Source organism: Ammospiza caudacuta, chromosome 5 (genome assembly GCF_027887145.1).
Source record: "Ammospiza caudacuta isolate bAmmCau1 chromosome 5, bAmmCau1.pri, whole genome shotgun sequence".
Taxonomy (NCBI): Eukaryota; Metazoa; Chordata; class Aves; order Passeriformes; family Passerellidae; genus Ammospiza; species Ammospiza caudacuta.
Genome location: NC_080597.1, coordinates 59753973 through 59898151, shown reverse-complemented (window position 1 = coordinate 59898151; position 144179 = coordinate 59753973). Strand labels below are relative to the sequence as shown.

At 38.8% G+C, this 144179-nt stretch overlaps 2 protein-coding genes across 2 annotated transcripts; one reads left to right on the top strand and one right to left on the bottom strand.

Moving 5' to 3' along the window:
• Nucleotides 1–46323: 46323 nt before the first annotated feature.
• BRD1 (bromodomain containing 1) lies at nt 46324–104672 on the bottom strand. The gene is made up of 13 exons (XM_058804834.1): nt 104443–104672; nt 98970–100350; nt 87458–87614; nt 81042–81173; nt 77843–77971; nt 76599–76911; nt 75504–75764; nt 71793–72281; nt 56727–56862; nt 55427–55554; nt 53449–53558; nt 51089–51243; nt 46324–48315 (listed from the first exon to the last, which is right to left on the bottom strand). Exons 2-13 carry the CDS (start codon nt 100334–100336, stop codon nt 48132–48134), a joined length of 3561 nt encoding a protein of 1186 aa, XP_058660817.1. The 5' UTR covers nt 100337–100350; nt 104443–104672; the 3' UTR covers nt 46324–48131.
• Nucleotides 104673–115140: 10468 nt separating this feature from the next.
• ZBED4 (zinc finger BED-type containing 4) lies at nt 115141–141307 on the top strand. The gene is made up of 3 exons (XM_058805043.1): nt 115141–115273; nt 121836–121912; nt 135749–141307. Exon 3 carries the CDS (start codon nt 136146–136148, stop codon nt 139662–139664), a length of 3519 nt encoding a protein of 1172 aa, XP_058661026.1. The 5' UTR covers nt 115141–115273; nt 121836–121912; nt 135749–136145; the 3' UTR covers nt 139665–141307.
• The last annotated feature ends 2872 nt before the right edge of the window (nt 141308–144179 follow it).

The following is a 144179-nucleotide window of genomic DNA, read 5'->3' as shown; positions in this document are numbered from 1 at the left end:
TGCAAAAATCTAGAAAATGTAGTGATAATTAAATGCAGTAAGATAAATAGCCTCAAAGTTAATTAAATAATCAAAAACACTGAAGAAAGCTGTGCCAGCTCTATTGCTCTCAACTAATTCTCTAAAGGAATTGTCTCTGCACTACACTGGGGAATGTTTAAGGCTTGTGGCTACTTTAGATTGCCTAAATGCAACCTCTTTAGAGACTAAAGAACAGAGAGGAGGATGTCTGCAGTGGCTGAGCCATCATGAATATTGTAGCACCAAACAGCTCCACCTCAGAGTGGCACAATTAGACAAGAATGTCCTCTTAGGGTCATTAGCCCTCCTAGTGCCCAGATGCCACATTAGTAACTGGGTGCCAGGTGTGAGAACATTAATAATGCGTCCTTCAAAATGCAGATAACATAGGATCTGTCTCTGTCTGCAAAAGCACAGAACCATCACAAAATCTGAGCAGTTTGTGCTGTTTGTGCTCTTTGTTTGTGCTGCCTGCTCAGCCCTGAAAATCAGCCTTCATGCAAGTAAGCACTAGGGTGTTACAGAGGGAGGTGTGTGCTAAGTGTTATCTGGCAGCACAGTCAGGCCCATTCCATGTTGCACTGAGATATTTTGAATTATTCTGCTGACCTTTATGATAGGCTAACAAAGTACTGCAATCACTGAAGAAGGAGGATGAGAAGAGAGTAGCTCCAGACATGGGTAACCCAAAATGTTATTGTATTCCATGACTACCTGTACCCCAAATTGTTGCCCTCCCTCAAGACCTGGCAGCCAGAAACAGAACCACGATGTCAGCAAAGGGGTGCTGCTCTTTTAAGGTTGGTGTTGCTCAGGCAGGAGCTCTCTTGCCTCACCCTCCCATTCCTGCCAGGAGAGCTGAGGCAGTGAGCACATGGCAGACAAGCAGCCACAGCACCGTGCCAAGGAAAGTGGAACATCCCTGCTCCATGCAGCCACCCCAGCCTACCAGCAGCATTGAAGTGGGAGGGCAGGGAGTCCCAGTCACCCCAGGCAGCTGTGTGCTGCTTTTGCCGAGGAGAAGGTGAAGTCCCTCCACAGGTTCCAGCTACCGATCCAGTTCAGGCCACCAGAGAGACAAGAGGGACACTTGGCAGATTTTGGACTCCAGGTTTTCTTTTTGTTTTGTCCTTGTTCCCCGTTGGTTGTTATCTGGGGAGAAGAATGAGTTTTTGTAATTGTGGAGGTTCTCTGGCCATGTTGCTTTTCTCTCTTCGTTCTCTCTGCTCATACACAGTTGCCTATGAAGGGCATCATATTGGGGGAAGGGGTTATCCACCATTCTTTTCCTTTTTGTTCCAAGTCTGTGAGATTCAAGAACTTTGTAGCTGGTGTTTATCATATTTATTTTTTGCCTGTTGTTCCATTTTTTACTAAACCGTTATTTTTTAACTTATATCTTCTCATATTTATATCTCCTTTTTGGTGAAAAGGGAGTGGTTAAAAAAAAAGTGCAAAAAAAAAGTGCAGGTAACTAATTTGGGAGTGTCCACCCCCTTAAATTGTCTTTATTTTTGTATTGTTTCAGTGTGCCCTGTATTGAAACTTTTTAAATACCCTTCTTGAACTAAAAGTAATCATCTTTCTGTTTTTTTCCCTTTTCTTTAGTTTCTAAATTTTATTTCTCTGTTCTGCAATCTAGATAACACTGATGAACAAAAACAATTGTTATCATGCTTTTCTTTCCAGTCTGATTTTTGGCTGAACCTTATTATGATGTTTGAATGTTCATTAATATCTTTGTGATCATGTTGGAAGTCTTCATAAAGTAACAGAAGTAATTACAACTGATTAGTGTGTTCTTAGACTACTCTAAGGCCTTTGATGTAACACATTTTGCTTACAAAAACAGAGAAATGGAAAAAGAATATGAAACCTATCAAAGAATTAAAACTTGTTGATAATTTTATAAATGAGTATGAGCAGCTCTCACCTTCAGGAATGCACCTTACCTGCTAGTTTAGTTCCCTTGGTTCTTTCTGTAGGTATCAGAGAAAATGAAAGAGAAACTTCTTCAGAGGGAAGAAATGTGATTTATGTGCTCAGAAATATAGTCTTGGAAATAGCTACCTCAATTCTGTTAGGAACTCTATGAGACTGGTAACTGAGATCACTAAAGATTTAATCCCCCAAACAGAGATGGTAAAATAAATATCATTATTTGCTCAAGAGTGGACAGCAGCTAGTGTTTTAATATATGCTGCGTGATGTATTTGTAATTGCAGAGAAGTAAGGACTTAGAGGGCACATAAAATAAGGTACTTTACTTCTAGAAGACAACAATGTATAAAAGGCAAACAATAAGGATAGGTCCCTAACACTAACAGTAGACCACATGCTAAAATGAGCAGCAGTGCAGGCATTCAGTATGGCTTTGAGTGCTTTTTAATGCTTTTAGTAGATCCAAATGTAGCCAATGCTTAAAAAACAGAAGAATTTGTCTCTTATTTTTTATCTGAAGACATAGATATTAAGAGACATGTTCAGCTAATAGCTAATTCAACCTTCAAATGCAACAGCAAGATCAAAACCATTCACATAAATCCTGTTTCACTAAATAAAATATTTATTTGGAGTAGATAAGATATCTGTATTTCTGTACTTGGCAGTGGTACAACACCTACAGGGATATTGTCTTGTCCAGCTTCAAGGCCTGCATTATTAGAAGAGTGCAGAAAATATTTATGCAAGTTCTATTGATCAGAAAATACCTCTCACAATACACGTCCTTCAGTAGCTAATTCATTCAGTCTTCCTTAATAAAGGGAAGGTTGGGTTGCTGCAACCTTAAGTCTCCATACCCACATGACAAACAGGCACTTCACAATAGCAGATTCGTCAGTGCAGCAGGTAATTCTGTAATGAGACCAAATGATCTAGATGAAGTAAGCCAAATTCAGATCAACTGTAAAGCACTATAGACTAATAAAACATTAAAATAATTTGCTACTGATTATGGCAGACTTATCTCTGGAAACACTTTCAAGATTGGCTATTTTTCTAAATGGAACACTTTAGTTCATGTGGGAATTAATTCCAAAATCTCCAATGGACTGTGTTATGCAAGAGGTCACAGCAAATGACCACAATGGTTCCTTCTGGCTTTTATGATCTATGAATCTCTGAACTTGGTTCAATAAAATAAGTACAGCTGCCTAGCTGCAGGCACACTAGATAATGGACTGAGCTTTCTCCTCACCCCTGATATAGAAGCTTACATTCAAAACTCCCAGCAAAACATCCACTGAAATACATTAATATTCCTTTTGATACAGGTGGCTGGCACATAAACCTGAAAAAACTGTGTTGATTGTATTATGTTTAGACAACTTGGGCCTGAGTTAAAAGGAAATTTAAGCACCTAGAAGAGGCAGCCTCCAGGGATGGGAAACAGTGCAGCAATGACTGGTAGTCAGTTCCAAACCCAAGAAATTCATGTAACTTTTCTCTATAGTCAGATGAGAATTGTAGATACTCCAGAGAGGTGACTCCAAATCTAAGTTAGATGTCCAGGACTAGCATTACAACTGAAAATACAGGAGGGTGTGTTTATATATGTATATATACACACCAGTCAGGAAATTAGAGATCACTGTGATAGAAATATTTAAGAGACTGATAAGCCAGGCCAGTTTCAAAGTTCAAAACAAGGCTTGACTAGATTGCTGCTCATGAACAACACACAGTCACAGTGGTTGCTTTTTAATCATTTTGAATCATTATCAGGACATAGTCACAACATTCAGCCCTTACCATCATATCCTCAATTAGCTGTGCCTGCAGAGTGCTGCTGAACTGACACAGTGCAGTTACCTGGCTGACAGCTATGGGCCTTGACAGCCCATCTGGCCCTCTGGCTGAGATGACCACATCTAAGAGCTGTTCAATAAATCATAGAATCAAAGTTATAGAATGTTAAGGGTTGGAAGAGACTGTAAAGATCATCCAGTCTCAACCACCCCCTTCAAGGCAGGGACAGCTCTCCCTAGACCAGGTTGCCCAAGGCCTTATCCTGGCCTTGAACACTGTCAGGGTTGGGGAGGCTGCAACATCCCTTGGTGACCTGTTCCATCCAGATCTCACCACCCTCATAATGATGAGGCCTATGGCTTTAAATAGTCAACAAGTATTGCACATAAGACCTTGCAAAAAGCATTAAATTGAAAGCATTAAACCTGGAATGTGCATAAAACAATAACTGCTATTTATTGTCATTTTAAGTTCTACTTCTCTATAGTCAAATATCCATATGAGCAAAAATAAGACATTCCTTGCACATGGAGGCAGAAATTCATTTTTAGTAGAAAATAAATTTAGAAATTTGTTTAAGTAAAATCTTAAGTTTGTTTGTTTTGATAGGGACTCCTTCTTCCTCAGCTCTACCAAGGTAGATATAATTTTACCATTCCTAATAAATAACCAAGTGGTTATTTAAGCAGATGTTTCAGCCTTCTGCATTTACTGGATGGTATTGCTTTATGTTGAAGCACATAAAAAAAAGCTTTCCAAATAGATAGATGGCTTCCCTGTACCAGCACTGGTGGTATTGCAAATCTATTCCTACTCACTGAAAGATCTGACTGTAGGGATGACATTCCTTCTAGAGACAGTTTGCTTGTTGGCAATTACAATACTTCTAAACAGAAAGATGCATCATTTCTACAATACCTGTGAGAGTCCAGGGAAGATAAACCTTAGAGAGCAATGAAAATTGTGGTGTACTAAACATTTTAAATCCAAACCCATAAAACTGCAATCAAATGAGAATTCCAGAATGAGTACAAATTCATGTGGCAACATTTCTTCTGAGTCTCTTGATGAAGGAAAGGAGCAGGTGATCTAGAGGAAAAGGAAGAATATACCCAGTATTTAACATATCATCATCACAATGACAGATCATACTGATGGAGTCAAGATAAACAAGAAAGCCTCTGGTTATCACAAGAGAGAAAGCATAATACAAGAAAAGGAATATGGTAATGACACATCCCCTCAAAATGGTGTATCTTCCACTATAACACTGTGGTATACCTTCCATTATAACACTGTGGTATGCCTTCAGTTATATCCCTAAGGTTCAGTTTTGAGTACAAATGATCTGAGAAATCATAGAATCACTTTAGCAACCAATTGAATAAACCACTCTTGGCACTAATTCAAAATATAAATGACATAGTGTGACCAATTCCTTTCAGTTTAGTCACATATTCTAGACCTACCTAATAAAGAAGCAGAATCAGCCTTTCACATTTAATTTTCTGCTGATCTTGGATCACCAACAAAAAAAGTTAAAGATGAAAACCCTGCAATTTTGTTTATCCTATACTATAAGAAATTGCTCTTAAACTGGATGAGTGAATAGATGGATGGATGTGTGGAAGGATAAATGGATGAAAGGATGGAAAGAGAAAAATGATGTATATGTCAACATATTTATGCATGCACATTTTCATGTGAATAGAAATGTGTCTGTACACATGTAGCAAAAAGTGTATTTGCTACAGACAAAGCTTAGTTCAGGCAGACCCTGAGGAAATGTATTAAAAAAAAAAAAATAAAAGGCTCTCATGAAGTTACCTGACAAGCATCCATTTCAAACAAATTCAAACACTGTGGCATGCAGGAAAAGTAGACAGTTGTGGAAAATAGAGCAGTTTTCAGTAGAAAGAAAATTTGATGCTATGCAGTAGCTAAGGTAACACTTTTGAATTTAAGAATCAAAATCAAAGAACTTTAAAAACCCAGAAATTAAATAGCTGCAGTACAGCATATACAGCTTATTAAGTCAGCCACAACATTTCAGGTTTGTGCTGCTGTTTTAACAACAGACTTCTGATTTTTAAACAAAGCTCCTGATCTCATGCAGGCTTAGCCTAGATTTTAAATTCTGATAGAAGCACTTTCATATGTTAGAGAAAACTCAATAGTTGGAAAATAGATTGTTTTTCTTCAGTGATTATTTTGTTCCACAGATCATGGAGTTGCTTAAGGCAGTGGGATGCTCCCCTGTGGTGCTTTTTGCTTGGTGTTTGTCAAGTGAGTTGCAGAATTGTTCATCCGGTACTAATAAACAATCTCATTAATGCTGTCTGAGCCCTGCTGCCTGCTCCAGCAAATCTGTCCAAACCTTCATAGACTAGTCACCTTTACTGCAACACACTCTCTCCCTTGTGTGCAGGGAGAGCTCCTCCTCCCTGCTGCATTCCTCATCTCCCCAACTACCTCTCCGTGGTCCAGTCATTAAATGAAAACAAAAAAAATATTATGCAGCAAAACATACCAATTTAACAGGTGTATATTGCTTTCAAAATGTACAATACAAACCGTATGATCATGGGGACTGATAATTTTTCATCCCTCTATTATTCAGGGACCTTTTTTTCCACTGTAAACAGTCTATTAGGGCAGTAGAGAAATCTGATAACCAGCAAGATATCGAATCCCATTTAAGGGTACCTTGGATCTCAGTCCTCTAGGAAGATCATATTAGTTTGCTCTGCAAGAGCTTAGAGTGCCTCAAAAAGCAAATAAGTGTCAGGATTCATTCCTTTTGTCTGCTTAGACATTCCTCAAAATTACTAAACCTTGCCCATGACAACATTTGTATGGTGGATCCCCAGGAATTTCCATAGGTAGAAAGAAGGTGAAATAATAAACTATAGAAGAATCCAAAGCTTTTGTTTCTCTAAATAAAGAGGTAGGCAGATAGCCAGTTCTGTTTTTCTAAGAACAACATTTTTGGGTTGAGCATTTAAAAGATTTAACTTGGGTTTTTCTTATTCAGTTATTATTTTTGTCCCATGTAGGTTCTTTATATTGTATTTGTAAGCAACAGGCTTACAGTTCAAAATTATATTTCTCTGAGTATGAGAAGAGGAACCATTAATGACAAAATGACAAGTCAGACTATCCTTAAAAGAGAAGGTCTGCAGATGTAAAAGTGTTGAAAAAAGACCTACAGAGCATCTATACAATGCAAATATAAGATCTGAAGGCTCTTAAGCCTCCAGAGTGAACAAATTCAATGCAAGAAACATGAAAATAACAAAAGGTCATTACAGAGACTGTTTCTGAACAGCCAGAAATATCAACTCCTGCACTGAGGGCAGACCTACAACATGAAACATCCACATGACAGATTTCTTTGGGATCGGGGGAAGGCATTAATGTGTGTGCATTTCACATCATCCCTCTGCTCAGTCCATTCAGGTATTGCAATTTCAGGACCCTGCTCTTACAAAATTGTGATGAGAGTCATTCCTCTCTGACTATGCTAGAGTGAATCACATAAAATGATAGTTCTTTCCAAAGGATCAGGAAAATAACTGTTTAATGAGGAGACAGGTAGCCTACTTTGGCTTTCAAAACTTGCTTAGAGCAATAAGGGCATCTGGATTTTTGCAGGCTTCCTCAGAATTATTCATGTATACTGAAAATCTCATTTATTTTATTCTTATAAAATATGCTTGGCAATTTACTCATGTCAGACAGGAGAAAGAAGATGATTCTTTACCTTTATATTCAGATGCTGCTTCAGAACTGAGAAGCAGATATTTAAAATTGGGCTGAGTTTCGTTGATGCTGTTTCATAAACTTTCCTCTTACATTCTCATCTGAAGCTACATCCTGCCTGGCACAGCAAACCAAGGAGCTGTCATATGACAGTCGCTGCCATGCCTAGACCCACCATTCAAGATGGGGGAAATAGGAAAGGCCTCATATTCTGCTGTATCTGCTTTCTAATGTCTTTTTCTTTATTAAAAATATATTAAACATAAAAGGGTTTCCAATATTGTTATGTTTGAAAGGAGTTACCAAAAGTGTAAATGTTTTTAGCTATTATTTCTTAGTGAATACAAGTCCCCTTGACATAAGAGAGAGATTTTGACTAAGCTTAAAATAGTTCTTATTGCCTTCATAACTGGAATTCATGAGAGGAATTCCTCTGCATAAAAAGTTCATGAAACATAGAATGAACACCAGGAAAACAAGCCAATACATCCCTTGTTCTTAACTGAATTAAACACTTCTGATATAATTTGTGATTAGCTGATTGCCTTGTTTGCTAAACAAATGCAGCTTCTATCAGCTATCAGGATGAAATAATCCCAATGTATGACTCTGCTGAATAATCAGTCAGCTCAGCTATTTCAATACAGCCCAACACATAACAATCTACCAAAAGGAGTCAGAAACTAATAAACAGACGTATCGTCAAATAAAAGCAACTTATTCTTCGCCAACTTTCTTCCTATTGCCATTGTCCATGTTCTTCTTTACAATTCCTACTCATTTTGCTAAATGCAATTATGCATTTTTTATCTCTTCTTCCATTTCTATCTTTTGTCCTTTCTAGTTATTTTCACCCTTTTTATGTCATCTCTATTTTCTTTTTTGCCTTTGCAATTCTAGTTTAAAGACCTTCCTACAGTCTTCATTTCTTTTCTATATGGTGATTTATTCAGTTTCTGCAATCTTCTGCCTAAATTTTCTACACAATCTTGTGTTCTGAACATGCATTTAAAGGATTTATTTTTCACTTTTTTTTTTACTGAAACCCCATCCAAGAAAGGCAGTATAATTTGCAACATTCTTCTATGTCAGGAAGCTAATCTAGCACATCAAGCACAGGACTACTTTCCAGGCTTGTGCTCCACCACAGTGCTGACTATCATGTAATGCCTATCCAAGCATAGTATGTTTGTCAACACAGCACTGCTGCACAGCACAGGAGAAGATCCCTAATTCAGCACTGACTTACATAACAGATGTCTCCTCATTCACACAGAAGCACCCTCACAGAGCCATTCCTGCAGGCAGCAGGCAGCCTTGGGAGGAGTGTGTGTGTGTTTGTGAATCCACCATTCCTGCACCTGCAGCACTTGGCAGCCTCTGCTGTGTTTTTGTGGTGGGCTGACCTTGTCCATCTGCTGCTCGTGCCCACCCAGCTGCTCTCTCACTGCCCCTCCTCAACAGGATGAGGAGGAATAGCATGAGAATGCTCATGGGAGATGAATACAGGGAGGTCACTTACCAGTGACTGTCATGGGGAAAATAGACCTAACTTGGAAAAAACTAATTTAATTTATTGACAATTGAAATAGATTTGCAAGTGAGAAACAATGATCAAAATGACACTCCAGCCCTAGAGCAGCACGAGGGGATGGGGAATGGGGACTGATCAGTACATAACAGCTCCTCTCTGATGATCTTGCTCCAGAGTGGGTTATTCCACGGGGTGCAGTCCTGCAGGAAAAACAACCTCCAGTGGGGTCTCTCCAGGGAGTATCTGATTGAGCACCTGCAGTACATCATTCAACAGCTTCTTGTCTGACCTTGCTTGTCTGCAGAGCTGTTTCTTACACCTTTTTCCCTCTTCCTTGGCCTTTATGGCCTTTCTGTGCCCTGCCTTAAGTACATTTTCACCATGCAGCTGTGCCTAGCTGTGGGCGGGCTGGGACGGGCAGGGCCCCTCACGGAGCAGGGGACAGGATGGCCACATGCTGGCCCACAGAGCTCATACAAAAACACCTCCTCAAGACAGGCTCAATGGGCTGCCCCAGTGTGAAGGGATAGAATGTAAGAAAAAAGTGCAGAAGGTAATCTCACCCCTGAGGAGTTACAGCTGTACTAATCACAAAAGATTAGGAACAGGCCTGCCATTAATAGGCCACAGCTATGTCCAATAAGAAGACAAGTGCTACAAAACAGTTGGAGTTTGTTGGCTGTGCTATGAGGAAGAAGGAGTCAGTGCTGTGAGGAGATGTCCATGAGAAATCACTGAGAAGGTCTGGAACTTTTCCAATAAGATGACAACACCCCAGCTCCCCAACACCCACACAGGCTTGGGTGTGTGACAGAGCAGCTGCAGCTGGGCCTTGCACTCACTGTGGGCCGGGCCCTCAGAGCATGAGCAGCCGCCTTGGCTCATGGCTATGCATGAATACAGCTGGGCAGAAGTTTCTTGATTTTTGTTTAAGCATCTTTGGATGTTTTTATCATTTTGTCCATGACCAGAGAGATATACCTATTACATGAAATGTTGCATTTTTTACACTTTGATCTCTTAATTTGGCTACAAGGTCAGCATGTTTTAGCTCAGTGCAGTGACTTAGATCAAAAATGCACCCCGGCATATTCTAACAAATGTACAATCAAAACTCTTGCAGCTTTCCTTACTGTAATAGCCAAATGGCTTGCAGTGGTGATGGCATTTTTACCACTTTATGTTGTAAGGACAGATATATATGTTTTTAGGAGCTCTACTGTGTAGATCCTGAAGGATCTGTTCTGTAGGGGTTAAGATATATCTTTAGCAAGTTCATGCATATCAATGCATTCTTCAGCAGCTCTGAGCTCAGTAAATGTTTCGCTTCAGATGTTCCCATTAAGAATTAACATAATAAGTCAAAGACAAAAAAAGTTACAAGAAAAAAACAAGAATGGAAATACATTTGAGGCAAAATACGAAATAGTTGCTGACAGTGTTGGTAATTTACACAGATAAGGGAGAGCAATGCTCTCTAAGTGAACCAGAAGAAAATCCTCAATTTTTGTCATATTTTTATATACTAAAAATAATCATTATTTATAATTACATCTGTTGTGTATAGGTGTATCAGGTGAAAGGTGAGTTAGGTGTGCAACAGATGATCAAAGCAGCCCCTGGCCTTCACTGAAGAAGTCAGGACCAGATCTCTGCAAGTCTCCTTGAGCAATGCTGCCACAGGGACATGAAAAAGTTAATACAATGCAAAGCAATTTCAGCCCTAATTTTGTACCAGAACATCCTCTGGACTGTAAGACAATCCAGGGACTGGAAAGAAACATACCCTCTCAACACGGTTTCTTTTACTCCATCAGATCACCTCTGCCACAGCAAACTCTTAGGTATCTGGAAAATGAGATATTTTGTCCCTTTGAACTGGTCTGAGAGAAGATCAAAAGCTTACCTAGACTATTCAAAAATGTGTATTTGTTAGCCCTCTGAAACTAGCACCAGACACTTGAAGTCACTTTACTGAGAGAGGTCATTCCACGTACTGGAATGGTTCAGAAATGGATTGTGGTTGAAATAAGTCATAAATTGTTATTGAATAGTATTCAAGACTGATATACTGTGGATTCTTCAGTGGAATGCATTGGTAATACCAATGATTTTGAATGTAGAGTGTAACTTTCTGCAGATGCAGGAACTGTAACTTTCTGCAGCTGCCTTTTCAAATAATTTGACTTATTTTCCTCATCTAAGATTTACACAAAGCCTCTTAAAACCCAAACAGAATCCCTGAGTTGGTTTTCCACTGCTGACACTCTTTGACTAAATCTGTATATTGGTTAGGATGCCATTCACTGCCAAAGGATTGCAAAAGGTCTTCTCTGAATATAGCAACCTTCAAATGTCTGTTTAATACTTTAACTGCCCTTAATTTAGTAGCTAGGCTGAACTAATTATCATGAACATCAAAAGTTTTCCAGAAATACAGTCATTAAATATTTTTTCTTTTTCATAGCATTAAAAAGCAACTCCTGGCATTATTAGCACAAGTTTTCTCTTTAATTGGGTGCTAATGATGGTGCTTTTTCAAGGATTTTCACAGCTAGTACCTTGGGGTAAATAAACATATAAATAGCTCTGGTAAGCTTAGGGGCTGAAATTTCAGGTTAACGGCATCATTATAGAGAGGATATACAATTACTACTAGAAGTACTTCCTGAAATTATTGCTGGTGCTTTACATTTCCAAATGACTCTTAGCATGACTGAAGTCATTAATATATGCCTAACCATTAAAGAAATAAAAGTTATATTCTTACAGCTTTGGTCAACCTTTAAATATTTACTGAATTTCAGCGATACTTTTTTTTTCTTTCTTTACAGTGAACAAAACATGGGGAGGATTCCTCCAGCAGCAGCCTCTCAAACAATTGGAATGTGAAGAAACAGGATCTCAGAGGAACATTTTAAAATACACATTTTGGTCTTCCATGTATTTAATTAAAGACTATTTGCTCAGTATAGTCACAAATGATGTTTATTGGTATCTTGAGTCCTGTAATTTACGTTGCATTTTACTTTGTACCCAAAGATTCCAGGGAGGCAATCAAGCTCCTGTCCTTCTTCTTGACTTAAACAAATTGAGGCTAAAGCTCTTTCCTTGTCTTTTCCCTCTGGTGGTGCAGGAGGGTATGGAGGAGTGAGGGCTGTCACTGATGACATTTAATGCACGAGATTTGTCAGTGATGGAGCACTGTAAGTTCTGGTCCCACCCTCCCTTGCTCTAGTGGTAACACAAGCCATTATTCTTTAGGAAACCCATAACAGCCTGCTGTCACCAACCTCAGTGTGCAGAGCACTGTCTTACACCAGAGACTAGCTCTGTCCCTGTTCTCAGGAACTTCTGTTCTGAGATTCCAGGAGAAGAACAATCAAAATGTTATTAATGTGTTTTATGCACTGACCTTAACAGCAGTGGCTTTAGTTGGGAAAACATTACTTTTTGGTACATATTCTTTCCTAAAAAAGTGCTTCATTCACTGTAGCAGACCTAAATTTTCCCCCACTTAGACAAGGAAGAAAAGAAGCAGCGAGTGAGCTACAATTCAGCTATTCTCCAGACATCACAGGTCAGATTTCCCTTTATAACAGATTTTTAAATGCAGGATAACTGCCATTCATGTGAACTAGAAACTCTCTACTCTTTAGGAACTCTGACATTTTGATCTAGATAATAGACTGGTTAGCCTATGAAACAGGAACAGAGGAAAAAGTAAATTAGAAAAGTTAATACTGAAAAAGTTCACTTTTGAACTTTGTATTTGTTTAGAGCATTTTATAGTCTACTTAAAATACTTAAAATTTTCTTCACCAAATGAAAAACTGAGAATTATTCTTTTATTTCTTATCAAAAACTTCACTGAAAGGAATGAGTTCAAAGGAAACATCTGACAGGTGACTTGGTGACTTTTTTTCTCAACACATCATGAGGTGCTCACAGGTAGGGGAGTACTTGGTGTGTACATGCCATTAAGGGAGCCTTCACCAGGAAAAGCAGTGGAGTCTTGGCATTTCCAGGGTTGCTGCAGAATGTTTCCTGTGGTATTCAATCACAGATAAAATGTGCAAACTTATACTTAGTCCCATGCAGCTTTTTGAATAAGCTATATAAATATAGAAGATAATTTTTGCATTTTCCTAACATTGCTGTGAAGCTAATAACAGTATTACCTACTAATGCTAAAATCTTACCATTCTAAAGATTTTCTAGGCACAAAAACACCCCAAAACAACCCATAAATTTTAATGATTTTACTAAGCAAACTCATGTTGTACTTTAGATTTTTTTATTTTCAGCGTTGAAACCAAGCAACATCTCATTGTGACTGAAAAAAACCCTACTTCAAACCAATTGCCCTCTGTCTCTGAATAAGGTGAGATGATAAGAATTTGCCAGACAGAGACCTGAACGTTACTCCTTACAAAAGAAAACTTTGCTCACTAGAGTCTTTGTGCTTTTAGCTATAGGAATGCATCACCTTCTTTAACAATGCCCTCTGGTCAGCTGGTTTTCTGCACTAGGCATTCTGCTCCAGATAGATGTGGGGAATATTAATCATTACAGTATTTTACCTCCTACTGCCCTGACCTTCACTGGGGAAGTGAAGATCTCAGAAACAGAATATCTGAAAGAGCAGATTAATTTGGGATGAGTCCTCTTCATTTTGGGCCAGATCCCAAACCAGAGTCAATCTGAAAACTCCGCTGAAGGCAAAAGAATCTTGTTATTGAAACCAGTTGAATTTTTTCTGCCACAGCAGTGTCTGTATGCTTAGGAGAAATTTACTTTTCTCTTGATTCTAGAGTACCTAAAAATATTAAAACCACTAAAGTAAGTATACCCATATTATATATAAATGGTACCATTTAGATTCTTTGGAAGTCAAACTATCATGATTGGCACATTGAAATTTTGACTGTAAATAAGGATTAATTTGATTCTTGCAGGCTAGTCCTCAGATAATTTTGCAAACTATCTTCTTCCTATAATTGCCGGAATTTTTTTCCAGCACTTTACTAGTAAATATTATGAATATATGAAGATGCCCAGTCTTGATTTCTTATTTCCAAGGAAGGTTCTAACTACAACAAAAAGTACAAAATATGTCTGTAATATTTAGTGGCATCAAAAATTTACACGGCAATTTAAAAAGAAAACAAAACCTACAAGAGTCCCCACAAAACCCCTGAACATTGAAAACAAACTAGTAATTCTCCAGAAAGCTGTTCATCATATTTCAGTTTTTGAGGCTGGCAATGCAGCTGTTAGTCCCATTTCACAATTGAAGAAACTGAAGCAGTGTTTTGGATTGATCAGGGTGAGGTACTTTGAAAACGAGCCAAATGTCAGGGTTCAGAGGCAGGAGGGACCGCTAAGGTTCCCAAAAGCTCCAGATAAAAGCTCAAATTATATTCGTCTACCTTTTAGAGTTCATCATCATGTAGTCAGCTATTGCCTCAGAGAAAACTAATCAACCCTTGTCCTTTCAGGGTGATTGTAGTGACAGGCTCTGTTTTGGAAAGCCAGAGACCCTCACTGTAAGCCAGCATGCAGTTCTCCATGGCTTGTAACTCAGTGGAAAATCTCAGCAACAGATGATTAGCCAAATTTGTGCAAAAGTAATTTATGCCAGTGTAAATAATATAACAAATCCTCACAGATTACTTAACTAAATATGATACTGGAAGTTGGCAAAAAGCCTTTCCAAGAGGAGAAAAGAAATTTAATTAGAAAGTGTACTAATGCCCTCTATTTTTGACAAGGAATAAATCTTCATGAGACCCATCTCATCAATAGTTTGCAACTTTCTCAAAAAGCAGCCACAGCCAGGGCAGAAGCAGAACAAGCTGCCCCACTAATGAGCTTGAGCTCGTGTTTGAAGGAAGAGCAGTGCCAATGACAGGAGGTCGATAAAATTCTGACACAGGGGAGGGCAGAGGGGCTGCATGGCTGCCCAACTGTGGTCACTGCTCAAGGCTGAGGAGCACCTGCCCTCTGGGACACGCTCATGCATTGGCATGAGCCAGCACCTGCTGTCAGGGGGTCTCCACAGTGCCGGAGCTCATGGCCCAGGATCAGCTCCCACACTCACTGCTTGGGAACAAAAGGAGCACCAGCTTCCATCCCCCCTGTCTGACGGGATCCTGCCACCAGACCCTGACTCAGCCACGGTCCTTAAAGCGAGCTGCTCCCTGTTTGCAAACGGTGAGCAGGTCACATTTTCACTCCCCAGTTTTCCATTTTGTAGGAAGCCGCAGTCCCACACCTGTGTGGGTGTCGCGTAACTTTTCCCACAGGGGTGGGTGGTTCACCTCTGCAGGATGAGGTGAATTTCAGAAAAGCTGGAAGCCCAGAAGCACCACAGCCCCTCAAGGTGCCTGTGCTGCTGTGGCTGCCACCATGGTGGGTGAGCAGCTTCCCAGCAAAATGGCACACACACGGGGTCCTTGTGTGCTCAGCTCTTGCCCCAGTTTCAAAAGAAAAAAAAAATCTTTTAGTAAATTTTCTTTTTTTATCCCTTCCTCCTTATCTAGAGAAAGTTCCCACAGTTTACCAGCAGGAACCAAGGTGTGTATGGAAGAGCTGCCAAGAGACACTTTGGAGCAGCAGTGCAATGGGAACATCCAGCTGCACCCAACTCTGCACTTCCCACAAAGTAAAACAAAGTGGTATTATAGTTTGGGTTCAGGAGAACAAATGCTTTCCATGCTGTTGTTATACAAATCTCAGTTTCCAATACAATGGGTATTTTACACAGTAATTAATTTAAGAAAACATTTTTTTAATTATAACACTTTTTATAATAGTTTCCCTGTGATAACCTACAAATCCAAACAGAATTTCATGCCCTCTGAGGTGATTTCTCTTTTAAAATGCTTTTATTTTAAGCATAATTTTTTCTTGTACTTCATAGTGTATGCAATAAATAAAAGGATAATATTGATCGTGCAGTGTTTACTGCAGAGAAACAGTCTCATTTTAATTATTCTGCAAATAATACAGCTTTAAGTGTAGAAATATAAGCCAGTAGTTTATGCAATGTTCTAAGAAATGGTAAAAGAAGAAAAGAAACTCTGCTTGTGTATACACACTATAATGTTTCCTCAGGCAGTTTGGATTAAAAAAGAGCTCCTGCTGGGGCTTTTTAAGAATAAAAGCAATTAACACAACTCTTCACTGTTTACATTCTCAAGACCTTATCTCTCTCTTATTAAAAGCAATTGAAAAACTCCCCAATTATGGGGATTGGGTCTAACCTGCATTTTTTAATCAGATCTTTCTTTAATAAGATTGAGATACTAAGGAAAAATTATTGTAGCCTATTCTAAATTTATCTCACGGTCAGCTTTGTCAGTGGAAGACAAAGACACTATAATTCAATAATATTGCATTCTGGTAAGCTCCTTTTTTTTTTTTTTTTTTTTCCCAGAACTACTAGCTGGAATGTGCAAGATACAATTTTTCTTATACATTTCTAACAAAAAATATTGCAGGTGATGGATAAAAGGTAAGATATATATATTTAAATACTTTGTCTAATGTGTCATAAAACCTTAATATCTGCAAAATTTATTTCAATTGGAATAGTAATAACCAAAATAGTACTAAGTGGAAACTACCCAAATAGCCATAAATACATGAGAGTGATAGACATAAAGGTTTTGATTTGTGGGAAGAAGTATTGAAGAATCAGTTTTGTTTGAAGTTCCTCCAACAAATTTTGAAAATCAGAAGCAAATTTGGAAACAAAAAAGAAAAAAGGTATCTTAAGAAATTTGAAGTTTTAAGTTTGAATTTTGGTATCAAAAAGTGGGACAACTTAAGGCACTTCAGTCCCATCTCTGTGTAGGACTCATGCAGATTAAAACATGTAAAAAAGGAGAAACCAGGAAAGCATTTACATCAGAGCTGATGGCACAGTCCTGTCACCATGTGGCAGCACCCACTGCTGCCAGGCTTTGTTCTGGCAGTGCCTCAGACCATGGCTTCAGCCTGCGCTGCTCTCTGTGGCTACCTCAGCTTTTGTCTCCTTTTCTGAAGGACATGGAAGAACGAGCTGGATTTCTTCATTTCCTTTCCACTAATCTTTATTCTTTTAACTAAGTCTGGTGATAGAGAAGTCACAATGGCCTTTGTCCACTTTATGCTCTAAAGAAAGGTAATAGAACCACTTTTTAATGCTCAGAAGCCTTCAGTAAGTCAGAAAATATAAATAAAATCTAATGTAAGAAAAGATAAAACTGTTAATCTTGTTTCTCTTGGCTTCTTTTCAGATAATTTCCCTCTCCTATTTAATTCTTGAATTTTGACATTTCCATATCCCAAATTCAAGCCTTGGAAAGATGAGATGCCCTAAATAGTAATGAGTAGGTGCATCTTGTTCATTGAATGAATACAGAAAAATTACAAAATTAATCATGGGGTTTTTTCCACTATGATTAGCAAATGAGGGTTTGTCATTGTCCACGTTTTGAAATAATATTTTAAGCTGGAGGAAAAACTAGACAACCAGAATTCCAGGGCTCATACACATTGTGATGCTCATGCTCTGCACGCCATCCCGCAAACACCTCCTCAGGGCCTCCTGCTGCCTGTTTCTGAAACCATTCTCAGGAAGGCTGAGTTATGCCCTAGGACTGCACTACCAACTATGCCCTGCTAAACAGACAATTTTGGGTTACCATAATGCCTTCAAATCTTGGAGCGAGAGTAGCAGCTCCTTCTGAGGTACACCATGATGCACACCACGGTGCTAATGCTGAGTTCAGTGGAGACAGAAGAGTTCCCATAGCTGAGAAGCTGCTGCTGTGGTGGCTTTTTAATGCTGAGGACCATATTTTAGGTTAATATTTTCCAAAATATTATCTGAGGTTTTAATGCTGTGGGGTAGAGTAACGTATACTGAGCAGATAATGCGCAATATGCAATGTGTTCGAGGCTTTCATTTGAATTAAAAATACAGAAGCTGTTAAGAGGTGTTCCTACTTCTAAACAGCCTCTATACTTCTAAAAGGATTGTTTCAAAACTAGGTGCCTGAATGAAAGTGAATATCAGTGAAGACTGGTTAGACCAAAGGAATATGTTTCTGCACTACTGGAGCTGCCGGTTTTGAGGGTACTGGGGCCATCAGAACGTGCCTTAGGGCTGCTCTCAGTGCAGCCCCAGACATGAGCACAGGATAACAGGCTTCAAACATGCTCCCAGAGTTGGAAACAGCAGCAAAACTATCAGCAGAATAATTTGTGGAGGCAATTTCAGTCCAAGATTGCCATCTTGTGGACTGCAGCTGCAGAAGAAAATTTTTACAATTTATATTTGCTATCTTGTGATCAGCAATGGCAAATTTATTGCACTCTAAAAAAAATTTATTACTTTTCAATGAATCTTTAAGATCAAATTAAGGATGTTCAGTTCTCCTGAAACAATCAGGAATTTCAGTTTACGAAAAATTAATAGTATCTGATAATAAATATTTTACAGCATCAACTTTTTACAATTACAGGGAACATTTTTGCGTGCAAGAATTATCAATCTATGCAGGCTGGGGGATGAAGGGACTGAGAACAGCCCTGCTGAGAAGGACTTGGAGGAGAGGTGGATGAGAGGCTGGACATGACCCAGCAATGTGCAGCACAGAAAGCCAAACATGCCCTTGGCTGCATCCAAACCAGTGTGGGCAGCAGGGAGAGGGAAGGGATTCTGCCCCTCTACACGGCTCAGATGGACTCCTCTTGGAATGCAGTGTCCACTTCTGGGTCCCCAGCAGAGAAGGACATGAACCTTCTGGAGAGAGTCCAGAGGGCCATGGAGATGGTCAGGGGGCTGAAGCACCTCTGCTCTGAAGAAAGGCTGGAAGAGTTGGGGTTCTTCAGCCTGGAGACCTCATTGCAGCCCTCCACTACATACAGGGGGATTATAAAAAGATGGGGACCAATTTTTATTAGGGCCTGTTGTGACAGAACAAGGAATGATGTTTTAAATTAAAAGGGGCTACATTTAGACAAGCTGTAGGGAACAAATTTTTTACAAGGTGGATGGAGGAACGATGGAACAAGTTGCTCAGAGGGATCATAGGTACCCCATCCTTAAAAACATTCAAGACCAGGTTAGATGGAGCTTTGAGCAATCTAGTTGAAGATGTCCCTGATCATTGCAGGAGATTGGGACTAGATGACCTTTAGTGCTCCATTCCAACCCATAATATTCTATTCTAAGACTATGATTAATGGTTTATAAATTTAGACATAAAAATTTAATTTAACCTTTCAGAAGGTGACTTGGTAAAGTAATATTCTCTCCCAAAAGACTTCAGCTAGAAAAGCAGCTTTAATACAGGAAAACTGCTCACCTATCAAGTTACACAGGCAACTGATTTCTTTAAAAGTTAGTGTGCATAAATTATTTTATTTATTCACTATTTGGATCTAAAATATTTTAACATGTCTGCATCCTACTTAAATATATTTTAGAATGCTGATTTTAAAAAAAATACCAAAACACATAAACAAACACTCTGTTCTCAAGGAAAGATGAGTATAATAAGGAACGATTTTAAGCCCTATTATCTTAAATAATAATAATGGGGACCACAGAGCATATATCCAATGATATATGATGTATATATGTGTGTTTGATTTACTTAGGTTTACCATTGCCATACTTTTGAAACTGCCTGCTTTGTAAGCACACTGCCCTGCTGGACTGGGATTGCTGGGCTTGGAAATCTCAGACATTCCCTACAGCAGGGCACATCTGGAGAATGCAGGTTCGTTATGGGAAACGCTGAGCCCTGCTCCCTGCTCTGTCATCTGCTGCCAGTGAGACTATTTCATCCAAAGATAAAAGCTAAGAGCATTGTTTTATGTTTTCTAGGACTCTGCAGAATGTTCAACTTCTCTGTACTGTTAATGCATAGCTTACAATGAGACCTCAAAATGCCACGTTCATTTGAGAAGCCAATGAGCCTGTGTTGAAAGGGACCCTTGGTCAATAATAACAACATATTGGGGATGCATGATATAGAGGGTGTCAAATTGGGACATTATTGAAGATATACTACTTTTCTTTAAACATTTTACATTTTATTTCGGAGCTACAAATGAGAAACAATAACAAGTCTGAAATCTAATCACATAGCAGCAATCCAGTAGCAATCAATTACTATCAGCCTGATTTGCATTTAATTTACAGCATCATTTTCGTAAATGGAAGCTTTCTTTTAATATTTTATACTGTATTGCTGTCACTTTAAACTGTGCATTAAATATATAATATCAGCTAGTTAACTGTAAGAGATTTCTAGTGCAATTTTCCATAATATTTTATATTATTTTATAATGATCACTCATTCTCAGTTAACTTTGTCTCAGCTCTATTTACTCTGCTCTTTATTTGGTGTGGTAATACACAGAGGAGATCCAAGTAAACACATACAACTTCAATCACAAAGTTGAAAAAATGCAAATGTATTCAACCATTTGTGTCTGTGATAATCAGACGAATTTTAACAGTGAACATTTATTTTGACTTTCCAAGTTGTAATTATTTATACATTATTTTCAGAAGCTTTAAAATTCTTCCTGTCTAGATTAAATGAAGACAAATGCTGCTTCACTTTTGAAAAAGAATCATTAATACCTTGAATGGGCCATGTACAAAAGATTGCTGCATTTGAGAACATACAACATAATGCCTCAAGGGACATCAGTGCCTGTCTGAAAAGCTCAGGTCTGTAATACAGCACACATGGCACACTCTAGAGCAATGTGTGGGGCAATATTTCAGTCCTTTAAAACAAGAAAGGCAAGCAAACAGGCTGGCTCCCTTCCCCCTAAGGTGTGAATTTGGCTGAAAAAAGACACTCCCTTGTTAACACACTCGCACCTTAGCAGAATGATGGTCACAGACTCCATTCTGCTGTTATTAAGTCTGTGAACACAAACGAGATTGACATAAGCAGAGATAAGACCAAACAAAAAAATCCATATCTTCGTGGTGTGTGCTGTTGCAGTAAGCTTTGTACATTTTATTGCTTTATCTTCTCTTCAAATTTTGCAGCTTTTCATTATTATAAAATACTCATACAAAACACATGAGCAGGAGCAGATGTTGTGTCATAACAATAACAAATATACATATCCTCCTCATGTGATGTATTTTGACATGTTTACATTATCACCTTTCTGTTAAATTGCAGTTTTGAAGAAAACATCAGATGTGACATCAAACATCATAAAAAGGAAAATAAATTGTACCTGTAGAGAATAATTTCATATGGGTGTCTAAAGAGGCCATGTACTGTCAGTGTCCCGTATATATCAGCTGAATAATCCAAAATTCTGAAGGTGTCTACTGACACTAAAGACATAATCACTAAGTCTCCTCCAGTTCTAATTACCTATCTAATGTTCCATGTTGAAAGAAACATCCCAATGTTTCTTTCAACATGGAACATTAAATGGATCTATTTTTAAAGAGCTGCCTAATGCAATACTAATGGCGTGGAGACCAGTATTTCCACTGAAAAAACATAAAGGAATAAAACCAGTGAGCTCCTGAGATAAGCCACTTGTAGCTTATACTTTATGATACCACCCAGAGAGACACAGGGACACAGAAAATTCCACACTTAATGAAAATTCCACTTCTGCCTGGTGCTGCACAGAGAAATATGTACGGAATCCTGCTGTGGACCTCAGTTAATAATTCCTCAATGAAATTAATAGGAATATGAGGGCAAAATCATTGTTTGCACATTTGAGTAGTAATCTGCAAATGTCAAAAGTTTAAACTAATACTAGAAAACAGGTTATGTGGGGTTTACTCCTTTGGGAAACATCAAATATCATTAGAAATGTTTTAGATTTTTATCTTGGTCACCAACAGCATGTTTCAGCAAGGGCTAAACTTCTGCCAATTGACTACGGCTAACACACTTTATTCATGCAAAGAAGCTATTATTATTATTATTATTATTATTATTATTATTATTATTATTATTATTATTATTATATTGCAGAATAGAGTCTGGAGCTTACTAGGAGTCCTTCACATCTATCAAAACAATAGGGATTTCTTGGGAGTTTCTGTGTACATGTATCAATCATCTCCTGGTCCATATGTTTGCTGCAGCCATGTGCTGGAGTTCGCTTTAAAACCTCCATTGATTAAAAAATGTCCCAGCTGTTTCTCAGGAATATATTTTTCTGTAAAGACACTTGGTCTGCTTCACTCAGTTTAACAGAGCCTCTGTATTTATAAGGACATTAAACCATCACTGTGCAGAAGCTGACTGAGCAAAATTTCTTTGCAAAGCAGCTTTAAGTTTTAAGTTTTCACTTACCAAAGGGTCTGACAGGGAGGAAAAGGGCCAAGGTGTGCAGTATGAAGCTCTCACTGAAGGCAAGAGATGATGTGCTCAGAAGGAGATTCTGTGAAACAAGCACAGCCATACCACCTACCACACTATGGGCAAGGCACCTAACCTTCTATGCAACTGCTAAAAAGAAAACAAAGATTAGCAGATATTTTTTTAATGGTAATAAATCAGATTACAGGGAAACTTGTCTTAGCGGGACCCAATGGGAGAAATTATTTCAGTTCACAATTCAGTAATATCTCTGGGGCAGCAGAGGACAAGCTAAAACCTGAAGAACAGAGAACTAAAAAGGAAAGAGAATCAACGCACACCCTGCTCCACACACTGAACACTTGACATCACAAGAAAGACCCCTTCCCACACAGATCACCAGCACCTTACTGCTCCTCCCTGCCAATCAGTCTTTCTGCAAGTGTAACTGCAACCTTAGCTCTTTTTAAATATCACACCTGCCTGATAAATTGTTCCTCTTAAATCCATAGCAATAATGGTTTTACCTTAGAGCTTCAGATTAAGATATACACTTTTGCACATTGCTAATCTTAGCATAACTCATGTTTCAGGAAATCAGACCTATTACTAAATACAGATCAAATTTTTGCATGAAAAGGAAATTAATTTCAAAGTCCCAAGTAAGCTGTCTTTGAAAGGTGGATCATGGTTTTGCACCCAAAGAACCTGTAGTTCCATCTTAGAATCACATAAATATTTTAAATGAACATAGGTTCTGAGAAGAGCTGACCATCTGTCAGGAATAAGGAGAAATCCCTCCAGATCTGGTTTGGACAGGAGGTTGTGTTAACCACCTGTCTGTACATATGTCTGTAGGGACATCTGGGACCAGCTCAGTGTGACCTCTGTGTTCATTTAGATTTATTTTAACAGGCAATACGTTGTGCTGAAACAAAACTGTCCCTGTGGTATCACCCATCAAAGAGAGAATCTGCAGCATAAAGAGCAGGCTTCAAGGGGGAAAACACACAATTCTCTTCAAAGTTGTCAATATTCTGGAGTTTTTACTCAAATCATAGCTGGAATGTTCTCTGGGTAAAAGTTGTGTGCAAGTAAAAAGGGCATGGTCACTGGAAGGATTAAAATAGGACTTGGATGTGAAGTTAAATTAAGACTGACATGGGAAAAACCCCACAAATTACTATATTCTGCTAATTTCTGGTAGAAAACAGAGGAATCTCCTGATGTTAAGATGTAATAAACTTTCAGATGTTAAGATGTAAGAAACACAGATGTTAAGATGTAAGAAACTTTCTATGAAGAGAAAGGTTTGATAAGGTTTTGGTGACAGCTGAACTAGATTTGTAGTTTAGGCTCTCCTTTCTGTAAGCCTCCAAAATGTTCCCAGGCAAATTTTTTATCAGACTGCTAACAAGAATTACAGCATCAAGCCAGGATAAAAGATTTATATTTCAACCACACACAGCTTCCCTGTTCAGGGTACATTTATGAGCTGATAGCAAACCCATAATAATGAAATTATTTCCTATTAAAATTATAATAAAGTGCTACACAATGTCATTGTAAGTATAAAGATGTTCTTAGAGTTTCCACTAGTCTATTAATTTCAGTATTATTTCTAATACTGATTATGTTATTTTAAATGTCAGTACCATTAAGTATTTCACAATTAAAATACTAAGAAGTGTGATGAGACTTGTTATAAATACTTATATCAATGTTATAAATATGGATATCACCAGGAACATAAAAATAGTGTTTGAATTAAGACATATTTGTGTTTAATAGATCAGGTGAAATGCCTTGAGCGTGAGTAACTGCAGTTTCCATGGAGTCATTTAGCTTTGATGTTTTCCTTCTTTTAACACAAACAAAAACTCCAGCAAATAAGAATAAGAATATTACTTATCTTTGTCACTGATTATTGATGGTAATTACATCTTGTAAAATAGTTTGTCTTTTCATTTGAAAATTTCTAAAACCTTGGTCCTTTTTTAATGTGTGCCTTTAGAGTTTTCCACTTGGACACATTTTACTTTAGATATTGTTCTATCTTTAACTACCTGAGGAGTTCTCCTCCTCCTGCCAAGACAAGAAATGTAAAAATGGTTCACATCAGATGTAAAAGTTTTAACCATAAGGAATTTGAAGAAAAAGACAATTTAAATATTATTATACAGAAAGAGGGGAAAAACCACAAATGCACTGAAATAGTTTAATTAATTACTCTGCTAATATATAAAATTATAACAATTCCACAAAATCTGTCAGTCACCTAAACCTGGGCTGTGAAAGTGTCAGTATTAGGGAGCTTTTTTCCTAATGTCAAACTCAAAACATCTTGACATCAATTGAAGCCTGTTTTTTCTTCTCATACACAAAAGTTGAGAAGAGAAAAAAGTTGTTTATTTGTTTGTGCTTGTTGTTGTTATTTTTGTGGGGGGTTATTTGTTTTATTTGTTTGGGTTTTGTTTTAATTTACTTTTTATATGTTGCAGGCTCACTTTGGCTTCTCAGAGTTAAACACCACCAGAAGGCTGGACTATCAGATACTCCTCTTTCTGTTGAAAATGAAATCTTTCCTGTTGTCTGAGCATGGACATAGCTTCACACTGCATGAAACCTCCCAAAGGATGAAGACAGCAGGGCTGATCTGCTTTGTCTTTTCCTGTTGCTGCTGTTAGGAGAATTAAGAGCAAGAAAGGGATAGGAAAGAACTGACTGGAAGAGCAACTTCATGAGGAGAAAATGATCTTTGGATGTTTCTCACCTTATTACAAATGCTCATCCTAAGCATATATGGTCTCTTTTTCTACAAACCTTATTTATATAAGCCATAACCCTGCAGTCAGGTTTGTGTTATCACACTGCAAGGGAAGGACATGGCTATCATCCAGACCAGTAGTGTCAAAAAGCTGCAATTGTCAGGTGTCTGCAAAACTGGTAGCAGAGCTTAAAACAACTAAACTATTCCTTGCTGGCTTTTCTCTGTAGCCTTATGTCTTACAGTACCCCTCATTTATGTCAATGTATGAGGAGGATGGGGAACAGAAACTGTGCTTCGGCTTCTTTAAGGGTCTTGGGACATGGCTAGAGGCTGTCTGAACCATTTGTTAGCTTTGATCCACTTCAGATGTCAGAGCACTCAGCATGAATGAAAATTCCCTATGTGAACCCATTCACATCATATGGGTTTACCTATACATGTTGACACGTAGAAGCTGAATTATACAGGTGGCACTCATCTGAACAACATACTGTTTCTTTCTCAGTAAACTTTTAAAGTCTTTGCTTCAGAGTCAACAACAGAGCTGCAAATAATTGCAGAAAGATGATATGCATGGATTCATTTGGCATATGCTCTCAAGGTACCTGAAATTGTTGCTTGTTCTGTTCCCTTTGAAGCAGGAGTCCTTTCTACTCTACCTAGTTCTGCAGTCTTGTGATTCCAGCTGACTATTTAAATATGAAAGCAAAGCTGTGCTATTTTGAAACTGATAAAACAGTTACCACTCAGCCTTTGAGATCTGTTCTCACTTTAAAGTCTTCATTAACAGCAGAAGAGCAACTACCTTGAAATATCTGCTTTAGCATCAGATCCCTCCAAATTGTGCTGTGTTGGTCACATACGCTTCAGACAGATGGATTTACAGCTCATCAGTCCAGTAAATATTGATTTAATGGAAAGTCACTCAATATTCTCTGTAAATTTTACAGAAAACCAGCAAATGCATTTTGATACATTGGACAGGTAGTGATGAATTAGCATGCAGAAACAGCAGCCCTCAGAATCAGGAAAAGTAAGAAGTTAGTTCTAGCTGGTTGGCTTGTGGACAGTGGGAAATAATAGCACTCTTCAAATGGCCTAAACAAAACAAATTTGGAAAACATAAATAAAAAGGTCACCAAATGACATTCCCAAATTATGCTGATTCTGCAGCAGGAGTGATCCAGCAACACATTTCAGCTCTACATTTAAAGTGTAGCAGCTTAAAGCATTAGATTGCAATCCTTCCATGGGTAGACTTCTATGCTCATGTGCTCATTCAGTGAATACCTGGGTAGGACTTCTGTTGCAAGGAAATGTCAGTTAGGAAAACAACATTTTTCAGATAAATAAGTTTATTTGTTTCAGAAGACTATTCACATAGTTTGAGAAAATCAGATTAAAATTCAATGCCTTTTATTTACTTCAAAACTGTATAACAAAGCAAGATAAATGAAAGCAATGAAAGTATCTACATTGCATATCTGATTTAAACCCAAGCTTTTCACCAAAAGTTCTTTAAAATCTATAGAGTTTTTGCTTAGCTGAGATGTCCTTCACTCCAGAAAGCCTCAGAAAGTCTGCAAGGAGACCTGTCCATTCTCAGCATATTTTAAGCCCCCCAGTACATAATATATTGCATAAAATATGGACTGAAACCCAGAAATTAACAGTCTTTGCCAGGTGACTACAGGATCTGTTTGGGTCAGCACAGTTTTCTTGTTCCAAAGCAAAGTCAAAGTGGTAAGCTTAAATCCTCATGGTTAGTTATTTTGCCTGTGAGGAGAAAGGTCTTTATCACTGCTAAGGTTATTCCACTTTAAATAATCCATTAAATATTTATGAAGAAATGAATCCAGACATTTTATATCTCATGTTTTTTCCCTGGCCTACAGAATGAATCTTTGTGGAAACAGTTTGAAATTTGCCAGAGCTGAGCAGCTCCACCAGAAAAGAAACCATGAGTATCTGCTTGCACTGTAGACATGAGGGTAGCAGTGGGAGTATTTGCATGGCTGTGTTCAGATCCCCTGGCAAACTCCAGCAGGGCACATGTTGTGGTGTGTTGGTATGTTCTGTTTCTTCCCCCCCTTTGTTACGATGGTTCTGTCCTCCCAGTTTTCCCCACCCTAGTTTCTGTCTATTACTTAGTTGCTATGGTTGCCCCCATGTCATGTAATTTCCCCACCCTGTATCTCCTAATATGTATTATTTTCCCTCCTCCCTGGGCCCAGTCAATCACTCCCCACCACTCCCAGTCTTCCAGAATGTTCCTCTCAGTGGGAGTAGTGATTGGCTGAGGTCCCGGGGCCCCTCCTTTATAATGTATCGATTAGTTCTCCCTTACAGTCTATTATGTTAAGCACGTCCCCTGACTTCCCCTGATTGGTTTTTTGTAAATCCCACCTCCAGTTACCACCTCCCTTTATAATCCCATGCCCAACTTTTTTTCTCTGGCGCGGTCACTCCCTGCTGGTCGCCCCCCGGGACATTAAACTCGTTTGACCCCAGAGAGTGTCCGGCTCTTTTCTGCTCCGCCCTATTCAGCAGCTCTACCCCGAGACCTCGTCCTGCAGGCACAGCCCAAGGCTATTACTGCCGAGGGGTGCTTGAAGCTGCCAGCCCTGGGGCCTTGCCACCGGGGCTGACACCCCCTGCTGCAGTGGGGCTGTTGGCCACCTTCTCAGCTAGCCAGGTCACAGGGTCTCCGGCCAGTCATCGCTGCAGATTGGCGCCCAACGTGGGGCCCTTGCTCGGACCCCGTGGACGAGGTCATCGGACCTCTGGACACTAATCTACCACCGGTCGCAGCAGGCTCCATTATAGGAGCAGCGCTCCCGGTGGACCCGGAGCTACAACTCCTCTCACCCAAGGAGAGCTCCGAGGGCGGAGTTCTGCCTCTACCGGATCTTCTTTTCGCCGTTCGTCTGATTGGTAAGCCCCTGCCTTGGGGGTCTTCCCTCCCACCTTTTTAATCTTCCCGGGACCTGAGCCCTGCTTTGGGGACAGCTCCCAACCCCTCTTTTCCTTCACTTTCCTGCTGTCTTGCTGTTGGGGGCTCATGCCTGCTCTGGGACCAGTCTTCTAGGCAAGCGGCAGCGTGGGAGCGGGCGGACGGGCAGTTCTTGTTTTAGTTGTTTTTTTTACTTCGGTTTAGGCAGTCAGTGTCATCAGAGGAGTGCTCTTTTCTTTACTTTCTCTGTCGTTTTCTTTTAATTTACGCGATGGGTGCGCGTCAGAGCTCCCCTCTAAAAAGAGCCTTTCACCAGGTTAGAAGTTTGTTGCTTGGGGGAGGTTTAGATCCCCCGAAGGTTGCTTTAAAGAGTTTAGTAAAGTGGATTTTTTCTCAGTTCCCCAACACTACCCCAGAGCAAATTAGAGACCCTCTCTATTGGAAAGCTGTTTTAGCAAAATTAGATCAAGAGGTCAGCTCTGGGGAGGCAAAGCTTTACCCGGCCGCTTACTGGGCGGGTAAAGTTTTGCAATTGTTGTCTCAGCAGAGGGAACTGCGAAAAAATTCATCAGTGTCGCGGTTGAATCCCAGTTCCCCCGGTTCTGTTGTCCCTACCCCGTCTACCTCACCCCGTGTCCCTCGGTCGGAGCCCTTGAGGGGGGTCCTCAAGGCCAACCCACAGCAGAGGCTCCATCTTCCCTCTGCCCCCTCTCGATCGGTCCGACCTGGCCCTCCAAAAGGAGGACTCCGAGGAGATCCTGGCCAGACTCCTCGGAGCAGGTTTTCCTACCCCTTTTCCCAACCTCCCCAGTACCCGGTTGACATTCCCAAGAGTGTTCTGTTTAATGTCCCCCCGGTTAATGTCCCACCGCCTCCACAAGATGGCTCCTATGGAGCCCAAGATGGGGGCGGCCACGTGCATTTTCCCGCCGATTTTTCTTCTCCTTCCCATAATCCCTTCACCCCTCAGTCAAATCCTTTCCTATCCCAAGATCCACCCTTTCCTCCCCTGCCTCCACCCTCTGTTCCTCCCTGCGCTCCACCCCTCAATAGCTCCTCCTTCACCCTGCCTCCTGTCTCCGCCCCGCCTCCGGACTCCACTTTGGAGGCGGAGAAAACCCAGCTGCCACCTCCAGTTCCACCATGCCCATCAGCTGACCCCTCCCAGATGCCAGGCCCCGCCTCTGCCTCCCTCCTTTCCGGTTCCCACGCCTTCCCTTCCGGTTCCCACGCTTTGTGTTCCCGGGGGGGGGTGTGGGTAACTGGAAGCCAGGGCGAGCCCCTGTTTTTGAAGCTGCCCCGGTTACCTACCGCCTGAGCGGGGAGGGGAGCTCCCAGGCTCAGTGGGTGCCAATTGCACAAGATCGGATCAAAGATCTGTGCAAGGCCCAGAGAGAGTACTCCCGGGAATCGGAGTATTTCCGGGGACTTCTCTGTTCGGCCCTTGCACCGGGAGATCTGATCCCTGCTGACCTGAGAGCTCTCTTTTCCAGCCTTTTAGGACCTATGGAGTTTAGGGCCTGGGCGGTAGAGTGGGGGAGGGAAGTCGCGGAAGTTCTCCCAGCTCTCTGGGAGAACCAAGCGACTGCACATGACGCAGATGGCCAACTGATATCCACGAATCATCTGGTGGGTACAGGGGCATGGGCCAGTGGGGCGATTCAGGCGCGGGTGCTCTTCCCGACGCAGATCACCGAGTCCTGTCGGGCTGCAGAGAGGGCCTTTTTCAAGCTCCCAGCGGTCTTCTCTCAGCAAGACGAGGAAGAGCCCCAGCAGGGGCCACACGAGTCCTATTTACGTTTTTTAGAAAGACTTTACAGATACGTGGAGACTCAAGCTTCCGAGGAGGGAGAAAGAGAAAACCTGTTGCGGCGGATGGCGTTCAAGAACGCAAACTCTGAATGCCGGAGAGCCATCCGAACCCTCCCCCGTAGTCCACGACCTACCATCGAGCAAATGATGGAGGTCGTGGCACGAGAAGTCCCACTGCCAGGAGCGCCTGACTCCAAGCTGAAGAACAAGAGGAACTCAGTGGCGTTCGCGTCGACCTCCAGCGCCGATGAGGAGGATTACAGCGCGGCAGCAGCTGGAACGTCTACCCCAGGAGCTGCAAGGAGACATCCAGAGACCCACCCGTGTCATCTATGTGGAAAAACGGGGCACTGGATGCCTGACTGCCCACTGCGGCAAGAATTTTTAACATTTAAAAGGAAGGAGTGTCCTGCTGGGAAGCAGGAAGTAAAACAACAAAAAAACTAGAAAGCGAGCGCAGCCCCTCCCTGCGCCATGATACAAATAAGGCGGGCAAGGTTGCACCAGGCAGGGAGGAGGGAACAGGGAGAAGCCCGCCACATGCCTCTACTGGACTTGACTTTTCCTTACCGGACTTGACTTACTGTACCTGTTGGCTTCAGCCTCAACCTGCTTTAACCACCACCTCTTCGTTTTCTCCCTTTAGGCTGCAGCTGACCCGCGAAATACATCTCCCGGACACTGATTTCCACCTGGTGACTGCCGACATTCAACATCCCGGCAGCTGGAGGAGACTTGGACGTAGCAGGTGGATCATTGTTGGGGACACCAAACACACACCATTCAATCTTCACATAGTCCCGGGGTTAGTAACAACTGACCGGGACAGATTTGCATTAGGGCTGTACTGCGTCCAGCCCCCGCTTTCTCTCCCCAAGGGCCAAATCATCGCCCAAGCCATTCCAGTGCCGGAGGAGGTACAGGATTCCCAGTCATCTAAGGGGTCCTCACCTCCAACGGTTGCTTGGGCCCAAGTTGTGGGAAGAGAAAAGCCCAGGCTGACATGTCAACTGTCCCTGGGTTCAGACCGTAAAATCGTGCGGGGGTTACTGGACACAGGGGCAGATGTGACGATCATTCCCTCTAGGGATTGGCCGTCACATTGGGATTTGCAAAACGCAGCCGGACACATACAAGGTGTAGGGGGTCTAAAATTGGCGAAGCAGTCAAAGAGCATTGTACAAATTACGGGGCCAGATGGGCAATTGGCTTCTGTACGCCCATTTGTTTTAGATTACACCGAGCCCCTGTGGGGAAGGGACCTGCTAGCCCAATGGGGAGCCAGAATTGACCTCCCAAAGGCTCCCCAGGTTTTTCGGGCAGTGGCCACTGAGGAGCGCCCTACCTGGAAGCTGGACTGGCGATCAGATGAGCCAGTACAGGTAGTGCAGTGGCCACTTAATAAACAAAAATTGAAGGCGCTCAATGAGCTCGTTCAGGAGCAGCTGCTCAAAGGCAACCTGGTGGAGACCATGTCACCTTGGAACTCCCCAGTGTTTGTTATCAAAAAACCTAATAAAGACAAGTGGCGGCTCCTGACCGATCTCCGCCAAATTAATGAACAAATAATTGACATGGGTCCCCTCCAACCAGGGATGCCATCCCCTACAATGCTCCCCCAAAATTGGAATTTGGCTATAATCGACATAAAAGATTGTTTTTTCCAAATTCCTCTGCATCCTGATCACGCCCCGCGTTTTGCGTTCACGGTTCCCTCCATCAACCGTGAGTCCCCGGCCAAGCGCTATCACTGGAGAGTTCTTCCGCAAGGATTAAAGAATAGTCCTGTGATCTGCCAGTGGTATGTTGCTTCGCTGCTGTCTCCTGTCCGTACAGCCCTCGGGGATGTCGTCCTGTTACATCACTATATGGATGACATCCTCATCTGTGCCCCAACAGATGATCTACTTGCCCATGCGCTTGACCTGACAACCAGTGCGTTGGTTGCTGCAGGGTTCGAGCTCCAAGCAGAAAAAATTCAAAGGATGCCACCTTGGAGGTACCTGGGCCTTGAAATCACCAAGCGGACCATTGTTCCGCAGAAATTGGCCATCCGGACGAAAGTCCAGACCCTAGCGGATGTTCACCAACTGTGTGGGTCTTTAAATTGGGTGAGACCCTGGTTAGGTATACCAACAGAAGACCTAGCCCCCCTTTTCAATTTATTGAAAGGGGGAGAGGAGCTGAGTTCTCCTAGGGAACTCACCCCAGAGGCTCAGGTAGCCCTGGAGAAGGTTCAGAAAATCATTTCGGCCAGGCAGGCCCACCGCTACCATCCGGGCCTGCCATTTAAATTCATTATTCTGGGGAAGCTGCCACATCTTCACGGCTTGATCCATCAGTGGGACAAGAGTTTAAAGGACCAGGGTCTGGGCGACCCCCTCTTAATCATAGAGTGGGTGTTCCTCAGCCACCACAGGTCCAAAAGGATGACAAGGCCACAAGAGCTGATGGCCGAACTGATCCGAAAGGCAAGATCTCGGATCAGGGAGCTGGCAGGCTGTGATTTTGCATGCATTCACCTTCCAATTCAATTGGTTTCGGGCCAACTCAAATTAAAGACCTTTAATGAACTGCTGGAAACCAATGAAATGCTTCAATTCGCATTAGACAGCTACACTGGCCGCGTTGCGGTCGATCGGCCGGCCCATAAACTTTTTAATTCGGAGTTTAAATTATCGATCAAGGGAATTCAGAGTAAGAAGCCTCTAGATGCTCTGACAATATTTACCGACGCGTCCGGGGCATCCCACAAGTCTGTAATGACTTGGAGGGATCCTCAGACTCAGCGGTGGAAGGCTGATGTTGCCATTGTGGAGGCCTCTCCACAAGTAGCTGAATTAGACGCAGTCGTCCGAGCATTTGAGAGGTTTCCTGGTCCCTTCAATTTGGTCACAGATTCCGCATATGTGGCTGGTGTAGTATCTAGAGCGGAATCAGCAGTTCTGCAGGAGGTCTCTAACCAAAAATTGTTTAATTTGCTCTCAAAACTCGTAGAATTAGTCTCCCACCGAGAGCATCCGTTTTTTATAATGCATGTAAGATCACACACTGATCTGCCAGGGTTCATCGCTGAGGGCAACCGTCGGGCTGATTCTTTGGCCGCGGCTGCTGTCACGGTGGGCCCGCTCCCAGATGTGTTTGGCCAGGCTAAGATCAGCCATCAGCTCTTTCACCAAAATGCACCAGGCCTGGTCAGGCAATTCCATCTCACGCAGGATCAGGCCAAGGCGATTGTGGCCACATGTCCCCAATGCCAAGCCCATCAAATGCCTACCATCGCAGCTGGGGCAAACCCCAGGGGCTTGGCGAGCTGTGAAGTGTGGCAGATGGACGTGACACACATCCCATCCTTTGGGAGGTTGTGTTACGTCCATGTCTCCATCGATACCTTCTCAGGAGCTATCTTTGCCTCTGCCCACACAGGTGAGAGGGCGGCGGATGTCCAGAAGCACTTGCTTCTGGCATTCGCTGTCCTGGGCATCCCTAGGGCTTTAAAAACTGACAACGGCCCAGCATATACCTCCAAGGAGCTGCGGAGCTTCCTGCAACAATGGGGAATAGAGCATAAGACCGGCATCCCCTATTCCCCGACAGGCCAAGCCATGGTGGAGAGGGCCCACCAGAGCCTGAAAAGGATCTTGGAGAAACAACGTGCGGCAGTGAAGGTGGAGACCCCCCACGTCCGGTTGTCGAGAGCTTTGTACACCTTAAACTTCCTAAACTGTTCTTTTGACAACCTGAATCCTCCAGTTGTCCGGCACTTCGGCAGTCACCAACAGCTGCAGCCGAAGGCCAGGCCTCCGGTTCTGATAAGGGATCCGGAGACCTGGCGGATGGAAGGGCCATATGACCTGGTTACCTGGGGGAGGGGATACGCTTGCGTGTCCACTCCCTCAGGGCCGAAATGGATACCATCAAAATGGGTCAAGCCCTTCCTCCCCAAGCAGGCAAAAACATCCGAGACTGTGCCACAGGTGCAGGAGGCATGTTGGCGGCGGAGGAGGAAACCTCTCACTTTCTCTCACCTTTATTTTCTCCACAGGTTCCCTCCGACCGGGTCCCCTTCCTCTCCACCATTGATTCGCGCCCCTTTTCGAGTCGTTCTTGATTCCCGACCTTCCTCCCCTGTCTCAGATTCTTCCCCCGAACTTAATTTACTTTTTGAGACAGAACCATCTCTTTAAGAAAATATTTAAGTTATAACCATGCTTGTTTTGTTTTTTCAGTTTGTCTCCCTTTGCCTGGCCCACACCACGCCAGAATGGCCCAGCTCAGCCCTCAACTGTGGCAGCGCCCAAGCGCTCCTTTACATCTCCTGATTTTCTGCCTCCTCCTTCCACCCTGGGCAGCGTGGATCGTCCCTCAGCCAAAGGTGAATGTCTGGCGTACCTTGGCTCAGGCGTTAGGGCAAGATCATATCTGCCTCGACGCAGCATCAGCAGAGGACCCGATGTCGTCGTGCCTTGTGGGGATCCCTTTCTCTCCAGGTGAATTCCCCTCCGCTTTTCAGTCAGCCCTTTCCCCGATTTTGGCACGGAGTCTTACTATCCTTCCTAGTTTTGATTCCAGCAACGCTTGGAGAGACGGAGTGGTAAAGCTGGATCCTTTGCCCTCCGAGCCCACTGAACTCCACCTGCTCGGTTCCGCCAATTCCTCTATTTGTTTTCAATTTGAGTATACCTTTTCCTCTATTGAGAAGGGCAGTGAGGTGGTGCAACAGAATAAAGCTGAATATCAAGCCTACCAGTGGTGCAAGGCCATTTTAAAGATCAGCGGCCCCACCACCACGGGCCGCACCCCATACGCCCTTCCCAGGGGAGCATTCTTAATTTGTGGCGACCGAGCGTGGGCAGGCATCCCCTCTGGTCTGATCGGAGGGCCGTGCACATTAGGCAAGCTGACGCTGTTTACCCCCAACATGACTCAAATTGTGAATTGGAAGAAGACTAACATCACAGCAGAATTGGCCAGGTCCAAAAGAGATCTTAAAGATCTCCCAGAAGACTGTGATGATGAAATTACACATTGGTCCCATTCCAAAACCGTCGCTTTTACCATTCTGTTGCCGTGGGTATCAGTGGCGAAGTCTCTAGGTGAATTGGGCCGCCTAGAGTGTTGGGTGGTTAAGCAAGCCAATTTGACTTCGGCTGCTATATACGACCTCCTCACAGACGAGGAAATAACAAGGAAGGCGACACTCCAGAACAGGGCAGCAATAGATTTCCTATTGCTGCTCCATCATCATCAATGTGAGGAGTTTGAGGGCCTCTGCTGCATGAATTTGTCATCAAGAGCTGAGAACGTCAGACACACCATCCTGAAGATGAAAGACCAAGTCCATCGGATGGAGCAAGAAACATCAGATTGGCTGAGGGACATTTTTAAGGGCTGGGGCTTGGGCAGTTGGGCCAGTTCTGTTCTAGAATCGGTTATGAAAGTTGTTTTAGTTTTATTTTTACTTTTGATTTGCTTTTCGCTGGTCCGTGGGCTGGTCCAAAGACTCGTTAATAAGATCACAGCTCCAAGTGTCAACCAGGTGGTAGCGGGAGAATCTGCAGAGGGAGACACCTATCCTTCGGAGGCAGAGGAAACCGCAGATGAAGAAGAGCTCGCTGCGCCTCCCTTATACCACCAGGAGCTGTGTTTCGAAGAAGAAGACGCCTGGACTGATCAGCCCCGGAATCCAGCCTTTTGAACCTTTTAGTACAGATTTTTCCGTTCTTTTCAATTTTATTTAACAAAAAACGGGGAGATGTTGTGGTGTGTTGGTATGTTCTGTTTCTTCCCCCCCTTTGTTACGATGGTTCTGTCCTCCCAGTTTTCCCCACCCTAGTTTCTGTCTATTACTTAGTTGCTATGGTTGCCCCCATGTCATGTAATTTCCCCACCCTGTATCTCCTAATATGTATTATTTTCCCTCCTCCCTGGGCCCAGTCAATCACTCCCCACCACTCCCAGTCTTCCAGAATGTTCCTCTCAGTGGGAGTAGTGATTGGCTGAGGTCCCGGGGCCCCTCCTTTATAATGTATCGATTAGTTCTCCCTTACAGTCTATTATGTTAAGCACGTCCCCTGACTTCCCCTGATTGGTTTTTTGTAAATCCCACCTCCAGTTACCACCTCCCTTTATAATCCCATGCCCAACTTTTTTTCTCTGGCGCGGTCACTCCCTGCTGGTCGCCCCCCGGGACATTAAACTCGTTTGACCCCAGAGAGTGTCCGGCTCTTTTCTGCTCCGCCCTATTCAGCAGCTCTACCCCGAGACCTCGTCCTGCAGGCACAGCCCAAGGCTATTACTGCCGAGGGGTGCTTGAAGCTGCCAGCCCTGGGGCCTTGCCACCGGGGCTGACACCCCCTGCTGCAGTGGGACTGTTGGCCACCTTCTCAGCTAGCCAGGTCACAGGGTCTCCGGCCAGTCATCGCTGCAGGCACAGAGTTGTTCTCACAGATCCATCTCGCATGGTTACTGCCAGAGTTGCTTCCTTGATAGGTGTGGGGGCTGATCTGACTGGGCACCCAAGCCACTCTTTTACTCCCCTCCACAACTGGACAGGGGAGAGAAAATGTAAAAAAGGCTCCTGGCTTGAGATAAAGACAGGGAGATATCACACAGCAGTTGCAGGGAGAGGGTACTCAGCTGTTTGATCAGAAGGTCCCAGGCAAACAGACTCAATTCGGGGAAATTAGTTTAATTTATTGTTAATCTAATCCAAGTAGGTTCAGAAGAAATCAAATCTTAAAACACCTTCCCACCCTTCCCTTTTTCTTAGGCTCAATTTTGCTCCCTATTTCTCTAACTCCTCCCCACCAGCAGCACGGGGGAATGGGGAGTGGGGGCTATCATGTCAATTCATCACACCCTGTCCCTGTCACTCCTTCCTCCTCAGAGGGGGACTCCTCACACTCTCACCCTGCTCCAGCACGGGGTCCCACCCCACAGTCCTTCCTGCTGTGCTCCAGCATAGATCCCCCGTGGGTCACCAGTCCTGCCCCCAAACCTGCTCCAGCCTGGGCTCCTCTCTCTGTGAGCCTGCTCCAGTGAGGGCTTCCCACAGGGTCACAGCCTATTCTGAGTGTCCACCTTCCCTGGCAGCAGTCTCCTCCAGGGGCTGCAGGGGCACAGCTCCCTCACCATGGGCACCAGGGGCTGCAGGGAATCCAGCTCCATTGCCTGGAGCACCTCCTCCAACTCCTTTTGTACTGCAGGGCTCTTTCCCACACTCACACTCCTCTTTCCAGCTGTTGTGCAGCTGTTTCACTCCCTCCTTAAACCTGTTATCCCAGGGGCACCACCAGCACCATCACTGGTGGGCTCAGCCTTGGGCAGAACCAGATGTGTCTGGGAACCTGAGGGCATTGTCTTCATGAGACATGGGAGAACCTTCTGGAATCTGCTCACAGGAGACACCTCTGTAGCCCCTCTGCTACTAAGACCTTGTCACTCCACTCCACTCCAATCCAATCCAATAGGTTAAATAGGCTCCAGAACATTAATTTTCAAAGCCAGTGTCAAAATTTCTCTATTTCATGCAAGCATGGGATTCAGCAAGTGATCTTTTTTGATAAAACAAACTTTTTAAAACTGAAAAGTTGTTTAAAGCTTAATGCCCTAGATTTATCCTTTGCCAGCAACTCTTCCTCTGAGAACAAGTCAGGATTTAATTATGTCCCACCCTAGAGATTCCCATGACCTTCTAAATAGTTAACTTTCATAATTTAGTCTTAGAACATTATAATCTTTCTCTGTCAAAGGCCCACTGATATTGCTATTGTCTACATTATCCTGGAGACATCACTAGCAGAAAGTCAACCCTGTGACTTCAGTTACAGTCAAAGGACAGACACAGCAAACTCCCTCTCATTTGTGAACTGCATGAATCAAACCATGGCAAATAGTAATAAATTGAATGAGAGAACTGATTTTATATATTATTTTTTACAAGTGGTCCATAATACAAAAAGAGGGTTCTGTCTAAAAAGCATTAGTTTAACAAAACAAATTGGACATGTCAAATTGGAGTCAGGTCTACTATGCATAATACAGGCATATTTACTGAAGAATAAACTGGTTTAACTACCTTTACATTATTTGTGTATATTTCTTCTGTTTGAACTGCTAGTTGCAGAATACTGTCTGGAAATCAGCACCTTTGCAGACTTGTATTTGTCTGTAATATGTATTGTTTTAAAGTAGGTAATACAAGAAATGAAACCAAGCAGCTGATTTAAAATTTCGTATTTGATATGTATTGTCATGCAATTGTAAATGTTAGTTGCCCAAAATTCAGCCTGCCTACTTCAGCAGGCATGTTTGGGTGCACAGAGCAGGATCCACATAAACTGGTTCTTGTGCACCCTCTTAATCTCACATGGTGCAGTGGTAAAAGCCCCATGCTGAAGCTGTGCTCAGTTTGTTCACCTCCTTCAGTTAACAATTTCATTTCCCCTCTCACAGCAGAGGAGGAGAAAGAAAATCAGCTCAAGGGAAACCTGACCATGACTCTTAAAAGGGCCCCTAAGAAACCTGGAAGATGAAGCAACGCAGAAAATGGAAAACAGAGCCACGTCTGCTTCATCTCTGTCTCCAGGCAGTTGCATTTACAGTTCCACCCTTGGGAAAGATTATAAGAAATTATAAAGGGTGAGCAGAGAGAGGAGGAGGAACAAAACACAAACAAGTAAACAAACAAGTAAACAACCTTAACTGAGGAAGAGAGTCAGATTTAGATTTTTGTTGCAAAAGTTTTGGTCCATGGCTGTAATTTTTCATTGATGACACATGAATTTTAGCCCAAGCCTTAAGTTTGGGCAAAATTCAGCCCATTAAGATATGTATATTTTACTTCTGAGGGAAAATTATTTAACTAAGGTTGTACTCATTAGGTGAAAATTATTTATGTTTGTGAAAGTGCAGTTTATAGTTTTACTGTGTTTTCACAATAAGCTGGTCTTTATAAGAAAAGTTTTTCACAAGAAAACTTATGCCTAACATGGTTCTCCTTTCCCTTTGTAGTATATTTGTACTAAATGAGCAGCTCATCTATCAGAATTAAGTACTCAAATCCCTCAAAGACCACTGTGCTAATTTCTTTCTATCCTTTGATTTAAACATGGTGCCTCCACTTTTCCAAAATAAGGAATTTTTTTCTCTTTTTACTACTTCAACATGTATTTAGGGAATAATACTTAACAACCTGTCATCTTTTTTTGCCTAGAGATAGAGCAGTATGAAATTAACTTAAATTAAATGTTAAAACATTTATATTTTTATCAGCACATAAAGAAATGGAAATGGAGTTTCTAAATGAAGCAGAGACTGGTAAAACCCCATAACTTGAAACACATTACAGATCAATTTAAACTCTCTAACTACACACACTATTTGCTTTAGTAGTCCCCAATGCATTCCCAAAATGCACAGTAGAACTTCTCTTTATTTCAATACTGTCATGGCATACCCATATAGACTGTAGACTGGGAACAACTGGTACCAGCAGTCAAACAGCAGTAAATAGATTAAGATCACTTAGTATCTGTTTTTTAAGACAAAATTTTATATTGTGTTTCACATCTGCAACACAGGAGTAGAAATAAGGTAGAATCAAGATTTATGGGTGGATAAGACACCAAGACAAATAAAAATAGTGAAGCAAAACTTTTTGATATAATTATTAAGCTGGTTTTGGTAAAATTTTTGAATTTCATTGAAGTATATTCATTTCAACAAGGCTTTTTTTACAAGGCTTCATATTTACAGAATGGGTGGCTGGTTGGGGTAACAGCAGCCCATGTTCAGTGTCCACAGGATGAAATGGGAATCTGTCTCCCATATCCCATAGGGCTGCTCAGCCTACAGCACTGTTGACTATTCTAACAAGAGGTTAGAGGACTTCTGCCTTAAAATAAAAATAAAAAAAATTACTGTAACAAGACCATTGATGCTGATGCAAAACAAAAGCAAATTGAAAAAAATCTTAAACTTTTGTATGGAGTCTGGGTGGAATGTCACAGCAGCTGATACTGTCTCATGTTCTGGATTTGTGACTGAACTGTGTTGATCACATAAAATTGTTTTGGCTCCTGCTGAGCAGTGCTTGTACAGCACCAAGTCCTTCTGGTTTTCACTCTGCCTCTCTGCTGGGAGGGGGAAGGAGACTGGGAGGAAATGCAGCCACAGTTGTCGACCTGAACTGCCCAAAGGCATATTCCATGCTCACTTGTTAAGCTGTTTAATCTTGACCCACAAGTTTGCTTGCTTTTTCTCTTCCTCTGCACTCCCACATCCCGCAGGGAATGATGGAGTAGCTCTGCTTTGCTTTGCTGCTAGCTGGGGTCAGCCCAACACACTCCTTTCCTAATGAAATTCACCGAGCAGCTGATCCAGTGATTAAATTCCAAATCTATCAACTGATTTAAAAAGACATAATTTTGTCACTAAGGCAGAAATGTGTTCAGTTTGATTCCTAGCTCTGTCCCAGGCTTTCTCTGTGGCCCTGGACAATCTGAATTTCTACTGTCCTTGGACAATTCACTCAATTTCCACCAACCGGAGTTTTACCAAAACTAATTTAATGGTAGCAGCAGCAGCAGCACTGTATTGCTTTTGTCTTGCTCTGGAACTGTTTTCCCTTTTGTTTGTAATCAAATTAATCAGTAAGAGGTTGTCTAAACTTATTACCAAACAGCCTGTGGTCTTCTTTTATAGCAGATCCCATGAATATCAGAAAAGAAAATGGTAATTTGATTATGTGTGCTTGAGAGAAACCTACTGCAAAGGTTTCCCGTGTCCTCTTGCTGCAAACACAGCAGCTAAACGGGCTCAGCTTCAGCCTTGCAACTGTTTTCACTTTCAAGGCTGTTTGTTCTTTAACTGGTGATTGTGCACATATAGCTGACATTAAAGACTGTTGAATACAAAAGCTAATACGAGCTTCAGGCTGTCCCCAAAAGGAATTTTGAGAGAGACAGGTAATAAAACAGACTTGTGTAGTTCATTAGCTACACCTAACCTGACTGAATACATCACTGTCAACTCTAGTAACCTTGGACACAGAAGACAGTGTCACACTAACCAAGATTAATGAAACTACTGACTATTAAAAATTAAATAGACCAGAGTTTTCAAAACTAAAACTTTTTATTGCTGAGGTGTTAAAATGCTAATGGTTTATTTTTATGCAAATAGCTTATATGAAGCATGGGAGGCTTGACAGACACTTTGAACAATTGCAGTAATAAGCAGCATCAACAGTCTCTGGCATGCAAGGCTCTGGAGGAGGTGCCATGTGACTATCTGCTGCTGTTACTGTCTTTGACCTTATTTTTTTTTTATTCTAACTCTAAACCGAGAATCCTGCTCTCATTTTCTATGCAGCCTCTTTTTCCTTGCCTATAAATTAGGACTTTTAGAATAAAAACTATTTTACTTTTGTCAGTTCTTTACCTCTTCAGTTTTCTTTACCTTTTCCTTGTATTTTCTGATTGACAGGCATAGTCTATGATAAATCAAATTCAGTAACTTCTCTTAACTGCTAACAATTCTCTCTTACTCTATTTTGATGAGAAGTGTTTTTCACTCCATTCCAGGTCTTCTGAAAAACAGAAAAAAATTACAATATTGGATGACACATTTTTAACACAAAATATCATTATCTTAAAATAAACTCGAATTTTTATATCTCTTAATGATATGGCTTGTATAAACACCACCACAACAGTACCAAATATCATGAAGTACATGATAAACAGAATGTGAGAGTAAGGAAACAATAAGGAGAGCAAAAAAGACATCATGTTTGCTTCTCTCATCCTGGGAACCATTAATTCTGATTATTTATTCTGACTTTATTTTAACATATGAATTGGAGGGAGAGAAATGAAAATAATTGATAGTAAAATTAGACTTAAGAAAATTAGGTAAAAAGTCATATTTACCTGTCATGAGGCAGCTTAGCAACTAAGAATTAACACCACAGCATTGAAGAGACCTTCTGGGCCATGAAGGACAATGACCTGCTATTGCACGGTTCCTGTCACAAAATTAAGTTTTTTGTTTGGATTTTAATGCCCAGTTGTCTCTACCCCACTGCTTCAATGGCCACATGTCAGATCCATGCAGGATGCTTGTTTGCTCACTTTGCCCATGCGTTCCTGCACTGTGTGATTCGTGCAAGGGAAGCACTGGTGCACTGAGCACCTGGATGGGGAATGTCCAAATGTCTGCTCTCATCTGTCTGACATCTTGTGCTTTCTGTTTCATGCTTCCTGATAAGTATTGGTTTGCTGTCAGTCATTCTCAACGAAAGAGGAGCAGCTAAGGAACAACAGACAGCATTAAATTAAAGCAGCATTAAAAATCAGAATTATTAGAAAAGAAAACCTTGTGGTAAATAAAGTGGATCCTTTTGTTCTACAACATATTATCTTCATAATTTTAAGATTATTATTATAAATATTATATTATAGCTATTACATTAATTATTAACTTTTATGGTTATTTTCAATTAAGATTATTTTATCTTATTTTCCTTATATTTTCCTTATAGAAGTTCTAAACAAAATATTAAACAGCAACACTTTATGTACACCTTAATCGTAAATTATTTTTTAAATAACTCCTAAGAAAAGGAGACATGATTGGTTTTCTTACAACTGAAATTTACAGTGTAAATTTCTTACAAACTGTAATTTACAGTGCTACAACACCTCTGTGAACTTTGCATACTGAAAAATTAAACAGTCTTCAAAGTCCCAAAATCCTACAAGTTTTATGGTAAAAAATTGCTAATGTTTTTCAATAGTTCCCTGATTATTGACAAAAATGACTCATATTCCTGTGGTTCTCCAGCTACTTGAGCATGAGCAACAAGTTTCCATGGCCCTAAAGCAAAATTACAAAAGAGGGTATTATCAACATTTCTTTAACAAGGACTAGGAGTCTGAATGAACTGTCACAATCTCAAATACAGTGACAAATAAAGCCCAAATCATCAATCAACTCCAATCCTTTATCATCTTTGCACCATCTATTAGCAACTGTTTCCCCATTAAAATGACAGGTGTGGGTTCTCCTTTGTCCTCCTTGTACTTTCCATGTATTGAGATAAGATTTTTATGTGGTTTCTTTGAGTGGTTTTTTTTAATAAGGATGTGGAAATTCTTATCCTCAGAGCTTGAAGTGGACAGCAAATGCCTCCTCATAGAGCCAAGTTTGGAGGAGTGAAGGACCCAGTAATGACCATAGGAGAGGAAGACAAGTAAACATTCCTAAGCCATCTTAGAATAAACCTACTTGGGACGGTTGCCAGGGAAGCTGAACAGAGAATACAATTACATCTCCCTAGAATTCACAAGGTGAAGCCCCTCATGGGGGAGAATGGCTCCAGACAGCTGAGACAAGACCAGAAACAAAGGTTAATAGGAGGGGATAAGTTGGTATCAATACATAAAATTTCATGTAAAGAGGAGCAACCAAAGACTGGACATGGAAATTATTCACATAACCCCAGACCCCTCTGGAAAGCCAGACTTCAGCCACTTTAGCCCAGGAAGTGGAGACCTCCCTGGTTTGCTGACAGTGCTGCCTTGCTGCAGTGAAGACTTCAAAACAGATCAAAACAACCAAAAAAAACAAGTAGGGCTTGGAAGAACTGTGAAAATAAAAAGGAGAAGAGCAGCACAAAGGCAGCAGAACAGCAGCGTGATGAGAAGATATTGATATCATGGGGATTAATTAAAAATTTAAATAATATTTTAAATTATTAAAAGGAAAATAAAATTCTTATTCTCTCCATGCAGTAAAAGCAAAAAATAGAATGGGGTGACTGCAATCAATGCACTGTTGGTTAACACATAGAAACAATTGAAAAAGATCATTAATAGTGTTTAAGTACAGCTGCTGGCGTTTTGTATTTTCTTTCCTGACCATCAGATATTTGATAGCACTTTCTATGCACAGCCAATAAAATCTGAATAAGTAGGCAGGTAAAAATAAATTTACAGCCCCTCCCCATCACATACCAATTCCCAAATGTTTTCTAAAAGTTTTTTAACTACATGCTATTCCAAAATATTATTTTCCAAACTTCCATTACCTTGAATTTACTCTTTTTCTACATTAAAAGTTTTAGAGGAAATAAATCTTTCAAGGAGGAGGCAAGTCATAGCAACTGAATGTTAAACAAAACTCTCAACAAGGTAACCCAAAGTTGCTAAGCTGGATGTGGACAGTAAATCTCCTCCATTTACATTTCACTTCTGTATTTTCTGTTACAGATATAGTGGGGGTGAGAAAGTTTGTTCTCACATAGGCAAGAACTTTTACCATATGATCAAAGGACTGAGATTAATTTATTTGATTCCCTAGCACACATCCTCAAGACAACCTCCCCTTGCCAGGCTGCAGGACAGAGCAACTGTCTCATCTGGAACTTGACCTCCACACTTGAGTATTTCTGTTAATCGATGTGTTTGTCTTGCATTGTGCTACCAGCAGCAGCCACCTCTGAGTCATTTTCTAACACTACAGAATGCAACTGTGAAAACAAAATCAATAACTAAATAAAAATATAAGAAGTTACTCATCTGTCACTGGCAATTAGACATGAGAGCCAGAAAATCCAGAGCTATTTTGTCCTTTGTAGTAGCTCTAGTTAAAATTAAGCATTCCTGAATCAGCCCACTTGCAGCGAGAAGAGAGAGAGCTACTTCTGATGGACTAGAAACACTAGAAGCAAAAAAGACTTACTGTTTACAAGCAGTAAGTTTTAATAGCAGCATTTTGAGAAGGAAAAACTGAATACTTATTTTGTAGACGTTGATGGTCTGTGTGCATTGCTCCCTCTAGTGTAAAAGACAGAAAATCACAACAAACATTCCCCAAAAAATCACTGAGATAACAAACTTTTTAAAAAAAACATTATTCTCTAGTCACATTTTCCCCCTATTTATACAATAATTGCTCATATTTTAATACAATGAAATACATTTTCACATAGTTCCAAATGATGATATAAGTCTCACACTTCTATTAACAGGAAATGATCACACCAGAACTGAGCAGTGAATGTACAAACTTACACCCTGTACTTATAACTGTAACACTCCCCAAGAAGCTGGCAAGCCAGAATGTGGTGTTCCAGTTTTACTTTCCATTGGAATACTAATTTCCACTCTATTTTGTTTATTTATTTCTGAGTAACTATTTTAAACTTTAACCCAATCTCAAGAGCTCTGGACGATACTGGACTTCATCACAAGAGAGTATGGGAACAGCAACTGACACTGCAGCAATCTCCTCTCGACAGAGTCTGGGAAGAATTCCTGGGAGTTTCCACTGCATAGCCAAACAAAAATAAACAAGCCTTTCACGTCACTTTCATCAGAAGAAGATGCAGAACAAGCTTATTTTAATCAGTACAGTTTTCCAGCTGATAATTCTCGTAAGTGCATACAGTCCCCTGTAAGATGAAGACAGCACATCTTTCTTCTCCAAGAACTGATGAAACCACCTCTAAACAGAAAAGTCAAAAAATAACACTCAGAAATCTGAGCAAAATTCGAAATAGAGCTTTCCCTGGTGATGTGTTTTTAAAAAAAGTTCAGAAATAATTAATGCTCTTTTTTGCAAAAATGAGCTCTTTCCCCCCTTGCAATGTTGCTAGTGTGCAGGCAACTGAGAACGTAGGAAGCCTTCTGAAGGATCATTTTGCAACTCTATGCTTTCTTTTTAATGGCACTTGTATTTCACAGGTGTCAGCATCCTTATCATCTTCCAACTTGTGTTGTAACTGCATTTCAGCTTTCCAAGGTCCAAGACAGAAAAAAGGTCCATTTCTCTGTGCACCAGAATGAGGTTATGAATCATTATCTAGTTTTACACATACAAAATCTGAGTACCTTTTGTAGAACCAGTCTGAAATAAAATCTGATGCAGTGTATTTTTTTTAATACCTTTAACAGAGTCCTCATGATGACAAGTGGTTCTACAGTCTCAACACTGCCCAAATTAAGTTCCATTCCCTTTAAAGAAGAGTATGATTATATCTCAGATCCTTGGAGTCATTATATTAAGTGCAAACAACCAGATTTTAATTTTTCTACCTGATGTAGCTGTTGTGGCCATCAGAGCAGCACACCTCAGTGATGGTCCTTCCAGGGTACCTGCCATCACTGCTCTCCCTAAAGCTGTGTCTGCTGTCAAGTCTTTGCTTGATCATTCGTGAAGTTTGTCCAACTCATCATCCCTAATTACCAGGGTCCATCACAGGCAGTTATTGTAGTCTCAGCTAACTGCAACACCTCCTATGCAAAGGGCTCAGTAAGGACAATGCTGGGTGCCACAGGAGAACATTCAGCTTCTTGGCCCAGTGCCTCTGGAGCAGCTCAGTCATGGAGTAAGAAAATGGGCACTGCAGCAAAATCTCAGGGGCTAAATTCAGGACAAAATTTACAGTTGAGAAAGAAATTTTATTTCAAGCTTCTACGGGGGTATTACAAACAATAGAGAATAAAAACATTAAAAACTATTTAAAAAGTAATTGTCCCTTTAAAATAAAGATTCAAGCAGGTTTAACAATGAAGTATGCTATTCAATGAAGTTTTAAAAAAAAGATTTAAAAAGTATTGGTTTTGCTGTATTTGCTAATCCTTTATAAAAAAGCTGGGCATAAATACTTCGTGCATTCATATGCATTATTTGGTGTTTCATATTATATAACTTGGTACAGTATTTACGATATCACTGCAAAAGAGTTCAAACACAGTGCATTTATAAATAATGGAGCCATTATAAATCACATTGCAAACATACCTTGCCATTTTCATTGTTACAAATTCAGTATCTCAGTGAAGGTAGGAATAAAGTAGCTACAACAATCAATATCTTGACTTTATTTTTTTTTCTTTTTAATATAAAAATGCAGTTCTGGAAACCCACCCTCCTTCTTCCCCCTGCCCAAACATAATGCTTTACTTATTAAAAATAAAAATAAAGTACTAATTCTATATACATCACATGTACCATACAAAAATGTATCCAAAGTTTCTATTGCTACCAAAGTGTTCTAAATTAAAAGTTACATAAATCCCCTCATTGGAAACAAAAGATTACAAGTTACCAAAAAACCGAATTACACACAAACCATCGAGTTATTTTATACAATTTCCAATACATTTTTCTCCCAAAGCAAGTTGTCTTCTCATGTGCCTGTATAAAAATGCATATCAATATATTTGTCAATTTTATTTTTCATTATAAAGCAAATTAATACATTTTCTACAATAAATAAAACACAGGGAGGCACACATATCAACAAAATTAAACCAATGGGAGATAAATGGGATATGGTTTTGAAAGAAATAATGTGCTTGCAGGCTTTAAGCCAGGTTTGTTTAAAACAGTAAGAACCTTAAGTCATTTTGGGCAACAATGGAGTGTTTTTGGTGATTTGCAAGTGATGTACATAGTATAATTTTTATTGATGTCTTTCTCACAAAGTACCCTCCAAAATAATGCAACTTCCTTTCTTAAAATACATATTTGTAACTGTAAATTTACATCAATCTTAAATATGCGGTACTTTGTGCAAAGAGCAACAATTTACACAAACATTCAGAAGTCTTTTTCAGAAGCTACAGACCAAGGAAGAAATGATACAAGCAGCACCATACTGTATATGATTTAGGCAAACATATATTTGATGCCATTTTGATATTAGGCTTTAAGATCAACTAAACACCTCAAGCTGGAAGATGGTGCTTAGGTCACTTAAACTCAGAAAGAAAGAAAAGAAAAAAAGTAAAAAGCATGGAAAAAACAAAAACCAATTCCCTCCCCAACAAAATTATAAAAGGAATTAAGGAGCTACTTCTAAAATCAGAATAAGTTAAGTGTTGAATATACATTTATGTACAATTATGAACACTATGAACAAGACATTTTAACAGGTTTAGTGGAAAATCCTCCAATCTACAACACAATAAAATAATTAATCAATATGGCAATGGTGATTTAGAAGAATTGCTCAACTATTTCAAGTTTGCAGAACTCAGCCACTGAATCAACAATTAAGGGGTTGTATCTTCAATACATTCTTTTAGACAAAGAGGTTCATTAGTAGAGTTCAAGTCTCTGTGGTATTTTTCATGCCTTGCTAGAGTATCTCTGTTAGTCAATATCACTGAAGTCACTGACTGGTTCTCCATGGACTCGACTCAGGTGATTCATAGCACGATCAAAAGCAATTCTTACTGCTTTTCGTATGCTCGAGTTCCGTCCTTCCATCATTTTTAACTTGTCTATGGTCTCATCTATCCCAAGGGGAACCATTTTGGATTTGGGAAGCCACTGCCTGTAAGAAAAGGGTAAAAAATAAATCTGTTAAATATACAAAAAAATCAAGAAGTCTGTCCAGAAATGTCAAGGCTACTATGCCATGCTTCTCATATCGCAAATCAGTTTTACCACCTTAAACAAAACAATAAAACACCTTTTAAGATAGTGCTTACTTGCATTAAATATTTAAAGAACGTGAAATATTAAGAAAATCTCTTCTGTAAAACAGAGAATGTATTCAGTGGTATGTACTTAGTGATTAAGTACCAACAGAAAAATCTTAGCCTAAAATACCGACGCAGTTAAAAGAACAGGCAGCAGCAACTAACGATGGACATGGCTCAAGATTCACCTGACACAGTATTGTTTCCTCTCATTCTTTCCCTTCCATTATTACAAGGAGTTTTCAGATGATGGATTTTTGCCTTACATTTCAGGCATCTTGATTTGTTCTTTATGGGGAAAGCTCAGCTAGCAAGGAAGTTCTGCTTTAGCATGCTTTTACCCTGCAGTATGAAATCCCACCAGCTCTGTATTCAGGGCACTTTTCTGTTTCAAGCTCCATAAATATCTTCAAATTCTGGGCATGGAGGAGTGATAATAGAATAAGCTCTACATCATCTTCTTCTGGTTAAAGCATTCTAAATATTTACTTTAATTTATACTTTATACTTATATATACTTTATACTTATTTATACTTATATTTATACTTTATACTTATACTTTTATACTTTAAAAGTATAAATTAAATTTACATCATTTTCATAAAGGTTGATGGTAATCCTGTTTTCCAAACTTAAAGACATTGAGGAAAACAAAAGTTAGGTCAATTAATGAATATATTTAAGAAAGGCTACTGTAGTCTGCAATCCCAATCCTGCAAAAAGCAGAAGCCCTCCTTTTGTATAAAAACATTCGTCTGGGAGGGAAACCATTTGAAGCCAAACCAACAGGAGATCAGACAGTCAAATCTTCAAACATTTTTTTTACATAAATAAAATTGGCTCTTGAAATATTTTCATTTTCTTAAAGGACTCTAAACTAGAGCCCTATTGTATTGAGCACACACAGAGAAATAAAATGCGAAGAGTCAGTACAAGGACACAGACAGTATGATAACAGCATGAAAAGCATCAGTCTAACCATTATCAGTTTTAATACAGATCAGATCAGAGGAAGTGTTAAGAAGGTATTTTTAAAAGAAAGCTTTGCAAGTCCTCCAGATATAAGCAGGGAAGAAGAAGAAGAAACAAATATGAAAATCCATAGAGGATAGACAGTGGTATCACAGAATGAAGGTGACAGATACCCTGCAAATGAATGAAAATCACAAACAGGAGTTCAAGACTACAAGAGACACAACACAGATAGAATTATGAGTGCTAAAATAATCACAAAAGAAGAATCACTACCAAAACAAGTTGGTGGGGTCAGGGTGGAGGGGAGGAAAGGGGCTGGAAGAAGTATTGAGTCTTTTCCTGTCCATCTATGCAGAGTACCCATTAGAGACAACTTTGCACAATATTTACATGATTTAGGACCACCTGCACATATTCAAGCTGCAGAGGACTCCCCAGATCAAGAAGCAATCAGAGCAATTATTAAGAAACTGACCAGGGGAAACATGCATTACACTGGCAACACCAGTAAGAGAAAAAAAATGAGAAACAAGCCTGAATATGTTTAAATGCAGATGTTCTCTGTGAACAAAGGCAGAAGAATGCAGGATCTTACGGAATCCTGAACAACTGAACGAAGATAATTATGATGATGTACCAATTAATTAAGAAAATAACCAAAAACCAGAAAAATTATGCCAAAAAGTCTAAGGGGCAAAAGAGTAAACATCAGTTATAAATTTTAAGCAGAAACTTATTTAAGTGATAGCATACTGGCACAGCATCGCTCAGTGCCACATATAATCATCTAAAGAGGAAACTGATAGCTAAAAGTAAGCAAATTCAAGAGAAAAACGAGAAATGGACAGATTTACAGTTAGCTTGACCTGTATGGAAACTAGGAGAGGGGAGGGACAACAGAAAACATAGAAAATAAATAGATAGTTTGATGAAAGGTAGATGAGAAGCTTCCATGTCTAGGAAAAACTCACCAAAACCATAAACAATCGTAACAACCAAAAGAAGACCAAAAAACCTTGTGTGTCTCCTCCTACCTCCCCAGAAAAATCCCATCAGCCCTAAAACTGAAGACCATGGGGGAAGGAAAGAGAATGTTTTGTTGTGTGAACTATCCCCCTTCAGGCTCTACACAGCATATTGCTGATGCCAAAATAAATGGAAATAAGGAAGATTTAATGAAAAAAAAATAGAAAAGGTTAAGTGAAAGAAAGTGTTAATAAAGCATTGAGTTAAAGAGAGGTTAAAAATTCAAAGAAAATGCACTTGAGAAGATTGGGAGAAGAAGTGTTGTAATTCAGAAAGCAATGATGAAGGATAAAAGAGATAAATGTTAGACTATTACTTTTAAAAAACTTATGAAGCAATGAAGCAATTTCACCAGGTCAATAAATGAAAGTCACTTGTAAATAAAAAAGACTATAAATGACTTGAAATATTTTTTTCCAAACTGACGATAAAAAGGTATCTTTCAGTGATGATATATACCTTGGTCCAAAAACAGACTCAAATATGAAATTTTAACATTACAGTTTATACTTCCATTGAAATTATATCCATGGAAATATAATGTTTGAATTTTCTTCTAGACCAAAGACACAGGTTCTTAAATTTTAAGTCACTGCATCAAACAATACATTTCAATAACATACCAACTTCTTTTGTTGTCAAAAAATAGTACTAAGAATAGTTTCTCATCTGATTTGGTCTGCATTTGTTCTCCAATTTTCAGTACATCTAGAGGTGGCACTGGTATAGTAACACCATTGTGATGGCCAGCAACACGAGGCATCTTAGGGTCAATAATCTGTAAGGGAGAAGAAAGGACAGTTCCTCATTTTTAAAATTATGTAATTCATTTTAAGAAGGTATTACAAATGAAGTTAATAAGAAATAAATAATAAACTAAACAGCCACTGGATATAAATTGACTTTGTGTTACACACACTTTTTGACATAAGCTGAACAGGCATAGAGGAGACCTAGTGGCAGACTTGACTGAAAATGCCAAAAAAAGCATTTTTCACTCATATTAGTTCTTCTTAAAAGTCCCATTTGAATTCCACTTAGTACAACTTTGAGACTGACAAGCAGGTTTAGAATGAAAATGTCAAACCATGATTTCTAGAAGCTCTAACTTGCCTCAAATTTTAGGGTTTGAAATTAATATACCTTAAAGAACTAACCTATGTTAAGGTATAAGTATTTCAGTAAAATACATGCTCCATACTCAAACTCTTGAGCAAAAATTTAAAAACAAAACCAAAAAAAGTGCAACTTTCAAATATCTTGCATATCCAATTTAATGACTCAGTCTTAGGCAAAATATGCAGTTGCAGTCACAACGTCTTTCTAAACAAAATTGAGGGAGAGACATGTTTGCTCATGTTAAACAAACCATCCTGATGGAAAAATCTTTGCAGGCAGCTCACAGCATTATGAAGTGTTTAGCTTCCACCCAAAGAAAGGTTTTTACTCCATGCCTGTTCCACCCATCTCCTACTCTATGAACTCCTGTTGCTTTTCCACTATCCACACTGGCACCAATCTTAATCCACAGTAAACTAACTTTGGGAAATAAATTAATAAAAAGCTAATACTGTGGGGAGCTCATAAAAATCAGAAGAATTTTCCTCTCTTGACAGAGGTTTAACTCCTCAAATTAACTTATCCCACTCTCAGACACACCAATGCTGATATAAAGGAGAAGAAAAGGAACGCTTTGGTCTTCATCAGTTTAAATCTAGCGCTAACATCTTTCAAGAGACAATCATCAAATTTTCAGCATCTGACCCAGGTGTCTTTGAGTCACCCACTGAGGGTACTTAAACTCAAGTGCTCTGATTCCACCTCCAGAGGTTTTCACCTAACTCTGTATGATTACATTTCACATTGTCTTTAGAACACACATATTAAAATCGCGATTGTCCAGACTCGTATATAAACCAAGCCAGTGTATGAACTGTTCATATAACCCCAAAAGCCTAAAGCCAAACAACTCATCAATATTTTCTCTGCAAGCTTTGATTTAAGCAGAACTGTGTCTGTTTCTCTTTTATTAACACACACATATATGCATCTCCTCTGCTTAAAAACAGCTTTAAGTATCCAGTACATCATTCACAATTGGCTGCAATCAGTCAGTTTATTCCAGCTATTGAGTTTTTTGTTTCTTTAATGAGCTGCAGCATCAAGGGTATTTTTATACTCATTTTGCAGCAGAAATAATATATAGCACAGAAACAAAGGCTACTGAGACGAGTATGCTGGTTTTAGCAGGGATAGAGACAATTTTCTTCACAGTAGGTGGTATGGGGCTATGTTTTGGATTTGGGTTGAAAACTGCATTGACAACATAAAGATGTTTTTGTTAATGCTGAGCTGTGCTTACACAGACAAGGCCTCTTCCCCTTCTCACATTGCCCCACCAGTGAGGAGGCTGGGGGTGCACAAGGAGTTGGGAGGGGACACGGCTGGGGCAGCTGACCCCAACTGACCTTAGGGATGGTCCATCCCACATGGCATCATGCTCAGTATATAGAGCTGGGGAAAGAAGGAGGAAGGTAGGGACATTCAGTGTGATGGTGTTTGTGTCCCCAAGCCACATGTAAAGGAGCTCTGTGCTCCTGGGGATGACTGAACACCTGCTGCCCATAGGAAATGGTGAATGAATTTGCTTTGCTTGTGTGGATTGCTTTTGCTTTCCCTATTAAACTGTCTTTATCTCAACCCAAGAGTTTTCTCACTTGCACTCTTCTGACTCCCCTTCCACCCACAGAAGGCTGCACGACACAGGAGTACTGCACGTCTCCAAGGCTGGCAGGGTAGCAGAAATTATTGACTTAAAATCTGGTACTCCACTAGCTTTACAAACTCGGTGCATAGTAAAGAGGGCACAACAAGCCACCTTTCTCCAACCTGAATGGGAATTTACCAATTACCTTAAGTCTGTGCATGGTGTTTTCAGACCAGAAACAGTCACTACTGTACTTCTGGGAAGGTGGGCACTTACCAGAGCTGGGTAGGAGGGATATCCACTGCATTTGGCCCATACTACTTTTAGAGGCTCAAGAACAGATGTTGCAGCATCAGTTGAAATCCACATACTGCTATGCCCAACTTCTAAGAACAAAGAAACATAAAATTAAAATGTTCCAGAATGAAACCTCAGACAAATCTGAAGTTCTTGGTTTCCTAATCAATAGCTCATGATCCTTAGAATCTAATACTAATACCAACTTTCACACACATACCAATAAAAACAAGGTAGCATTCATAAGAGCTCTTTACATGGTATTAATACTTTTTTTCCAAGCTTACAGATAAAGAACAAGAGTTTAGACACTTCTAGAAACGGCAAATCTAAAACATCTTAGTTCTTAGGAAGTGTTTGCCAAATTCCAATAATGCCTTCCCTTTGAAAAAGCTCCAAAGAAAACATAAAATTATGGTACTTCAAATAACAGTTTCTTTTACTGTGATGACAATCCTGTCACAGAAGTGATGATTTTCAAGATGCAATTTGCACAGTATATATTTCCAAGTGTTGGATACCTGGATACCCACACTGAGATTAGCACCTCATAACTTAGCAATACTGGTACACCTTTCTATTCTTATGCCTAAATTCTGACCTGCATTTTGATTTCCATTTATTTTTAACAAGTTTTCTTGGTCTCTCTGCCCTGCCCTTTCCTGCAGTCAAGTTCAAAAATGTCAACAGGTTTCCAGGCAGCAGCACTAGTGTTTCATTTCTTCTCAAAAAGCAGGGTAATGAACAACTGAGTGTAAGTTACTGTGCACTTCTAGAGAATCCTCAATTTTCTTCTCTGCTGCTCAGCAATGGATTGAAGCCTGAAACAGGCATAAGCCTTTCAGTCAACCAAAACCACAACTGGTCCCCAAGATACAGTCCAGAGACTGATCAGAAGAGTGAGTTAACTTCAAGATGATCACCACTGGGGGTGGTGATCAAAGGGGGAAAAGTGATCCAAGTTAATATGCTGTAAAGGTCAGGCAGCACTTCTTGTATGGGGAAACCTGGTACCAAGATACAGTTCAGGGGCTGCAGCTGCACTTTCTTTCAGCAGTCAGGCAATACTGCTGAGATAAAGTGCATTTCAAATGGGCATTGCTCATTTATAATGAAAGGTGGCATGCTCATACATGTTCTGTCTTGACATTACAAAAACATTCCAGGGTTTGTTGTTGATCTTAAACCATAAAAGTGGTTTAAGATCTTTTAAAAGTAGAAATAGCAAGGAAAAAGTATTTAAAGTGATCACATTAAAAAAAAATTAGTACAGTCACTCTGCACAGTAAGGTGTTTCTCTGCTCTGTTAGTAACAGTTTGTAAAGTATTCACATGTCAGTTAGAGCCATGAGGGTTTCAATTAATTCATCTTTATTTACAGACTGTTTCAAAAAATATGTATGTAGAACTGTATCTGGTATAGAAAAACAGTTCAAGTTCTCTTCTTCAGGACACCTAACAAGAAAGATATCTACACTATTCTCAGCTGCAAAGAAAATGGTATTTTAATGCTGAATAGAAAATCATACATGAGCTGACAGAATGCATGCAGCCAGACTCAGAGACTTCTCAGGTGTACATACAAGTAGGAGTCTCAGAATTTTTCCTAGTCAGAGTTTATTCCACATGACAGTAAGGGGTTACTAATCTAGCACATAGGATTACTAATTTTCTTTTACAAGATCTACAAAAGAAAACTCATCTTCTCTTTTTATTTCGAAACATCTTTATTTCCTCAAGCAAGAAGAGAAAATTAATCAAAAATCAGAGTCAGATGCTGTTCTTTAAAAAGACTTCCAGGAGTCAAAAGCAGAATTCAGTAGTTTCTGGAAGGATATCAACAACACTTTGAGACAGCTTGATGTATTTAAGCAGTAAAAATAAGAATGTTAAAATCTGTCTAATAAATGGAAAAATATTATACACTACTATTAAGAATTCAATTATTTATAGTTACCAGCTGCAATTCTTGCTGCTTTGGCATAGTTTCCATTTTCAATGCATGAAATCAGTTCACTTCGATCTTCCAGTGTGTGTCTCCGTATCAGGGCAGGTTTACCTTTACCACACTTCGGGAGACTAAAACTACAAAAGTATTCATATTAAAATCACTACTTGATAATTAACATTGTTCACTATAAATCAAAATTTTGAACAAGAATTTACATTTCATCAGTACAGGGTAAAATCAATGGAGCAAGCTCTAAAAATATTTTGAGTAAACAATACAAACAACATAAAAGCCAAAGTTCTGATTATTTTCAAACACAGAATTGCCTGGTTATCAGCAAAAGACAGGTCCACTGCTCCAATAGGTCTACTACACAGAAAACACAACTATTGTCTCTTTAATTTTTCACTAAAAATTTCAGTCTTTCAATTGTGAAACGTCTCTTCTCAAAATGGGAAATTTGCTTTCTACACACTTGAGTTTTCTTCAAGAAATCATAGAATGTGAACAACAATTATACTGACAATTTGATCTAGAATATCACATTTAAAATAGATGCAATAGTAAATTATCTTTGTCTCTGAAAGCCTGTTTGACATGACTGCATTAACACCTTTCCCTTAACCTGAACACACGAATAAAGTCCTCTTTTTCTGTGTGACACATTTACCCTATACTGTCCTGTATGTCCCATCCTCATAGCCCAGGACTGGAGACAGCTACCTCTCACCCAGAAATCAGTGTTCTTTCAGAAGATACACCACTGGTGATGGAGACATCAATGGTGGCAGAAGTGTCCATTCTGACAGTCCTGCCTTTAACAGCAGACTCCATGGAGAAGTCAATAGCTGCTACAGAGTTACTATCAACACTGCAGTACCTACCCAGCAACCCACAGACTGCCAACCTACAGTTCCAAGGCTATCAAACAACCGTTTTTGTGTAAAAGACTCTGCTTTGTAAGTTGCTTCTCTCTTGCCTTCACAAAAATAAACACTCACATTTTTAGTGTTCCAGATTAGGAAGGTAATTAAGCCAAGATACTGTATGTAAAAACATACCTGTATCTTTACAGAGCAATAGAAGCACAGTCAGTTTAAAAATCTAACTGCCTGGATATGCAATAACCTGAATTCAACAGAAGAATCCCAGCAATCCTGAAAGGTGACTTGGATCTGACATAACTGAGAAAACTGAAATACACTCTTTTTTCCATAATTTATGCAATCCTCCAACGTGGGTCACAATCACTATAGAAAACTGATATATTCAGTCGCAAATCTGTATTTCATATTTACAGTTTTACCTTGAGTTACACAAGAGACTGTTACTAGATGAAATACTAGATTCTGATGCACAGCGGCGACGAGGTTCAACTTTTCTTCCTGGAGTATCATCTAATGCTCTCTCCTTACTTTCATCTCCAAAACCATTTGACAGACCTGCAGCATAACACAAAAAATAAACTGCATCAAACTGGAAACCACACCATTTTCATTAACAACCTTTTGTATTTACACAATGCACACAATTATTGTTTTGCTCTTCAAATATTTTGGTGTGATGAAAAAGAATGTGAATATTAACAAAATATGTAATTTCAAGGAAGTATTAAAGTTCCTGTTGTCCAGATTTTAAAAACAGGATGAACCTTTAGGTAAGGTATTAAAAAAAAAAAAAAAGCAAGCAGAGATTGTAACATGGGAAATACTAACAGGAGTAACAAATCAGTCTTTGCAGTAATGTTTCCAACCATTAAAACAATCACGCTGCAAAAGCTAAGCAGAAAAAACCCAAGAAAATAAAATGTTACAAATCAGGCAGATTACCAAGTCAACAAAAGGCTTATTTCAATGCAATGCTATGATCATTAAAATCCTTTTCAATCCTGGAAGTAAAGACTGATATGGATTTCTCCATGACACTATCTAATTCTTCCTGGTAGGGTTTCCATTTTAGTAAATTCAGACTGACTGACACTATGATGACTGTCTTCTGTCACCAATAATCAATAATATGCATGGTACTGTTTTTAATTAGCCTTCCCCTAACAAAAGTTTGCATACATCAAAGGATATTACATTTTAATATCATAATTGTAATGAAAACATTAAAAAGGCTCTTATATTACAATCCACTTATTTGATGGGCTGTTGCCAATCCTGCTCTGGGTTTGCTATACAAACAGTATTGTCCTTATTAAGCCATTTTTAAGCTTGATTAAAGAGACAAATGAAAAGTTTTAAGATAGCATTCTGAAGACTTTCCAGTGTGTGAGTGTATGTGGAGGTGTGGACATAAGGACTAACAAGGAAAGAATCCCACAGTGACTCTAGAATATGATCAGAAATGCCCTCAGCTAAAGGCAATGGTACCAGCCTGCAGTCAGCCACTGCAAACTGTAGGCTACAAAGAGAATAACACTTTAAAACAAATTCAACTCTGGGCATGCCACTCCCAACAAAAGAAAGACCTACCCATCCCAGCCATCCTTATCACTACCAAAGACTTGAAGGCCATCATGATCATTGTACATTCAGACACAGTCAAACTAGGTTATGTAACTTCACATGCCCCTCAACAGAGCCTTTTACTGTAAAACAATTATGGCAGCACTCCCTTTATTAATTCTTCCAGTCTGTTTGCTACAAAGGAGGCTGATAACTAAGGAGCTTGAGCTTAGCAAGTTACTTTTTACAATCCAGTAATTTTTCAAGCATTTCCATATAGTGACTTACAGAGTTTTTCCACTCCACCCCAGGAGACCTTCCATTTGGATTATCAACACAATTTCAGATTTTTAAGAGAAAAAGGAGTATATTTACTCAAGGTTCTGAGAGATTTACATATAAGTATTCTCCTTCATTGTCATTTAGCTTACACTGCAAATATTCATTTGAGAGTGTTTGTTTTGTAACTCCTATATTTGCCTTTGATTTCCTACAGAAGAAAAATGATAAAGGTAGCATTGTCCTGAGTGACAAGCACCAAACTTTTCATCAGTGGTATTTATTAATCTTGTTCTCACTCTCACCAAGTTGATAAAAATATCTGCAGATTGAGGAGGAGTTTGGTCTTAGACTGTGCTGAAACAGAGCATGGTTTATGAAAAAGTGAATAGGGGAATTTAAGTTATCACAGTACATTTCACATGGCATTTGAAATGAAAAGCTAAAAAAAACCATTCTGCAAAGGACATCTCTTATGTCTCTGCAAAAATTACTTGTTATTCTTCAATATCCTGTCAGATTTATCTTTCAAGTGAGGTGTATAAACTGTTTTGTTTTCATCCTGCCACAAGCCAGAGACACATTACTCAAGTTATCACTCAGGCATCTAGCTAATGTGAGGCAGCTATCAGCAGAAACAAGTCAGATCACAGACTGAATTTTAAACAGGAAGACAGATCAAGTAATGACTGCTGCCAGAACAAGGGCACAGTTCACATTTCCAGTGGACTGTAAAAATGGAAAGAAGTACCTGTGTTAAGAGAATGTGCAAATAAGCCAAATGTGACTTCTTGGATGCTTATCTCTGCATACATTGGTTTTGTACATGCACACCTATGACAAAAGGGGCAAAACAGTATTTTTATTATTTCAATCAGTTTATGACTGCGCTGTCACCAAAATGGATATTTTGGCACTCTCAGTCCCTGGCAATGGTGGCTTCTCTTTGTCATTAAGTCAGTGCCAAGAAATGGTAGGGAGCCAGTTTTCAGCAACACAGTGGACAAAGCAAGCATGTGATTGCCTGACTGCTGAAGTTAAAAAAACAAGGGATACAGCAGAAACGTGCAACTATAGCAATGGAGACAGTTCTCTGAGATGACAGTCCAGCCCTATTCTAGTTTAAACATAAACTGTGAGTTTAATGACTCACTTAATTCACTTCAGATTAGAGTAAAAAATGTTTTATGAATCTGTAGAATAGTTACTAACAGTGGTGTCCTGGTTTCTGCTGGGATGGAGCAATTTTTTTTTTCTGAGCAGCTGTTACAATGATGTATTTTGATTTGAAGGTTGATAACACACTGAGTTTGAGTTGATGAGCAGTGCTGACAGTTAATTCAGGACTTTTCAGTGTCTCATGCTCTGCCAGTGAGCAGGAGCACAAGAAGCTGGGAGGGACCATGGCCAGCTGACCCAAACTGGCCAAAGGGATATTCCATACCATGGAGTGCCATGCCCCATAGATAAAATGATGGCAGCTGGCTGGGAGTGGCTGATCACAGGGCTGGGCATTGGTTAGTGGGTGCTATGCAACAGTATTGCACATCACTTGTTTCTCTTGGGTTTTATTCCTTTTTCACATTATTATTATTATATTTTACTTTTTTTCAATTGTTAAACAGTTCTTATCTCAACCCAGAGGTTTTACCTTTTTCCTATTCTCATCCCACTGTGAGGACCAAGGAGTGGGAAGTGAGAGAGTGGCTGGTTGGTACTTGGTTGTCAGCTGGGGTTAAACTACAGTAAGTGGGGAAAAAACCCCACTTACATATTTTTGACAAAAAAGGAATACTAAAGTGCAAAAGAATTTAGAGCTTCCAAGACATATTTCTCTCTTGCTTGTGGAAGTATGAAAAAAAAAGAACATGCAATCTATCAGCAGGAGTAATTTTCCTTAGCACCAAACCCCAAATGACAAGAGCTTACACCATCTATGAGACTCCAGTTTATACAGTTCATGTTTCAGAAGGTATAAGGAACAGGCATTATTTTAAGAAAGGAAAACCTCAAGGCTTATTTTAAACAAAACACACTCATATCTAGTCACAGATTAAGTGGTTCACAGGTGACCTTGTAACTTGCCAGAAAAAACTGAGGCAATAAAACCTAAGTGCTTTATGGTAGGAGCACTGATGTGCAAAAAAAGATCAGATATACTACACAATTTGGTTTCTGTTATATCATTACAAAACTATTTTCTCATGAATCATGAAACACCCAATGTTCTGTAGCTGCTACAGTAAGTGAAATTAAAGATCTCCCTTTGCTTTAAGGAAGTTACATTTTATAGAATCAGTAGATATAACTAAGATGGCCAAATAAAGAAAATCCATGAGACCTAACTCATCCTGCTTACAACTATTCCACAAGCTCATGATTTTGTTAGATCAAATGAGCCTTCTCTACAGTCATGGAGTGAAATTTTATGTCAGATACTAAGCTTCTTACACATACTGCCTCCTCATCAATACCACTGAATGACAACCCTCCTCTTCTCCCCTAAAGTCCTAAAGATCAAACTAAAAGCCTTTAATTAGTGGTTCATTTCCTTTACTTTTCCACTCTGTTTTTAAGTTTCTTCAAAAAAGCAGTCCACTCTCAAGAGGCAGAACTTAACCTTTTTCAATTAAAAAGGGAATTCTCAAACAATGAAGTCTGCTATCACTCTTAAATGCAGGGTTACTTCCATTTCTAATCTTCAGCTCAACTTCTATTTACATGGAAAATTTACTGCCTTGCAAATCACAGCATAACACAACCATTTTGAAAATAAAGAAATGCTAACTAAGAAGAAAAAAAGTAAGGCAAAGATGATCAGCCTAATACTTTTCCACAGGTCTCTCTCACGGCACTGAAAACTGTATTTATCAGGCAAAGTTTTAACTTCTCAACAGTGCCACTTTGTTCTTAGGCTGCATTTAAAACTTTCACTGACTACCTACATCAAGCAAGTTGGAATCCTTTTGTCCATATTAAATAAATGGAATCAGGAAAAGGTAATTTCCAAAAGAGAGCAGAAGTTTGGAAAACATGACAGAGGAACAAAGCTCAGTATAGTCCAAAGAGCAGCACAGCATGTCCACAAATGCACAAAATGCTGCCTCAGAACACAGAATTGTACATTTCAGACTGTAATATACCTTACAGTTCTGCTGAAACAAAAAGAAAGAAGCAGAACTTGCAAAAAAATATTCTAAAGCAATTAATTCTCTACTACGCATAGCTTGATGCAAAACCAAGCACATCAAAATGTAAGATGAAGTGCTCTCCTACAACTAGACCTGAAGGGCTGAAATTCAACCACTAAAAAACCTGGGAGCATTCAAACAATGACTGCACACAGTGAACCAGCACTTCCAAAACACTATTTAGTCTCATTTCCAGTTGTGACTTGAGCACTTACCCTGAAAACTGATGTTACTCTCCATTAAAATATATATACAGTAGAGGAAAATGTGTATTTTATTTTAAAAAAGCATTTTTTTTCTGGTAGGTTTCACTTCTCCAAGGAAGATGAGACTGGTTTTTCTGGGGAAGGGAAGAGGATGGAGATGTAGCATTCTTAGCTAATCTGCTCTCACAGAACATGTTCTGGGAATAAGAATGTTGGGACTGGTGAAACTCTGCCACCAGTGTGTGTCACATATACTACAACACGTACAACTTTGTAACTTACGGAAATGGGGCAATACATTGAATGAAGAGCATAGTTTCATATGTGTCAAAGACTTCCTCCAAGAGTGTTCATTTCTATTTGTTTTTTGTTTTAAGGATGGCTGGTGTCTCCAACATGATCCAAATTAATTACTTCAAATGTAATTGTCTTTCTGCGTTCCAAAATGATCATTTAATTGAATTCCATTCCATGTTGAGGATAATAGAAAATAATTAGGATCCAAAGAGATAAATACCCAGCATGATATTAGTTAATATGAGAACCTGGAAGACAGTGAAAAAGTCATTAAGTCTCTCTGAAAGGAAACAGAGCTTTCAATTAAATAAGCCATCCTTACAGCAGTGTCCAGAGACAGTGAGAATGACACAAGTGTCCTATGTATTCTATCACTAAAACCTAAGGTTTCTATAGGGACTATCTAAGTAAGTTTCACTTTGATTCAGACCTTTGTCTTGAAAAAGAAAATACTGAAAGTCATTGAAAACACAGAATACAACCTCCATGTGCATGATAAGCATCAAGAACACAGTTTAGAAATGTAGCTAAAAATACCTCCAGTAAGAGTAAGAAAGGAGATGCCAGCCACTGATTTAGGGGGATTTATACATACAGATAAGCACACACAGGATAAGGGAATACTTGAAGGTAATAAATCATCAGAAGTTACTGCATCCATTAAGCTTTTTTTTCACATGTAAGAGCATAGGACCCTAAGAGAAACCCTCTAAATGTTACTTCAAACGGTAAATTCTGAAGTGCAGTAGGAGTATTAAACACAATTCTTCTTTTCATAGTACACAGATGAATATCAGAGCACAGCAAAGCTTCCAGTACTTAAAACAGTCTTCAGTATGCAGACAAAATGGAAGACAGTTACTCAAAGACTACAAAGCCTGGTGTGAAGAATCCCCTTGGAAATAAAGCTTTTAAAAACTCGGTCATGGCTAAAGGCAGCAAAGATAGCTCAGTATGAGCTCATGATGTGGCACCTACACACTAAACAGCAGTACCTATCAAGATCCTAACCAGAAAATCTTAACCTTTAAAGGTTTAAGTGACACAGAACAAATACAGTTTGGTGGCTCAATAAATGGCCTGTTTGATAGGCTCCAAAAGAATGCCAAAGAATTCATCTTGTAACTACTAATTTTCTTCAAATCTGAGAATAAGAAGTGTCTCTGGTAAATCAGAGGAGGCTCTAATACAACAGCAAAATCTGATTTACACAACAGAAAGGAAAACTAATCAGAATTTAATAACCACAGCTTCCATAAGATAAGGATCATACATTGCTCTGTATTACAACAGGATCTCTGTACTGCAGAATGAGTGTTCGGGGCATTTCAAAGCATGTTGTGGGAGGCAACCTTAGTGAAGGAGTTTGAAAACACTCCAGAAAACTCTGAAACGAAAAGAGAGCATACAAGAAGAAACATTTCTCAAAAAAAAAAAAACCCACATTTACAACTTCTAAGACAGTATCAGCTGTTCCAGTGGTGGACTGATAGACTGAGGCAGTAGAGTAGAAAATGCCATTAAAAAGTGCACACTCAAAATCTAAAAAATTCAAAACTAACTTTACAAACTGAATTCCTGAATCAGCTTTGGTTTATACAGTTTATGACACGTAAAACAGATGACTGCAAAATATAAGCTTTAAGTGCCTGAATCACATACAGACCAATGGCATGTCATTCAGGATCCAGAAATGACTATAGAAAGCCAGTAATATTTAGGACCATTTACTTCTAATTACCTTGGCAAAAATTACTTAAGAGGATTTAAGATCAGAATCTTTTTTCCAAACATTTTTTACTGATTTATGCCGAAACAGTTAAGAACTTTAAGAAAGAAAAAAAAAAATTTAAACTTTTTCCATTTGAAGATTTTTACTTTCTCACCTACAAAATTCTGATATAAATGAAAAAATCTTTAGAGATTTCTTAAAGACTTAAATCAATAATTCACAAGTTGCATAACGAAAAAGCATTATAATTATTTATCAATACACTGCATGAAAATCCTAGTGCTTAGGAGTCTTTCAGAGCAGGCCAGCAGGACCTGACACCTACAAAGAAAGGCTGCTCCATTTCCTAAACCGAGATGTTCCTGAATGGAACTAACTTTTGAAAATCCTGTAGCTAGTAATTTCACACAGAGCTTTTATCAACTGAGATTTTTCTTCATTGAAAGTAAGGGTTTCCCTATAATTGTGAGAACACAACTTTTAGGTATGCTATCCAATGAAAAGGGAACAGACAGACAGAAAACCCCTGAGCTCTCCTATGTAAGGAGGTCAAGCAATCTGATTCTATTAAAAATAAATAATTTAGCATTTACTTGCCTTTTACAGCTGTTTAGGAAAATTGGTGCATAATTTGTTCCTCTTTCTAAGATAGGGAACAGAAAATGAAACTGAAGTTGCTACTTGAAAGAAAGATCAAGGCAGAGATCTGCCACTCCTGAGATGACATACAGGAGACCACAGTAAAATGTAAATCTTTTAATGACTTCAGTAAATTACTCAGCTGCATTCCCAGTCCTAATTTTCCTTGTTTACCTTGAGAGGTACTTCATGCAGGGAGCTTACAACTTCCTGTGATTCAGTATAAAAGATCCAGTGCTTTGCAGCCTCTGCAAGCCTTCTATGACAGCTTGCAGAGTACTTGAGGAAGTGCATGACCTGAGTCCTTTGAGACTGAAACTTCTTATTAAAAATTTATTCCAGCCTAGCAAAAATCAACAGTGCTTGCTATCCTAAGATTTTCTTTCTGGCTTCATTGACAGGATCTGGAAAGACCAAATGAGATGTTTCACTGCTCATGCAGTCAACCTGACAGTGCATGAAGCATCCTCAAGTGAAGATAATCAAGAGCTATTAAAATACCAGCCCAGATTTGCTATTTTTAGGCAAAACTGAACAAAAGAGTTAAAATAAGGCTGACTTGCATGTTCGTATCTTTGTATCTCTAATCAGATGAATCTATAGTTGCTTTTTTCCCCTCAGACATGAAGTATTTTTATCTTCAACACAGAATATTTTTGGAGAACTCAGGAGTTAGCCATGGTTATCAACTGAAGGTTAATTCTCAGCATCTGCTTTTGTCTCCATTTTTTTTCAATGCCATGCTGTTAGGAAGTAATTTCTGAGCATTATGAAAGCTTTGGAGGGAAGGGAAAAAGGAAAAGTCAAGGAAGAAAATAGAATAAAAAGGAGGAGAAGAGAAAATGCAATTAAAGTGGGAACATTACCACATTAGGATAGCATGGTCTGATAGCATGACCAATGACCACTGTAACAAAACAAAGCAACTTTGCTCCAATTTTACCTATTCTTGAATATTACACGTTTCTTTGTGTTAAGAAAGAAAAAATCTTCTTAATGTGTACCCTTCCTCTGTGCATGCCAAAGAAATTTCATCTGGGTACTACAATGAGAAACACAGCAGAGAGCTATTCAATTTAAACTATCCCCAAATACTGGGCTGTGGGTATGATACAAAGGACAAGTGCACGCTACCATAATTACTCTTTATGAAGGGCATTCCTCTATGCAGGCAAATGCATATTCTAATCTCTTCTAACTGAATGGAAAAAAGGGAAAATAAAAAAATCCACCACAAACCATAAATCCACACACAAACCTTCTCTGAGAGACATTAACCTGCAGTCAATCACACTGTGTAATCTGTCCCACTCTCTCCACTCACAGCAGAAAGGGCCACAAGTGACTGAACCTGCCAGGTTCAGTGCCTGATGCTGCTGTTGGAGCCACTGGATGAACCTTTTCTATTGTCCACCTCTTAAATCAGACTGTGGGTGAGTATGTGGGGGCTGGACTGGATAACCTTGAAAGGCCCCTTCCAACCCAAACTATTCTATGATGTTCCAACAGCCAGGCTCACTTGATCCACGTTGATACACTGTATGTCTGGGAAGAGGGACTTCACCATGTCTAAGCCTGTGAATTTGAAGGTGAAGGTCATCTACACTAAGCCACAGCACCATGGCAAGTATCTTCTTAAATAAATTAAAACATAACTTACAAAAAATACAGCGTGGATCTCCAAATTCACTAACTTTTTAGCTATTTTCAATAAATCCCACAGCTCTGTTTACCATCTGTACCACACAGAAAAAAATAGTCTTAAATGTCACAAATGAAGCACATAGGGGATTATGACATTTAATTTTTTACAAAGCCAAACCTGGGCCAAGAAATGAGCTAAGTATTAAAAAAAAAGAGAAAAATAAAAAAAAGCAGCACTAGAATACAGTAAAAGGCTCCACAATTCCTACAGCATCAAGAAAAACAGAAGGGCTTCCAGAAATATTTGTTTATTATTACAGAAGATTTACTTATAATCATCTTGGAAAACACAGCAATTGTACATTGGGTGCTAATAATTATTATCTTAAAAATAACCCAAAAGACTTTACTTTCAAAGATATTAACATTTTAAAGACCCCAAAAAAAATTTCCAGAATACTAATGTATAATGTACCTTATGTATACACACATCTCACAAGCCCTAAAAAAAGCACCACATTGCCATTTATCCAGGAGTTCATCAACCCCCACCACTCTCAACTATGTTGCTTAAAATTCCCCTTATTTTAATAACATAAATAAAGAACTAGGAAAAGGATTTTTCATCGTCAGGAAGTCAACACGATGATTATTTATATGAAATAAAACCAGAAGGAACGTTTATGTTCTTAAAACACTTTGTGAGTGCTGATTGGCATAAAATAGCTTCCTACCCCCTCTTTCTGCCTTATGCACTTATTTTGTTCTATGTGTATTACAAAACCCCTCCTCTATCTCTCAAAATGTCCCCAGAAATTAAATTGGCAGAAATTTTCATAGGCCTGGCAGAACTCCTGGCTTAAGTGTGCGTGGGCCAAGAAGAAATTAAGAAATGCAATGGGGTTCTTTTTTCTTTTCTTCCTCCTAATTTCATTAATTTGCTTTATTTTCTTAGTAAATGGTCCTACATTTCCCATTGGCCTATCAACCTACTAGAAGACCAATTAACCAAACATATTTTGACAACTGAACAGTCAGACTCCTGTACTCCCCATGTCTCTACACTGACAAATTTAACAAACCAGAGAATAATTCCTTTTAGGCCTTTATAACCTCCTTAAAATCTCTAATACTTTGTTTGCAAATACACCTTAACATTTTTTATGTTTCCAAACCTCCTGGAGTCAGGCAGCTGAAGTTCTTGAACACCACTAAAGTGCTCAAATAATTAAATTTCAAATCAGACTTCACATGAAACAACCACTATGCATTTCAATACAACAAGCCAGGACTGTGGATCTGTAAATAGATTTAGTCAAATTGTTGCACCTCATTCATGAATATAAATTTTTTATACACACACACACACATACACACACACAAGTACTGTCATTCCTGTCTGTGCTAACCACAAGAGAAATTATACCAATTTGGGGCTTTTTTCACTGAGGAACCTTTATTTTAGTTTTTTATTTACTTCAAAGACGTAAGTTTCTTAGATATGCATGTTTTACTTTCACTTCCTCCATTTAGTGAATGGTAATGAACGCCGTGCATATGAAGCCTGACTTTTAGCCAAACGGGCCTGTGTTCCAGAGATGCAAATATTCATTAGAAATCAAGTACTCAAGAATTAAAAAAATGAACTGTGCTCCATTTCACTCCAGACACAATGTCTACCCTTATCATATCAAATTAAGTAATAGCAGTCCTCACTACAATATTAAATTCTACCAAATGCAAATGGAATTTGTATACAGGTTACTTGCCATCATTTTGTAATAGCTGAGCAAAAACAAAACCCAACATTTACTAAGAGATTTAATAAGGAATCTTTGTTGTATACTGATAACTGTACGTGAAGGATGTATTAAGAAATGATAAATTCCCTCACTCTGTGCTTTTTACTGTGTGAATATTCCACTTCAGGGATCCATATTCTAAATCTGTATTCTAAATATTCATCTAAACATGAGTTTCAGTACCTTGAAAAACTCTGTGTAGCTGGAAGCAAAAATATGAAGTAAATTATATATGTCACTGAAATTTCCTACTACTGCATTTGGACAATAAATAATAGAAACACAACATACTGCACTATAATAATCACTGTCTGAAATCCTGATTCTATGGTAAGTTACAGTGGTTGTTTTAGGATAGAGTATTTTAAATACTTAGTTTCTAATTAAAATAGAGAGTACTGTAACAGCAACTAGGAATTTTAAAACCTAAATTTACAAAAACTTAGAGATGACTAATAAGACCAAGTACACAGGCAAATTTCATCTGATCATAAGTTAGCATTTTACAATGTTAAAAAGGGTTTCTTGAAACAATAATTTGTTCCATCTGCTATCTTACTAATACACAACTGATACAGGCAGATTTTTAATGGTCAGTAAAATCTACCTTTTATTCACTAATCAATTTCATTTTTCTGTGATATAATAACTTCACAAAATATTTCCCTGACAAAAATGATTCATCTCAGTAACAAAAGAGCAAGGTAAGTATACAATGGGTATTTTGAAAGGTCATTAAACTTGTCACAGTTAAGACCTGACATGCCCAACCTTCAAGAATCACACATCAATCGCTGATGTCACCAAAATTTCCTAGGTAAACCAACAATCTTCTTTTGGAAATTGTTGCTAGATACCATATGAAGCAAACTCAAAATACATCAAATATGTATAGGAAATTTTTAAACATGTCTCCACTATGCAGCTGTCAGTTTCAACACAGCAACTACAAAGACAGATGTATTCTGTGATAATGTAGAACACTAGAAAATTTAAATTTAAGATTACACTACTCTCCTGCTTCATATATTTTAAAGATTCACATATGAAAGGTCACAGTATGGAAATGAACTGCTTTCAGTTCCCTTTAAAGGCTTACTCTCATTGTTCCATAGTCCCCTACTTCTGAAAAAGAGCTGGCATTTCAGTAACCTTACCTATGAAAACCAACAGCATGTGGGACACCACACTTACACAGGAGTGTGTCAGTGGATTCCATGTGTCCTTCTTGAAAATAACTAGAAAAACATCAACCCCAAATGTAAGTCAGTCTATGAGGATAAGGAAACAACCAGATAGGTGTGGTTTCACTCAACTAAATAAACTTTAAAGTCTTCCTTTGAATTTTGTCATGTAAGAAAACAGGAGTGACAAGAAAGGAGGAAACACTGAAGAGAATGCAGAGTAAGGGACAGAAACAAGACATCCTTCAATAATGTCAAAAACCCTCATACTGGCTATGAATAGGTAAGAAAGAAAAAATATGTGACAGTGCAGCTCTCAACCACCTAAAAATTTCAATCCTTGGCATATTAAGTGGTTCTTTTTTATTATTTTTTCTGTATTTGGTAAAATTAAGGATAGCTAATATTCGCACCATTCAAAGAAAACTGTGCAACAATAATTCATTTTCAACTGCAGGGATTTCCCCCAAAGCTGATAACTCAGTCAATGAACACAAGAAGCCTGTTGCATGCCTTTTCCTATGATTAGATGGCTTTGGAAGAAAAAGCTCTGCTGGATTCTACTGAATAAAAGCATTCTTACCTACAGCACGAGACTAAATTTTGTAAAAATAACCAAAGAGAAAGGATGTATTGCTATATACATCATCTAATGTATTTTTATCATAATACAGACATTTACATGAATCAATACCAGCTGCATGCACAAAGAAATCTCAACTGTTTTTAAATCTTGGTAAGCATCTGACATTTGTGCTGGTTTCCTGCTGAACTGCAGCTCAAGATAGCTGCCAACTGCAAATTAGTTAAATTAGTGTGGAGACAAATTTGGAAATAACATGAGGAATAAAATTTCCTCTGTGAAAGCAAAATGTTTACTTGCCAACAGGCAAACTAATCAAAGGAATAAGATCTGATAAACTGCCACATCTGTATGAACCATATATGCTTAAAACACAAGATACTGTTAAAGAATCATAGAACATTTTCAGGTGAATATTAACTGGCCAAACTGTTTCAATTCACTCTTCTTGAACAAGTACAAATTCTAACTATAAATGCCCCCTAAGTATTAGTTCCACATAAATTTAACTCTCTTTATATCTTTACTAGCTTCAGAAAAAGACTACATAATTTTGGTTTAAATTAACAATAGAAAAACTTTTTAACTTCTGGATTTTATTCCTGTGACTAGGTTGTTAAGTTTTGAAGACAGTCAAAAGCATATTTGCTCTACATACACCTAACTCCCCAGAAAGAAGGAAAAATGGCTGAATTTAAATGTATTCAGAAATCTGGTGGGTTTTGGTTTCGTATCTGCCTTTTTTCCCCTTTAAGAATTAAGTTAGTTTTCATACAAAATTAAAACCTTTTCTTCCCCTATAGAAAAAAATCCACAATGTTTAACCCAAAAATTTCAAGAAATTAGGACTAATTCCCAGTGTGATCTAGCACAAAATAATTCATTGTGTATGATAAAATGCAATCTATGTCCAGGTACATAATGAAATTATCTAGGTTATATACTGGCAAATTAAGATATTTGGAAACCAAGGTTTTTATTTTATTAATAAAGATTAACTGATTTGTATTATCACACTGCCTTCACTTGGTACTTACTTCAGAACTAAAGTACCAGATCTAATCTGCATGCTCTTTCCAAGCTCTTAGGAAAATGAATGCAAGTTGGGGCTTTCTAAACAGGCAAACAGAACCAAACCCCCAAAATATAAATGAAAAACAATTCCCCTCACTGCATCTTACATAAAATCTTCTCATATTATGATTCCAGCATTAGAATCATTAGTGTCTTCACGTGATCATTCAAAAAAAAAAACCCAGCCAACCAACCAACCAAAAAAGTGCAATGCCCCACACGTCGAAAAATTCCGTTATTCAAAACAAACAAATTTCCCCCAAACAAAAAAGAAACAACCTAAAAATCAACAATACTTCCCTTTTCCCCCAAATAAAACTCTCTATCCGTCCCCCAGCTTTTGAAGTACATCTTCACACCTTATGTTCAAATTAAACTCCTATCTTTTTCATTCATAGAGGCAAATCCCCACATGCTGTTTTCATACCTGCATAAGGGTTCCCAACATGACAATGAAACAGATTATTTATTTCAAAGGTAATATTAAAGTCATAGCAATGGCCATGGATGACATTAAGGAAATATCCATAAGTAATTTCCTGATGCTGCTTTTCTTCCTCAAAGGTTTTGTATGAATTTCTCAAATAAATAGAACTATGGTGTGCTAAGAAAAGATATAATTAATGTCTTGAGAGATATAATTAATGTCTTGAGCTGTTTGTTCTGCCCTAATGTATCAAGATAACATTTTCTTTCAAATATCCTTTAGAGAAGTCTCATTAAGAGCATAATCTCACCTTCAATTCTACTGAAAGTGCACAGACTAAAAATAAAAAACACATGAAGTGTCATTATATGTGGGGGTTTTAACATTTCCATAAAATACATGGATATACAAAGTGCCTCATACACAGTCATCAGTTTCATAATATAAAAATATGCTTGGAGTAACACTCAGCAAAATGAAATCATACATGGCACAGGTATTTTTCACGCTCCTGCTTACAAGCCTTCCAGTTTTGGCATCACATGTCAAGTTTCCACGTAGTTCTAAGAGGGAATTTGCAAAAAAGAAGCCAATTCATCTTTCCTACAGGTTTCATATACACCAATATGTGTACTTAAAAACTGCATCATGAAACTAAAGGACCCAAACCTGGTTCTGTAAGTCTAATTGTCAAGGGCCAACACAAAAATGAGTAATAATTTTTTGAACTGTAACTACTCAACTGCGAGGACAACCTGTTTCAAGTGCTAAAATCTGAAGATTAACAATCACATGTAGGTAAAAACTAACAGGTATGTTAACTTTCCAGATGTATCCATTCAAATAAGTTTTGTAAACATTTACCTGTATCCAAGCGCTTTACAGGGGACTCATCATCAACCTCAGAATCTCCACATGCACTCCTTGATCTTTTCCTTGGGTGCAGAAGTGTCTCCAACCTTGGAAGGACTACAGACAAAAAGGTTTTGGTCCCTAGCTGTGGAGAAGTTGGCTGGGTTTCAGTGTTCTTTGCAGACTTTTGGGGGCTTACACTTTTCGATTTGCAGAAGAGAATGGATGTACGTCTGTTTACATCAGTTGATGACTCAGCTACAGCAGAAACAGTCGACTCATTGAGATTACTGTCAAGTAAGTGTTCTGGAGTGTGTCCATTTATTTCTTTCTGAATGGAAGTGCTATATAATTCATTATCAAATTTTACTCTTTTGTAAAGCTTACTCTGCTCTGGATTGAGTTCTACTGGTTTGAGGGTTGGTGGTTCTGAATTAGTCTCCAAGTTTGAAGGAAGAGGTAATGCATCTGATGGTTCAAGTTTAGGGGGAGATTTATCTCCTGAAAAAATTATAAATAGAGTGTGATTTTTGAAAACCTGTAGTTATAAAGTCTATTATAAAACTCACTATAAATGTGCAGCCCACCAAATAAATTGTTGTCTGGAAACAAAGCATAACATTTTAAAACCAAAACTTGTCTAGCAACAATCTGTCCTAGTTAGTAGTTCCTACTTTTATACTGGGAATGCAACAGGGGTAGAAAAGAAGACATCTATAGTTGGTGTTAACAATTTATACCTGGATAAGTACTTGCTTCTTCTCATGCAGTTATGTTAGTTTCATTAACTAAAAACTACTGACATTTTTTCATTAGGAAGTTGGGGTGGTGGATGATTATCTGTTAAATGCAATTATACTGCCATTCGAGTAAAATTTTTTGTAAGATACGTTTTTATCTATTTCACCTTATCAATATTCAGTTTACCTGCCTATGAAAAATTTTATTAGCTAATCAATTAAAAAAAAGGTACTTGTAACCTGTTCTACTTGAGTGAACTAAAACGTGTTACAAAACCTATACAAGGGCATGATTTGTAAAACCTTTTTACAGTTGTGACCATCTGTTTAATCTAGGAAAAAGTAATAAAATGGAGAAGAAAAACCCAACATCCCCAAAATCATGCAGCTTGATTAGCCTCTACTCAAAAAATAACACACTTGATAATGCAGATTTGATATGAGAAACCAGAAAAACCACCCTCCAACATTTTTCTCCCCTTCTCCCCCACACTTTAATATTGTTTAGTATGATCATGTCCCACTCAATTCCACTAAATCCATGCTAGGAAAAGACAATTGAGATATGACAGTGAGGTACAAAAGTAGTTTCAGTTTTTCATCACAAGTAATGGGAAAGAAAATAAACATTCCACTATTGCAGCATTCCCTAATACAACTAGGATGTCCTAACCCACAATTATCAACTCAAAAAGATGCTAGAATCTTTCCAGTTTCCAAAAGAGTCTTTCAAAATACAAGAAAGGAAATACTTATTCTAGAGTAACTACATAACACTAATGTACTATTTATGCTAAATAAATATTTTGTTTTATATTTTATTTTATGTGATTTATTTTATCACATAAAATATTTAATATTAGTCAAATTTTCTATGCCACCTGAAAAAAGGTGTAAAATCCCAAAGTGTTTAAGTTCTCTATTTGCAGTTTATTTTGTTTGGTTTTGGCCCAGAAATATTTACTTGGAAATCAACGATTTCTAAGTGTAAAAAAAAATCTTTACCCTGTTGTTTAAGGTTTAATGAAACAATAGCAGAGTCCATATTAAAAATACCTGATTTTAAAATACAGTGTGACTGTGCTTACATCTTTTGCAGGCACACAGGTATTAGAATTGGTAACTAGTATTTCAGGAAGACTGTAGAATTAAATGTAGTCAGAAAAGCACATTTAGACGATCAGCCATTAAAAAATCCTGTGCTTTAAAATCTCCATGGTGACTTCCTTTGTGAACAAATTCTGATTTTCTTACAACTAATCAGAAAATATTTGCAGAAAGATTAAAGAACCACTTGAGAATTATTTAGAAATAAAACCTAAATTTCATGGGATTATTCTGGTACTATATTTTTCACATGATCAAAGACTGAAAACAGAACTGCAAGAGGGTAATTCAGAGTTCTATCAAAGTCAGCTCCTCCAGAGATCCTGGGCACAGGATTTTTCTTTTTATTTTGGGGCAATTTGTTTTCTTTACTCCTGTACGTACTTTCCTTTTAAGAACTGAAATTTGAACTAATTATTATTACTCTCCACTAGATCAGAACCATAACAACCATACCAATCAAACCTGGATCATGTCTTTCATCATGTTTTATTTTAAAAGCCTACCCTAAATATAAGAAAACCACTACTGTTCACTTTGGACTACTTTTTTCACAAAAATCTGCTGAAGTGAAAGGCTGTGGCACCAAAATGTTAAGCTACAAATAAAAAAAAGGTTGTGGATTCATTAGATGCCAAACCCCACATTCCTAAGAAACTGTATTTAATACCATCATCACTTAAAGATCAAAAAAATTCCCAAATTTAAAAAATCCAAACCATTAAACATTTTGAGAACACTTAAAAACTCAGAACAGGAAAATGTGCTGATTCATGTACACTTTTTCTACCAATGCTCAAATCTCCAGCAAGTGCTGTTTGGAACTAAACACTAAGTTGCTGTTTGAATGGCAGTTAAGGACAATCATTTAATTGACTTCACCTTTCAAAAATTTTGATAGCATCAAGCCACAACAAATAGAGATTTCCTTATTTATTACCATGCTTCCACTTTCCCTTGAGCTCTTTCCTCCTCCTATTCAAGGCACTTATTCAAAAATGAAATACATCTCTTAACTCTCCTAAAGAAAAAGTTTAGTTCCTTAGAGCTAATCATGAAACAAAGTCAACAGAATTCTTATTTGAGTGACATTTTTTCTTTCCATCATTTTAAAATGAGCAATAAAAATCTCAGAAATTCGATTTAAAAGCTAAAAATGCAAATATTAATTTAATTAAAATATTAAGTTAGTCCTTCCAGCACAGTGCTCTCACTGAATTCAATGGCAATTAGCCAAAAGTAGACACAGTCTGAGACAACTGTTTTGAGGAGGAAGAGAAGCAAAAGGGGAAGAGCTAGGCAGATGTGGCTGACTTGATTCTACAACGTGAAATTTGTTAAGTCTTATCAATAGTTAGCTTTATTTAAAAGAGATAAATAAATAAACAAATAACCCCAAAGCCTACCCACCCTCCTCCCTAGAGTCTGGAGTAGTGAATAAAAAAGGCTACAAACACAGTAGAACAGCCAGAGTCTTCATTACCACTGACCTAGGCTCACATGATCCCTAATACATATTTTGACATTTAAGTGTGTTTCCAAAAGTAAAAAGATATTTTCCACTCAGGCATTTCCAACTGCTTTTCATCTGATATTGTTTGCACTTTCATTTTTTAACACCTAAGTTTTTAAAGCCTTGCTACCATGAAAAGTAATGGAAGGAGGTTTTCTTCAGAAGATCATCCTACTTTCAAAATATTTGTTGTGATTAGGCAGCTATTTTCGTATTTTCAAACTATTATTTTAATTTTAAAATCAGTATTTTAAATTTAATATTAGTTAATCAAATTCTTTAATTCACACTACTACTCACATAACAGCACCTGACTGAAGCAGCTCAGACCAGTACTCATTTAAACCTGGTTTACAATCTTACCTTCTTCTTCTCCGTCTTGTTCTAATGCTGCACTTTCTTCCTCGAAACTTCCAATACCTGACTCTATTTGAGGAGCTTGGTTGTGCTGCTGACTGAGTTTGTTGCGAATAATGCTGATTTCTTTCTTTAACAGCTTTGCTCTTTTGCTCCTTGACCCACTGGATTTCATTGCACAGGTGAGATCAAGTTTTTCTAGCAGCTCTCTCAGCTGTTCTTCCAAGGACATATGTGCTCTGTTTGCAGGATTCAGTAACCTATCCACTGAAGTCAAAACACGTACAATTGAAAACGTGTTAGCATTTCCCAGAACATCCTCAGAACAGTAATACAACAAAAGGAAAAAACTGAATTTGCATGCCAAAATAAAAAATACTGTCAAAAAACTATTTAGATCATAGCCAGAAATACTGAAATTAATTCCTACTATACAGTTACTATTTTTCTTAATCAGCATTTTGATCAAAAACTAAGCAGTAGAGCAAAGAAATAAAAGGTCAGAAGAAGACATAATTAACTCTTCCCACTTTAACAGATTAATTGCTTCTTGTTAAAGAAAAGGACAAAATTATGGTTATAAAAGAACCATATTATTATGTGTTTATTATATAACATATAATATGTGTAAATTATATAACACATATAATTATGTGTTAATTATTCTCCACTGCCAAACCTTAGAAAACTCATGTGTACGTCAAAAAAACCCTATTTAATTCTTAGTATTACAAATGTGCTCAATTTATCAAGTAGGTTACTCAGGAATGTGCTGAAGTTTATGAACACTGGTATTCATTTCCCATGCCTTACAAGCATATATGATCATGTGAAAGAAAGCACTCAACTTAAAAACCTTTTCCATGTAAATTGTTGAATTAGGGTCTGACACTGCCAAAATCAGAATCCAGATAGCACTGATGTCTTATGACAGATCTGGTAGAATAGAAACACCAGACTTTTTCAAGCAATGCTTTTAATTGGGGGGTGGAGAATCTAGGTAGCAAACTGGACAGCAACAATCCTATACAACTATATGGAACATACACACTGTATGCAATGAAGAATGCAGCTTTCCAAAATAACTGAAACACATCTTACCATCTTCCCAAGAGAAAGGCTGGGGTGACTCAAGTTTAGGCCGTTCTGGTAAGTGCATTCCAGTTTCATTGTTGTAGCCAATTCCCTCAGCATCTCGCCTGGCTTGCCTGAGAACTACACCTCCTTGATCTCTTAACCGCACTGCAGCTCTATAAAATATTGTATCCTTTGCATTGTATTTCATACAGTTATCTATGATCAGATTGAAGTCCTCTTCAAACTCAGTGAGGTTTTTATAGCCTTGAGCTTCCAACCGTTTCCGCATGGTAGAGAAATCCATAGGATGTTTAATATGATCCAAATAGTCTGGAACCTTTGGATAAATATTTAAAACACAAATGGGTAAAACTGTCTTATTACAGACAAAGAAACATTAGTTAGTAACTGATCCACTTTTTATATGTATCTTGTAACAACTCAATACAAGAAATTGAAGATGTAACTTAGAATTGCACATCTAGATATTGCAAACATTTGCATGCCAATGGAAATTTACGTATTACAATATTCTGCATCTCAGGTAACAAGTCTGAGCTCTACTAATAGATGCTGAAACTACTTTTTCGTGGGAATTCTGTGGTTTTATGTACTCCTACTTTCAGGCAACTAGTGATAGGACAAGGGAAAATGGCCTCAAGTGGCACCAGGGGCAGTTCAGGTTGGATATTAGGAAAGATTTCTACATTGAAAGGGTGGTTAAGAAGTGAACAGACTCCTCAGGGAAGTGGCGCAGTGACCATCCATGGAAATGTGGCACTTTGAAATATGGTTTAGTCTGCATACTGGTATTAGGTCCAAGACTGGACTCAATGATCTTGGCAGTCTCTTTCAACCTTAATGATTCTAAATATAATAAACAGATGTGCATGCAGTATATCCACAAATGTACACATGTACACTCTAAGTCTGTCTAGTTTCACCTTCAAGTAAGAACACAGTATCTGCGTTGCAATTTTTGATATCCTTCGAATTAGCCTTACCAAAATCATCTTACTGAAAAGTACCAGTATGTACCCAAATTTCTATACAAGAATGGGGTATTTCCATACAAGTATTTCCCAGAAATTATTTTGCTACATGAGCATAAAAAGGCTTTCATAGCAGACCATAACTCATAATGTTAATTATCAGAATAAAGATTAAAAGTTAACACTGCTTCTACCTCTGTATGTAATGACTTGTTTCCTGTACTTAAGTGCCACCAAGGCACATGTAAACACCAGGAAACACAGCTGCAAACATACCTCTTTAAGGTTCACAGGCTGAGCAAATATACGAGCAGAATCCTTTTCCTGCAGCTGGTCCAGAACCGATCGCAGCAGTACAGTGAATGGAATGAGCTGAAGCTCCATAGTGACCTGCTCCAGCTTGACCTAAAGAAGTAACAGTTATCCAACTGAGCATTTTCCCTTAACATACTGGATTCAAGTTGTTTAGCAGTAATAGTGTAGTATTTTAGATAAGATATAAAATACAAATACATTTAAGTAAATGAGTTCAGTACTACTTTTAATATCATCATGATTTTGTAAGGAAAAAATAATTTAAAAAATCATTCTCCTTCCTTCAACTCCAGCTTCCCAGAACTCAAATTTGTATTTTATATGTAAGAAATTTGTTCCACTTTTAAATGTGTCTTTTTAAAAGATGCTACATAGTAACAGCTTCACAATTCACCAACAATGTGAAAACAGTAAGAATTTAAAGGTAATGTTTCAAATTAAATTTCAGTTGTACTGCTATGTTTAAAGTTTAAACAGAGAATCTGATTTACAGGTTACAAAAGACTAAATTAAAAAGTAATTGGAAAGACAATAAATTCCAAGAAAATTATTTCAAAAACCAGAATCAACATCTTCAAATACTTCAATATTCTTACGAATTTTTTTATTTTTGACACTATTTCAATTCCTCTTAATTTTAAGAGTTGATAACTCTTAAAACAGCTTAATTTTAAGCTGTTTTAAGAGTTATCAACAATGAAACACTCTTGCTATAGCTAAAGTAAATTCTTAAAGAAAGATTAAAGGTGTGTGCACACATATATAACACATACATGTAAATAAAGTATAAGCAAAGATGCATATGTAAAGTACACATATATAAATACATATGTAAAGCAAGTGATACATGAATACACAAGAATGATGCAAAGAATTCCAGAAAGCACTCCAGAAGGACAAATTATAGTAGCTTGCAATGAATGTTCAGTTTGCAAAAGTAAAATTGAAATTGTGTTTTTACAAACAGGGACCATTAAAAACTCCTAAGTGCAAACATTTTGCGTTCACAGTTTTCATGTAAGCTTTTATCTTTCTGCATTATCACTTCCTCAAATCTCTCCTCCTGGAAATGTTAACTGTAGAATGCTGTAGGACTTCAGATGCAGCTTTTATTTTTGCTTTTTTTGTGACAGAAGGATAGAAGTGCTACTAAGTATATGGACATGTATTGAGAAAACCTGAATAGATCAAATCTTCTACAGTTCTTCGGAAACCAATCATTTTTCCAAGTCTAAGAGAATGTCTTCTTAAATACTTGCTCTATATCAATGCACACAGCAAGGGCAACAAACAGAAGGAGCTGGAGGTCACAGTGCTGGTAGAGAGCTACACTCTAATTTTCCATTACTGAAATTTGGTGGGATGAATCCCATGACTGAAGTGTGACTATGGATGGTCAGAAGTCGGTCAGAAGGCCAAGAGCATACCAAGGGGCACTGGGGTTGCCTTCTACACTGAGAAATGAATATACTGTGAGGAGTTGGCTCAAGGAAAGCCAGGAGCAGGTTGAAAGCTTAAGCACCAAGGTGAGAGAAGAAACCCTGTGGTTGGTATTTATTTCAGATCTAGGGAAGCCTATTGACAAAGCCTTCTTGCTCCAGCTACAGACAGGCACTGCTTTTGCAGGCTCCTGTCCTGCTGAGGACTCAACCATTCTGACATCTGGAAAAGTAGCACAACAAGTTGTAGGAGACTGCAAGAGTGCATTATGAATAACTTCACAAGGCAAAGCTTCCAAGTGGGGCACACAAGGAGATGATTCAGGACAGGCAGCACAGCCTTACAAAGGGCAAGTCCTGCCTAACTAACCCAGGGGTCTAACCAACCTAGTGGCCTTCTATGATGGATTAACTCTTTTAAGAAGACAATGGAAGATGTTGTCTATCTGGACTTCTCTAAGGCCTCTGACATGGTCCTCAAAAACATCCTTCTTTCTAAACTGAAGAGAGATGGAATCAATGGGTGGACTGCTCCACAGGTGGGGAACTGGCTGGATGGCTGCATTCAGAGAGCAGTGATCAATGGCTTGGACTCTGGATGGAGATCAGTAATGAGTGGTGTCCCTCAGGTCTGTACTAAGACCAGCAGCAGTTAGTATTTTCAACAATGACATGAGACCAAAGGATCAAGTGCATCCTCAACAAATCTGCAGATGACACCAAGATGAATAGTGCAGTTGACACACCTGAAGAACAGGATCCCATCCAGACACAGACAAACTCAAGAAGTGGGCCCCATGGGAATCTCACAGGGTTCAACAAGGTCGAATTCCAGTTGTGGCAACCCCAGGTATCAGTACCAGCTGAGGGATGAATAGCTCCAGCCCTGTCAAGAATCTGAGAGTACTGGTGGATGAAAACCTCAGTATGAGCAAGCAGAGTATGCTTGCAATCCCAGAAAGCCAGCTGCATCCAGGGCTGGATCAAAAGAAGGGTGGCCAGCAGGTCAAGGAAGGTGATTCTGTCCCACCACTCTGCTCTCGTTTGGCCCCAGCTGGACTGCTGCATCCAGCTCTGCAGCCCCCATCATAAGGCATAAAGCTGTTGGAGTGAGTGCAGAGGAGGGCCACACACATGATCAGAATGGAGCTCTCTTCTGAAGAAAGACTGAGGGAAATGGGGTTGCTCATGCTGGAAAGGAGAGGGCCCAAGTGAGACTTGATTGCAGCCTCCCAGACTTATAAAGGAGGTCTATAAGTAAGGTGGGGACAAACTGATTAGTAAGGCCTATAGGGACAGGACAAGGGGTAATAGTTTTAAACTAAAAGAGGGTAGATTCAGACTACATACAAGGAAGAATTTTTTTACAATGAGGGTGAAGCACTGGAACAACAGGTTGCCCAGAGAGGTGGTAGATGCCTTATTCCTGGAAAAAGAATATGTTAGATTGTACAGGGCTTTGAACAACCTGATCTAGTTGAAGATCTCCCTGTTTATTGAAGAGGGGTTGGACTGCACAATCCTTAATCCTTCCTTTCAACCCAAGCCATTCTATGAAAATTTTATATATTTTAAATAGTTTGAGTGCACATGCATGTACATGTTACTTGACTCTATGTAAGGATTAAAATACAGCTGTCCTCCTACTGAAAAAATTGTGACAATACTTAAATTATCTTTCCTTCAGAAAAGCTTCACCAAAATAAAGGTGCTGTATTTACCTGTTCTCTTTTTAATTTCTCACGCTTACGTATCAGTTCTATCAATAAACGTGCTCTTTCAAGATCATGGCGCAGCCTTTGCCAGTACTTCAATTTTTCTTTTAAGGCTTGCATTTCTTCATCATCTTCTCTCTAAGAAAAGAATCAAAAGATTTTCATGAAAAGAAAAATGCATACCTCTTTCTATAAGATAGTTCTATACAACTACAAAACATATGCACATGAAAGGAGAATCTGCTGTGAGCAAGTTATGGCACTTGCTCATAAGCTTCATGCTGCAACAACAGAAAACCTGTGGTCAGGGTATCTTCCAGAGTTCCTTGAGGGTCTAATTGAAAATAAAATCTAAACTAGAAATCAATCCTATGACAATGGCTATTGACATCAGAAAAAGCAACACAACAAACAGCAACCGAGAAATACAACAGGCTGCAAAATATAATACAGGATTTTCACTTTAAAATCCAAACCAGGTGAACACCAGTTTCTTCAGAAGTTCCAGCCTGGCAGAAACAAATTACTCATGTGGTCAACACAGTCCACCTCCCTCACACCCAGCAGAACTAGGACACACTTGTAACAAAACAAAATAATTATGGCTTGTAAGGACAGGAAATGAAAAGCTGTTTATTAGATAATATAGTAACTTCAAATGGTATTGCAGATGAATAATTGAGCAATACACCCTTTTGGAAAATCGATGAAAGAATTTAATCTACACATTTTTCAGAGTAAGTAATGTCTAAACACTTGTAGTATTTAGATTGATTAGTACATACAAAACCCAGAGTGTTTGTTTGCCTTTACTATTTTTCATAAGGAAAAGGAAGGATACTAGAATACTACTTCCAGGATTCCAATGGTATTGCTAATTCATCAAAAATGAGGCCATAAAGAAACTGAATTCCTAATATTAATTAGTACCAATTACACAAAAGAAACATCTGCTTTGGAAAATTATTACATTTGAAAAACTAGTATTTTATAAAAGCATATCTGAGAGATATACAAAACTTTGCATGCTTGGCCATAACTAGCATAATGAAATATATACTTGTTAAGTCATCTAGGAGGGTGCTCTAAAACCTAAAACAAAACCAGTAAATTCCATCAGCTTTTATATATAGAAGACAGAGGAATACACATCAAACAACATTACAAATGATTACACCAAAAGTCATTAATTCCTTAAGAGAAGAATGATTTAGAAGTACCATAGGTCTTCTAAAGGAAGTTTGTGCCATTTTTCAGATAGTTGGCTCTAAAAACAGAATTACAAAAACTGGAAGTTTAAAAACATTATCTAATAGATTTGCCAGTGCTATAATTCTATCATCTGCATTGTATTTTATTGCTTCATGTACTTGTAAATGTAAAACTTAGTTTTATTCAAATCTCTGACTTCACTGAAGTTGAAAATACTTAAAATATCAACTATTTCTGCACTAGAATATACCAATCTGGAAATAACAGTTTGTTCCTCTTTTCATTAAGAAAAAAAAACCCAAAAAATAAAAAACAACCTAAAAACTGGAGCTAGAAACTTCTAGTTCCCTTTCCCAATGACTATTACAACAGTTGTAATTTCTTTTAAAGAGTTAAATCTTTACATAGACACAATAATTTAACTGCTGGGGTCAGAATAGTTCAAAGTACATTTTGACAGTTAATAGCATTAGTATTTTCAGTAATTTTCAATTCCTTAAAATTCTGAGGAGACTCACTGAAATAGGAAGTCTACACTGCCACTAAACACTACTCTCCTAAACCCCTTCATCTCTGAGTATAAACCTCATGTGTGGACATGCAACCCAACTCTCAGTTGTACAATTTTTTCGGTTTTCCTGTTTGTCAGAACCAAAATTAAACTGCCAGAAGTAGCAAGCTTGTCATCCCTTTGCCTGCAAATACTCAAAGCCTGCTTTTTGCTCTATTTAACTGCATAATTTAAGAAATTGGAGAACCCAGCCTGATGAAAGCTAAGTCAACAAAGTGTACTAATTCTAGGGTGGGTCAGGAAACTTAAATAGAGCAACAAAAAATAATGTTACAGCAGGCCTTAGGATTGTTTATCAGACACTTAAGTACTTGGCTAAACCTCAAGGTGCAGTTGCACTCAAATAAGATAAAAATATTTTACCTGAATCAGTTGTTTTACTAATTTCATTCTCTCTAATAGGCACATCTGCAGATGTGACCCAAAATATCAAAAGCATCCTGCCTCTCTTTTTTTTTCTGCACACATACACTACCTTTCTGAATGGCACTCTGGTTTGGAGATTAATAGCAAACCTCCAATTTTTTGACACTTCTATGCAAAGTAATGCTGGCAGACAGTTTACAGCTTAATAGCTAAATAACTCTCCTTTGCCCTAACCTATTTATTTTCTGACATACAACAAATACCTTAATTAGATTAAAAGGTCAGTGAAAGTTGAAGAGAGCACAATGCACTGGTTTCCAACAACCAACCAGTAAAAACTTAAAATATAAAGGGTTTCTTTCAAATTTGTTAGCTTTCTGACATAGAGCTTTCTGGTAGGAAAATTCTTCTTCTTCCTTCTTTTTACAACTGTCCTGACAACCACCAAGTTTCATTTGGCTGATGACACAAGAAAAATTTATAAAGAAATTCTCGTTTGGAGAGGGATTCTTCATCAGGAACTGTACTGACAGGACAAGGAGCAAAGAGTTATGACTGAAAGAAGGGAAATTTAGATTAGATATTAGGAATAAATTCTTGACTGTGAGGGTGGTGAGACACTGGAACAGATTGCCCAGAGAAGCTGTTAATGCCCCATCCCTGACGGTGTTCAAGGTCAGGTTGGGTGGAGCATTGAGTAACTTGGTCTAGTGGAAGCTGTCCCTGCCCATGGCAGCCGGGTGGGAACTAGATGATCTTTAGGGACCCTTCCACTCCAAACCATTCTGTGAGTCTATGATTTTCCAATGGACTTAGTTCTTGCTGAACATAGTATTACCTAGAAATATTACCTAATATTATGTATTAAGTAGAATAAGTATTAAGTATTAACTAGACTATTACCTATTTGTTAATACTGAAGGAAAAGGAAAACATTTTTAAGTCTACACAAAGAACATGCAGCAGCTGAGAACTCATCTCACCATTAGTATGCTACCAGAGTCTCCACACCAGCAGGAACACTGTCAGCAATGTAGCACCATAGCCCCCCTTATGCTGGGTGTGAATGTGTGAGAACAGCCTCACTCCTCAGAGAGACTGTAACTTAATATGATACAAGCAAAAGTAGAATGACAAGGATGAAACTGGACCTTGAGCAATACAATTAGTTTTATTAGCATGCTCTGCTGGACTTGTATGGCAATCAGACAAAACCATTTAGTGGCTGCAACTTGTGTTCTTAATGAAATCTTCAGTGCAGGTGTGATCTTAAGTCATCAGCACCTTCTCTTTTATTTCTTCTCACAGTGGCTTTAAACTGACATCACTACAGCAGCAGCAAGCTTCTACACTTATATTTCATGCTTCATTTTCATTCAAGTGTTCTGAAAGTTCAGGGAAAAAAACTAAAATAATGAGGGTATAAGTAGTATTAGAGTACTCAAATACCTTTCCTTAATTTCTCTAGGTGGAGAGAGAAGTGAGAGCACAAACCATTCTCTTACAGCATTCCTTGCTCCTGCAAATGGTGAGGCAGTCCCGGTCTTTTAGCCTGGTTTAGAACTCTTAGATCTTCAAAACCATACCATAACTGAACTCTGAAATACATCTATTAGGAAGTAAGTCTAGATCATGAAGACCTCTCCCTTTGCCAAATTTGTTCTAGTAACCTAACAGAGAGGGATCAAAACTACTTTCCACCATACATCCTGAAACCATTTTCAGGGTTTTGGCTCATCATTATAACACTTCTTTTAAATAACAATTTTAAAAAAACCCTGAATCTTATTACACCACTGTTTATATTTGCTTAACTGAAAAATCTATGTAGGTTTCTTGATATTCTGACCCCTCACATAAGGGGTCAGAGAAAAGAATTTTCTCGTCTGGACTGAAATGAAAATATAATCATGTCTATCTAAAAATTTCTAAGATGTTCTCACAACATCTATGCCAGTGCTGTTTATTGTCTTGGTTACAAATTTGTTTATATTTGGGAGTAACAAAATACATTAATTGCCTTGCAGTTATGACTGCTTTAATAAACAGCTATTGAAAGTGCTCTGGAAAAGACACAATGTCATACACAGGACACTTGCTACTCAATGAAAAGCACTAACTACCTATTTTTCATCAACAGACTCATTTAATACTCAGCTCACCTTGAAACTAGATTTTACTTTTCAGAAGAACAAACTTTTCAACAGACCAATATAAACAGCTTCCAATTTATTTAAATATATTATTTTCTTATTTAAGAATCGTTCTCAAATTAGAAAAGAAAATAAAGAACTACTGTTTGTACTGAAGTATAAACAGGCAACTGAATTTTAAAATGCTCATAACAAGGCCACTTTTATTTTAATCAAACATCAATTACAATAATACTTTTATTGTGATAGTAATTATTTATAGTAATGTTGCACCCTTATCATGCCATCCCAGAAGAAAATGGGCTTGTGTAATTTTTTGGACACTAACAATGGTCTAGTTCTGTACTGCCACAATAGCACCACACTCCTGTGCCTGCCTTTAGTATTTTATAAGGACTTACGCTCATTTTAAAAGAATTTTATTGTCTGAATAAATTAATTTCAACTATTATTAGGTAACACTAATTAGGTACACTGCCAGGTATCACTCTTCAGAACCTCTCATGCAGAAGTAAAAATTAATCAAACTTCAAAACAGAGTGATATAGAAACAATGAAAACAAGATAAACAAGTGGTTGATTTATATTTAAAGTTCACCTAAAAGGAGTCCATGTAGCTGGAATTTGACAATCTCAGCTATGAGGAAAGGCTGAGAGAGCTGGAACTGTTTAGCCTGGAGGAGAAAAGGCTCAGGGGCAGAAATCTCACCAGTACACATAAATAATAAATACCTGAAGGGAGGAGGCAAGGAGATGGAGCCAGGCTCCCTTCAGTGGTGCCCAGTGACAACACAAGAGGCAATGGGCACAAAGTAAGAACAGACATCTGAAGACTCCTGTTTTTTTCAGAAAAGCTTGTCAGCGCTTTCGTGACCAAGCACTGACACAGCTGCCCAGAGAGGTTGTGGAGTTTCCACCCTTGGTGATAACTCAAAAGCCAGCTGGACATGGTGCTGGACAGCCTGCTCTCAGTGGCCCTGCTTTAGCAGTGGCATTGTATCAGATCACCTCCAGAGGACCTTTCCAATCTCAATTATTCTGGAAATTATTAATTAGTTTTTCCACAAGAAAAGCTAAAAAAATAAACACGCACACAAACATGACAGATCAAGTAATTAGGAAGCAGTGTTGACCACAGTATTTTTTATGACTACAAAATCAGCAAACAGAAATACAATTCTAACAAAAATAACCGTTCCACTTCAGAGGGGGAAAAAAATCAATTTAATACGAGTAAATTATTATAAAATTAATTCTTCCATTTTAGAAGCTATTTACAGGAAGTCAAGTGCCAGGAGAATGGAAAGAACACACCCACCTACACGTTCCATTCCATTAAAAAAGGTAACTCGGATGCAGTAAAAGTTTCCACATCACAATGCTTCATAGCATTTCAAAGTCTACATGCAAGGACCCACACAATTCAGAAGTTTTCACTATTTTTGAAGCTATCCAGTAACTTGAAACCAAAACAGACCACCTGGAGTTGGTGTTTTGATGTTTTTCAGCAACTTATTCATAGGAGTGTACAACTAAACTTACGGTTGTCTACAATCCCACTTAACTGTGTCAAAAGCAAAACCAGAAGCTGAAACAGGTCTGAACTTCATCAATAACTTCCATTTTGTTATGACCAAACAGGTGGGCAAATACAGATCTGAATTTGAAAACTGTAAACTAGCTGTCTAACCCTTTACCCTGTTATAATCCACATTTTTGTCAAGCGTCAAATAAGACATCTGCTTTGCATCTTTTGATGAATTTAAAATAACTTTTATTTTTTTATCTGACAGTACACTTATTAATGGGTTCCAAAAAACTACAACACTTATCAAAGAATAATGGCATTATGATACTTGTGATGACAGCATTTTTGTGAAACATTTAAGCAAAACAAAAGAAAAAGCCGCACAATTTTTTTTACGTCTCACATATTAAAAAGTATTAGATAATTCCCAATTCCCAAAAAAGGTAATATCACTTCAAAATAGGGTAAAGAATTTATTCAGTCCTGAGTAAAAAGAAGTTTTTACTTTGTGCTAGGCTTCCTAGTTTATTTTTAACTCAATAAAAGAGAAAATTTCCAATTTCTTCTTAGAAATAAAAAGTATGTCACATACCTGTTGTGTGTTTCTTTGTGACTGTAAACTGGACTGCAGCCTTCTCAAGAGTGGAACACCATTCCTAGACAGTCTTTTAAGCAACCAGTAACTGTGCACTCGTTCAACAAAATGCTTCTTTCGCTGAATGGCCACCTGATTCATAATCTTATTTAATCTAAAACATGGAAAAACTGATATTGTATTTTTCACAGCAGAGCATAAAACATATTTATCTATGGAAGATAAACATCAGACATATATATATATATATGAATGTATACTGTAAAAGCAGAAGTAATCACTATGTTACTAACTTCTTTCAGTAAGATCCCTTCCAATACAATTATTTCTGAGCAGTAAATTACAACCAAGTACAGCTGCCTGACACTGCAGGTTCTACCAAATACATTAACATACTTTATAAAGCTAAAGGGAATCAATTTTTTTGTAACCATTATTGGAAGAGCAATCCCAGATTAGGGGTGAGAATGTACAGTTGATTTTCCTATTGAAAATGAAATCAGATAAAAAGCTCCAAATCACTATGAAAATCATCAGATCATTTGTTGCCATCTACAGAAAGATTAGTAGTTTATTTTACAGACAATAGATCTTCAAACTCCTTCCATAAAAACATGCAATGAAAGCCTTGTATTACTCTGTTAATATTAAATTTCTGACAAATAAGCCAAACAAAAAATATAAAACACAGGAACAATTGTTATTTTAGCCCACACATACAAGAAAATAACCAAACAGAGAAGATGTGAGGACAATGTAAACAGTTAACATAATATTTTCATCAAAATTAATCAGTATTTTCTCTGAAGTTGCTTTTTAACAAAAAAAGTATATGCATATACTTTTTTACAAATACTCAAGAAAAGTGCTTTATGAACATCACACACAACAATACTGATTCCTATTTTTCAAATAATGACATGTTAGACGACCAAGTCTCAAACATGACAGTGGCTTCCGAAAACACATTGAAAAGAAAGCTTATCTGAAACAAGTCTTCAGGTGTTTGTGCCTACAATAGCTTGAAATTACAGCAAAACAGAAGTTAGAAAAAGCTAATAGTTACAGAGTGAAAATATTTTGTCTTTCTATGTTAATGGTATTTGTAACCAGTGGCAGCCCTTGTAAAATAAATACATGATGCCCCCAGCTAGCAATCCCCTGCATTGCAAGGGATGCTTCCAACATCTGGGGGCAGGGGTGAGCTGGAAAGAGAGCTGGATGTAAAACAGTTACAGAAACATTGACAATGACAAAAGAAATCTGTTAATTCTTCACTCAGAATGTTACTACTATCCACAGCAAAACGGCACAATTGATAGCACAGGGTTTTTTGCATATTCTGCAAAATTTTTTACTATACCAAGCACCTATTAACTCAAGAAGTACCTGATTTGTAGAGCAGCACCATGAGACATTTAAACAAGAATCACAATTGTATATACATACTAATGTTTTTCTACTTTTCTCCTTTTTGTATTAGGAAGAAAGCAGTTTTGCAGGTAAGTGATAAAAGTTAAACAGTCAAAATACCTAAAGAAAATGTAAAGTTAGAAGTAAGCTTTGGGTAAAATGGTTTTTTAAGAATATCTGGGAAAACTAAATATTTTTCAGGCTAACATACAAGTGAGTGTACTTCAACTTCAAAGGTCATCTATCCCTGGGGTTTTTTTGAACTGTGTAGAAGATAGGGTGCAATAGGTCTATTCAGTGCTACAGCTAAAGTTTTCAGTCATCAGCAGGTAAAGGCAGAGCAAACCCAGATTTTCTTTAAAATACAGTGCCATTGTGTCCTTTGGCTTCTCAAGGCCTTTTTTTTTACTTAATAACTAAGCTAGTTAGGCATTCTTGAAAAATTCTAGCTTAATTTAAAGCTTAGGTCTGCAGATGGACTTCAGACTGTCTTGTACATCTTTCACTGGAAGGCAGACACAGGCTCCACAAAGATTTATTTACTCAATGCAGAACAGATGTGACCCTAGTAAACTTCAAACAACATAATTACAATTAATTATAGAATGCAATCAAAGTCAAATAATTGCTTTCACAAATCTCTTGGAAACGGTAAAACCTACTGAACCAAGTCAAAAAAAGCACAGCCAAATACACAGCTATTTGGAAAGATCAGAGAATCATAACATGAAGAAAGGTGCCTTGGCTTCATGCCCATCAGATGTGGCAAGACTAAGCAAACACCTTTAACTACAGCTTAAAGTACATTTGCCAATTCACATAACAAACCATTCTATTCATATATAATTATAATAGCAGAGTGTTAAAAGAAGCTCAAGAAAGATGTTCACAGAAGACCCTTTCCAATTTTCAAAATATAAATAGACAGAAGGTAATCTGGAGTGCAGAGACTACTTTAAAAGTAGTTGGAAACTGCTCATCTCTAAATTAAACCAAGTATTTCATTTCAACAACACATGGGTAGCAGCTATATATTCTTGTCAAAATACAGAGCTCTGAAACTCTTCTCGTGGCAGGTATCTACACAGCCTCTACACTATGAACTTAGTGCTAGCAGGTTGTTACATCTGCTGTTAGACTCTAATTACCCACTACCTAGACCACAGCTCTTCAACCATCCTTTTGCCTAGTCTGATACTTCCAGGCACTTTTACTGTCCCAAGCACCTTAAATTTTGATGGGCAATACAACTATTTTGGGGAAATGAGACAGCATTGCTGTAGAACCCTGTAAGATGCACAGACTGGGTACTGATTTTGAAGCTCCCACCACTTAAATGAATTTTCCATACATTCTACTTCCCTTTTTTTTTCTCCCCCTCATCAAAGATGTAATAAAAAACCCCTGAAGAATAAAAAAAGGCATGTATTTGGGCTAGGTAAGGTAGAGCTCTTTAAAAACATCATCATTTCACAATCCAGGATCTGACTTGGATATGACAGGATTAATTGCTACAGTCAGTACACTGATAAATCCCCAATTCAGAGGCAAGGCTTAGAGAACTTGGGGCGCCTCTCAGAACTACAGAAAACACCTCAGCAAAGGCTTCTTTTGCTAAGGAATCTGTTCACACTAGCATTTTTTCCAGTATAAGCACATCAAAAAACCCCAGCTTTCTGTATTATTTGCTAAAGGCAAGTCAAGCATATCAACTACTGGGAGAAAAAAATCCATTATTTTCCCCCAACTTACCAGTTATTTAAAACAAAGTACATTGATAGAGGAATTTAAAAATTCTTTAAAAGATGACTGTTCCAATGATATTCAGTGACTGCTGCTATCTAGCTGGTCTCATAAAAGGAACGTTAGATTTCAAGCTGATGACCACTGCAGCCTCTTGATGTTTTAGCATTAGCAGTCATAGTGATTCTTGGTTTTGTTGATTCAGAACTACATGCCAAAACTACACAGGTGACAAAAACATTTTTCAGAACCGTTTTAATTGTGCCACAGCCAACTGAGTGAGCCAGAATTACTTCCTTGCCCCAGCCCTGTAAAACACTAAAGTGCACTACAAATGAGGATATCATACAATTCCCTGCTTGACTTTAAACAGGCAAGGGTCCCTTTTGAACCAAACCCTTGAAACAGCACCGACAGTCTCCTCACATGGAGACACTGGATGGATAATCTGCCCTGTAAAGGATGACATTTAATGCACTGGTCAATGGATTCAGTGAGCTGAGTGTGTTACTCAGTCCTTGCTTCCTCACCTTTTACAGAAATGCATAAAAGAAATTTTGTCAATGTAAGATATGTGCTTTTAACATATTGCAAATCTCACAGCTGCCTTCTTTGACTCGTGACTTCCTCTCCCAGTTTCAGTTACATTTCACTGTGGCAATATGGCAACTGGTTACAGGGAAAAGTGAAACCAGTATTTTTGGTAACCAACGGTGTGGCAGTTTAACTTCAGAAAGCCAATAAGAGATAATCAGCCACTCTTTTATCTATCTTTACTAACCACTGCACAGACCATAGATGCTTTTTAATTCCACAGGTATTATTTTACCTCAATATTCTTAAGTTTTTGACATACAAACTGGAGAGAACGTTTTCTTCAGCAAGTATGTGATTTTGACAACATTACTTTAGTAGATCAAGCACAAGGAACTCAATATGAAAATCTGTATTAATCAAACAACCAAAGGAAGATCATATATCCATTAAAATTAAACAATTTTTGAACATGAATGAACCCTAGTATTTTAATTACCATACCTGTCCTGAGTCTCCAGTTTTATCAGTTTGTTATTTTGCATTGTCCTTTATTCAGCATAGCACTACTAAGGGTACACACAACACAGGAAAACTGTATTACAGCCTGTAAAATTTCATTCAGTATCACTAACATATCAGCTTCTCTTGACCTATGCTAACACCCATCAACAATCAAACTGTGTTCCACTTTACAGAGCAGATAAAATATCCTTCTTTGCCCACACAAAGATAGCAGATATGTTTAAAAACCTGTCAGAACAAAATGCTAAAAAAATTTATTGAACAAGTTGCAACAAAGTAAACTGGGTTTCCAGAACACTTGAATTTTCAATCCTTGTTCAGCAAAGTTCCACAAAATGTACTCAGACTTGTAAGAAAAAGAAAAGATACAGGACTTCTCTACAGATAATTATAGTAATTCCAATGACACTTACTGGAAGACAATTAGCATAAAAGTAGAATAAAAAGTTAGGAAGAATTTATTTGGGGAATTGAAATTAATTCTGGAGCCTTACCAACTATTCCTCCTGGCTCCATAGCCACAAACTTCAGTTTTTAAAGACCAGGATGCCCACCTGGACAGATGAAACTCTCTCTACTCTTTTCATGGAAATCTGTGGCATCAGCTACTTATGAAATTGTAAAACTTGCCTTTCAATGCACTTTTTTTTTTAAACAGAGAAAACCCACAATTTTGTTACCCTATTCTTCAATAAAAGATGAAACTTACTATATGACTTATTAACTTAAAAATAAAAAACGCCTCAAACTGCTCTGACCAACTTGAAAGACAACACAGGCAAATGAATAACTATGTAAAAATCAAAATCCATCTGCATGTCTTTATTTCCTCTTGAAAAAGGATAACATTCCTTTAATACTAAGCAGAAGTAAGGTGCCTAACAGAGTGCATATCAAATCCTAGAAAGACTGGAAAATATTTCATTTAAACTTTTGCAACACAAGTCTGCAGAATCCACATGCAACAAATACACTTTCTTAATTAGAACTACTTTGCAGGTTTTATTCCTTTTGGACTGTTATGTTTTAGAAATCTAGCGACTGAATTTGCCTCTCCTAAGTTGAAGTCTAACAGTATGTATTTAATCTACTGATATATCTTCTGGAGCCTGAAAGCCTCTCCAGGTTCCTATTCATTATTCAACATTTACTAGTATTTAAATAATTTTGAATGCATATGTAGGAAGCACTTTGTTTTGCTTACATGACTGTGAACCCCCTATTTTTCTATTTGAGCAAGCAGCTTGTAAAATTTTGCTTGGACAGGAAAAGTAAAACAGTGAACTGAAGAGGTAAGAAAACACTGCTATTTCAGTTAATTCTGTTATCTTCTTCCTGCTCTAGCAATTAGAGTTGGTCATATTCCAAAACTCTGGATAAGGAAAAAAACCCAAAACAATAAATAAAATAAAAAACCAAAACCAAACCCATCTCAAACAATGAAAACCTCCCACTCTGTCACACTGGAAAAATATCTTCTCAGAAAAACTGTATGTGCACATATACCTCTGCAAGTTCCTATACATATATAATGACCACACATGGTATTTTGGTATCTAATATCAAAGGGCTAAATTCATATCAGATGTATTAAACAAAAATCACATTTTGATCTGTAATAAAAGGAAAGCTCAGTATTTATCTTCTAATTTTTTGTCCACTCTGTAACTTGATCATTGAATAAAAAAACTGCCAGGACACAGCTCTTCAGACAATGCATTCTTTAGATGTTTTGCTATGGCACAAATCACAACATACTCTACTTGGCACAAAAAAAAACCTGAATAGAAGTTCACATAACTGGTGAAGTTCTGAAAAACAAAATCACATAAGTCTTGGTTTTCATAACTGCAATATCACATATATAATCACTGTGGACCAAGCCCCTTAGAAAGCACATAGAATAGTAATGAAATGCCTTACAGAGGTAACATATTAATTTGCTTTAAGCTTCTTGGCCTTGTACACGTAAAATAAACAAAAGAAAAAAAAAGTATTTTTACTCAAAATCTACTTTTACAATTTACTAAATAAGTTACACTTCTTTGAACACATTAATTAATCTTTATTTAATAAGCCAACCAGTGTCAAGATGAACTAGCTTCAAAATAATGCTCTAAAGTTACCTTTACTTTTTTTAAATACTGCTGAGGCAAAACTAGCGAACACCACAGTAGCTTTTTTAATTTAGGGAAAATTATTTTTTTATTTAAGCAAAGAGATCAGGATGACATCAGGAGTAGTTTCTACATGTAACAGAAAGTCAAAGTCAAGCAATGTGACAAGACAAGAAACCTCAGCAGGTGAAGATTTCTGGCATTCCCCTCAGGTGATTCTATGATCCAAGTATTAGGTACAGTCACACAGCTGTACCTACATCATGCTCCCCTGGAATTACAATAAGCATTTTCACACCATTCTGTAAATTATAAATACATGTATATTCAAGGCTAAAGAGCTAATAGCCATTGGTCTGGATTTATTCAGCTTCCAAGTTCTTTGCAATGCTGGGCCCAGCAGTATTTTTCAATAGCTTTTTTTATGCTGAATTTTAAGCCACATTTCTTGTTCTTTACCCCCACCTTGAAAACTTTTTGAACTTATAAAAAAAAAAAAACAAAAACACCCAGAGTACCCTAAAAAACGTTTTAAAAAAATCCCCAAAAGAAATCCACAAGCTACATAAATGAATAAAAAGCATGATCTGTGAATGCAGACCAACACTGTCTTGAAGGCTTTGTTAATATTCCTTTCCCCTCCTACTGCATTTCAACACTTTCTGTTTATTATTTTTCTAGTCCATACTTCCTTTCAGAGACAATCAATATTCCTGTATTAAGATAACAAGACTACATTTAATTACTTGGTAAGAAAGTTCAAGATAGCTCAATTGGGTAAATCACAAACCAAAAGAAAATACTGGTTTTGCCTTGAGACACAGTAACAGAAATCCAGCTTACTACCAGGAACAGTATTTCTCCTAATAAAACCAAAGATCAACATAAAGAAATCAGTTAAGGTGGGGCACATAAATGCTGATCTGTCAGAAGAGCTGAAAATGTTTTTTGTAAGAGTCTCAGCAATTTTTGCTCTCAGTAAGGCTACTACCTTATTTTCAAAACAATCTTATAATTCTCTTTTAACATTAATGATGCAACAAACCTCATGGAACAACATACAGTGTTCCTACTTCTAATATAAGTGGGGCTTTTCTACTTATTCTTTGCTTTCTATATAAGTATTGCATTTCAAATGTTTTCTTAATTTCAGACATAACAAACATGCCATGTTTGCAGAAAGAGAAACTAAAGATGAAAGCAAATATTTATATGCTTTTAATGCCAGACTCCATTTAACAGAGCAGTACTTCAGGAATGGCATTTTAATAAAGCAGATTACACTGTATCTCAGTGTATACTTTTAAAATACTGTAGATTAAATATTTCATATCACATTCTATTTCCCTCCAAGTATATGGCTACAATATTGTAGTTACACAGCATTTTTAAATAATGTAAATATTGACACTAGCTAACAAGCAAATTTTTTAAATGCCTTTTTTGGAACATAAAATTAAGAGGCTACACAAAACCAATGCTGTTTGTACTAGAGAATTAAGCAATCAAAAATAAGAGAAACCATGTAGTTTTCCCAGCTAACATTGTAACACTTCTGCTGCACATATCCATCCTGATTGCTGAATAAGGTAACATTTACAAAGGACAAGGATGAGCAGCAGCAGATTAAAAAACAAAAAACACACAAGAAATTGAGCAGAGTCTGTGCAAGATAACTGACAGAGAGAAGTAGCTAGATTTAGATTGCCAAGACAACCCCAAAAGTTAGGATTTCCTAACTTGAAAATTCTAGACCTGCAGTCTAAACAAAATCCTTCAGTATTTTTGAGGGAATCTCTACACTAGCAAAATTCAACCATTACACATCCCTAGTGGCATATACCATACTTCAAGAAAAAATTTGCCATTTTCTTCAGCCAAACTAGCTGGTGGCAGTGGGAGGCCACTTTCTGACTACCACTTGCCAAGAGCAGCAGGCACTGTCTGTCCCTACCATACAGTGGAAAAGTTTTGGATGTCCTTTCCCACTCTCCTTCCTACACAGCACAGCTGCTCTGGCACTTCCCAGGAACACAACTTTTATATGATTCCCATTTCTACCTTTAAACAATAAAAAACCCAAAGAAACAAACAAAAAAAAGCCCACCAAAAGCAGGCAAAGAAAAAAAAAACTAATTAGTGTGAACAGTACAGTGTAAACCACCACGTTCAAGAGTTTGGTATTTCAGTAAGAACTGAACAGAAATTTCAAGTAAAGAAACAACACATCTCTGTAGGCAGGTCTGACACACAACCTCCAGGCACAGGAGGTCTCTGGTAGTCCCATACATCATTACCAGAGCTAAGCAAGTTACAGGTCAGCACTGAAAACTGAAACCACCTCAAGGCTCCAAGATGAACTACAGCACCTTTGGAAGTAGATACGCAGGTATAGACTTTCCAAAATACCTAGGCAACAGGACAGATATAAGCCCAGCATTAAAAATAAATTAGAGAAAAAGAGAAAAAAGAGGAGGCAGGGGAGGTAAGCATTTATCTCCTATCATCAAAGGATCAATGCTTAGCAACTTCTGATCTGCACCCCTAAATCAGTAGTTCACAGATTAAATTCTGAGAGATCATATAATTAATTATAAATGACCTAGAGGATGACACTATCTATATAATTTAACTGCAAAAAGTGTAGAATATGAGATCTGCGGAAGAAATTCTGGTAGAAGTCATTCAAAGCAGTAGCATAGAAACTCAACCTAAGGTAAGCTGATCCAGAAATTCGTAAGCTACAAAAGTTGTGAAGAAATTATGAAGTATGCTGTTCCACACCCAGTCTTTTTAAAACATCCTGGACATTGGGATAATTACTTTGGAAACCAGAATTATCAAAAATTGTGTTTCTAAAATGCTCAGTCATTCATATACTCTGCCTATCCAGAAAAGGATACAAATCCTTCTCCTTAAACTGAACACAAATTGCAGATTAGTTTTCCTCAAGCTTCACCAGAAGTACTCAGGGGCTGCATCCAGCATGTACTTTCCTCCACTGTGCTTTTCCTACCTGTACACTCTTCCAACTACCAACTCTGAAGAGCCAGCAATGTGCTGAGGAGGCATACACCCTAGGTATTAACAAAGCAATCCAAACCAAGCTTCTCCACATGTGCTACAATTTCCAGAGATGTTGAAAACATAATAAAATCAAATTCTTCGGGTAATAAAGCACTAGTGTTTAAATATTGAGTGTATATATTTATTCTCTAGTAAATTAAACCACTTATTTGCTCTTCTTCAAGGCCTCTGAAAAGCCATGCTTCAGCTCCAAAGGAAAAAAAGAGTATTTAATAAACAGATTAGAGAAAAAGAATAACATAAATGAAGACTACTGTGAAATGATCCAAATAATTTTTTTATACTTTATGGGTCTTTTTTAATACTTTATGTACTTAATTCCTACAGAAACACAAAAGTGTTTCCTAAACAGACAAAAATTGAAGAACAGCCAAAGGAAATGGGACAACTTTGGTTCTAAAACTAGAGATTTGGGTCTGCAGTGTAATCACTTTTCCTTTTAATATGCCCATTTGTTTCACTTTTAATTCAGGGATCAGTTTTCTAGGACTGAACATGTTCACGTTACAAAGAGTACTTAAGCAAGGGTCTCTCTTAGCCAAAGACAAACAATTTATAATAAAGCTCAACTTTAAAATACCTTTGAACTGTACACTTTTTACACTTATGACATACAGTATAGGAATTGTACTTGTTTCTAGAAATATGAAGAGATGCATAAATAGAAGAATGCTGAATTTCTCTGCAGTCTTGAAAAGAAAGTCAATCATTAACATGAAAAAAAAGAAAGAATAAAATGCCTTTTATGTGTAATCCTGGCATCTAATGACTATTTTAAAAAAGCCATCTGACAACAGCATCTTTTTAGGGTCTGGTTTTGTTAAAAGTTGCCAATGGAAGGAGCTGCCAGAGGCACAACTAAGAACACACTTTCTAATCCTCAACTCTTAGTTCATGTTCTTTCTTACAGTGTCCCACAAAAAAGCAAAACAAAATAACACTACACTACCAATTGAGATTATCCTAATTAAGAGAAAGTCAAACTATTACACACCAACTTCTCCTTCCATGGCCAGCAGTTCCTGTTTAAAGAGCAGTATTAGTGGCCTACTGTCAAATAAAGTTTTTCTGCAGTGCATCACTGAACATAAAAACCATTTTACAAAGCCAATCCTAACAGGACAGAGCAATCAATCTGATGTTTGTAAACACTGCATGGGAGGTGAAGGCTGTTTGTCAAAGTCAGTCAATAAGTAGCTTCTTACATTAACAAAACTTATTACAGGAAAGAACTGCAGTCTCCAAACACATACTCATTTAGATTAATTTAACCAGCTTTAATTGCTCCCTACCTGAGACTTGGAGTCAGCTATTTAAAAGGCATTGCATTACATTAAAAGCCCTCACTTCTGTGCATTCAGAGTCCAGTCACAGGACAGGAAATGAGCCTGCACATGGAACTGCTGCCTATTTGAGAAACTTTCTAAACTACTGCTCTTAAATTAGTAAGAATTTCATCCAACAGGTAAACAAATATACTGGTGTTGTAAACATACAAACATAAATTTCAGAAACACCTCTGGAGTAGTTATTCTGCTACACAAGGAAAATACTTCCTTGAAGGTTTTTTGTAAAACTTACATAGATAAGTTTATTCTTTATTTATGTAAGATGAACAAGATTCAAAACTTACATACACAATTGTAATTTTCATTTTGGATCCTTTAAAATTAGAAAAAGAAGCTCAGAAACCAAAATTACAAATAAAATTAAGTTTGAGCTTGGCTTTTTTCCTTAATATGAAGATCAGCTGCACCTACTATTCCGAATTCAGCAGTTAATTCTTAGAAGTACAATGAATGACAAGTGGAAACACAACAGAACTTAAGTCTGACAAAAAAACTCAAACCAAACGTTCTGAGGACAAGACAGATCACTTGATCACTTAGTAATTTCTCTGAGGAAGTTACTGCATTTTTAATGCCACTCCACAACAGTGCAATGTACATAATTAAGAGTAGTTCTCTGTAAAATGCCTTTAAAGAAAGCACGTAAAAAACATACAAAAACTTCAAGGTGGCATCTAAAAGCACTGGTTGAAAATGATATAGATTAAATAAAGGTTTCTCATATTTTGATGGTTTGCTTACCTCTGGGGGGGAATATAAGGAGCAGATACTGTTGGCATAACTGTACAGGGTTCAACCACTGTTTTCTTGGCTTTTTTTGTCTTTTTCCTGATTTTCGATGTAGACCTAGCAGTTCTGACTGATCCCTCCTTTCTACAAACACCGTTTTTGATTTCAGCTTCTCCATAAATATTGAGCGGTCTCCGTGTGCAGCCTGGTGGAGTATGTACATCGCAGTAGGCAGTCTTTTTCACAGAGAACGTTGTTCCGCTGCCAGTTAGCTCTTTCACAGGTTCCATTTTCATATACAGACCAGCCTTTTGAGCACACGTCACATGGAATGCAGTATAGCAGTTTGCTTTGTGGCACTGGATGCAGGCACCAACACCTTTCTGTTTACAGAGGTAGCACGTTAACTTCCATCTGGCTGGGGGAATGTTCCTGACACCATCAATTGGCTCAATAAAAACCGTATTGGCAAATCCAACTTCTGGAATCCACAGAGCACACACCACGTGTCCCCAACGATCATCATCTGTCTTTTTAAAGGCACCTCCCTTGTTTGGGCACAGCACACAGTCTACAGGCCGAGAGCGGGACTGCAAACAGTGTCTGCAGAGCCACTGGCCCTCAGGTATATATGGCACCCCATAGCATTCCTGATGTACTGCTAAATTACACATATCACAAAACAGGATCACATTGCTGTTCTGACATTCACCATCCATGCATATACAACACACTGCATCTTCATCAATTAAAGACTGATGATCACCCTGCTTTTGGTTTTCACAATAAGACTCTTTTTCAAACCTATCCATAAGGAATTCAAACATATTTTGAGAAACAACTGACACTCCATCACTTTTCCGCTTATCATTGATCAATTCTAACCACGCATAATCTTCTTCATCCATGTCATACTCAACTTCATTATCAAGTTCTTCTGCTGACTTCTCAATGAATTTGTAATAAATGGGAGGTCTCCGAGGAGCGGAAGGGGGACTGTACTCAACAATCCGTACTTTTGGTTCTGGAAGAGGAGCTGTTGTAGCAGGGATACCATGCGAGCTCGGAAGAGCTTCATTTTTCTTTTTCACTTTGTTATTTTTATGGCGTTTGCTTCGTAGACAAACCGGTGGTCTTTCACTATTTTCTTTATTGCTGTTGCATTCACTCATTTCCTGGGCAGTAAGATCATCTTCTAATATAATTTCTAAAGGATCAAAGATACTGATCCTATGCAGGCGACCCTCAATTTCTATTTCAACCATCCTTTGAGCTTGAGCGTACGTCAAGGTTTCTCGTGTCGGGGAGTGCTTAATACTGCATGGGGAAGAAGAATGCCTTGCTGCCGATACTCGATGGCATCTTCCTTTTCTCCTCATTTGGTAATGTTTACCTAAAATTAGAGCAACAGTTAATACTATGAACTTCAAATAATCATATTAAAATATTAGTTTTACTGTAGTAAGGGAAAAACCTTCAGTTCTATAGCCCTCTGTGCATATAAACTAAAAGTAAACAAAACCAAAAGCTGTCACTCTTACTCAACAGGACTGCTCAGTTTCGTACAAGCTTAACCTGAAGATCAATAGATGCTCTAAATAACAGCTTCCCTGAGTAAACACAGCTATACAAAATCCTTGCTAGAAACCCTCCAGAAGCACTGTCGGCAAGACCACTCCGTGAGAACAAAAGCATTTCAGATGTGTCAGAGATTTAAAAATACTGCATTTGTTACCTTGTAAGAAAACCTTTAATGCAATACTTAACACCTTAGGGGCACCTGCAGTTTGAAAATTTTTGCAACAGCTACAGACTCTGTCCTCTAGACCTCTCTTCAAAAGACCTAATGCAATTGTGAAAGAAAAAATAGTTTTCTGTGAATTTTTTTCCAGTGCAAACTGGAAACATTCATGTTATCAATCCAACTACTATAGCTATATTTAAAAGCTAGAAAAGCACATATACTTCCACATTTGGCAAGTGGGCAGTTTGACAGCCCTATACTTTTTTTTCACTTTCCTCAATCCTTAGTGAGCCCATTATTCTTCACAACATGACAAGAACATGACAGAACTCTTAGTGCCCAATATGGTGCAGTATGGACTGCAACCAGTAAATATTTCACCTGTAAAGCAGATTTGACTTAGGGCCAAAACATGTTCCCTGCTTTTAAGTACACACAGTCCTCTCCTTCAACAGATTCTTCAGGAGCTGTTCTCTAACCAACTGCTGATAGATAGAAATCTTCCTGCTTACAAACCCACTCCCAAGCTCTTTAAAACAATTTTTAAGTTTACAACCTACTGCAAAAAGATCACGTACCATACAAAAAGACAGCTCCAAAGCCCCATAACTAGGATGGTTACAAAACTTTTAACTTAAAAGTGTCCATACATACTCATACATTTTGACATGTTCACACTGGGTGGGGTTTTTCTTTTTTTTTTTTTCAAGGGTTGAAAATTTTATAAACCTGACTGACATTGTCAAGTCCAAAATTCTATTCCACTCCTTCCTTCTTCCCAAGAAATCATTAATAAATAGCATCATTCAACTTCAGCTACATAAAAATCCCTTCATCTTTAATCACTGCCTAAAGTATTATTAAGGCCTCACCATTCAACTCTGCATTTAAAGTCAGGGCTGCTCACCATAACACAAGTAGTGTTAGCATGTATTGCCAAAATAGTGGAGAAATAGAGAAATCAAAACACAACTGCTGTGAAAGACCAGTATCCCCATTTCAGGAAGCAAACAGCAAGCACTGAACAACTAACTACATTAATTCCTCCACGCTGCTTGCCTTTTGCTTAAGTCTATGATGCCAGTTTCTAAAGGCCTCAAAGTACTGAGGGAACTCCTCTCACAGAACGCTACTAGATCAGGCAACTAGCCCTGAGACTAGTGCCCAAAGGCTCTGATCTGTCTGCTCTCACAAACACTCTTCTTTTCATAACCTAAGCTAGTTTTATTATGCATGCAAGAATTGTGCTTCTCATAAATCTGACTTTTACACAACTCATTCTTAACCCTTATTACTAGTTTCTATGTCATATAGAAATTCAGACAACAGTCAATGCTCAATCATGACAAATCTCTGTTCTGCTCTTTATAAACAACAGAAGAATATAAAAGATTCCATTTCTTCAAACAACTTCGGAAGAAGCATTTAAAAATTAAATTCTGTAAAACAACACAGGATTCAATCATACTAGTTTCTAAACTGTAGAAAACAGTGTAAACAATTAATAACACCAAAGAAGGTCCAATCACTAAAACATACCGGAAATTTAACCAAAACTAAAAATTTGTTTCCAGTTTCAATACAGATTTTATAATTCAGAGACCCAAATATTTTACAATGGCCCTGAATTCTGTTATTGTGAACAAGTAATGATGGATTCTTCAGCTAAAACACACTGATGTGTCCATGTACAGCAACTTATTACAGATCAGAATGACATTACCTGTCAAGAAACAAGGTTTACAGCATGTTTACCTCATACAATTGCATTTCACTTCTGTCTGAAGCAAAAGCCTGCTTTGGTACTTTTAATGCCCCTTCCTACATTTTTGCTGGTTGTGTATCTGTTTGTAGTGGCTCCTGAGGATAGAGACTGTTTCAGAAAAATTCAGAGGGCGGGATGAGAGGTGACCTTCAGAAATCAAAAACATGTGTAACTTGTCCACACTACCTTAGCCCAGTACCACAGAAAAATACATTAATGCTATGTTTCCAAGCTCTCCACCTCACTCTGTTCCCAAGATTCTCGAGCATGGCTTCAGGCAGGAATTTAAAATAGGAAGAAAATACTCAAAAGCACAAGATCTTTAATCTTGCTTAAAGATTTAGGACAGCTGTTGCAAAAGTAAAACGAACTGTAGGAACCAGACTGATAAAAAAAATGACTGAGCTAGCACCTAGGTACACTGTAATACTCAACAATAAATACATCTGACTTAGGAAGGAAGTTACAGTCTCAAACACAGACTAGATAGCCTACAAATACAATGCAGTGCACAAAAAATCGAAACTGGTAGTACTCAGGCCGACCTTCATGCAAATTTAGTGTGAATAACTTAAATGCTCCAGAGGCCACAGCAGTGCTTTGTTTCTCCAAAATTCTTGTTTGCAAATGTTCTATAAATACTCCGGATGAAGACCAGAGTTCTGCATAGCAAATTCATGACCCACAACTGGTTTGCTTTTCCTACGCAATTATCAGCTGGCACTTCTCCGTCCTACCCCTGCCCCCCTTCCCAGTATCCAGCAGATCAATAGGAATGAGGACCAAATTGTAAATTTGAAGCGTAAACTAAAACAAATTTCCATTCAACGACCACAAAGATACTGCACTAACCGCACACAAGATTATTTTAATGCACTGTCCTGCCCTCACAGACTGCGGGATGTAAACCAGGAAAGTTATCCACAGCTCTCATCTCCTAGAATTGCATCAGCTACTTGGGAAGGAAATCACCAGCAGACGTTTTTCCTCCCCATAACACAAGGGAACGTTTCTGTGAAATACGTGCTTTGAGGCAAAAATAAAATTAAAAAAAGCTATTTACCAAGGTGTAGGATAGCTAAAACTAACACGAAAAGTACAGTACCATATACTTCTAAATTACAATCTCTGCCCTAGTTACCTTCCTCCTCTTCAAATAAACTGTCTTTAGTCCCTGGATCCCTGCTCAATGGATTAGGGAATTGCACTATCAGGAGCACTTTCATGTAGACTATTAAAAAGAGAAAGACACAGGGACGGTCTTTAGTCCTAGACAACGAGGGACGATAAGCAAACAGCGCTTACACGCACACTGGGTGGACACCACCCGCCGCTCCAGCCGCGCAGCGGGAGCGATTCCCCGGGGCACGGCCCGGAGCGGGGCCTCACGGAGCCCAGCGAACGTGCGCGGCCACGGCCAAGACAGGCGGGACCCCCAGAGCCGCTCTCTCCCGGCCCGGCGGAAAAGCCCGGCGCCGCCGGAGCCCGCGGCCATCCCGGCATCCAGCCTCCCGCGCGCGGCTCTGCCCCGCCCCGGCCCGCCCCCGCCGCTGCCGCGCCAACACTTCCTGCCCACGCCCAGGGAGCCTCCAACGCGCTCCCTCCCCTGCCCGCCGATGGTTCCTGCCCGGCGCGGCGCTCCCCCCTCCCGGCCCCCGGCAGGATGGTTCCTGCCCGGGCCCATCATCTCCAACCCTTCCCAACAGTCACTCCCTCCCCGCCGCGAAAATACTCGGCCCACAAATATGGCGGCTGACAAAACAGCTCCAGCGGCGCCCTCCCTCCCTCCCCCAGACCGCCGCGCTCGCCTCGCCTTTCCGCCCGCCCGCCGCTGCCCTGCCCCGCAGGCGGCCGTGCCCAGTCCGCCCTGCTCCTTCCCCCATGCCGCTCTCCCGTCCCGCCGCAGCGGGACCCGCCGGCTCCCGGACCCGCAGCCCCCGCCCGCCCGTCCCCGCCGCCCACCCGGCCCTACTCACGCTGTGGGAGCCGCCAAGGAGCGGCTGACAGACCTCCCGCTCCGCCGCTGCGGCCGACGCTCGGCCGGGTTAATGGCGGAGGCCCCGCCGGTGCTGCCGCCTGTCCCCGCGTCCGGCAGCAGCGGGCGGCCGAGCGGGCGCTACGAGGGCCGCGCTGCCCGCGGCGGTCACCCGGCGCTGGGTGCGGGGCTGCTGCTGCCGCCGGGCGCGGCGCATTCGTGAGGCGCGGCGCGCGTCGCCGTCCGGCTGCGGGCTCGGCGCTCGGCTCCCGGGGCTGAGCGGCTCCCCTCCCCCCGCGGCACAAACAATGCGGCTTCACCACAGCGCTGCGCCGACGGGGGGGAGGCGGAGAGGCGGGCGGGGAGGGAGGGAGCGAGCGAGCGAGGGAGGGAAGGGACGTGAGGGCGCCAGGCACCGCCCAGCCCCGCCGCTCCCGCCGCCGCGGGGCGGGGCCTGCGCGCCGCCGCTCCCCGCGCCCCCGGCCGGCACCGGCCGCGCTCGGGGCGGGAACGCGCTGGCCCCGCGACCGCCGCGCTCCCGCCAGGACCGGCCGGGCCCGCGCCCGAGCCCGAACCCGCCGCGCGTCCCCGGTACAACGTCCCTGGTTCGAACGGCCCAGCGCGGGCGCCAGGGAACGGATGGACGCGGGACACGGCTCGTTACAAAACCAAGGCTAAAAAGTTGAAGCGACTGGTATTTATTATCTCTTTGGGGGGAAGTCCAAGCTCAAGATTCCTTAACGTAGAAAATGTGCTTGAAAGTCAGCTCTTTCGTGGTCTCTGGGTCAAGCTGCTGCTTGTGACAGAGAAAAAGGTTATTTCTGGCTTCCCCTGCGAAGGACACCCTTTGTTAGGTATTATTTTTAGACAGCCATTACAGCCATATTCGAGAACTGAAGGATTTTACTACAGTACATTTCCGCAAGGCAGCTGCACCCACATACTTAGAAAACAATGTTTTAGCTGGCCCAGCCTAACACAGTTGCCTGTGCTGATCATCCAGAACAAGTCCTGCATAAAGTAAAAAGCAAGTGATTTAGAGTAGGTATGATTCTTTTTATTCATCAGTATTTCACATCCACTCAGCTAAATTGCTGCAAAACAACTTACCAGTTCATTGTTATGTTTTCTCTAGCAGTAAAAGGTTTCCTTGCCTCAAAAACCAGTTTGTCCTGCAATAAATACATGGCTAGGGAATCAGAAATAGATACACCTGGTTACTGCTTGTAGAAAATTAATTAAGGTTCAGAGAGCTTAAGCAACTAGGCTGTGAAAATCTTGTAGAATATGAAAAGTACTTTCCAAATTCTTTTTTCCTCATCAGGGACCATTTAGCACACTGATCTCTGAACAAAACACAAGCTATTAAAGCAGCAAACACTCGTGCAGTCCACTCAGTGTAGGAATAGATCCTTAGGCTCAGACACACAAAGTACCTTCAACTTTCAACACAAGAAAGTTTGTACAAACTATGGAGGCCATCTGGTCATTTGTGTACTTCCCTGTGAGGAACTACTCTCCAGTTAAATTGTTTTAGTGATCCTGCCACCTGTCTCAGAAGTCTTACAACATGCTGATATAAGTTACTGCTGTTGCACTGGAATACAATCTGTGATAGAAACGTATTAAAGAGCAAGTATCGTACCATACCATATCATGTACATTAGTGTGCAGAGTATTAAAAATGGATAGAAATAATGTCAAAAACCTAATAAGATTATGATAAGGAAATATATTGGTTTATCTTTTAAGGGATAATTCACATGTATCTGCTGTGCAGCTGTACAAATACTTTTTAAGTGGAAACAAGTTTTCTACAGAAACCTTTATGGCATCCACATTCTAATGTGTCTGACACACAGCAAGTCTGCCTTTTTTCACAGTAAGTTGCTTTTTTCTGCCAGGTGGGTTACAGCATTCCATAGTCCCTGGACATCCCTTTGATAACATGGTATTCCTTATTGGTATTTGCATCATTCAACCAATTTTCTATAATCTAAACTCATGCTTCTAGATTCTTCCAATTACACCCAGTAAGAAGGTGGTGTGTGCAGTTTTCGCTCTGGAGCATCCAGGCTAGGACACAGACCTCATGTCATTCCTTCATGTAGTATTTCACAGTAACAGCACAACATCAGAGCACGCTCAACAAAACACTCTGTATTTGGAGTCTTAGACTTGTAAATCATTTCTCTTTGACCTTATGACAGGCTGCCAGAGCAGGATGCTCAGCCTCTCCATTTATAAGTGTACGTACATTAGCCCATGTAGAACAGTATGTAGTATTGTCTGGGGCATCTGACCAGTCCTCAGCACGTGTGCCTATAACCCCAAAGATCTGTTACCTTCATCTTTTCTACCTCACCTCATGGTTACTCAAAAGAATACAATTCTACTAGCATATGGTTCAATTTCAAGCCAAAATTAAGAAGCCCTCTGATCCCTAGTGTGATGGCAACAGACCCCTCAGCACCTTTTTTCACACCAGTTCAGCATGTGCAAGGGGCTTCAGTCCCAGTCCTTCAGAATCCTCACACCCCTACCTGGCAGCATCAAACTGTTAAACAAACTGCCAGTGCTGACTCACTCTACATGGAAAACTTCACAGAAGGAGGATCTTCGGCCTACTAGCTTTCAACAGAATCACTGCAAGAAAGATCACGCAAAGAAACATAATCACTATTTAAAGAAACATAATCACTATTTATCTGCCTTGGCATCCTCCTCTATTTTCTCATAGAATCAAACTTAATGAGACACATTTCTATATTTCTAAAGTGTATCAGCTTTGTTTCACAGATCACTAAAAGCCAACTCAAGACTCACTGCAGCTGTAAATACTGGCAGAGGTACTGACCTACTTTGGATGCAACTTTGTATCCTTCTCTGGGCCCGGACAGCTGGCTGCTGAAGGAACAAGAAAGATTCGGAACTCACTCCTCAGAACCTACAACAACCTGTATTTCAAGAAAGGTTTTGGACTGCCATAACATACAGATGTGGGTCTTCTTCCTATCATGATGACAAATCTGCCTAACCTTGCATGTGATACTTCTGTATGATGCCTTAAGGTAATGTATCACCAGTAAATTTTCAAGTTTGGCTTCTCCATCATACAATTTACACCTTCACACTCATCTATGAGATACAACATTATTACCGTGGTCCTCTCATCCTACACGGGGATGCTTTTAGATCTCACTTCATCAGCCATGGTAGGTGGCACTGGTAGAATACTCATGGGCATGACTTCACAAGTTCACAAAAGAAAGGTTGTTCCCAAACCTCACAGAAGCCACAACAGCATTCACCGTGGAAAATATTGTAACCTTATCAATAGACATATTACAGAAGTGTGCTCACATGATTTCAGCTGTTTATTTTCAGTCCGTGGGGTGGTGGTGCAGAATCACTCTGTATCTTCTGGGTGATCTTTGCAAATTTTTGTATTTGTGTAATTGTGTATTTGTGTAATACACATTTGTATAATGTGTATTTGAAAAATACACATTATCACTGCTCCATCTCCTAGTCATCATTGGTATCTTGTATGAAAGACTGGTATATCCTACTAGACTGAGTGGGATATATGGTTCAAAGTCCTGGATGACCATCCCGGAATGAAGATCAAATTTTTTGCTTCAAATATATAAAAGTGTTGGTCCATTTCACTCCTACTTGTTTACTGAATATATTCCTTGTTCTCTGGTTAGGAAGAATTGTCTGGATTTTCCTTCTCACTCCTCTGATCTGGAAGTTTTAGCTGTATTATGACAAAAGAGGGAATAAATTAAATAGTATTGGTGTATATAATGTTCACCAACTGCTATAGAATCAAGGATTTTTTGTTTCTTACAGCCTCAGTAACTCTTACTTCCTGCACATACCACCTTTTTCATTCTCACAGCCAAAGCAGTTCTTTGTTTATGAATTGCTAAGACCCTTTAGTCTGACCCTGCAGAACAGCTCATGTCGATCCAAACAAACAGTCTTCAGCAAAACACAAGTTTAAAAACACTGGGAGCTGTGTCAGTGCCTTTTATGGTACTGATGAAGGTCCAGAGACCTTTTATCCTCAGAGCTCCACCAGAAGTCACACTAGATCAGGGTGCTTGCTAAGAAATACCTCTGTAAGCTGCATCTGCTAAGCAGTCCTATGGGATGTTATCTGTAGATAAGCTTGAAGATCATTTGACAGCGTGGTCTTCATAGTATAGCTGCTATGCAAAGGCCCTCACCCCATTTCCATTTAAGCATTTGGTGGAACTACTACTTGGGGTCACCTACTGCAAGAAGAGGTGTGTATCCTGTCACTTGCTGATGGAGACATACACCAAGCACTTTGCTGAGATAGGCAATTGACAGGGAAACCTACTGCCTGCTTTACTTATCCACTATCTTGAATCCTTTAACATACATCATTAAAGGATACCTTCAGGATTTTGCAGTTTTAAGGTGCTCTCTACAGGATGTGCTCATAACTGTTGCATGGTGGAAAGTGAGGATTGAGCTTACTCCTCTGGACAGTGCAAAGATGCAAAACCAAACTTCATGATTAGGATGTACATGAAAACATGTAAGCTATGCTCCAATAACAGACAACAAAAACCTGCATCCAAATTACAACATGCTGCAACACAAGCACAGAGCCTGCCCATGTACTGACCTGTAGGTCTGCCAAACAGCAAAGCTATCATCTACTATTTTTGAGAGTATTTTATCAAGAACAAACCCTTGGAACAGAGTTATTGACACTATTATGTATGATGATACTGCTGTTTCCAAAAGAGTAGACTAGACAGAGCCATAATCAAGAGAATAATATTCCCCTTCTCTTCCATCATTGTCTCTTCAGTATCAATTATTCAATTCCTAGTGTTTACAGTTTGGCACCTTTATTATGTTCTGCATAGTAACTCCCCCTGCAAAGGTCTTTGTGGGAAGCTGTTCCTGCCACAGGATAACTACCATCAGAACAACCCCTTCATAAACAAGTTACCCATTTTTTGTTTAGCTCCCAGAGTGCCTCCCTGCATGATCAGATGAAAATGATTACAAGCACAAGAGAGCAGCAGTAAAGTAAATCCAGGATTTGGGAGTGCCTCTTCAGCATCCCCAGTTATTAGCCATCATTAGTTTAGTTTACAAAAGCAGCTGCATGTTTAGAAGTGGAGTGTCTGTCAATTCACACAGCATAACTAACTGAGCCAAGTTAGGGGTAAAGACGTCAGTGGTAATGGGTAGGATTCAAAAAACAAAACAGTAATTGCTATGCAAAAAGTTCTAAAAATATCATACTTGCACAGCAAAGAAATCCAAAACAGCGTGGCTAATCTACATTGGATTTTGACCTCTTTTTTCACAAGACACACTGAGGAAACCTGAGTAGCAGACATAAGGCAGAATTTACAGAAAGATAATGCAAAAAAAAAAAAAAAAGAACCTATTTGAACTATTTGAACTGAACAATTTTGTCAAATGCAGCCATAGCAAAGGGAAAACAAAGTATGCTCCATAACTGTATCTGATAAACAATGATTTTTGAGAAATACAATTTCTTTTCGTTTCTGTGGTTGTTCTCCTGATCAGGTTTGGATTTCGTAAGATACCTGAGTTTGTGATAAACCAAGTAGCTTATTAAGATAGCATAACACAAGTAAACAATATTATGCAAATACATTGCTACTGTCGCTCTTTCCTACCTCCTTTCCTCTGCACTGGAAAGCATTCGCTACACAGCGCTCATCCAAGCAAAAACAAGTTGCTCATTGCCTTCATAGTTTTTAATTATACATAAAGTTTATTTTATTTGTTGAAATCCTTAGAGTAACTTCCCTTTTCTCAATTCCTCTGGTGTCAGCTTAAAAACCTGCAAATGTAATATGAGATGTGAGGGAAGTTCTTTTCCTAGTTAGCTCACTCACAAACACGTATCTAAGAAACAATCTCCAATGTTTACAATGAGTTAATACTTCAGCCTTAGTATGATTAAGTTAAAATTCAATTAGTAATGAGACCCAAATCCAGTCTTAATTACTTTACTATCTCTTCCTCATTCATTCTAGAGGACAAACCTGGTCTGCAGATGATTAGGATGGTTTGCAATGGAGGAAGTTCAACTGTTAGAATCCCTAGTCATTTGTCACAGAAGAAATCCAAAAATAGATGGGCTAATTCAGAATTAAAATTTGCCTCCTCATTTATATGGGGAAGGACACAAGAAGGTGACATCAAAATCTGGGAAGGAAAAATAAAGTGAAAAATAAGTCAGAAATAAGGACTCAACACATGACATCCACAAAAAAGCCTCAACTGGGAAGAGCAACCAACATGGCCTGTAATCTTTCTCTGTACAGAGAAACCCAACACGTGTGTACCATTTAACAAGTACTAATGAGCCCTACACAACTTTGTTTGTCCCAGACTTGCTACTGCCTCAGCAAAGGCCTGATGCTGCCTAATAAAGAGAACTTCCAAACTCATGTATATAAATCAGTTCTGATACTGATGGCTTCATCAGGTAGACAAAATCTTCGTAGGCACAACAGGAATGCTAAAACAGGAACTTCAAACTGACCTCTCGTAAAGACATACTCCAGCACCATGCTCACTCCACACGAAGGGCAAGTATGAGCAAATCCTGTCAACATGCTATTATATGCTCAACTCCAAGTCAAAAGTCAGTGACATACACCTCTGATGTGCTACACAGTGAGGATCATGCTGATTAAACAGCTGTGTTTGTAACAAATTAGGTAATTAATATAAATGCACACCATGGTGTTGGCAGTGAATGCTTGCTCCAACTACTGTGTGATTGCTCAGTCCTTATTCTCTGTGCACTCACCTGGACACCTTGGATCTGATGAGTAGAGCCAAGTACCCACTGAAATAAATGGGAATGTATGCTAAATATAAGTACTTTGCTATGTTACAAGTTCTTAGAAATCATACCCCTGTGACAGATACTAAATCGGACATCCAAATTTAGTACTTCTGATCTCTATTTTAAGGTTTTGATCATTAAGCTGACATTGCCTGGATAGGATCCTGGAAGAGGCTGGAGTCTACACAAGGAGGAAAGGAGATGATTTTATTAAATGTATTACCTCAGTGCATACAAAAATCTGTAATTCTTTCTGCCTTATTTAAGAACTGTTATCGCTTAATGTAGTTTTTATCTTCATGACTCCATATGGAAAATGCATCACTGATGCAGAAGTTACTAGAGGTGAAACCAAAGGTTTGAGTGAAAATAACCATACCAGAGCAGGTTTGGAGATAAATACTAAGTGCTCAATTTTGCTAAAACAAGGTAACGACAATCAACACTACTAACTACACTGTTATTATCAACATTTAGTGTTTCCAAATGAATACAAAAGTAGAAAGACAGAACTACATCAATTTATCACTGCAGTACCAACATTATGTTTACTGCCAAGAAAGAAATGGAATGGAGGAAGTAATAAAATTAGATTAAGATGAACAGCCTGATGACTGGAGAGACCCTGGGACCACAACACACAAAACTCTGTCTGCAGCACTAAACATCTACATTTGGCTAATAACATAATATTGAAATAGGTGTATTGAAGGCATACTTTAAGTTCTGTCACAGTAGGATAGGATACAAGAATTTAATTTAGTTTCCAACTTGTCTTAGGCTCTTGCTATAGACTCCCTGAGAGCCTTCCAAGTTCAAAGTATACCTCAGTACTGAGAATGACAGAGAGATGGTTACTTACAGCTACATAAGTGGTTTCTTTCTTCTCTGAACGTGTAATAGCTTTTTTCCAGAGAACCCAAACAATTTCCTCAGAAGCATGGTCTCCTAGCTTTCTGCTATTCTACAAAACATGGAGAGCCAGATACTTGCACTTTGCTCCAGGAACTGGAGTGAGAAATTACTTCTTTATATTCATTTAATAACATATCACTTTTAATTCATGCCAGGTTCAGTTAACCATGCAAATAAAGATGTTTATTCACAATATCTGAAACAGATAACAACATTGTAAATGCATAAATGGAGGAAAAAAAAAATTACTCTTCTGAAGTTAAATAATGGAAATTTTGGGTTCTTCCTGTCATGATGCCTTGCAGATTTTACTAATTATCTGTCTTCCTAAATGACTATGTTCTTTTACACACTTACACCTCAGACTGCAACCTTTATGGAAAATCTGTATCTTTAGACTATCACCACACCAGTGCTGCTACATTCACCACAAGCTGGCAGTCGGGAGCCTTCTCTAGGAATTTCAGTTACTTACTCATTCTTTTGCCTGCCACCAGATCACCACCTCTGTTTTATTCATCACTTAACTTGGTTGGTTGTGAGAAGATGCTCTTGGATCCAGCTTTGCTGAGATTTTTAAGACCCGATTTCTTGAGTTTCCGGTGTATTTTTGTAAAACAAGAAGAACAGAAAAATTCCAGTTATTTCACTCAATCTGTGATATACACCTGTAGATTATATCCAGAATCACTGATTGGTTCTCAAGCCACCTAAAAGATAATTTAAAGAAATAATTAACTTCCATTAATCTCAACTTCCCTAACCCTTAAGGAAATTTTCAGAATAGGATGTATGAAAAAATGAAGAGATACAGAGAGGAGGTGATTACAGAAAGAGCAACATGCAGGGCAAAAATGCAAAATTAATTTCCAGTCTTTTTTAATTTACTGTAAAATTTTCAACTATAAATTGTGAAATTCTCCAAAATCACAGCTGTTAAAAAAGGCAGTTAACAAAGCCACATACTCTGATATTTAACCTTTCCATAATATTATGATAAGCATTAACTATGTCATTCCAACTGTTGCAGTTTTATAGTTCTCTAAAAGATGCTTTACGAGGTGATGTATTTCAATACTAATAATAACAATTGTTGCTATCATTACTGCTGTAATTTCCTGCCAACAGACTGATGATAGAGACTTCTTAACTAAGCTCTCACACCTCTATTACTGTGTCTAGCTGGCAGATCTAGCCAAGATCAAACTTCATGTTTAAGCAGTTCTATTCACATACCTGCACTTTGGAGCAGTGGAAACTGAGCAAGTCCAAGAAACTTCACCTCAAATCACTTTGGCCTCAGTCACCCATAGTAACTAATACATATACTGTATGTATATAATATTGTCTGAATATACATATATATACACACTGATACAGTTGAACTCTACCAATAAAAAGAAAACGTAAATTAAAAAGTAATAAGGAACAAAGGACTGCCTGCACACAGTGTAACAACTATTTTGTTGGGAGTTTGAGTAGTGCATGAATAATAAATAAAAAAAACCAACTTGACATGAGATTTCCAAAGAAGTATTAACCACAACAGACCATTACTGTATGTTGACTGGCAGAATCCATTTAGAAAATCACACCAGTACTTAAGTACAAACATACACCTAATATGGCAGAATGCTGAAGAGCTCCACTATTTCAAATCAAAAAGCTATCAACTGATCTCTTCATATACTGTCACATATTCCAACAAAAATACTCTTTACTTAATCTGTTCAAATTACAAAGAAAGAAAAAAGAAAATTAACTGATGAAAATAACTCAGATCAAAAAGCAAGGACTCGCTTAAGCACGGTCTCTCTAAACACTGTCTTAATATAAAATTTAACATTGTTTTCAAACCGGTACTGTAAAGTAGTAAATGTGGGAAACAAAGGATAAGCAATTACCTCTTGTAGCCTTACCAACACTTAAGGCAAAGAAAGTGAAATCTACGACTGCCACTGGGAATTTGATAACAAATGTGATAATCACAGCAGACTGTATCTCACACAGCTCTCCGGAGAAATTACATACATCAAAAGGACCAACAAACCACCCTTCTCCACCCCTCCTGAAAAGCCTGGATCACTCGGCCCATTGATAACCTCAACCAATGTTTTGCAATCGGAGAAGAAAAACACCGACCTACAACAGAACACCGGAACTGGAGGAGCTTTATCCAGAACAGGACCTTAAGCATAGAGCTGGCACTATTTCCCTGAACCAGCGCATTGCATTCTCTTCAGCCCTGACCATCCTTCCCCAAGATGCTCAGGTGAGACTCGAGCGCCACGCCAAGCGCCCCTCCCGAGGCAGACTCAGTACATCAAAGCAGCGCTCAGAACCAAACCCGCTGTGCCTCAGACCACGCATACCCATCAAGGAAGGTTTAACTGCGGATACAAACATCAGAGGCTAAATTCCTGACAGGGCGAGGGCTGCGCTCGGAACAGCGTGTCCGTGCCCGCCCCAGCGGAGCGATGCCCAGCAAAGCCTCTCCCGGCCGGCCCACGGGGAATGCGCAGCGCCCGCCCGCGGCCCCCGGGGAAAGGCGCGGCAGAGGCCCCTGGAAGCACCGCCGGGCCTGAAGCACCGCAGGAACCACGCCGATCCCAGCCCGCCGCCCGCAGAGCCACCGCCCTCAGCCGCCCCAGGAACGAAGCGGAGTGCAGCGACCAGCGGCCGCACCCTTGCGATGAAGGCCGGTGTCGGGCCCCGGCCCGCCCGGGGCACCGCCGGGACGCGGATGCGAGGGGACCCCGCACCCCCCGAGCACAGAACCCCGCTGCCGCCATTTTGCGGCCCGGCGCGCTGACATGTCGCGCGCCGTGCGTGGCACCGCCCCCCGCGCCTGCGCCCCGCGCCCGCGGCGGCCGAGCCGGGGCAGCTGCTCAGCGCCGCGGCGGCGGCGGAGACAAAGCGCCGGGTAATGAATGGGACGGGCCCGCCCGGCCCTTCCTCTTAACTCCTTCGGGCCCGGCCGGGCGGCGGCACCGGCGACCTCCGGTTTCCCCCGCGGCGGCCGCCCGGGGAGGTGAGTGGCACTGTTCCGCCACCGGGAGGGCGCCGGGCAGGGCGGTACGGCTCTCTGGTCCCGCACCCCCCCTCCCCCTCCCGTGCCCGCCACCGCCGCGTTTGGCCTCGGCGGCCTCGGTGTCTTGCGCGGCTCGGGACCTGCGTCCCGGGCCCGGCGGCGCCTTGTCCCTCCCGGGAACGCCCGCGGGACAGCGCCGCTAGGCCGGGGAGGGGGCGTGTGGCGGCGGGGTAGTGCAGGAAGCCGTGAACCAGGCCCGCGGTGCCGGCTCTATTGTCTGCGGGGCCCCCGCAGGGGGCCCGGACGGCCCGGTGAACGGAGGTCGCTGGTGCCCGGGGGTTCGGTGTCGTCCCGGGCCACCCGGCAGACCCCGCCGCCCCCCGGCCGAGGAGGGGTGTCCGCCGCGGCGCCGGGAGCGCCTCGAACCCCCGGGCTGTGCGCGGGCCGGGCCGGGCCGGGGCGGCGGGACCCGGCGTCGCTGAGCGCCCGCGCCCACCTGGCGGGGCCGCAGGAGCCGGGCCCGGGAGGGAGCGCTGACCATGTGGCCGCTGCCATCCCGACCCAAGATGGCCCGGGCAGCCCCGGCGTGCAGAACCCGTCCCCCTCCTCAGGGTGCGAGCCCGGGACCGGAGACCGCCTCGGGTACGGGCTCCCGACACGGGTGCCGGGACCGGAAAGCCCGGGAATTCCTAAAAAGCCTTTGCCCCCCGAGAAACAGGACACGAGGTGGACGGGCGCCCGCCAGCGCCTTCGGCCGCGGTGTGAGCACCGCGTCTGTGCTTGTGTGTGTGCGGTGAAGTTCCAGCCATCCCTCCTGGGCACAGTCGCTCAATAATGGTGTCTCGGAAAAGTGCAGAATTTAGCTTTCATGTAGTGCTGCTCTCGTTTTCTGCTTGGGGCGTGGTAATTTTTGCTTAAAAATGTCTTTTGCAGAGTCTAGATCTACACTGAGACAGCTGCTGATGTTAGAGAGCTTGTGTTAGAATGCTTACTGGAGTTCTCAGGGTGTCCGATGCACTTAAAGTTGTCTGCTGCATATACAGCCTACTAAAAGTATAAAAACATGTATTATTGTGCTGAAAGGTTGACGAGTCTTGCATTAATGGTGATTCTATTTATCATTGCTAAGTTTAGTAGAGTTAGGCTTTGCAGTGTAGAGACCTTTCTCTATTTTGCTTATGTGTTAGAAGCAGTCCTGTTTCTGGGGGGGGTCCTTAGGGAAATTTCAGTAATTTAGCATGAGCTGTCATGCTACACCTATAATACTAAGCAATTAAAGTATTTCAAGCCCCCATAATATGAATGTACTTTCCAGACTTCCCTTACATGTTGTTGTCTTTATGGCCCCACTATACATGTGTATCTGTGTTGCTTTTCAAGAGCATGAGCACAGCACTTTTCTTCTAAAGGTTATCTCCACCAGTGCAGTGTTTCACTTTAAGAGCAGGCATGCACCCTTGAGAGGACATTAGTGGCTTACATACTGGGGGGAGTGAAGTCTGGAAGACTTTATCAACTATCCCCAAAATACTGTGCTGCTGCTAGGATGCCTGTGTTTGTGCAAATACTGGGCAGGGGCAGTCTCGTTATTATTCACTGTGGAGACTGGTTTTGCAGAGGAAAAAAAAATGTGTTCAAAACAAAATAAATTCTTTTGTGTACTTTAAGAAATTTGGGTGCTGTCCACTAGGTATAAGACCAACAGGCAAGGTACTGACAGTTTTTGTACAGTTGGATGTGTGTCTCCTTTGGTACTTTATGTTGTAGTACATTGCAGCTTTGACAGATGTTGAGGAATTTTTTCCATAGGAGTTCTCTAGAGCAGTCAAAAGTAAGAATTGATTGAGAATAAGTAAAATGAAGTATCTAAACTAAGCATCTCGGATAAAAGTTTTCTAAACATTTGTACTGTTACATAACAATAACTCTTTTACTTCTTGTGGTGTAACACCCCCATCCTTGTGACTACTCTGCCTTCTTGGAAGCTCCTGGTGAGCCCTGACCAAACCAGCTGAGTGGTGAAGTGTCCCTTGACTGTACCAGTTGGGCTGCAGGGCACTCCCTGATCACACCAGGAGCTCTGGCATGATGAAGGTGGGAAACAAAGGATAAGCAATTACCTCTTGTAGCCTTGGTAAACCATTTACCTGGCTGTAGCCCGAGTGGAACGGTACCATTGTTACTGCACTTTGGGGAGAAAAGCTCACTAGTTACTGACTGGATTTATGGTCGGGAAGGAGGGTTACTGATGGCCAAAGTCAGTCATCCTCTGACCCTCTAAACAGCAATCCTAAGTGATGTTGTTTGGGCTTGCCTGGACCAGCACCTCCCAGAGCTCACAAATCCTTAAGTTTGTGGTACTCAAGGACTGTCAGCCCCTCTCCCTCCATCTCCATGTTCCTCAAGATGCAACCATTGCCTGTTGGGAAATGCAAAGGGATTTGACATATTGTAGTGAATTCAAAAAGAATTTTTCATATTAGCCTTTACGTACATATAAATAGGTGTATACACCATTTACCTCTGTGTATGTGAATTGATTGTGGTACCAATGTTAATATTTTGAATCCATAGTTAAGTCATTGTTATAGTTGTTGTGAAAATTATCAAACCACTTTGTAATTGTCAAAGTACTCAAGTATTAAGTGCTGCTAAATCCTTCTGCACCCTTATCTTTCCACCCCATATCCTTTGCAGTCTTACTGCTTTTGTGTAAATCATTCCAAATTGCTTCTTATTTGATCTTCCTTTGCATGCTTTAGTTTGTGTAGTAAGTAGTAGAGTGAACCTTGCCATTGAACTCTGTAAAGTTGCATTTTCACATATCTATATTAAACCCTGCTTTTGCCAGTACCTTTGAGAGTGTTTCTTTAAGCAACCAAACCACTCATTGGTGAGGTCAGTGTAAGGCAAAATTGTAACAGGTACAGCATCCTCATTGATAATGTGAGAGGCAAAGTGTAGAACAGCAGAAGGCTGGACAGGTGATGAGCTTAGAGTAAGGTTTGCTGTCTTTCTGTTACCTTGTCTGCTGCAGCCTCTATCTACTGCTTCCCCTTGCTATGGCTGATTTTGTACTGAGACAGTAAATGTCCAGAGCAAGAAGCTGTGTTTGCAGAACAGCCAGTGTCACAGGTGGTTAGTGCAGAAGGGGTCTTCTTCAATAAGTATTAGCACATCACTAACACTTATAACAGGGCCTTGGAAAATACAGGAGGGCAACAGAGTTTTATATGTTTTTTAAAACTGTCCATCCACTAAAGTAGAATATCCTATCAAATACTTTCAACAACTGGGTATTATAGAAGGAAGTAGCCTTTGAGCCTTCTGGATCTTTCTGTCTGCTTCTCCCTTTTTCTTGGAATTTGTTCTCTTTTTGTTTTTAGACTCCTAAATACATTAACTTCTGAGAGATTTTTTTTTTCCTCTGAGGAAGTTTGAATTAAAGAATGTACATGTTGTATTTCCCAACAGCTTGCTGCATTTTATTGCCATTCACAGTGAAGAATATTTACAGGGGGGGTTTGTAAATCCTGTTTTTTTGCAGCTTGCTTTTAATTTTAAAAGAGTTTAATCTTCAAAGGGAGCATGTTTTGCTGTGTGGTTGCCCCTGTAATGAGCACTTAAAATAATCAGCCATATGTAAATAACATGATGATACATGTGTATTGGCTTAGTTTTATATAGAAAAGAATATTATAGATAGTTTTGTGGGGAATTTTGCACTGTATGGAGCAGAGTGTTTAACTCGTTGTGACTGACATTTTTTCTGAAGCAGGGACGATCTGTATTTTAGTGGTATCAACATAAGTTAATGTAATTTACATAGTGCTACCTGTTGTAGTGTATACTTTCAAAACAGACTTCACAAAGAAAGAGTTCTTATATGACAGATGTGCCTTGTTTTCTGCACATCCTTGACTATTTTATTTTGTATTTGTTACTGGCATCCTCAGTACTGGTCAATTTACAGCTATGGAATTGTTTCATTTCAGCCAGTTAATGAAAAATTTATATGTGGCCTAATGGTAGCTTTCAAATGAAATCTAGAGTTTAAAGCTCTCAGGTCAAGAAGTAAGAAAAACTAAAGCTTTTATCATAATTTTTTGTGCTTTTTGTGTGTTTGTTTGTTTGGTTTGGTTTCAGGGTTTTTTGTTTCTTTGTTTGTTTGCTGAAGCAAAGGAATTCTGTCCCAAATTAGTGTGATATATAGTTTAATCATGGTAGTATTGGTTTAGGTTTGGGGTTGTGGTTTGGTTGTTTGGTTTGTTGTTTTTTTTTGTGATGAGATAGAACTCAATATGATTGGCTGTTAAAGCAACAACAGGGAAATAACTTGGTTTTTAAGGCCTTTCTTTTCATTCCAGGATGATGATTCAGGATACATAGTGATTTTTTTTTTATATTGAACAACATATTGGAAGGTGAAGTATGAGTATTTTCTATAGTCTAAGACTGGTTTTCAGTGGATGTTGACATAAGAAATATTATTATATTACTATAATCTTTATGTAAACTCACAACCTGTGTGCTCTCTTTAGCAATTACTGCGCGGTTGCGTCCCTTCCATCTCTCAGCTCTTTCCCTTCCCCCTTTGTTGTTTAAAGACTTGTAGGGTTGGACAATCCCTTTCTGAGGGTTTAGAAGGTTACTAGTTTTTTTGTTAGAGCTGTGTGAAAGGTTGTTGGACTTTTGGGGTTTTTCCTTTTCTTTTCTTCTAGTTTGCATTCACTGGTGTCCTACAGATACGTTTTTCCTGTGATGTGTTAAAGTAATTTTTTCAGTGGCTGTTCAGAATTTCTGTATATTTAATATAAAAGCCAGTTCTGGGGTTTACTCATTAGCTTGGAAATCAAGGCTGAAAATAGAATTTTTAACAGTTAAACATTTTAGCAATACTTTTTTGCAATTATTTGCAAAATACATGGGACAAGATATTTAATAATGTATTTCTCTCATGTGACAATGATCAAAGAATTTGTGCCTGTTTTACTCCAAATAGGTTAAGTGGCTTTTCAGTAGTTATTCTGCTTACCTGTTGCTGTAATTCTATATGCTGAATCAGTGTCTGCCTCTAAATAATCTGTGATCCAGAAAAAATTACTTTTCCTTTGTTATTCTTCTCACAAAATATAAGCAATCAAGAAAACCCAAACATTAATTTGAATTGAACAAAATGTTTGGCTGGGCTTGAAACTGTAGTCATCTTTAACAAATTAGAGAGGGGGAAAATGGAAGAGTTGAGGGTTTCTGGTATTTTTTGAAGACATCAGGGAGCATAAAGATGCATATTTGTACTTTATTTTGCCTGTAGTCTGATGGCTCTGGCACTTGCAAGGAATGTGGGAGAGCCAGGTTCATTTCCCTGCTTTGCCTGAGGAGCTTAATCCACATCTGAGGAGAGTTCCCTCACTGCTCCGCTGAGCACCGTGCCCCTGGTGGGTCTGTGTCTCCTCGGCTGGCACCTTCCCCTCTGCATACATTATTTAAATGTTGCTGTAATAGGGATAGCTACAGGATCTCAACAGTCAGATTAGCCAGCAGCACAGCTCTGGAGGTGTTCAATTGCTTAAGAGACACTATAAGAGTGTTTTTAAGTAAAAAATGTCAGTAAGAGAAGTGACACCTAGTTCATTTCATAAGGCACACTAAGCCAGTCATCAGGACTGTTTGCCCTCTGAGAGGTGATCTCCTTCCTGAAGAAAAAAAACCCCTAAATGTGGATATATATATGCATGTGTGTGTGTGTATATTTATGTAGTGTTAAACATCTCAGTCTGGTTAAGAAGAGTAATCACTGTAATATCAGAGAGAATGCTTGTAGATTATGGATTTTTTAAGGTGGCAAAATGTTTTCTTGGTTTGTTGGGTTGGGTTTTTTCAGTGTACTGGGGCCTCTGCACTATGGCACTCATGTCTGTACATTGATGAGATCAGTGGGACTGAAGTTGCAAAACTCAGAAAAGGTGTCCTGCAATAGACTGCTTTGGTCTGTTTAGTTGCTAAGTCAAAATACGTGATCTAATATGCTCCACTTGCAATCGCTCCTTTCTCATACGTGGGGAATGATAACCTTGTGTTGATTCTGTGCTATTGCATGTTGATTCATACACGTGGTTGGTGCAGTGTATAAGCAATATGTTTAGCTTAGGAAGAGAAGGTGCAACAAGGTGAATCCTGTAGTGCATGGAACGGTGCCAGCAAGCTCCTTTGAAATCTTGCATGTAATGTAAACTCTGTTTCATTCCGCATAAGCATTAAAAAATGGAGTAGTGCTAAAATAAATACAAAAATTTTACTTTTAAATTTTGTCTTAGCAATCATCTGAGGAGTTTTTATTATGTTTTTAATTTTTATTTTGCTTTGGAGCTCTAGAAGTGATAATGTCTCATTTTTCTTGATAGCTGTGAGCGCTAGAGATTTGAAAAAAGGTGAGAGTCATGTAAGTGCAGCTCCTGGAGCTGTCGCCTAAAGAGAAATTTGAAACATCCCATGAGTCGCCACTGTGACAGTTAATGTGTTTAAAAAATAATAAAAGTAATTACTTTCTTCTTTTCCTTAGATACAATCATCTCATTAAGTTTGAGTAGCAAGTATTTAACCTCAAATGAAGCCGCCTGCCTGCAGTGGAACAGATGTGTAAGTTTGTTTGTTTTTCTCAATAAACTAGTGAGCAGCTTGTTTGTTTTGGGTCTTGTATCATTATTTTTGTTAATTTAAAGGAAGACAATGGAAAAAGGCAATGAATAATTGTATGCCTGTGCAGTGACTTGTATGGAGCTTAATAATTCAGCGGGAGGTTTGTATGAGTGCCTGAGCCTTAAAAATTAAGTTTGGAAGCCTGGATATCTTTAGAGTGGTACAGAAATAGTAACTATTTTATGATTTATGGGGCATCTCTTACTCTGTGGTATCAGCTGGCATATATACATCCTTACCCTGAATTACACCGTTTAAAAAGGGGAGATAACTTAGATGCTGCATTCATGCTGTACTCAAATTACCGGCATCTTAATCAGATTTTATGTCTTCACTGAGCGAGTTAGTTTTAATATTTTCTTCTAGGGATTTCATCTGAAAATACTAAAACATTATATATTCTGTTTGAGCTTCTGAATAAAGATTTTTTGGAAGCCTGAGATACCTGAGTAAGATGCCATAAAGAAAAAATTGTCCTTATGAAGATAAGCATTTGTATGTGGAGTAACAATAAATGTTGTTCTTGTATAGTGTTTCAGAACTTTGTATTCATTTCTTATCCCATCCTCTCTGTGCCCTGAATAAAATAGTTCAATTTTTAAACCATCTGTATTACCGGTTAACATGCATGCAAGCAGGAGATGGACAAAATGTTTAAGATGGAGAAAATGTTGAGCTTGGAAGTCTTGTTGGGGTCATAGAATCAGAATAGGGGGACCTCTAAAGACCACCTAGTCCAACCCCTTGCCATGAGAAGGGACATCTCCAACTAGACCATATCACTCTGAGTCCCATCCAACCTGGCCTTGAGTGTTGCCAGAGATGAGGCATCTACTGCATCTCTGGAAAACCTCTTCCAGCATTTAACCATCCTCATTGTAAAAAATCTGTTCCTTATATCTAGTTTGACTCTACCCTCTTTTCATTTAAAACCATACCTCTTTTCCTGTCATTAAAGACCCTACTAAAGAGTTTCTCCCCATCCTTCTTACAAACTCCTCTTCCTGAAAATCTAGTCGCTGGAGCTTTCTCTTCTGAGCAACCCCAACTTTCACAGCCTTTCCCTCTAAAACTCTGGTCTCTGTAGGAAGAGAAAATTAAAAGTATGATTCAGATTCATTGCTTGAAGGAAACTTTTCTTAGGTGACATATACAGAAGAAGTGGGAGATTTTGTTACATACTGAATCTGCCTGTGGATTGTTCTTCATCAGTCCAAGTAAAAATGAGCTGCTAGTGCTTTCCAAACACAGAGGAGAGCTGAAGAGCAGGAGAGAGTAGTTGTTGTTTGTACCAGCCTCCCAGGCCAGTTTTAGACCACTGTAAAGAAATCTGACAAAAGGGACAATGTTTTTTTTCCAGAATATCCAAAAGTTCACTCTCCATGTAGTTAATGCTGTATTCTAATATACTCATCTCAAGGTCACCGAATGCTTTGCACGGTTTCATTATATGATGTCAAGCACTGTAGTATATTATACTTAAAGTGCCTTTCCATTGTGACTTTCAAGGTTAAATGACTCCCATGAAAATAATCCACCTTAGTACTACCTGTCTAATGAAAATGAGTATCTGCTCTTTGTACCTTCAAGAACTATTTCTTCATTTATAGTCCTATATGAAATAATTGTTGACTGCAAACTCAGTGTTCTGATAGGTCCTTTCTTAATCTCTGATTAAAGCCGCACTTTCTTGACAGTGAGTACCCTAAAAACAGATACTTATCTAGAGCTGCAGTATCCTGAGAACAAAGACTCTGATATTCAGATGTTACCTTTACTGTTAAAATTTTAAATTTTGGTAGGTCAGCAATGTTACCTTTCTAAGTCCTCTAGCATCCACTGTAAGAATTCATCTTTCAGTGCATATGCTATACAGTAATTTTTATGTGCAGTTTAGATCATTGAAGAAAATCTAATTGCTGATTAAAGGGATCTAGTAGTGCTAGATGTGCCCTGGGAGAGAACAAAGCAGTGTGAACACTGCTGCCTGTTTGTCTCGCACCCAACTACTGGCTCCTAGCTCACAACAACTTTTCTTAATATAAGATTTGAGACTGCAAATCCCAGTGCTAAAATGTGGCATAGCTCATGGCAATCATATAATTTTTGTGGTTTTTTTACTCTGTGGTTCCCCTTATTTATTCTTAATCAAAGGTGGAAGCATGATAAGCATGATATGGGAGCGTATGTACAGATGGGAAGAAAAAAAAAAAAAAACAACTGAAAGACAAGAATGTAAAACTCATTTCATGGGAGGTTGTCACTTGCTGTGACTTACACTAAGAGCTGCTGAAACAGTGGGAAGAGTGGGTCAGCTTTCAGGGAGCCAAACAGTGTGCAGATTGTGGTGTCAGCAGCAACCTTGCTTTGGTACTGGGAAACAGGAGAAATTGAGGTTTTGCTCATTTCCTTTTTTAGTGATTTTGAGTTGTCTTCAGTGCTTACTGAACTGTGGGAAGACCATAATCCATTTATGACAGGAAATACAATGATGCTCATAAAGAAGAGGAAGATTCCTCATAGTTTTCTCTAAATGTTTTTATTTCCTTTTTCTATTCCTCAGAAAAGATTAGGTTTATTAAAATAATGATAATAATAGAAATAAAGTGAATGGAAAGGGTTATCCATTTCTTTACCTTTTCTTGTACTAACAGTGTTGTGGATCCTTCTCTGAATAGGACACTCGTGTAGTGTGTAAAACTTTACTTAAAAATCAAGTTGCATTGCATTAATTAAAGTTTATGAACTGCACTGGTTAGAATAAGTATTACAAAAAGCTTTATTCCTAATTTAAAATTTCTTGTCTTTTTTGCTCCTTGAGTAAAACCTTATTCGGTCAAGTTAAGATCTGTCTATGGCAGTAGGATGGTTCTTCAATAAATCATTTTTTTGGGGAGAAGAAGCTATTGGAGCTATTTGTCTCCTTGGGGTGGAGAGTGTACTTCCTGCTAGTGCTCAGTGTGGTGCTGCTGGAAGCAGTGTTGGCTTCCCTTAGCTTGGTTGTCTGAGTCAGTTAAGTCTTTGCAAAATCTCACCTTACCTTGCAGAAGACAAAGAGAATATATCTCTGAAAGAGGTTAAAAGGACAATACCTCTTGTCATGGAGGCTAGGAACAGGCTGGTTGACAAGTGAATACAGAGGTGTGCACACTCATTTCTCCCTCCCTCTCCCCTGTTCCATGAATAGGAAGGTTTGTTTTGAGAGGGAGAGAGATCTGATAATTGGTTTTTTTAAACTGTGATTTCAGGTGAAACTGTCAGATGCTACTGATGAATGTACAGTTTACTTAGAAAATGCAGAATGACAAAAAATACTTGAGAGAGGTATAAGATGTTCTCCCCTATTGTGGGCATGTGCCTTATGCCTGCATGTGATATGGAAGCTTGGTTTTAAAGGTTACCTCTTGTTTTTTGTTACAGTTCTTGTAGTCATTGGCAGGGTGGTGAAACTGAGTGTTTCTGAACTCTTAATTACCTTGGATAGTATTGTGAAAGTTGTTTTCTATTTTATTTAGTAAAGAGATGATCTTTTCCTTACTTCAGAAAAAATCTAGACATGCTTCTTCAGTTTATTACATGAGGAAGAAAGAAGGTACCCTCAGTTGCAAATGATTTTTCAAAGGAATTTTTCTTTTCCATATTAGGTGTCTTCTGACTTGAAATAAAGTTTTGTGACAAAAGAAAGATAAAGGTTAGGTTTAAAAAAATCCCTCTGAAGTTCTGTTCATACTGTTCATACTATTCATACTAATACTGTTCATACTCTTGAAAATATGTTTTTGTGGTTTTGGGTACTATGAATTGCATTTTCTTTCTAACCTTCCTTTAAGTTCACAAGCATTTCAGGATATAAATGTTTTAATACAAGCATTGTATTATGTCATGTTACACATATACAGATATTATTTATATAGATCATGGAAAGCCTCTCAATAGCATTGTTGAAACTTATGTGAGGGCATAGAACTAATTGACATCAATGTGAGCACAGAATTTGGTTGATTGGTAGCTATGAGAAGTTTTTAAAACAGACATCTTCAGACTTTAGCATGAAAATAAATCCTGCTGCATGGTAGTCTTAGCAGTTTAACAGTTCCGAATAGTTCCATTTTGTATATCAGAAAAATTCTAGTTGTAACAAGTTAATGTAAGATATTCTGCAAAGGACTCAGTTTACATTCTGCGAGGTCTTTTTCTACTTTCTACTTACATGGATGTTTTCAGCAAGAGTTGCAAGAAAACAGACTACCCAAAACATGGTGTGTCTCTCCTAACTGCTTTTTTTTTTTTGTTTTTCATCATCCTGCCTATTCAGCTTTTCTCTTCACAAATGCCTTGTTTCTTACTGTAATAATCCTTAAAGTGCTTGGATTTTCACTCTTACTGGATTTAAAGATAGATATTTAACAAGAATAAAACCCACAAAAGTGTATGGTTTTTGTTGTGTTGCAAGCTAGGAAGGTAGAGTAGTCATTACAAAAATCACTTATCCTAATCCTGTCCCTTTTACTTGGTCAGCTTGGGCTGCATGAGAGGAGAAAGAGAAGAGTCTAATGGGCTGAGCAGAGAATTGGTCACTTGGAGAGGAGAGTTGTTAGAGGAGCTTTGCTTTGAATTTTCTGATGCTTTTCTGAAAGCAGGCTGTGCTCTCTAGCAATGTGGAGTAAATCTTTAGTCTTTTGCCTTTCATTCTTTTCTGACTTACTTGTTGTTACTGCTGTTTTGGTTGTGTGCTTTTCCTGTTCTGTGGTAATAATGATGCATCTTTCCTACTCTGTTCTTATTTTTATCTTCTCTATTTTACCCTTGTGCTGTGTTACTGCAACCTTCATTTGTCTCCTGTCAGCCCCAAATTGTACAGCATGTGATACTAAAAGCAGCTTTGATGTCCTGCTCTAAACCAAACAATACATGCTTCAGCTGTGTAAAAAAAAATATTTCTTTTTCCTTAAGAAAAGCAGCTTATTTCTTTTAACATTAAGATTTTCCCCATCATATCAGCATATGATATTTGTCAAAATTATAAAGGATAAAAATATCACAATAAATGTATAATTTGCTGTAACAACATTGAACTGATGAGTAAGGCTTGGGAAAATACTGCTTAAAGTTTTCATGAAACTATTGCTTAAAACATTGGCATTTTAACAAATGAAAGATCTGACATTTGGTAGGTGTGAACAATAGCTCAGAAACATATCCTGCAAGTATTGCATGCCTGATAATGAGAAGTAACACTTCAACACTTGAGACAGTTTGGATCCTAGACAAATGTTGACATGATTTACTTAGTGTGATAGATCTGATTTTTATGAGTAATTTCTTAGTAGAAGCTGGGACAAATTATTAGCATGTGTAGAACCTGGGGGTTTTTTTGTCCTTCATTACAGAGTGCTGCAATGGGAAGTTAGTAAAGGACATGAGAAGGGATATAGCCCCATTTGAGATCTGATGGTATTTTTAGTGCAATAAGGAAAAAAAATAGCAACAATTAAAGGCTTACCAGGTGGTTGTAGGTGTGAATAGTTCTACTAATTCCAGTGATACATAATGTTATGTGTGGTGGTAATGCAACATTCTTCTTAGTTTTCTTACTGAAAGTTTGGAGTAATATTGTTTTGACCAGGGTTATTGTTTTGTTGTTGTAGCTTTACATTTTTATTTTACTTTTAAGATAAATGCTGCTCAAAACCGTGTGGAATGGGGATTTCTGTGCTATGGGCTTTAACATGTTTAAGAGTGTGTTACTTAAGTCCAAGTGGTGGAGGATGATGCTTCAAATAGAAATATGCTTAATACATTGGCAGATAAGTGATGAAGATTGATTTCTGCAGAAACAAGGTTGAGCTTTGGCTCAGTAGCCTGTGTCAGACACCTGCTTTGTTCTTACACATGCTGTGCAGTGAGCCTGCATCACTGAGTCTGATAAAACATTTGAGTACTGAGCTTGTTTACAAAACCCATTGAGCGGAATGGGAGCTTCAAGTTTGTTAAAGAAGCCCTCCTGTGGGGTCACAGGGTGCAGGAAGGACCTCCATGCTTTCCAAACTCCTCCTCAGACAGCAGCCAGGGTGTGGCTGGATCCGGTCTAGCCCCAGACTTTTCAACGGGTTTTGTGTAAAGGATCACAGAGGTGTAATTGAACCGTATGCAACTTTGTCCTGCAGGATTAAGGATGGCAAACCATATATATTTGTATAAATATATATGATGTATTATGCTAATGATTAGATATAAATAATTTACAGAATTATTTCCTACACAGTGCAGGAACTGTAACAACTATTATAGTGCACTATGAGGCAGCTGTACTGAAGCAGCTGTAGCAAAGCTGGCAAAACGATTAAGTAGATTGATGTTACTCACCCATAACAATGACCTTGGGCAAGTCTCTTTAGCTCAGCCTCAAGGAGTAAGAGGAGTAACCTCGAGGGATATTACCTGTTTAGGGGAAGAATCTCCATACATACACTCCAAGAAGGCTTATGTCAGAAAACCCTGCATTAAAAATTGGGACTGTACTTTTATATTATACAGTGACTGATGATGGTAAGATGTCAGGTCAGAAGTCTCCATCTGTGTCAGCTCAGCAGCTTTGGACAAGTTATCAGTAGTATCACTTGTTTGTTCGTTTATCCAGGAACAGATCTACCACACCTTCATCTCACTATCAGGATGTTTAGCTTTGGGACTGATGAGTCAGGCTGGTCTCAGCGTTATTCAACACCAAAAGCAGCATGGTGCTCCCTTCTTCATTTACCACTTGTAGGTTTGCAAAAGACATTGTTCCAGTTGGTTCAGAGCATTCCAAGCAGAGCATCCTGCTACAGCACTAAACAGGGATACCAGAACTGTCAGCTCGATGTAAATAATATACATGGTAGCTTGAACATCCTTATTTCTATCACACTTTAATTAATATGAAATGTATAATATTGTGTAATAGTAATGTACCATATTTTAAAAGCATCTCAATTATTTTAAGAAGTTTTATGATTGAAGATATGTGAGTGTAAGGACTGAATAAAGAACTGGATCTTTTAAATAAATATTGTTTTAAAAAAATATATCTTCGTTTCCACTTTTTCTCCGTTCCAAAGTATTTTTTTTAATTATGTTAATTTGGAAATCATATTGTTTGTCTTCAGTTTTACCATTGTCATGATTTATTTTCAACCTTTTACACATTGGAGTATGAGCCAGTGTAGTTTTACGCAGGCAGAGCTGGCATGCACACTGTGTTGCAAGATGATATAGAGTTTGAGTTGTGATACTGGTACAAAGCTGGATCTTTTAGTTTTGAATCTTTTCTGAGGTTTCAGGGACTATTTGAAAATTATTAGTAAACAGCATCCCATTGACTTCCCATGTTTACAGCAACAAGAGAAGAAAACAGCTGTACAAATAAAAACATCTTTCAAGAGTAAGAAGGTAATTTGAGGAGTTTGAGTTCATCCAGTGTTTTCTGTATGCTGGTTTCATTTTAACTCAACGCTGTCCATTTAACAATAGTCAAATGACTAAAATTTTCGCTTCTGAGCTGCTACCTTCCTGAGGTATTATTAATTTAGAGATGGTGGGGAAAATAGAAAATGTAGAGAAGAGTCCACTAAACCAGAAAAGTATAACTTGGCCCTAGAAGATTTGTTTTACTGCTTAAAATCATTTGTGTTCACCATAAAATTATTTGATGTTTTGTGGGGCAAGAGGCAAGGAAGAGGGGAATGTTTAGATTTAGTGTCTGTTTTTATCTTTTTAGTCTCTGCTTCAGCTAAATTCCTCCATTTGTAATTAGAGTTGAGTACTCAGAGTGTAATGGTGACTGTTATATACCTTGTTATACACCTTGTTATACTGTTATACGCCTTGTTTTTTTCTCTGCCTGCAATGACTGATTTAGGCCCCAGCTTACACCAAGCCCTGAGTTTTCCAGTAACATGAAGGGACATGAGTGATCTTTATACCTCAGCAAATCAGAGGTCTCTGAGTCGTGTCCTGACAAGTGGCATGAGTGCACGGGGGAGCTCACAGAAGACTGTTCATGTCAACAAGGAGCAGTGTTCAATTATGGTGGTGCTGTTTCCACACTTCATTCCTTTGAGTCCAGATAGAGCATTTGGGGTTGTGGATGCGAGAGGTTGTTTTACAAGTTAGAGAGAAAACCTTTGTAAAACCACAACAGTTACTGGTTTTCATAAGATCTGCCTTTCAGGTGACTTAAAAGTAATGCTTTTCTCTTCCATCAGTTCTCTACAAATCATGCTTCCCATGAAGTCCAGAATGACTTGTGTCTTCTATTAAGCCTGGCTTTCTGTACTTTATTCAAGATTAAACTGTTGCATACCTCTAGTTCATGCTTGTACATCTGTGCCAATTCCTGTGAGCTTCTGTGAGCCTTGAGACTAGGACCCACCTTGTTTCAGTGTGACTGACATGCCAGTTTTGCATTTCTAATTCTGCATTTTTAATGATCAGTATCTTGCAAATCTCTCTAGTTTCATACAGGTGAGCTAGTACTGATGTTTTATCATAGGAAATTTCTATAGATAAAATGCACTGGTTTTAGTTTTCCTTCTTCAAGGGACTTAAAACTTTGAAAAGCAGTAAGGTTCATCTGGACTATAAATTTATACGAATATATTCTGCTGATTTGTTTATGATTTTGGATGTGTATTCTCTGGATTCTTGAAGGGTTTTTTTGTGTGTGTGTTTCTGTTTTGTTTGATTATTTTGCTTTAGCAAATATTCCTTTATTAGCAAAGCACCTGCCATTGCACTTAAAGCAAATAATTTCTTAAAGTATGTATTTCTTATTGCTTGCTCTGAGGTATTTCTAATGATGCTTGTACATTTCCAAAAATAAACAAGATTAATGCTATTATAAAACTGACATCCATTTGTGCAAATTGCTGTTAATGAGTTTTTTGTAGGTCTTATGCCCAAAATCTGTCACTACTTTTGATTTTTTTTTCAAACTAGTAAATGCTTTTAGTTTCACTGTCTTCACATTTCACATCTTTTTTGAAAAAAACTGTCCTTGCATTTTGCAAGTGTGTCTTTGTATTTACACTACATGCTCTTCAATAATAATGTAATTTTTTTTTGTTTTAAACAATTTTTTCTAGACCATTATTTCCATCAGGATTCTGTGATATAATCAAGTTCATGATTATTGCCTGACTATTCAATCTAAAATGGTTTGAAACTTACAGGCCACTCTCTGCTTCACAAAAAATAATCAGCTTATGGTTTGGTGTTCTTGCATACTTTTCATACTTCTCCGTGTGTTAATGTATGTCTCTGCAATTCTGAAACAGTGTTTCACTTTTTGCCTCCTTCCTTCAGCACTGATTTATTCTGGTCATGGCAGTTTGTTGTGGCACTTGGGATCAGTCACGTTCTCCAGACACTTCTTGTCAACCACTGCACACTTTCAGTAATCCCATTTTGAATGGAAAATCCTATAAAATGTGGTGTAGGCTTCTTACCGCAGCAAACTACTGCTCAGGAGCTAATAGTCCAGTGTAGTGCATTTGAGTAGATAGTTGTTCTTTAGTTGTGTTTATTTTCTTTGAAGATTGTTTTGTTGCAGAGTGTCTCTGTATCTCATTGTGAAAGCATAAATCACTTTGAGCTAACTGCCTATAGCTTTTTGTACCCTTGAAAACATTTTCCTTCTTGAATATTCTGTTTGTTTAGCAGCAGTCCTTAATTTTGAGTAGCTTGGGTCCGAGTGTAAATAAGCTATGTAAACGTGGTCATAGTCAAATTCGTACTTCCTTCTAGGCAACTATACAATTTTAAAACATCCTTTTTTGTTCCTTATTAAAAGAGACTGACTCTTGAATAGAGTTGGTATGGGAGGAGAAGATGAAAAACATCCTTATGTTTCTGACCCTTAGTATTCTGGGGACTGTATTCTAAAGAATCTTTCAGTTGGACATGCAAGGGTGTTTGAAGGGAAGGAGCTTTACTGAATTTTACATGATGTAACACCGTAACAGAATCACAGAATGATGGGGTTGGAAGGCACCTCTGGAGGTAATCTACTCCAACTTCCCTGCTAAAGGAGGTTCACCTGGAGCAGGTTGGACAAGATCTTTGTCCAGTCTGGTTTTGAATATCTCCAAAGGAGCCTCCAAAACCTCTCTGGGCAGCCACTTCCAATGCTCTGTCACTGTCAAAAGAAAAGTTTTTCATTGTTTTCAGATGGTCCCTCCTGTGTTTCAGGTTGATTCTAGTTAGGTTTCCTCTAACCAGACTGCTCTGCTGATTGCAGCCCTCTGAGCTCTGCCATTTGGCCAGTTCTCAAAGCAAAAAAAAAAATAATTCTTAGATGTTTGAAAGAAAATGGAAAAAAAATACATTCAGAATTTTCTAAGGGGCATTCAGCTTTGGGGATTTCCCAGGAAGTGATTGTCTCCTCTAATCTCAGCTATTTCTGCTCATTTCTAGAAGGCAGCAACAAGGTCGAGAAAAAGAAATACTATGTAGCCAGAGACCAATAACAGCCATAGAGTAGAGAATAGACAAGATATAAATATTTTTTTCTTGTCTTACATTGTCATAAGTACACTAAAATAGTGTAACTGACCACCATCTGTAAGTGCTTTTTAACACTGCTAATAGCATAACTCTGTTAACAGCCTGCAGGCATTTTCACAGCTAAGCATATATATGGAAATAACATGTAGCTGCAAAGGGAGACCTAGGTTTAATTGGTCAAAGGAGGACAAAAACCATGTGAATCAACAATTCAAGCAGTAAAAATTGCAATCAGAAACCAAGGATACAGAATAATCAGGAAAGATTTCTGGTGGACCAAGAACAATTTTTTTGTCCTAAAGAAATGAAGATAATAGGGTCAGGAGCAGATGAGATTGCTTCCCACATTTTTTGGTGGAGGAGAGTATGACTATTAAAAAGACAGTGACAGCAGGGAGACATACAGAAGAAAGAAGTCTATCACCGTGGTTCCTGCTTCAGAGTCCCAACAGCTCCCTCACCTCTTTACCTCTGCCTCAGTACCTAAGACTGTCAAGGACCACAGCCATCAGTATTTAACTGCATGGCATCAGCTCAGTGGTATTGTGTACTCAAAGCTAATTTAGGATAAGGTGATTAGGGCCTAAGTGTTTGAATATGTAGTGATAATGGCTGATAATGATTAAGAACTTAACCACCGGCAATGTGTTGTTAATGAATGTCAATCTAGTTAAGCTTGGTTATAAAGTTTGCAACTGGTGTTATTTATCAGGTTTTCAAATCTTCCCATCACAGCTACTTTAAGCTTCGCTGTGTTAAGCAGTAACTGCTTATCAGGACAGGGACAGTTAAATCGTTTCTGCAGATTTTTCTGTTTAAAGCCTAGAATTGGATTTTCGTTGTTAAGAAATTACAGGAATCACAGGATAAAGATGTGATTACCTGCTTTGAGTCAAAGAAATTGCACACAGCTTCATTAGAACCCAATGCCAGTGGATATATACTTTTATTTTGTGTGTATCTAGCTAGGAATCTGTCATGTCCTTATTGTAACTTGGCACTCCATGCATAATTTATGCTCTGTAAGCTCTGCATCAAGCCACTTGCTTGAGAGCCTTTCTATTCTGTGATCTTAAGTCACAACATCTTATTATATTTTCTTGCTTTTCCTGTTTGCAGTACAAGCTCCAAATTCACAGATTAGATCAAAGTAAAGATGAAACAAAAAAATCCTCTTGAATTGATTGCTGTTTTAAAAAGTTGACTGTTACACTCTGTCTCTTGTCCCAGTTCCACATACGTCCCATATCATCAGTATGTGTGTGATCACTAGTTTCTGTTTCATTCAATTTTATGTTGAGTCATGTAAATTTAGTCTGGCTGCCAGAATTGTTCTCTGATGTGATTTCACAAGCCAAGGGAATTTCTTTTAGAAATCTAAGGTTTTTCTTCAAGTCTTTCCCTTCATTATTTTTCATGCTCAACCTTCATATCTTTTGGTACTGTGAGCAGATTTTTTTTTTTCCCTGAGAATAAGAAAGAAAGGCACAAGTACTAAAACTCGCACAGAAAGAAAAGCAGAATTGCTCCCTACCTGTTAGCGTGTTCTGACTGCTTCATCTCCCTTCTCTTAAAACAGCTGCAGTAAGACCATTGCCCCCCCTTTTCCCTGCCCCTTCCCTTGCACTGGAAAAAAAAAGGAAGTTATCACAATGATAGGCTTTCCATACATGAGAAATCCACAGAAAGTGAATGTTTCTAGTTTCTCTTGCTAACAAACTTCAGAGAAAAATTAGTTAAAATAGGTTACAAAGCTAATATGACATTGATCTTGATTCAAAGGGGAAATGCCAGTGTGAAAAACAGCCTTTTTAATGTGTTTTGTGGCTGTGGCTCATTTTACCTTTGCTGAAATCATAGAATATGCTGATTTGGAAGGGACCCATGAGGATTATCAAGTCCAACTCCTAGCCCTACACAAGACACTCCAAGAATCACCCCCATTCTGCCTGTGTTGTAGGAACATATAAAAGTTGTGGAAAATGTTTAAAATAATTTAAAATTCTGTTTTGGCTTCAGCTGTGGAGACAGAGTTCCATAAAATTTAGTTTGCAAAAATTGCAGTGCATAGTGAAGCATCACCAATGTGATGGCCAGAAATGTTTGTTATCTTGAATGAAGGCATCAATAGCTGCATTAATGACACAGAAGAATAAATGAGAAAGGGTTTGGCAAAATTTAAAATTCTAACATAGTTCGGTGGAAAAAAAAGTGACTGATAAATGCAGACAGCTTCTTCATATTTGTGAGGGACTACTCTGTTCCAGTTTTTGAGGCTACTGTTGCCCTTTTGTAGGCAACTTCATATGCAACGTCAAAAACCTGCTCTTTGTACTAGAATTGGTAGTGAATAATCTTAACTCACAACTGAAATTAGCTGTCTTGTTGTAAAGGGGCTTTCTAGTGCAACCTTTGGGCATGTGAGGGACTTGAGCTGGCAGTGCTGCACTAGGCCCCAGCATATGCAGCTCTGTGTGTCTTTGCTTCTGAGTGATGTTGCTACACTTTTGGAAGACCTCTGTCTGTATGGCATTTATACAGCTCCGTTGTCCTAAATTAAACTTTTTAGTTTTTAATCAGGAAACTTTAAAAGTAGCTTGTTTCTATAGCATATTGTTGTCTGACAGTGTTATGGCATGAACACAAATGTGTGACTGTGGTCAGAAGCAGAATGATTAGTGTGACAATGCTGAACAACCTTACAGAAGTTACTTGTTTTCTTTTTAAAGACTGCTGTCAGTAATGGTGGGCTCACATGTTCAGGACTGTGTTACAACATTTGGTTTTAAGGACATATTTCTGTGTTAACATAATTAAATGCCTGCTTGTGTTCATATATATCAGTAGATATAGACACCTATGCAGTATTTGGGTTTAGATATGTGTGTGTGTGTGTAGTTTGGTATATGTGTGCGTGCAGTGGTTGAATGATGATGTAGGATAGGCACAGGTATGTGTGAGCAAATATGAAAGTGATGCTTGGACTCTTTTTGTCAAAGGTGAACCAAAGCTGCATATGTAGACACATATTTTCCCACAATAAATGTATCGAATAAATGTTGGGATTTTTCCTTTTATTTTCAATAGTACATTGAATTGTTTTTATCTCAAAAGAGAAAAAAAATCAAAACATGCAGAATACCTAGTGCCTGCTTTAATGTCACTTTTACTGTAGTTCTTTAATGTGCCTTAGTCAACTTTGTCTTCTGTTTTTTGGTTTTTTTTTTGTAGATGGTGTAAAAGAATCTCAGTTGCCCAATCAAGATGAACAGAATGGCTTTCTTCAACAAGAAAATGGAACATCCATTTTTAGGATTATATCTACAACATGAAGCATTTAGCAGTAGCTGTCTTTGAGAACATTCATCTATGACCTGAAATGTCCTGATCCTGGGAAAAAAAATGGGATTCCATTAATTAAGTCTATAATTTTTAAATGCATTTTCATCACTAATTATATTTGCTTATGCACAACACGGAATTCATAAACCAGAGATTATTTTAACATATGCACACATTTTGTTTTACATTCAGTATACAAGATACATAATTTTAATCAAATTTTAAATAATCTTTTAAATTATCTATATTTATTAATAAATGAAGTCTTGGCAAGAATTTGTCATCCATGGACATGAGTAAAGCAGATTTCCCCGGAATGGATGATACTTTTGTATTGGGTAAAATCAATAACTTGAAAGTAGAGCAAGAAGACAACAGCATTAACTGTACTCTTGAAAGAACGGATATAAAGACAGAACAAGATGATTTCAAACATGCAGACAGTAGTGATGAACAGGAAGACAAAGAAAAGAACTTCATTACAAACAACTCTGGCAAATATTTGTCTACAGAAAATGAAGATGATTATGGATCTCTTTTTTCTCAGTATAGTAATACGCTGTATGATGTAGCAATGGAAGCTGTGACACAAAGCCTCCTTTCTAGCAGAAACATAAGCTCCAGAAAAAAGTCACCTGCTTGGAACCATTTTTTTATATCTCCTAGAGATAGCACTAAAGCAATATGTATGTACTGTATGAAAGAATTTAGCAGGGGTAAAAATGAAAAGGACCTGAGTACAAGTTGTCTCATGAGACACGTGAGGAGAGCACATCCCACTGTACTAATTCAAGAAAATGGAACTATGCCAGGTATATCTTCCTTTTCTTCATCTACATTATTGCTGCCACCTCAGTCTGCAGATGTTGGAGATCTCAGTTCCATGTTATCCCCCATAAAACTGGTCAAGAAAATGGCTTCTAAAATACCATCTCCAGATCGAATAATTGAGGAATCTGTTTCTATTGTTTCTTCTGAAGAAATATCAGACCTCTCAGTCTCTGAAAAGTGCAGCAAAGAAGAAGCCATGGTTGGTTCATCTCCACAGCAAGCCAACAACCAATATGATGACACTGTTGAGAATGTAGCAGAAAAAACAGTTGTAATTCCAAAGAGTGCATCAGGTTCTAGAAGGAGATCCGCTGTCTGGAAACACTTCTATTTGTCACCTCTAGATAATTCTAAAGCTGTTTGCATCCACTGCATGAATGAATTCAGTAGAGGAAAAAATGGAAAAGACCTAGGAACAAGTTGTTTAATAAGACACATGTGGAGAGCCCATCGTTCCATTGTCCTGCAAGAGAATGGAGGTGGTACCAGCATACCACCTCTCTACACTGCACCTCCTACTCTCTTGCCTTCTTTACTACCATCAGACAGTGATCTGAATTCTATGTCATCCTCTCCTGGAAAACTAATGAAAGAACCAACTTCTGTTTCCTCTTCTCCAGACAGAATCTCCGAGGAGATCCATACTAATCTCACTTCTGGAGATACTCTAGTGGAAGACTCAATGCTGTCATCTTCTGATGATATAGGGGAAGTCTCCTTTGTTTCATCTCCTGAAAAACAGTGTGAGGGATTAGGTCCACTAATATTTGAACCTACTGCTGTGTTTCAGCAAAATAAAAGGATTATGAAAAGGCTTAAGTCAGAAGTCTGGCACCACTTTTCACTCTCACCTGCAGACAGTCTAAAAGCAGTATGTAGATACTGCAGTTGTATGATAAGTCGTGGTAAGAAAGGAGATGTGGGCACAAGCTGCTTAATGAGACACCTATATAGACGCCATCCTGATGTAATTGGAAACCAAAAGAGCTTTCTCGATGTGAGTTTGGCAAATTCACCTTATGCCACTTTGGCTTCTGCAGAATGTTCATCCTCAAAGTTGACTGACTTGCCTACAATGGTTACACATGATAATCAAATTATATTTCCTGTTAATAGTAAGAAGACCTCAAAACTGTGGAATCACTTTTCAATTTGTTCTGCAGATTCAACAAAAGTAATATGTACACACTGTGGACGTATAATAAGTAGGGGGAAAAAGCCAACAAACCTAGGCACGAGTTGCCTTCTAAGACATTTGCAGCGGTTCCATAACAATGTATTGAAAACTGATGTCCCAGAGCCAGAGTTATCCTCATCTACGGAAAATCGCATGCCACTCCGCACAGAATTACTAGGATCTTCAAATTTTGACGAAACCAATGAAAAGTTTTGTGACTCTCATCCAGTTGCCAAAAAAATCACAAGTCTTGTAGCTGAAATGATTGCACTTGACCTTCAGCCATATTCTTTTGTAGACAACATTGGCTTTAACAGGCTGCTTGAATATTTGCAACCTCAGTATTCTTTACCTTCTCCATCTTATTTTTCTAGGACAGCAATTCCAGATATGTATGATAACGTAAAACAAATAATTATTTCACATCTTAAAGAAGCTGAAAGTGGAGTGATCCATTTTACATCTGGAATATGGATGAGCAACCAAACACGAGAATATCTAACCCTGACTGCTCACTGGGTAACATTTGAGTCTTCATTTCGACCACAGTGTGAGGATTACCATTGTTCAGCACTATTAAATGTATCACAGATCGACTGTGACTACAATGGAATCAGTATTCAAAAGCAGCTAGAATACTGGTGGGAAACATGGATTACTTCAATTGGACTTCAGATTGGGATTACTGTTACTGATAATCAGAGTATAGAGAAAACTTTAAATGAAGGTGATCACTCAAGTGTACAATGTTTTAGTCACACTGTTAATGTAATTGTAAATGAGGCTATTAAAAGCCAGAGAATGGTTCAGAATTTGCTTAGTATTGCAAGGAAGATCTGTGAACGCGTCCATCGGTCAGCAAAAGCAAAAGAGAAGTTAGCTGAGCTGCAAAAAGAGTATGAGTTGCCTCAGCATCAGCTAATACAAGATGTTCCATCCAAGTGGAATACATCATTCCATATGCTTGAACGCCTTATTGAACAGAAAAGAGCAATTGATGAAATGTCAATAGAGTGCAGCTTCCGGGAGCTGATTAGTTGTGATCAGTGGGAAGTTATGCAGTCAGTGTGTCACGCTCTCAAACCTTTCGAAGCTGCAAGTAGGGAGATGAGTACACACATGTCGACTCTAAGCCAAGTGATTCCAATGATTCATATACTTAACAGGAAAATAGAAATGCTTTTTGAGGAAACTATGGGCATAGATACTATGCTGAAATCTTTGAAAGAAGCTATGGTGAGCAGATTGTCCTCCACGCTTCATGATCCAAGGTACATTTTTGCTACACTTCTGGATCCCCGGTATAAAACATCGTTATTTACAGAAGAGGAGGCTGAACAATATAAACAAGACTTAATCAGGGAGCTGGAAATAATGAGTTCTACCTCAGATGATGATAAACCTGTTTCCAATGGATGTGATATAGGTTCACCATCTACAAACTCTTATGGGGAAGATAATCTCTGGTCACTCATGGGTGACATGAAGAAAACAAAAGACCTGAAAGAGAGAGCAAAGTTACCAGAGGAAATGGTGCTTTCTTATTTGGAGGAAGAAGTGCTTGAGCATAACTGTGATCCTCTAACTTACTGGAACTTTAAAAAGTCATCTTGGCCAGTACTGTCAAAATTGGCTGTCAGGTTCTTGGGTTGTCCACCAAGCATTGTTCCTTCAGAGAGATTGTTCAATACATCCAATGAAAGCAACAACTTTAGTCAGTCAAGGTTAATGATTGAACACTTTGAAAAGCTTATCTTTTTGAAAGTGAATCTTCCTTTAATATACTTCCAGTATTGAAACTAATGAACAAACTGCTAGACTAAATCTGTTGTTGCTCACTGGATATTAATATCTATAACTTGGATTTTTAAATTGCTCCAGTAGGGGCCATGTATGACATCTAATCAGTGACTATAATTCCAAATTTTAGATTCATTTTTTTTCAGCTTTCAATATGTCTACATGTGCCTTATTCATAGTACTTCAGGCCAGATATTGTATATATGTTTTTTAAAAGTTCACACTAGAGATAGCCTGTCTCGTCAAATTATACAAAATTATGTAGGTTTTAATCCATAATTGTAAATGAACTTTAAAAAGCTCAGTCATTTGTTTTAATAGAATGACAAAAAAAAAAGAAAAAAAAAGATGTAAACAGTTCTATTCTGTAGTTTTTTATTCAATTATTATGTAAAAACCATAAACCAGGTACTGTATTTTAGTTGAACATTGCTTTAATTGCAAGAAAACAGGTTTTGTAGTTGTCAAAAGAAAGCTGTACGTGAAAGATGGGGTTCAAGCTGTCTTTTTATCATATGATGTTTTTAACTGCAAGCCCTAAAGTACTTAAAGGATTAAGAAGAGTTATTGAGGAAGATGTGTTTACAGGAGACTGTTGACTTAATATCTGAAAATAAATCTTAAATTTAACATGAGATGGAACGTCACTTATACAGCAATCGGTAGTAAAACTTCCTATTCTGGGTTCTCCTGTTCAGGCTTTACATTTTAAGTGAATTACAGAAATATTCTGGGTATTTATAAAAGGTCTTTGGAAGTTCTCTCAAAGTTTGTGAATTAATGCTTGTTATTTAATGCTGTATACAAAAAAGGCAAGAAACTTACCAGGAAGACTCTAAATGTCATTCTGAAGCCTTTTCTAATCTTTAGTGCATCAAAACTATAAGGTCCCTATTGTAAAAATTGAGCCCTTACTCCTAATGTAATTTCAGTTGTGTAGAACAGCCTTTCTTAAAGCTCCTAGTACAGAAATAACTGATCTTCTGGTTTTCAGTAATAGCCTTATGGATATGGTGCACTGCTTAGAACTATATGTAGTAGGGTTGATTCCTGACTGTTGGTGTCCATCAGGCAAGTGGGATATAAAGCCCTTAAAGCTTCAAATAAGGTGGAAAAAATAGCCAGCATTTTAATTTGAAAGGAACATTCTCCTTAGTTTTTCTCTAGAAAGACTTATCTTTTAATTTCAGTTTTCATTGAATACATTTTTGGGAAACAAGTCATCATTTGCCTATGACCTTTTAGAAAAGTTGTAGCTTTGTTAAAATACTCTACCTATGCCTAATCTAATTTTGCATTTACTATGTTTTAGTGTATTTATAAATGGTGAACTCAGTTTCTGAAATTAAACATTTTATTTGCAATTTTCCAGTGGTAGTCAACACTGCCTTTTATTTTCAGATGGATTTAAGACAACCATTGACTAAAAATTAATTCAAACAATTGTAATCATAAATATACCACAGAACAAGCTATTTGAAAAGACAGGTTTTCCATTCAGCTCTTTGGACTTGAGCCTGGATTCTGCTTCTTTTCATTTTCCAAAACTGTTTTAACTTCAGGAACATTGGTTCAATTACTTCCCAAGTGGCTCTGGTTTCCATGTGTTGTTTCTCTAAACATTTTACAGTTTCAGGTATTTCAAGTGTTATTCCATCATGTTATATTTATATCTATACAATTTAAGTAAATGACTATGTAGTGCACTTGGGAAAGACTAATACTGCTTTTTTCCCTGCAGTATTTTAAAAGATAATGTTTACTTCTATCAACAGCCAGCATCTCTTTGTTCTTCTAGAGTTAAATGAGAACAGCACACATTTTTCCTGCAGTAATAAAACAATTTGGTCTAGTTTATATGTAGCTAGAAGTAGGTGAGTTTGAAGCAGCATATTGGGAAACATGTTTAAATGGTTACTGGTTAATTATTATCTCAGTTTTTTCCTCCTACATTTTAACTGTGAATATGACCTTGACCCGTGTAGAGGAGATTTTTAATCTCTCCAGTGGAGAAGAGAGAGGATAAAAAACCATTTTTCTTTATAAACAAGTGATACAATTTTCACTCAAGGCTTGAACATAAATACAGGCTATGACTTGAAGCATTGTGGAGTCACATCAAACCAGGAGAATGCTGGCAGTGAACAAGCTCACCTGAAAATCAGCTCTCTGGACTCAAGAATCTTGGCTCCTCTGAAGGCAGTCTTTGCTGTAGCTCCTGTCAAACTCCCTGTGTGGAGAGTTGTACTGATGGCATTTTGTAGTCCAAAATCGGCTTCTTAGTCATACAGATAATTAATTGTATAGTCATGCTTTTTGTCAAAACATCCTGAGAACACAAGAACGAGTCACTATTTTTAAAAGTAAAATTTCATCAAGTTAGGCTATTTATACCTGTGATTTCCCTATTTCATTTTGGTTTCATTTGGATTTTTAAAGGGCTTAGTTCCTAAGACCACACTGTTTCAGTGTCAGCTTGGTAAGAATGAATTAAAGATTTATGTTATAATTTTTTAAGATAATATGCAGGCCCAAAAGACCTTAAAATTGAAGCACTTAATTCTTAAATAAAAATAAGGGAAACTGAGAACATAAAGCTGCTGTTTTCAGTTGTAAGCCTTGATCCTTCTATAGGAGTTACAGGAGCATGTCCTTCAGATCAGGCATTGCTGCCTGTCAGAAAAGAATGGTTCCAAAAGAAGGGCTGAAAGCTTTCATTGAAGCTTGAGGTAAGTTGTTGAGTGACTGTGTTTTATGTTGGGTTTGCCTTATTATTTTTAATGTAAATTCTCAGTGATTGTTAAAATTTTAGGGTTTTACAACCCTTCTCGTATTTGTAATAGAGAAGACCCCCCCCCAAAATTTTAAAAATTGTAAAAAGCAATTTTTACAGTGCTTACCCTTAGACTGACAAAGCTGTAAATAGTGGGAGTTCTCATCAACCTGAGATTGTGCTGCACCAATCCCTGTGGCAGCAGACAGTTCTCTGATGCATAACATGGTGACCCTGCCACAGTGATACTTAAACAGATACTTTCAGTACATTAGCAACTTCAGAAATAAATTTAGTAAGCAGACTTTTTTTCAGTGTTAGCATAGAAAGTAAAGTGTAGATGATACTTGGTCATCATAAAAATCTTAAAGCTTTTGCTCCTTTTAAAAGTAGGCAGGTGTGGCAACTATACACAAAAAATAGTTTGTAGTAATAAAGGTCAGAAGGGGAAGAAGTTGAGATCTGCAACAGCCTTTTCAAAGAACTCAGGTCTTGTGAAGGGTTTATAATGGAAAGTATCTATTGAGATGTACATTATGCTTCAGAAACCTGAGATAATGCTTCCCCCGTGTTTGCTTCTTTTTATATGGGGCCTCTTTCCCTGCTCACCAAGTCCAAGGGAAGAAAACATGTTTGCAGAATTTAGTCAGTGAGCATTTACTACCAAAACCCCTTGCTTCCCAAAATCAGCTTCTGAATTTATGAAGAACTGAAAGCTCAACTAGAGCAGTGTCAAGACCAGCGTAAGGATGTAATTGATTGAATTGATGACAGCTCAGAGTAGGTGTTTACAGTTTTTGAGATTTCTCCTTTAAAGTAGCTTTTTTTTCCTGCCATTATTCAGACCTGACCATATTAAATTTTCATTTCATTACCTCCAAATATAGGAAAACTAAATACACACAGACACACACATATATATAATATACAATTAACAAATTACACTTTCTAGTTTTAGATTACTTAGATTTTATAAACTAAGCATTTTACTGTTACACAAACATATTCATCTTTTACTTTATTCTTAGCAACAAGAAACAGTGATTCTTTACCTTCCCAGTTTTATTGCAAAGCTGACCCAAAAGTGATTTCATAAAATGAGTATGCCAACCAGAAACAGTAACCAGGGTGATGTCCCCGACTCAGGTATCAACTTGGGTTCTAAGGACTGGATCTTTGCTTAAGCTGTCCCCGACTCTTTTATTTAATCTATGAACTAATGCCTTCTTCCAGCTTCCTAAGTTGGCAGTTTTAAAGGAGAAGGTGGACTCCATTTCAGGCAGCATTTTTACCTTATACTTGGCACAAACTGACAGATGAAGCCTTGGTACAGAACCACGGGCAGCTGTAGCTGAAATAAAGCAGAATTGGTGAAAGACTGCCTATAACAGTAAGATGTAGAATTTCAAAAGAAACACTGGCTTCCCTTTCTATCATAAAGGTCTGAAATCAGCAACCAAAAAGTAGTTGTAGTTGCTTATGGTTATCTAAAGAGCTGATCTAAAATAAGTAGCTGCATACAAAATGGACCAGTTACACTTTGAAATCCTACATATATAAATAGGAAATGAAGAAAACCTTTGTAGAGATATTTGTTATTTAGCATAAGGACTTTTTGCAAATATCCTTTTAATCTTTGGTGTCATGTGTTAAGCAGATAGTGATGCATTTCATGTCTCACTGTTTAACAGCCTCTTAACATTAGTTTTGGCATAGTTGAGACTAATTATGTAAGCAGC

Coding starts and splice junctions, on each gene's coding strand:
- ZBED4 (XM_058805043.1), top strand. CDS start 136,146: ATGGACATGAGTAAAGCAGATTTCCCCGGAATGGATGATACTTTTGTA.
- BRD1 (XM_058804834.1), bottom strand. CDS start 100,336: ATGAGGAGAAAAGGAAGATGCCATCGAGTATCGGCAGCAAGGCATTCT. Junction 81,174..87,457: donor CACAAAGAAACACACAACAG/GTATGTGACATA, acceptor TTCTTTTCTTAG/AGAGAAGATGATGAAGAAAT. Junction 53,559..55,426: donor AGCAGCAAGAATTGCAGCTG/GTAACTATAAAT, acceptor CTTTGTTCTTAG/AAGTTGGGCATAGCAGTATG.